Genomic DNA, 144,179 nt, shown 5'->3' with positions numbered 1-144,179 from the left:
GCCTTCTCCCTCTCTCTCTCTCTCTCTCTTTGTTTTCTCCTCTCTCTCTTTCTCTCTTTTCTTTATCTCTCTCTCTCTCTCTCTCTCTCTCTCTCTCTCTCTCTCTCTCTCTCTCTCTCTCTCTCTCTCTCTCTCTTTTTCTCTCTCAATGTGTGTGTGTGTGTGTGTGCTGCAGGTTCAAAGCTACCAGTTCCGTATGCAAGTTCTTGCTTGAGGATGTTATTTCCAGGTATGGATGTGTTGGTAGAATTACTCCTTATAGAGGAGAGATGGATGCGGATGAAGCTCGGGATTTCTTTGCTCGCTTCGGCATTAAATTGGCTCTCACTATAGCATACAATCCAGAGGGTAATGGTAAAAGTGAAAGAGGGCATCCCCCTATTATTAAAGCTTTAGCAAAGGCATGCCAGGGACATATTGGTGATTGGCCTAAACTCCTACCATTTGCTTTATGGGATGATCGAACTACACATAGTTCTGTTACAGGTTTTATGCCATTTGAGTTAATGTACGGGAAAAAACCCAGTATGCGTACAGAGGAAGCGGTTATCTCTTGGACCGTAATGCCATGGGAAGAAGGTATGTCTACAGAAGATTTGCTTGCATTGCGCATTCGCCAACTTGAGAGGCGTCAGGAAGATATTGAACAGGCTAAAGTAATGCTCAAGGAAGCAAGGTTGAAGAACAAAGTAGCGTTTGATGATAAGCATAGACTACAACCTCGTGCCATTAAAGATGGGGATTGGGTCCTTGTATACGACAATAGCCTGGAAAACCAACACACTGCTATGTGGAAAATGGTTAAACGATGGTTTGGACCATATGTAGTACTTCATGTTTATCATAATGGGACCTACAAGTTATGCGAGCTTGATGGCACTGAGCTCAACGTGTCTATTGCAGGGAAAAGAGTTAAGTTGTTTAAGCAACGAGATAGTGACATTAATATTGAAGACTTCAACACACATCAACCTCCTGAAGACAATGTTATGTATGCATCACACGACGAGTCTGATGATGATTTATGAGTACGGTTGGCACAGACGGGAGGCTGTACAGGATCAAAGCTACCAGTTTCGTATGAAAGTTCTTGCTTGAGGATGTTATTTCCAGGTATGGATGTGTTGGTAGAATTACTGCTGATAGAGGAGAGATGGATGCGGATGAAGCTCAGGATTTCTTTGCTCGCCTGGGCACTAAATTAGCTCTCACTATAGCATACAATCGAGAGGGTAATGGTAAAAGTGAAAGAGGGTATCCCCCTATTGTTAAAGCTTTAGCAAAGGCATGCCACGGAAATATTGGTGATTGGCCTAAACTCCTACCATTTGCTTTATGGGCCGATCGAACTACACATAGTTCTCTTACAGGTTTTATGCCATTTGAGTTAATGTACGGGGAAAAACCCATTATGCCTACAGAGGAAGTGGTTATCTCTTGGACCGTAATGCCATGGGAAGAAGGTATGTCTACAAAATATTTGCTTGCATTGCACATTCGCCAACTTGAGAGGCGTCAGGAAGATATTGAACAGGCTAACGTAATGCTTAAGGAAGCAAGGTTGAAGAACAAAGTAGCGTTTGATGATAAGCATAGACTACAACCTCGTGCCATTAAAGATGGGGAATTGGTCTTTGTATACGACAATAGCCTGGAAAACCATCACATTGCTATGTAGAAAATGGTTAAACGATGGTTTGGACCATATGTAGTACTTCATGTTTATGATAATGGGACCTACAAGTTATGCGAGCTTGATGGCATTGAGCTCAAGGTGTCTATTGCAGGGAAAAGAGTTAAGTTGTTTAAGTAACGAGATAGTGAGTTTAATATTGGAGACTTCAACACACACCAACCTCCTGAAGACAATGTTATGTATGCATCAGACGACGAGTCCGAGGATGCTTTATGAGTACGGTTGGCACAGACCGGGAGGCTGTGCAGGATCAAAGCTACCACTTCCGTATACAAGTTCTTGCTTGAGGATGTTATTTCCAGGTATGGATGTGTTGGTAGAATTACTGCTGATAGAGGAGAGATGGATGCGGATGAAGCTCGCGATTTCTTTGCTCTCTTGGGCACTAAATTGGCTCTCACTATAGCCTACAATCCAAAGGGTAATGGTAAAAGTGAAAGAGGGCATCTGCCTATTGTTAAAGCTTTAGAAAAGGCATGCCAGGGACATATTGGTGATTGGTCTAAACTCCTACCATTTGCTTTTTGGGCTGATCGAACTACACATAGTTCTCTTACAGGTTTTATGCCATTTGAGTTAATGTACGGACAAAAACCCATTATGCCTACAGAGGAAACGGTTATCTCTTGGACCTTAATGCCATGGGAAGAAGGTATGTCTACAGAAGATTTGCTTGCATTGCGCATTCGCCAACTTGAGAGGCGTTAGGAAGATATTGAACAGGCTAAAGTAATGCTTAAGGAAGCAAGGTTGAAGAACAAAGTAGCGTTTGATGATAAGCATAGACTACGACCTCGTGCCATTCAAGATGGGGATTGGGTCCTTGTATACAAAAATAGCCTGGAAAACCATCACATTGCTATGTGGAAAATGGTTAAACGATGGTTTGGACCATATGTAGTACTTCATGTTTATCATAATGGGACCTGCAAGTTATGCGAGCTTGATGGCACTGAGCTCAAGGTGTCTATTGCAGGGAAAAGAGTTAAGTTGTTTAAGCAACGAGATATTGATATTAATATTGAAGACTTCAACACACATCAACCTCCTGAAGACAATGTTATGTATGCATCAGACGACGAGTCTGATGATACTTTATGAGTACGGTTGGCACAGACCGGAGGCTATGCAGGATCAAAGCTACCAGTTTTGTATGCAAGTTCTTGCTTGAGGATGTTATTTCCAGGTATGGATGTGTTGGTAGAATTATTGTTGTTAAAGGAGAGATGGATGAGGATGAAGCTCGGGATTTCTATGCTTTCTTGGGCATTAAATTGGCTCTCACTATAGCATACAATCCAGAGGGTAATGGTAAAAGTGAAAGAGGGCATCCCCCTATTGTTAAAGCTTTAGGAAAGGCATGCCTGGGACATATTGGTGATTGGCCTAAACTCCTACCATTTGATTTATGGGCTGATCGAATTCCACATAGTTATGTTAGAGGTTTTACGCCATTTGAATAAATGTACGGGAAAAAACCTATTATGCCTACAGAGGAAGCAGCTAGTTTATACTGTAATGCCATGGGAAGAAGGCATGTCTATAGAAAATTTTCTTGCATTGCACATTCGCCAACTTGAGAGGCGTCAGGAAGATATTGAACAGGCTAAAGTAATGCTTAAGGAAGCAAGGTTGAAGAACAAAGTAGCGTTTGATGATAAGCATAGACTACGACCTCGTGCCATTAAAGATGGGGATTGGGTCCTTGTATACAAAAATAGCCTGGAAAACCATCAAATTGCTATGTGGAAAATGGTTAAACGATGGTTTGGACCATATGTAGTACTTCATGTTTATGATAATGGGACCTACAAGTTATGCGAGGTTGATGGCACTGAGCTCAAGGTGTCTATTGCAGGGAAAAGAGTTAAGTTGATTAAGTAACGAGATAGTGAGATTAATATTGGAGACTTCAACACACATCAACCTCCTGAAGACAATGTTATGTATGCATCAAACGACGAGTCTGATGATGCTTTATGAGTACGGTTGGCACAGACCGGGAGGCTGTGCAGGTTCAAAGCTACCAGTTCCGTATGCAAGTTTTTGCTTGAGGATGTTATTTCTAGGTATGGATGTGTTCGTAGACTTACTGCTGATAGAGGAGAGATGGATGCGGATGAAGCTCGGGATTTCTTTGCTCGCTTGGGCATTAAATTGGCTCTCACTATAGCATACAATCCAGAGGGTAATGGTAAAAGTGAAAGAGGGCATACGCCTATTGTTAAAGATTTAGCAAAGGCATTCCACGGACATATTGGTGATTGGTCTAAACTCCTACCATTTGCTTTACGGGCTGATCGAACTACACATAGTTCTGTTACAAGTTTTATGCCATTTGAGTTAATGTACGGGCAAAAACCCATTATGCCTTCAGAGGAAGCGGTTATCTCTTGGACCGTAATGCCATGGGAAGAAGGTATGTCTACAGAATATTTGCTTGCATTTCAGATTCCCCAACTTGAGAGGCATCAAGAAGATATTGAACAGGCTAAAGTAATGCTTAAGGAAGCAAGGTTGAAGAACAAAGCAGCGTTTGATGATAAGCATAGACTACGAGCTCCTGCCATTAAAGATGGGGATTGGGTCCTTGTATACGACAATAGGCTGGAAAACCAGCACATTGCTATGTGGAAAATGGTTAAACGATGGTTTGTACCATATGTAGTACTTCATGTTTATGATAATGGGACCTACAAGTTATGCGAGCTTGATGGCACTGAGCTCAAGGTGTCTATTGCAGGGAAAAGAGTTAAGTTGTTTAAGTAACGAGATAGTGAGATTAATATTGGAGACTTCAACAAACATCAACCTCCTAAAGACAATGTTATGTATGCATCAGACGACGAGTCTGATGATGCTTTATGAGTACGGTTGGCACAGACCGGGAGGCTGTGCAGGTTCAAAGCTACCAGTTCTGTATGCAAGTTTTTGCTTGAGGATGTTATTTCTGGGTATGGATGTGTTGGTAGAATTACTGCTGATAGAGGAGAGATGGATGCGGATGAAGCTCGGGATTTCTTTGCTCGCTTGGGCATAAGATTGGCTCTCACTATAGCATACAATCCAGAGGGTAATGGTAAAAGTGAAAGAGGGCATACGCCTATTGTTAAAGATTTAGCAAAGGCATTCCACGGACATATTGGTGATTGGTCTAAACTCCTACCATTTGCTTTACGGGATGATCGAACTACACATAGTTCTGTTACAAGTTTTATGCCATTTGAGTTAATGTACGGGCAAAAACCCATTATGCCTTCAGAGGAAGCGGTTATCTCTTGGACCGTAATGCCATGGGAAGAAGGTATGTCTACAGAATATTTGCTTGCATTTCAGATTCCCCAACTTGAGAGGCATCAAGAAGATATTGAACAGGCTAAAGTAATGCTTAAGGAAGCAAGGTTGAAGAACAAAGCAGCGTTTGATGATAAGCATAGACTACGAGCTCCTGCCATTAAAGATGGGGATTGGGTCCTTGTATACGACAATAGGCTGGAAAACCAGCACACTGCTATACGGAAAATGGTTAAACGATGGTTTGGACCATATGTAGTACTTCATGTTTATGATAATGTGACCTACAAGTTATGCGAGCTTGATGGCACTGAGCTCAAGATGCCTATTGCAGGGAAAAGAGTTAAGTTGTTTAAGCAACGAGATAGTGAGATTAATATTGGAGACCTCAACACACATCAACCTCCTGAAGACAATGGTATTTATGCATCAGATGACGAGTCTGATGATGCTCTTGATGATGCTTTATGAGTATGGTTGGCACAGACCGGAGGCTGTGAAGGTTCAGAGGGAGTGGATGTCGTGCACCTCCGCTGCCATGCTAATAGAGATGCTAAATAAATGCACATCAAGGTTTTTGAATCTTACATGATTAATGAACAGTGATTAGGGCCTGGTAACAGGCCTAGTTTGATCTTGAATATATGTCAAATGTGGCTGAAAGGGCCAAAACATTCCTTAATGATGCCAAAAAGGACTATTCGTGAAGTGAGCACAAATGGGATGCTATGATCTAGAATTGCAGTGCTTGAAGTGCTCTATCGGTCTGTCTTTACAGCTCGTCGATTGGAGCTACGGTGAAGAAGTTATGGAAGTTTGAAGTTTGAGCCGATTATAGATCTGTAGCGGATTGGCAAACTGTAGCTGAGGTGACAGAAATGAAATGAATACACGGGCTTGAAGTGCTCACTATGTGGGGCACGTCGGTCTTTTCAGTTCAGTGATGGAGTCCCGATCGCCAAGATATTGGCCGATTAAGATACACCGGGGGCCGGCTCCATACCAGTCCAGTTGACTCGGTCGGTGTCTCAGTTGGGAGTTTTGTCTTTTTTTCAGATTTTGGGATGCTGGAGCAATAGTAGCTTGATGAGTCTCATGCCTGGGATGTCATATCATGCAGTGCTTGGCCGACAGTGGTCGTAATTGGCAATACCCGGCTGACAAGAAAGAAACTCTGACACTTTTATCGGATGTGATGGGAAGACCTTACTTCAATGCAATCACCTATACTTGCATCTTAAAGGTATGTAGGATTATACGAGAGGTTGAGACGGGCATCGAAGTTCAAGATGATAAGGCTAGTCAAGGAATTCTCACACAGAATGCCGTGTTTGGCAGTGCTTTGCTGGATATGTATGCCAACTCTGGTGCCACATATTTTTGTAGAGCTTCGTGTCTGGAATGTCGACTCGCAATGCTTTAAAAGATATGTATGCCAAGTGTGGTGCCAAGCCCATTAATAATGGCCAAGGGCCATAATTATGTTTGCCCATGGGTTCTTGCTCTTGTTAAGGTTGAATAGTTTATTACATTGAGTAGATCACCTACGTCTACGAGTGTTTTGACTTTGAATACCTCTTTCAATGTGATTAGTATCCTCATGTCCAATGTGTACAACCATTCATCATCGATTTCCACTTCATCTTCAAAGTGTATTGACTGGCAAAACTTTAATTGGTTGCATGGTAGATTTTCTCTTCAAGATTTGAATGTGTGCTTCCTCTTGAGCCTCCTTGATCACCTGCTGTTGCTTGAGCTTCCATTCCTTATCTATGTGCATTCTTAACAAGAAATCATTAGTCAGTGGTAAATGTTACTTTCTTATGGATGTGTTGCTTTAGTGAAGAAAGCATTACCAAATCTCCCTGCTTAAAGAATTTTGTCAACAAATGTGAATCAAATAATTGTTTTTTTTTTCTTTTTGACCATATATATGTGCCATAGTGACAAGTCTGTGCTCATCTAACCATTCCAATTCCTCAAGTCATACTTACAACTCAGATCCTTTCCACTCTAACTCATGTGAAACTCTAAGAGTTGGCAACAAAAACTCCATTGGCAATATAGCATCAAGTTCATAGACCAAGTTGAATGGAGTGACATTTAGAGCTCTTTGAATGACACTCTATAAGATCATTTAGTTGAATGAAGATTCATCTCCCAGTTAGTTCTTCCAAAGCTTACAATCTTAGTAAGAACTCAGCGTAAGTCTTGTTCATATGCTATGCTTGGCCATTTTCCTAAGGATGATAGGGCACGGATATGTTATGGATCTCCATAAACTAGTCCAACAAATGAGAAGGAACGACGGCTAGAGAGGGAAATATTAGAGCATCTTAGGCGGGAGGAGGAAGCAAAGGTTCAAAATAAAGAGAAACCAAAGGTCAATTAAAAACTCCCGCGACAAAGTAAACAATCAGAACCCCATCAAAACTAGAAAACATTTTGTGAACTTAACTTTTGAACCCTGAAGAAAACCCTAATGTAAACTCAACTGATTAATTATGTAATGATGGAAATCACCCTTTTAATAAACCAAATTTTACATCATGGTTGTGAAGGTTTTGAGGGAAAACTTGTGTATAGCTTACTAGCACGTTTGCTGCTTTCCTCATAGTATTTGCGTAGGTGTTTTTGCATCAAAATCGCCTTTTTATTGGTAGAAACCACCCACGAAATGGTAGAAAACATTTCTACATTGGTTGAAGACACATTGGACCTGCTAGAAATTATCATTGGGATGACAAACCATAAGCTTAGGATAAGTAGAAAGCACCAGCATACCTCATAGAAACCACAATTTTCGAGTGGTATAAAAAAGTGAAGGAAAGGGTAAAAACCATTGACCTAGCAGAAACTAGTCTATGAACCATACTAGGACATTGTTTCTACCACTACAATGGTAGGAACCAATACAAACCATTTTGGACATGGTAGAAACCTAATTTTTGGAAGAAACCATTATGAATTGCTGGAGAGAAAATTTCAAGGGTCTAGTTTAGGAATCATACCAAGACATTTTGGACATGGTAGAAACCTAATTACTACTAGTGTCATGGTAAGAACCCGTAGAAACCTAAGTACTACTACTGTCATGGTAAGAACCCATAGAAACAATTTTGGACATGGCAAAAGCCAGTAGAAACCATTTTGGACTCATAGAAACCTATGGAAAGCTAGCATTCTAGACCAATGAAGGAACTTGTCTTCTTGCTCCCAAGTAAGCTACACGTAAGAGGAGAGAGAAGAAGGAGAGGGTTTCGTAGAAGAAATAGTGTATATGTTTGAGAAACAGTGAGAGGGTTTGAGAAGAAAAGAGGTGACAACCAAATTTAATACATTCTTATGAAGGGATTTGAATACATTGTCCATATTTTTCAACACATCCTCCTCAACAGTCACTCTATCGTGTAGCTCAATAACTATTGGCATGATGTTATATACCACGTCATAAAGTTCTAATGAAATTTTATATAGACTATTGCAACTCTCCACTTATTCCATGGGAATTTTGATTGCTCTGACAAGATATGAATACAAAAGATCTAGTGGATTTTGATGGAGGAGCCTGTGTACATTCTTCCATCAACTACCCGATAGAACATCCTCGTTACAAAGTAGGACCCTCTATCAATAGTATTTTGCCATCCATATTGCATGTTCCTTTTGGCCCTTTGCTTAGACTCAATGCACTTCGGAATGTAAGACTGACTGGTTTTGCATTTGACTGCAAAGTTGTCTCCAATTGTGAGAGCATCACTCAAAGTATCATGATGGCTTGTGTACAAGGGCTCATCAACATCCTCTTCATCACTACTACCTAATGCATCAACGGGGACAATAATTTAATTCATTCAGATTCCAACATAAACCTTGTTTGTGAGTCTTCTCCAAGCCTCCACAAGCACCAAGTGTAGAAGCTTGCCAACCATGTAAACCTAAGCGCTTGATCATTGCAAGAATCATATTTGTTGTTAACAATACGATTGGAGCGATATTGAGAAATTGTTTCATAACCGGACTTAATGTTACAGTCTACCTCCCCTTCTTTGATTTCCTAAAAGACCCTGCCTTCTCCATTTGAACCTAAGTACTTGAGTCTTAGAAATCCCACAACATCTCTTGCGCATTTCATAGGTACATAATCTACCTTGAGTTTCTCCTGTGTCTATGCTCTCTTAATGACAACACCTACTCCATCATGTTCTCCCTTGCCATGAACTGAAAAAAATAAGTTCCATAGAATTTCAATACATGTGAGCCCTTTATACAGTGCAACAAAGTAAAATAGTTGCTTTGCCTTGAATTGTGATGCTAATCTATCTGACCCTAGCAAATGATACTTTGGTACTAGCCCTTATTCTTTGAACAATTTGTGATGCAATAATACGCAATGTTGAAATGAACAACCTTTGTCACCGCATTGCTCACCTTAAAGTGGTTTATATGCACCAAAATTGTGACTTGGAAGGAGTGCCAATTCATTTTCCTCTTCAAAGGTGTAATTCTTAGCAAAGTCATTGATGGAAACTTCTATATTGACCAATTTCTTTTAAAGGGACTCATTAAATTGCTCAGCTCTCCATCTACAATGGAAATTGTGTTAAGTGAAATTCTGAAGGTACATATGAAACATATGGAGAAGCTCATTGCAGGGTAGTTTCTTGTGCAAAAGATCCTTTCTTTTCTTTTTTATCCCTTTTTGATTGCTATCAGTAACATCGTTAACATCGACCACTATCTCGACATCTTCAAGAACTTTGTTGGACACCTGTTCAAATCCTTCTTGACAAGCGCTCTTGTACACAAGGAAATTTTTTGGTGTCACAATCAACAAAGTTGCCCATTAAACAATTGTACTTGAGAGAAGATGCTTCTGTGGACTTGGGCACAATACAAGCTCACATAAAGCTGCAGTACTCTTGTATGCATGGTAAGAAGCATTGCAAGAAGTAGAGTGTAAATCATGGGCACATTAGGAAGAGAATGGGGTCTAGGAGGGCCTCTTTATTTGGCAATTTAAGGAAGTCAAACCTTTTAGTATCAAGAAAGTAATCAAAGGACATTTTTTGAACTCAAACAGGAAAAACGGCTAGTTTATTTGAATTCAAAGTTTCCCCCAAAATGGAATTTAAAATCTAGCGAATAAAACTATATCATGTAGCATATCTATGGAAAGAGATCGACGTGTAGATTGTAGACATATGATCTCCGCTCATTGCTTGCATCCTTGCTTGTTTCTTTACCTACTTCATCTTGGACACGCACACGTTTGATAGGCATTGTAGCCACTTCATCTATCTTCATCTTCCCTTTAGCTATTTCTTCCTGGTTGCTTCTGCCCTTGAGGACCTCCTCCATCCTTATGATGCTCACATTTGGTTGAGTAGTAGGGGCTTGAGCTTGAGCACGAGGTGGCTGCAAAATTTGAGGTTGCGGTTGCTCTTCTGCTTGAGCTCTAGCACGGGGTGGACTTACTTGTTGTCGAGGACCTCTGACAGGGTAGTCATATCTTCTGGGATGAGGGCAATTATACATGTCGTGGCCAATTTCCCCACAATTGTAACACAACATTTCCCTTGCTTGACGTCGCATTGGTGGCCGATTCCCACCATTTCCCTCAATAGGCCTTCTTGCACCCTGCACAAGATTTACTCTCAACCCCTCTAGCTGGTTTGTGAGATTGTTTATTTGTTGGAGCATATCTTCTTGTTGACCTCTATTGAGGTCTGGTGCATTAGGCACATTTGGAGGTATGTGAGAAGCTTCCATAGTTGTGATATTGCCTCCCAAAGCTAGCTGGCCAGCTTGGGCTTGATAGAGAATCTTTCTATTCTTTTCCCTAGCAATTCTTAAGGCATCTTCAAAAGCATTTGAAAATTTACTCTTTACCTTCTCCCTTAGCAAGGGGTACAAACCTGAGATAAATCGATCCTTTTGGAGGCAATTGGGAGCTCGCTCACGAGGGTTTAGTGAGTCTGACCATTGGCCCCAAAGTTTCAGAAAACCTTCCTCATAGGTTGCATAACCATGAGGGTCAACTTGATGAAGGGACAGAAGCCGTTGCCATAGTTCTTCTGCCGAATTGGCTCGTTGAAATCTTCGTAGGAAAGCCACGTTCAATCCCTCCCAATCAATTCTTTGGGTTGGATCTAGAGCCTGGAACCATACCCTAGCTTCTTCTTTGAGCACCAAAGGAAAAGCTCTCAATTTCAATGCTTCGTCATCCCTCCCAGAGACAAGGAAAGCCATCTCCAAGTTATCCAAAAAATCCCCAGCATTTTCCCCACTACGCCCAAAAAAATTTGGGAAAGCCATCATAAAAGTGGGTTGCCTTCCTCTCAATACAGCACAAAGATGAAAACGTCGAGGCCCAAATCATATCTTATTAAGGGTAGAATAAATGGATTGATAGATGCATTAATCTCAGCTAGACGACGAGGGCCTAGTAAGTCCCTTATGATGTTTTGGAACCTAAGCTTTGTGCTAGCTATTATATGCACAGTTTGTCTAGCAAGAGGTTGGAAGTTCCATATAAATCCCTATGATTCATGGAGTATTCTTAAAGCAAGATGAAGATGTGAACATCAAAAGATACATTATACTCCAAAATAGGAAATATTATAGGGTCAGGGGACAGCAATATCTCTCTCAACCTCTCAACTCCAAAATAGAAGACCAATCTTTGTTGGAAAATTTTTTTTCTATCAATGCGCACATTCACCCTAATATTCTGAACTGATTGAAAGTTGTAGAAAATGGGATTATTCATCGGTGCATTAATTACAAACTTCCATGAAGCACTTCATTGAAGTTGAGCTATCTTGGATCCAACCATTTGAGAGATGCGAAGAATTTGCTCATCAGTGATTAGCCTAGCTTTGGTGTGACCATCTTCAGCTTTGTAGAGTTCATAGGGTTCGATGGCTACCCTCTCAACCACCTTGAGCCTTCTTGCTAGTAGTAGTTGGAGTGCATCACCATATGTAGCCTCTTGCCAATACCGCACCCCATTGATGTGTAGCTCCCCCTCCAAAACCTTGTTAATACCCGAGTTTGAGAGTGCTTTCACCACCTGAAGTCGAGGCTTCAAAGGAAGTGTCTTCACACTAGCCACAAAGCACTCAACACAATTTTTTGACCTAGGGACTTGATGACTACAAGATTTTCCTTGAAGCAAAGAAGGGTGTGTGTAGTTAACTCTCTTTACCCGCATACGTGCCGTTTGTCGATAAAGATGCTTCTTTTCTCGAGCTTCTTGGGGAGACCATAGTGGAAGTCTCGGAGAATTTGATGGATCTTCCTTCATAGGATTGATAGAGCGCTGCTTGAGAACTCCTCAGTGGGGGCACCAATTTATGACGAAGGAAATTTGGAATGGCGGCCTCTACACCAAAACAAACTCCATTGCGCCACAAGGGAAATGAGATGAGGGCACCACCTAGTCTTGGAAGCGTGGACTAGGACCGCTACACAAAGAGAGAGAGAGAGAGAGAGAGAGAGAGAGAGAGAGAGAGAGAGAGAGAGAGAGAGAGAGAGAGAGAGAGAGAGATCACTATGAATGAAGCATTAACCGTAGTGTGTGTACAAGGAATGGATGACTTCAAACACTCCCAACACAAATAGCATATAGATTACCAAACAATCACTCAAGGATTAGCCAAGATCACATCAAGCACTCTCACACACATATAAAACATTTCTCTTAATTAACATAAGTAAGAGGAGGAGAGGTTACTAGCATGAAACAATTTGCACTCTAGGATGTGCAAGAATAGAGTGAATGAATGAGCTTATGGGCTCATGGTGAGTGATACAAAGGCTCAATGGGGCTGAGGGAGGCTTGAAATTACAAAGGGGAAGGCCTCTTTATATAGGAAAGAGAGTGATTAGGAGTGAGGTTAAGATCCAAGTGTAATTTGTACAAATGAAGCTTGATTAGGGACATTCAACCAATGAAGAAGCTCCTTCCAAGTGATTTGTTGACCAATTAGCTCCATCATCACTTGTGTTGTCTTCACTCCTTCCTCCATAGCTTGAGTCCAAGAGCTTCCTTATTTTAAAATGTAAAGAATCTACATAAAATCAATACATATCTAGTAATAATAGGAAGGGGTTGAATGAGAACTTATGAATTACAACAAGATTAAGCATGACTTGAGAGGTGATTAGAAGAGGAACTTTGATGGGTTTTTGAGCTTGAGAGAGAGGAGGAAGGAGAGGAGGGTGAGAAGACTAATGGCTGATTTTAGAGAAGGTCTCAATGTGGAAAAGGAAGGGTGTGTGTGTGTAAAGGTAGAGGGGGTGGTCTCCACCACAGTTGAAAAAACTGGCGTCCACCATTTTGGCCATATCTCCTAGACCGTAGATGCAAAAATTATAAAAAAAATATGGCCAGAATATCTAGCTCATCAGCTACAACTTTGATGAAGACAACTTTTCTTGGATCGAAGTGGAAGTAGTTTTTAAAAATTCAGCAAAATCATGTGTATGGTTTCTTCCTTTACCAAGTCTTCCACTTGGGTCCCATTTGCTTGAATCATCATATGGCTCCAAAGCCATGATGATATGAGCCACTCATGACCCTTGAATCATGGGTGCATGGCTCCACAACCACATCATATCTTTTCTTTTCACATTTACATATTTTCCCTTCCCTTTACCACTAGGTTCTCCCTCTACCTTTCACCTCCGGTGAACTAGTCAAGAAAAAATCATTTTTTTAAATTTTTCCAAGAGGTTGTTCTCACTCTTTCTTTTATTTTAAACCTCTAGAAGCAAGGAAAACCAACAAAATATGATAAAAAAAAATTTGTGATAGGCTCGGATCAACACCATTAAAATAGTTTTGACTAGTCAAGCATTGCCTAAAGCTAGACTTGCAATGCTACAAACCAATGAAATTGTAAGAAAATTTTTGTATAGTTATAGTATTAAGAACTAATCATGTGATTGCACTGGGGGCAATTGGACTCTCAAAGGGGCCCTATAAGGAGGTTTGACTTTGCCTCTCTTGTCCAAAGTGAGCAACCCAGTGAAGTACATAAATGCTTTGTCAAAACTCTATCAACCAACATATCATTGGGATCTTAAAAAGTAGGTTCTAAATCCCCAAACTTCAACAAACTTGGAGTTGATTTGTAGAAGTAAAGGCCCCCCCATTGCAGTTGAAATGTGGGGAGAGATTCCATTTAAAAGATTGAGTTGTCACATAAAAAAATGGAATCTTCTAGAATATAAGCAATCTGATGGCATGCTATATATCAATGGATAGATCTCGATGAGTACATGACTACAGAGGGCCAACCTACTACCAAGAATCAATTCAACTAGAAGATAGTAAAAAATGGGAGAAGGCTATGTAATGAGAGTATAACTCTATTTTGACCAAACCAATGACACTTGGGATCTGGCAGAGTTACCAGAGGATAAACAAGCCTTACCTTCTTGCAAGTCGGTGTATTAGAAGAAATGCATGGAAGAAGATCCGGGGCCTAAGTATAAGGATCATTTGGTTGTTAAAGGTTTTAAGCAGAAGAAGGGTGTGGAATTCAATGACATATTATATCTAGTGGTCAAGATGACTACATTGTGCACCGTGCTTGGTTTAGTAGCAAGTGCAAGGTTTTCCACCACAATTCCACCATGATTTCACCATAATAAAAAAACAAATGATGCATAGACTACATTTTGTTGCATCTAGTACACATGCCATTCATTACATTTTTTGTGGCAAAAACTTCACCGTAGCACTACCTCTACCTCTCTCTCTCTCTCTCTCTCTCTCTCTCTCTCTCTCTCTCTCTCTCTCTCTCTCTCTCTCTCTCTCTCTCTCTCTCTCTCTCTCTCTCATAGTACATTGCTTGACTTAACCTATTCCACAACCGCATACCAACCAATGGCCTCCCAACATGTGGATCCACCCTATGTCAACATTTCGACTCTCATAGTCACTTTTTCCGCCATCCAAACTCTAATGTTGGAGTGCCATCCATACCTCTACCAAATTGAGAAAGCACAGCCCTTAGTCAAATGCTTCAGAGCATAGTTTGGATGCTGCCTTAGGCCACTTGTCTGAATAAAGTTTTTTGGGGTAAGGCCTTTCACATAGTCTAAGATGTTTTCAATTTCTCTCTCTCTCTCTCTCTCTCTCTCTCTCTCTCTCTCTCTCTCTCTCTCTCTCTCTCTCTCTCTCTCTCTCTCTCTCTCTCTCCCACGAGAGAATCCCTAGCCAGAGAAGAAAAACATTGATGTCGCTGGCCTCCCTAGGGCGAGGGGCAGCCCTGTAGGAGGTCACACAGAGTTAGCTCTGCCCCTTCCACCCTTAGCCAAGCCAATACTCTCCATATGTGCCGCTCTGTCTCATGTCATGCTGCCTCGGGCGTGCTGCCACTCTGTCTCTGCGTGACCTCAGGTCGTGCTCTCTCACCCACTACCGCTGCCTCCGTCCAGCCCATCTGCCACCTCTTCTGCATGCTCATCCAGCCCAGCCTCGTCCCCACCGCACGCTCATCCAGCCCAGCCCACAACGACTCTCCACGGCCCCTGCAAAAACGCCTCTTCATATGCCCCTTTTTTCATTACCCTAACCTAATATAAGCGATCCTTCCCACAAAGAAAAAAAAAATTAGTGCTGCAGCTACAAAGGGAAAATAAAATCTATGTACGATGCAACAAGGAGGCTCTCTCTCCTCAATCAAGCCGACACGGCTCTTTGTGCCCACCCCATAGGTGGATCCGATGGACCACCTCCACTCTCAAATTTGAGAGCTCAAGGACAAGAACGCAGAGCTCAAGGCACGTCTTGTAGCCCTGAGGTACATTTCTTCTCCTTGGAGTCTCAAAAGCAAGATGATAGCGAGCACCATATCGCCAAAGCAAAGGAAGTCGAAAACACCTTCACCGTAAACATGGCCAAACTTTCCACCCAAGTCCAAGAAGCAACCATTGCGGTCTCCTCCAAATAAGAAGAGTACATGGAAGAACATTGGATAGGGGAAATGGGGGAACATGCCCGATAGAAACACAAGGGCCTCTCTATAGCTCAGGGTATTCACAACACCCCTATCCTCTCGAAAAACACCTTCAAAGAAACACTTTACACTAGAAGATCACCGCCTGCTCAATTTCCACTGCTCACACACTCCACAAACCACCACACAGCGCACACCTACTACCACTACCTGTCTCCACCCTTACACACACACACACGCACACACACACACACACAGCCACTCAATCTCGCTCTCTCATACAAAACACCATTGATCTGGGGGGGGCACACACATCCACACAGCCGGCAGTGAGGGGAAACATGAAAGCAGGAGAAAGACAAGGGGAAGGAGAAACAACAGCGAGAAGAGGCAACAGTGGATAGATTACACTTCTCAAAGCACGTACACATGATTACACTGCCATCACCATGGCCATTTTCACAAGAAAATACAAAGGGGTTTGACAGGCACACTCGTTTGTCAAAGAGCTGCTCTTTGCAGGCTTCAAACAGCAACCAAAAGGCCAAAAAAAAGCCTGGGGGGTCTTTAATTTGGAAAATTGCCCTTCAATTGGTCCATGTGGCACCCATTTTTGGTATTTTTTGAAAGGGGGCACCGCCTTGTTGTATCTGCTCTCTTCTTCTCTCTTTTGCACTTGGGAGGTGTAAAGAATGAGGATACAAGAGAGGTACACAAGACAAGCACAAAGCACACAGAGATGGAAAGCTTCTTCTTCTACTCACAGAAAAGAGAATACAAAATGACTAAGTGCTAGAATTGAAAAGTAGCACATATGTACATGCGGTCACTAAGTGTGAACACACTAGATACGTACTAGGCTGGCACTATAAGTGTAGTCCAACTGTAGAATCACTGGTAGAGATCCTCCATGTTGGTCACCTAACGCGCCAGTGAGTAAATGTCGTAAGCGGCCAAGACCCGTAGTGGATGCCAGCTCAAGATGTAGAGCTCGACATCTCAACACTCCCCCTCGAGCTCTGCATGTCGTAGAGTCCAAGCATAGTCCGAAAACATCGAAGCTTCTCAGCTCCGAGGGCCTTGGTAAAGATATCTGCTATCTGCTCCTCTGTGCTGATGTAGACCAAGTCGATGTCGCCCGCCAACACTCGCTCTCGAACGTAGTGGTATGGACCTCTATGTGCTTGGTCCTGGCATGGAACACTGGGTTCCTAGCCAACTGCATGCTGCTGAGGTTGTCACAATGGATGAAAATCTGCTAGTCCACCTGCACTCCCAAGTCCTCAAGTAATGTGCGTAGCCAAGCTACCTCGCACGTTGCAACTGCTGCACCTCTATACCTGGCCTCTGTGCTCGATAAAGCAACCGTAGGCTGCTTTTTGCTACTCCAAGTAACAACAGCACTCCCAAAAGAGAACATGAAGCCACAAGTAGATCTCCTATCAACAATGCTACCTGCCAAATCTGCATCTGTATACCCATACAATGCTAATGGCGCATCTGCTGCATAGAACAATGCATAGTCAAGAGTCCCTTGCACATACCGAAGTGTGCGTCGTACTCCATCCAAATGTGGCTTCCTCGGAAGCTGCATGAACTGACTCTCCAAGCCTACTGTGTAGCTCAAGTCTGGCCTCATGATAGTCAAGTAGATTAGACTACCCACAATATTTCTATACATCTTCACATCCTCAACAACATCACCCTTCTCTGCACTCAGCTTTGCATTCACATCCAAGGGAATAGAAATTGGCTTACAATCAGCCATACCATACTTTGACAACATGTCCAAAGCATATTGTCTCTGTGACAGCCATACACCCTCTGGAGTCCTGATCACCTCAATGCCAAGAAAGTAGCACAACTCGCCCAAATCTTTCATTTCAAACTCCTCTTTAAGAAGACCCTTCACATGGTCAATCTCTATAGCATTGTCACCCACAATAATAAGGTCATCTACATATATGGTAATGACCACGATCCCCACATCACTCTAATGTACATAGAGTGAATGATCAGCATGAGCTCTCCTAAACCCAATACTGACAAGATACCTGGCAATCCTGTCATACCATGCTCTAGAGCCCTGCTTCAAACCATACAAAGCTTTGAGAAGTCTTCATACATAATCTGGGTAACCTGGATCGACATAACTAGGTGGTTGATCCATACACTTCCTCTTGCAAATCACCATTCAAGAAGGCATTCTTTACATTCATTTGATGCATAATACATCCTCTAGATGCAGCCACTGCTATGACAGCTCTCACAGTCGTCATCTTTGCCACTTGAGCAATGATCTCCTCATAGTCTATGCCATACGTCTATGCATAACCCTTTGCGACCAGCCTTGCCTTGTGACGCTCAATGTTACCATCAGCCTTATGCTTGGTTTTATACACCCATTTACAGCCAATAGCTTTCTTGCCACTTGGCAATGGCACCAACTCCCATGTGTCGTTTGCTTCCAATGCAGCCATCTCTTCATTCATTGCATCATCCCAATGCACATTTCCAACCGCATATGTACAATGGGGCTAAATCAAGAGATGGGAGGAGGGAAAATCCACACAGGTGGACAGTAATGCCATCTAAGCACCCCCTGGACCATGGAGTAGAACGGCCCAGGGCTCCAGAGTCGAAGGAAAGCCTCGCGGCGCTCCCGCATGCGGTTGGAGCTGCCCTGTAGTCCCTCAAGCTGTCCTCTGAGAGTATGGATCATCTCTAGCCAAAAGTCACGAACAGTCTCTACTGGTGGTACAAGGCGAGCCTCAAAGATGTGGAAACAATGGGCCCGCCAGATGAACCAGAGAGCTAGGCCACTGATGAGCTCCCAACACTCCGCTCTCTCACTGCTCCACTCCTGTGGAGTAAGGTCTGTAGCAGGCTGGAGTGTAGGTTGACCCCCCTGTATCACTATCATCCTGCTGGTGGAAGATAGCTCAAACTGAAGTGCCGGGCCCGTGAGGGTGGACCAAGCCACTGCCCCCCAAGTGTACTGTCGAGCCGTGGAGAGGGCAGGCATCAGCCGAAGAACTCGTAGCCACACCTGCTGGGCCGGGGGACAGTCCCAAAGACAGTGACGCTGACTCTCCACCAACTGGTCACAGGCTGTACATGCGGCCGAGAGACCACTATGTACAAGCCAGCTCCCTACTGCTGTGGCTCTGTGTGCAACCAACCACTGGAACAAGGTGACGCGCCTCGGCTGTCTGGAGTCCCACAGCCTCTACCAAAAAGCTGCCAAGAACTCAACTGTGAGACCCTCCTCCTGCCAATGACGTGCTGCAGCGGGGCGGGCCTCACTTTGTGCTGCAAGTATATGACGTCCAAGCCGAACGGTGTACTCAAAGAAAGGGACTCCTGGGCAGTCTGCAGAAGAGAATGGGTCCCTCCATAGCCACTCAACAGGATCCCACTGTACTCGTGCCAGTGGACAACACTCTCAAGCCCATAGCCTCCAGTGTCCTGTCTCAAGAGCTGCTGGGTCAGGGTCTATGATGCAAGTCCTCCCAGAGATGCCCACAACTCGGATCCTCTAGAAACAACACTCTGCTACCTGCGGGGCCTCTACTGTAACTCTCTGTAGTCGTCCCCCACCCTGAAGCTCGAAGAACAGGGCTGGGACAGTCTTTGAGCAAGCCCTGACTGAAATGAGAACCTCCAATCGTGTGAAGGCTCCCATCCACCGGGGTGCTACTGGCTCGAGAGGCGTGAGCCAGTCAGCTGGAACTGACTCTGAGATGTCCTGACACATGCTCTGAACCCGTCTCATGCCCTGTAGCTGGACAACCTGCACCTCCTCTAACAAACCTGTGAACTCTAGCCAGTCACCTAGAGAGCGCGCTGGACCTGCTGCCATGGGACCCCAAGAAACATGAGGCCTACTCCCAACCAAGTGGCCTCGCTGAGTGCTAACCATGGGGTTCCAGATGAGGGGCTGCCGTAGGCGCTCCTCCGTGCACGTCGGCTGTCTCTGCTCTAGGCCACGCCGTAATAGCTCCCAAGAACGAAGCAGACTCACAGCGAATCGGTCCTCCAGTCTCCTGCTCAAACCAACTCGACGCAACTCTGTAAAGATCCATCTGGTCGAAGGTTGCCAAGGGCCTCTTGACTGAGGCACCCTGGCACAAAGCCTCTGCAACAAGAACTCCTTCCAGGGCTCCTTGCCTGGAAGAAGTCCTCTGACGACGAACTTCCCAAGAAGGGCTCTGCTCTACTGTGCTGGATCAATGATCCCAAGCCCTCCCTGAGAACAAGGAAGTGTGATGACCGACCAAGCCACCTTGGCTCGGGCAATCTGAGTGTCGCGACCTGACCAAAGGAAGTTCCTGATCAGCCTCTGTACCTAGCTGATGCAAGAACTCGAGAAGATCCAGCAAGAAGTGATGTACCACATAGTCGCCAACAACACCTGGTTGGCAAATACTACTCTACCAGCCAGCGAAAGTCGCTAATGTAACAGCTTTCTCCTGATGGACAGGAGAAGAGGAGCAATCTGCTGCTCGGGGGACAAATCCAAACCAACCTGACAACCCAAGTACCGAACTGCAGTCCCTGGAGGAATCCACCTGAAACCCTCTCCTGGCATCCAATCTGGCACAGGAGCACTACCAACCGAGAAAGCCACTGTCTTTCTCTAGTTGATCAGTGCGCCCGATGCACAACAGAAGGTCTCCAAAGCCTACCCTTATCTGTGTAAATTGGCCTCCTGGCCCTCTAAGTACAAGGCTGAGTCGTCGGCAAACTCAGCGTCCAAAAGCTCATCTCCCCGTAGAGGGAGTGCTAAGCCCCTCAAACCAACCTGCTGTGACACCAAAAATCTGCTCATCGCCTCCGCATAGAACAGAAAGAGAAAGGGGGCAAGAGGACAACCCTGTCTGACTGATCGTGTGAGCATGAAGCGCTCACCTCTACCTCCTGCCAAAAGCACCTGACTGTGAGCCTGTCTGTACAAAGCTGACACCCCTCTGATCCAAGCCTCTGAGAAGCCCATCCTGCATAGCGTGCCCTCTAGAAAGTCCCAGTCGACTCTGTCGTATGCCTTCTCAAAATCGAGAAGAAGAATCACAAGGTCCTCCCCACGGAGCCGTGGAAGGGCAGAAGCCTCCCAAAAAGTGAAGATGTTGTCAAGGATACTGCGTTCCTTGACAAAACCTGTCGGATTGTTATAGAGGCCTTCTGTGTGTTTCCATCCCACTCACACCGGTTCCATCTGTTCGGTTTGTCTTCTAACACTATCTTGCCTTTTCTTTAGCACTAGACTTTCCAATTTCCCTTCATGGTCGGCTTGCTCCGAGCTCTCAAAACTTGTCCTGCTTGCTATGCCGAACCTTAGCCTTCTTCCCTGAAGACTGCTTACGAGCCTTGTTTGCTCTCTCCTTGTTTAAGCCGAGAGAGAGAGTATCCCCTTGGTTCCTTCCTTAGCAAAGGCCGAGAGCGAGCTTTGTGCTTTGGTTAGCGAAGGACGAGAGAAAGAGAGTGTCGTTCTTCCTTAAACCGAGAGAGAGATCTGTGCCTTGGTTAGCGAAAGACGATAGCGAGAAAGAGAGAGAACTTCCTCCCCTTCCTCGACCAAGCATTCCTTGTTTTGCAATTCCCTTCCTCCTCTGTCCGCTCTCCCCTTGCCCTATTCTCTCTTTTGCTTCCTTGAACTTCTTCTTGCTCCGCTCCTTGTTGCCTCCAAAAAAATTCCCCCTTCTCGTGCCCTCCTTGTTTTTTCCCCACCACGTAGTCACGGCGCCGTGATTCACATGGCGTGGGAGCGTCTGTGATGACGTGGTAGGCCCATTTGTGATCAGCAGAGAATTTCACATGGCTGCTACTGAAAGGGATCGCCTCAGGATGCTGATCAATTGTCTCTTCATGCTCGTCATCGTCCGAGCCTCCTACCAAGTGCCGCGAGCAGTTTTTCTTCCCCTGCGCCCTCCTCCCTGCCACCTCACGCCATCGACCTCCGTCCTTTCTTTTGTTCACATTATATCCCTTAAGTGGGCGGCCCTTGGGCGGTCAACCATGGGCAAACATAATTATGGCCCTTGGCCATTATTAATTGGCTTGGCACCACACTTGGCATACATATCTTTTAAAGCGTTGCGAGTCGACATTCCAGACACGAAGCTCTGCAAAAATTTGTGGCACCACAGTTGGCATACATATCTAACAAAGCACTGCCAAACATGACATTCTGTGTGAGCATTCCTTGACTAGCCCTATCATCTCGAATTTCGATGCCCGTCTCAACCTCTCGTATAATCCTACATACCTTTAAGATGCAAGTATAGGTGATTGCATTGAAGTAAGGTCTTCCCATCACATCCGATAAAAGTGTCAGAGTTTCTTTCTTGTCAGCCGGGTATTGCCAATTACGACCACTGTCGGCCAAGCACTGCAAGATATGACATCTCGGGCATGAGACTCATCAAGCTACTACTGCTCCAGCATCCCAAACTCTGGAAAATAGACAAAACTCCCAGCTGAGACACCGACCGAGTCGACTGGACTAGTACGGAGCCGGCCCCCGGTGTATCTTAATCGGCCAATATCTTGGCGATAGAGACTCCGATCACTAAACTGAAAAGACCGACGTGTCCCACATAGTGAGCACTTCAAGCCCGTCCATTCATTTCATTTCTGTCACCTCAGCTGCAGTTTGCCAATCCGGTACGGATCTGCAATCGACTCAAACTTCAAGCTGCCATAACCTCTTCACCGTTGCTCCAATTGACGAGCTGTAAAGACACGCCGATAGAGCACTTCAAGCATTGCATTTCTAGATCATAACATCCCATCTGTACTCATTTCAAGAATAATCCTTTTTAGCATCATTAAGGTATGTTTTGGCCCTTTCAACTGCATTTGACATATATTCAGCATCAAACTTGGCCTGTTACCAGGCCCTAATCACTGTTCATTAATCATGTAAGCTTCAAACAACTTGATGTGCATTTATCTAGCATCTTTCTTATCATGGGAGTGGAGCTGCACGACACCGGTGTTGATGGTTGTAATGCTTTTAATGATGGAAAAGAGCAAAATAACAGCAAAGCTTCGCCTATGCTTCCTGTGCTTACAAAAATTCCTCCTTGCTCGCTTTCTAGCGCCGAAAACTCATTGGCACAAAAGACAACTCCTTTGCACGCAAAATGAAACCATCCTTCTGCTTGCAAAGAAATCTTGCTCAATCTCCCTCTCTCAATCGCCAAGGAAATCCTATCTTTTCTCGAAGGAACTCTCCCCTTGCTTGCCAAAAGAATCCGCTCTCCAAGATGTCTCTTTTTCTCATCTCTTATCTTCAAAAGATTGTCCCCTTGGCGTGCACAAAGCCCCCCTTTTTCTTGAGTTTTTTTTCTATTCTTGGCTTGACCCGTAGGAGAAGGCTACCTATTATAGGTGTTGGCTTGAGCTTCAAGAAATGCTGCACAAGCTCTTGGGTAGGACATCGGCGGCGACGTCGGTGCTTTGCCACTTAAATTTCAAAGTATTGGGTGCGTGAAGCCACACTTGGCAGGGACTACCACATCAGCAGTAACACGTTCCAAAACCGGCCAGCCTTGGTGCCACCATCCTCGACAAAATTGACCATGCTGCTGCCTTGCACACCCGCATTCAGTGCACGATGGCGTGTGCCATAGTTCACAAGAGCCCAAGCTCTCTCTCCCATTCACTTGTCCACAATGGCACCTCACTGCATTATATATACCACAATGTTTTTGGCTCTCATTGCGCATATAGGCTCATGCCCCCTACCACGTGGCAGCCCTCGAGAACCCCTCCTCCAAGGATTTCCAAAAGCCATCAAAAAATCAATAAAAAATATATTTCAATTGCCTACCACAAAGTGCCCAGAGCTCCTTTTTTTGAGCCGTAAATTCTCACCAAAACTTCACTTTGTCCACATCAAGCCATGTGATCCGCACCTTGACTTTGCCATGCTTGCCATCCTTGACCGCCAAAATGGCAAAAAATCATCTGATACTATCCCGCGTGCAACTGCTGCTGCTGACTCCAACCTTCAACAACTTGATAATCCAATATTCAATTGATGAGCTATAAACTCCCATTGCCTTTACTTTTTGTATAGAATGCATCCAAATATTGGAAAATCTTTAAAAACTCCAAGTGGCACACCAACTGAGGCAACCAAACTGGTACAGAACTAACCCTTAGTGAAACTCAAATTGGCAATATCTTGGTAGCTAGAACTTTTATTGTTGATCTGCGAAGATCGACATGCTCCATATGATGATCATTTAAGGCCCATGCATTCATACCAGCTTGACCCTTCATTAGTAGCTTCCCAATCCGGTACAGATCGAAAATCGATTCAAACATCAAAGTGGAATAACTTCCTCACTATAGCTACAATTGACTAGCCCTAAAGACACCCTTATAGAGAATTGTGGAGTACTATAGTTTTAGTCCACAATCTTCCATTTGTGCTCACCTCAAACACACTCCTTTTGAGCATCATTGGCATATGTTGGCCCTTTAAAGTCGCATCTAGCATACATAAAGCTTAAATTAGCTTGTTATTAGGCCTGATCATTGATTAATAATCATGTAAGATTCAATTAAGCACAATCTACATCCTTCAGTCCTTTTCTCACCGTGGAAGTGGAGTTGCATGACATCCACCCCCTCTGAACTTGCACAGCCTCCAGTCTATGCCAACTGCACTTAATCATCATTATCAAAAGCATCATCAGACATATCGTCATGTGCATACATAATATTGTCTTTTGCAGGTTGATCTGAACTGATATCTATAAGAAAAATATTGCCTTATTGCTTATTAAATAACTTAACTCTTTTTTCTGCAATAGGCACCTTGAGCGCAGTGCCATCAAGCTCGCGCAACTTATATGTCGCATTATCATAAGCATGAAGTACCACATATGGTCCAAACAAGAATCGTTTTCCTCAACTTTGGGTATTGTTGAGGATGATTTCTCCTTCCCTCTTCCAGAACATCCATGACATTGGCCACAATCAGCTTCTCAACAATCATCTTCCATATCACGATCATATTCATCGCTTTAGTGAAACTATCTTTCAATCAGACGTTAATCCCAAATCACTTGTTGATTCCTCCATAGTAGTTGTACCAAACTCTTTTGAATTCGCGGATCAATCAATTCAACCTTCTTATCCTTCATTGAATGCTACTTTGCTGAGGAGAACTGGTCAATTTTTTTGTCAAATTCTTGTAGCAGCTCTGGTGGAGATAATTTTTTGTTAGCACCCACTTCATGAATCTTTGTCTGGTAACCCTCTGAGAATCTTTGAGAAAATATTCCTCTTGCAGTGCCTTCTTGAATTCTTGCCAATCCGGTACATGGGCCGCTTGAATGTCTTTAATTTGAGCCCTAAGTTTAGGTAGTAGTGCAATTATGTGAAACCCTTCAATTGCATTTCAATCCTCAATCCCATTATCTTCCATTGCCTGCTCGTAGATATTGCAAATTCTTGGCCTTCAAACCGTTGTAATTTCTCTGTGACTATTTGTTGAGCTTTACACATCCGCTCCTGCAAAATATGTTGTTGTTGCCATCCTGTTGTTGTTGTATGTACGCTACAAATTGCTACGTCATCTGTGGCATGGCTACCTCTTGCAATGTAGACAACTTTCTCCACAAAAATTTCCCAACCTAGCTCGATTTCGCGTCCAGTTCACCAAATATGTCGGGGGATATAGGGTTCAAAAGGAGAACGGGTCAGCATTGGGATGCTAGCTGTGGGAAAAGAGAGACAAAAGGTATACCACATTGCACAATAGAGTAATTGTTGCTTGGAAATGCAAGTAGAACAAGGAACCACAAGTGAATTTGATAACACTATCAAGAATCGATGCGCGTTTTTTAAGGAGTATTGTTAGAGACACCGTTAACTCAATTAATTGTAGATTAAGGAGTTTACAATCCCTTGCTTACATAAAATTCCTCCTTGCTCCAAAAACTCCTTGGCACAAAAGAAAACTCCTTTGCATGCAAAAGGAAACCCTCCTCCTACTCGCAAATAACTCTTGCTCAATCTCCCTCTTTGGATCATCAATAAAAATCCTCTCCTTTATCAAGGGAGATCTCCCCTTGCTTGCCAAAAGAATCCGACCTCCAAGCTCTCTCTTTGTCTCCTCTCTTCTCTTCAAAATATCGTCCCCTTGGCGTGGGCAAGGGCACAAGCTCTTGGATGGGGCACCGACGGCGCCGTCGATCCTCCCGCACTTACATTTCAAAAGTATTGGGTGCATGAAGCCACCCTTGGCAGGGATTGACACGTCACTAATAACGCATTCCAAAACCGTCCGCCCTTGGCAACACCATCCCCAACAAAACCAGCTATGCCGCTGCCATGCACACCCGCGTCCGCCTGTGAGTGCCATGCCCCCCACCGCGAGACAACGTGCATCATAGCTCACGAGAGCCCAAGCTCTCTCTCTCTCTCTCTCTCTCTCTCTCTCTCTCTCTCTCTCTCTCTCTCTCTCTCTCTCTCTCTCTCTCTCCCATTCACTTTGCAACAATGGTAGCTCACTACATTATAAATACCACAATTTTTTTGGCTCTCGTTCCGCATATGGGCTCATGCCCCCTCCCACGTCATAGCCCTCTGCTAGCAACCCTCCTCCTCCAAGGATTTCCAAAAGCCATCAGAACCTCCCAAACAAAACATCGATAAAATATATATTTCAATCGCTTGCCATAGAGTGCCCATAGCTCCTTTTGTCGGGTCGTTAATTCTCACCAAAACTATGCTTTGTCCACCTCAATCCATGTGATCCATGTTGCACCTTGACTTTTCCATGCTTGCCAACTGAGACCACCAAAATGGCAGAAAACCATCTGATGCCATCATGCCCGCAATTGCTACTACTGACTCCAACCTTCAACATCTTGATAATCCGATACCCGATTGACGGGCTGTAAACTCCCATAGCCTTCACTTTCCGCGTAGAATGCATACAAATCTTGGAACTTTTTCAAAAATTTCACACCAGTTGAGGTGACCAAATAGGTATGAAACTCGCCCCCGATGAAACTTAAACATACAATATCTTGGCAACCATAACTCTGAATGGTTATATGAGAAGACCGACATTCTCCATATGATGAGCACTTCAGGCCCATGCATTCATACCAACTTGATCCTTCATTAGCAGTTTCTCAATCCGATACAGATTTGCAAATGATTCAAACTTCAAGCTGTCATAACTTCCTCACCTTAGCTCCAATCGACAAGCCGTATAGACACACCTGTAAAGCACTTCAAGTACTATAGTTCTAGTCCATAATCTTCCATTTGTCCTCAATTCAAACATACTCTTTTTTAGCATTATTGAGGCATTTTTTGGCCCTTTAAAGCCGCATCTGGCATACATAAAGCTTAAAACTAGCCTGTTATCAGGCCCTGATCAGTAATCAATAATCAAGTAAGCTTCGATTAAGCACAATGTGTATCCTTCCAGTCTTTTTCTCATCATGGAAGCAAAGTTGCTTGATAGGAGCTTAAAGCCAAGCCCTAACCCAGGACAGTGTACAAATGGTAGCTCAAGGAAACACCAAGCAAAGTGACATACAAGGGGGTACTCGGCTTGGGGGGGGGAGGTCCTATGTATATATTGTGTATATCATGTGCATTCAATGACTTTTATTAAAACTCCTTATATGTGAATTTGTGAAAAATAAAGTACATCTTTTTCCTATGAAATCAACATAGTTTATTTTACAATTCCATTTTATGGTTCCCTTGTATATGTGAAAATGTGAGAAAATTTGAAATTTATTAACCCCTTTTGCTTCACTCACATGATAATCATGTAATTATTAAGTGACCCCCTTGAGAGTGGGTACCAAAGATTCAATCACCACCAACAAAACCACCACCATCATTGCAGAATGATTCTGGGAAAATAGATGGTTGTTTGTCAAAAACTATCAAAGAATGAGTGCAGTTGCTCTAGGATCTACTCTTTTAAAAGAGAATTAACCAGCAAGATGCTTCACCTTTAACATGAGCTCTTGACCCAAGACCCTCCTCTTGCACAACATAGTCAACATCACTAGTATGGTAGAGCCAAACCCAGTTGTGCATAAACACGACTAGACTACCCATGCACTGCACTACCTAGACTACACCCTGGACACATCCTGGAGGACTACAGCAAGCACTACAAGAGGTACTTCACATTAGCGATGCTCGCAGTGTGACGCTCAAAAGTTAAAATCCACGGTGTTGCTATGGGCGTTTCTACTATGAGCGTCGCTATTTTCTTTGTTGCATAGTGACGCCTATAGCGACACCCATAGCAACTTCGATAGGAGTAAAAAATAAATCGAGAGCCCCAAAAACTCAAATCTCATATCTAAGTTTTGGCGCTCTAGCAAAACAGGTAAACTCGCGCTCTCCCTCTCTCTCAGCTCTCTTCTCCACACACACACACACACACACACACACGCAGACACACACACATGAGGAGAGGAAGGAGGGCCAGGTATGCTCCTTCCCTCTCCTTTCTCTCATGTTCCCTTCCCCTCTTTCTCTCTCTCCCTCACACACACACACACACACACATTGTGTCTTTGAAAGAGAGAGAGAGAGAGAGAGAGAGAGAGAGAGAGAGAGAGAGCCTCTGGTCTGTGTCAACCGTACTCATAAATCATCATCAGATTCGTCATCTGATGCATACATAACATTGTCTTCAAGAGGTTGATGTGTGTTGAAGTCTCCAATATTAATCTCACTATCTCGTTGCTTAAACAACTTAACTCTTTTCCCTGCAATAGACACCTTGAGCTCAGTGCCATCAAGCTCGCATAACTTGCAGGTCCCATTATGATAAACATGAAGTACTACATATGGTCCAAACCATCGTTTAACCATTTTCCACATAGCAATGTGATGGTTTTCCAGGCTATTTTTGTATACAAGGACCCAATCCCCATCTTGAATGGCACGAGGTCGTAGTCTATGCTTATCATCAAACGCTACTTTGTTCTTCAACCTTGCTTCCTTAAGCATTACTTTAGCCTGTTCAATATCTTCCTGACGCCTCTGAAGTTGGCGAATGTGCAATGCAAGCAAATCTTCTATAGACATGCCTTCTTCCCATGGCATTACAGTCAAAAAATAACTGCTTCCTCTGTAGGCATAATGGGTTTTTTCCCGTACATTTATTCAAATGGCGTAAAACCTCTAACATAACTATGTGGAATTCGATCAGCCCATAAATCAAATGGTAGGAGTTTAGGCCAATCACCAATATGTCCCTGGCATGCCTTTGCGAAAGCTTTAACAATAGGTGGACGCCCTGTTTCACTTTTACCATTACCCTCTGGATTATATGCTATAGTGAGATCCAATCTTATGCCCAAGCGAGCAAAGAAATCCCGAGCTTCATCCGCATCCATCTCTCCTCTATCAGCAGTAATTCTACCAACACATCCATACCTAGAAATAACATCCTCAAGCAAGAACTTTCATACGAAACAGGTAGCTTTGAACCTGTACAGCCTCCCGTCTGTGCCAACCGTACTAATAAATCATCATCAGACTCGTCGTGTGATGCATACATAACATTGTCTTCAGGAGGTTGATGTGTGTTGAAGTCTTCAATATTAATCTCACTATCTCGTTGCTTATACAACTTAACTCTTTTCCCTACAATAGGCACGTTGAGCTCAGTGCCATTAAGCTCGCATAACTTGCAGGTCCCATTATGATAAACATGAAGTACTACATATGGTACAAACCATCGTTTAACCATTTTCCGCATAGCAGTGTGCTACTTTTCTAGGCTACTGTCATATACAAGGACCCAATCCCCATCTTTAATGGGAGGAGGTTGTAGTCTATGCTTATCATCAAACGCTGCTTTGTTCTTCAACCTTGATTCCTTAAGCATTACGTTAGCCTGTTCAATATCTTCCTGACGCCTCTCAAGTTGGCGAATGCGCAATGCAAGCAAATCTTCTGTAGACATACCTTCTTCCCATGGCATTACGGTCCAAGAGATAACCGCTTCCTCTGTAGGCATAATGGGTTTTTTCCCGTACATTAACTCATATGGCATAAAACCTGTAACAGAACTATGTGTAGTTCGATCATCCCATAAAGCAAATGGTAGGAGTTTAGGCCAATCACCAATATGTCCCTGGCATGCCTTTGCTAAAGCTTTAACAATAGGCGGATGCCCTCTTTCACTTTTACCATTACCCTCTGGATTGTATGCTATAGTGAGAGCCAATTTAATTCCCAAGCGAGCAAAGAAATCCCGAGCTTCATCTGCATCCACCTCTCCTCTATCAGCAGTAATTCTACCAACACATCCATACGTGGAAATAACATCCTCAAGCAAGAACTTGCATACGGAACTGGTACCTTTGGTACGCAAAGCTCTGCCTTCCACCCGATTAGTAAGATCCTCTCTTGCAAGAACAATATACCGCATCTGCTAGACACCTACTGGCATGGTAATCAGGTCCACCACCCACTTGTAGTGCATAGCCAGTGGATAGGTGGGATGCAATCCATCTCGATGTCGCACATTAGAATACTGTTAGCATATTAGGCATGTCTCCACAAACTGAGCCACATCTTTATACATACCTTTCTACTAGTAACGATCCTTAATCTTGACAAAAGTTGCCCAGACCCCTCTGTGTCCAGCCCATAAACTTTCATGAAACTCTTTGATAACCTGTTGCTGAGTCGTTTTATCACAAACAACCCGCTGCAGTACTCCTTTAGAGCATTTTGGTTGCTTCCATAAATGGCCATCCTTTAGAAAATAGCCGTAATCTTTCTTCCTAATCTTTTTGTACTCTTGATCCGTCCACCCTTCATGCTTAGTAAGAGTGCTAAGGTAGCAACCAATCAAAAGCCATTATCCTTCATAGAACTCTTCAGAAAATACCTCAAAATTATGAGCAATATTGCCACAATTTGCATGCAGATAAGAAGACGAATAGAAGTTCAAGCCAACATCGTCACTTGGGGTCAGCATCTCTTCTTCATCTTCAAATCTAGCTCTTGATAACATATCTGCAACAGGATTATCTCTACCTGCAATATGAAAAAATTCAGGATTAAGAGACTTAATATAGGCTATCCATTGTAGCATAGCAATATCCCGAGTAGAGCAATTTGCAATCATCCCTATCAGTGGCAAGCAATTTGTCTCTACCACGACTAAAGCTCCAATAAAGTATTCTTTATCAGATCTTAGAGCAGTAGCAACACCCCAAAGTTCTCTCTTAACCTGTGGGTAGCCTCTTTGGCGATCATTGAGCACTTTTGCTCCAAATCGAATCGCATACATGTTCCCTTCTTCATCATCTTGACCTATAGCCCATCCAATACCTGTCGGGCTAGAGTCAAATGTTAAGATTACTGGACTTCCGCATTTGTAGTCGAATTTCCTCAAGGTCGGAGCCTCAAGAAGCATCTTCTTTAATTTCTTGATAGCCTGTGTATGGACTTCTTCCGAAACAAATCTTTTACCTTTTCTCAGCAGTTGATAAAGCACTTCTGCAACATGAGCAAAATGTGGCAGCCAAATAAGATAGAATACACATGCACCCAAAAACCGACGAACTTCAGTAACCGAAGAGCATGTTTCCTTCATCTTTTGAATAGCTTCAACTTTAGCCGGACTTGGCCTTCTACCTTCTGGACTACACATGTGTCCTACAATTAGAACCTCTTTGGCACCAAAAGTTGATTTTTGCCCTGAAAGTGTTAAGTTAACTTCTTCAAGCCTGGATAAAATAGCATCATAGTCAGCAATATGTTGAGCAACAAACTATCAGCACCCCCTCTGATCTTTTACTTCATCTTTTGAGCCTTCCTCACAGCCCTTAATCGGTAGATCATCAATGAAAGGCATAGTAACATGTGGGATAAAGTCCCTTAATACCTTATTCATGTCGTTCATCATATGAGCTACAGAATTAGTAGCACCCTGTGGCAGAGTGCACATCCTTACCAATCCAAGAGGTGTACGCATCGTAGTAAGATCCCTGCTCTCCAAAGCTAACTGAAATTGATCATATCCAAAATAAAGATCACCCATAGAGTAAATTGACCTACGTGCAAAAGCCTCAGCAAATTCATCCACAATTGGGCCGGTACCCACATTGCGGATTGTTACCTTGTTAACAGGCTGCATATCCTGTATAAACCTTAAGGTACCATTTTTCTTCGGAACAGTGAACCATCGGTTAGAGTATGGCGCACATGATGGTTCCAAGATTCCCATTTGTATCTTATCATTAAGCAAATTGATAAGCTTTGGCAAGTGAGCTTTAGGAACTGGAATAGGACGTAAGCTCCATGGCATGTGAGGAACAATGAATATAACCATAGGTGCAACAACACTTGGATCCACACACCCAATCTCATTTGGCTCAAAGGCAAAAGATTTACCATGTTTTTCGAGCATACCTTGAAAACACTTGATTTCCTCTTCGTTGAGAAAACCATCTTCTCCCACCTTCAGCTGCTCCAATGTCTTTTTAGTGAATTTGTGCCCAATGTTCTTAGGATTTCTGAGCATAGGCTGTCAAGAAGCTTCTTTAATTACTTCATCACTTCCCTCTGGTAGAGGTGTAGCCACAAGTCTCACTTTCTTTGCAACTGTCTTGTACTTCGTCTCTACCTGTGCTTCAACTTCTTTATCCAAGTCATCCTCAATATGCATAAGTGCCTTGTATATGTCCAACTCTTCAAACATGTCCATTGAGTGCACTTTAACAACTTCAGTTCCACTTTTTAACCTGTTCTGCTTGATATCCTCAAGCTCTGACATAGTATCAACATAAGAGATCTCTTCGAAGATTCCTGAAATCACATCATCCGGTTCTAGTACATCACATCCCTGCAAGTCACTTTGAATGCTTGAAACATATTGCTTCTCCCACTTAGTTAAATCATTAAATTTCCTATAAGATACTGAACCCTCAGATGTCAACCCTAGAAATCCTGAAGAGAAGGTTTCTCTCTGCGAGAACTTCTCCTCACTTGCACCACCATAGTCCCGCTTTATAGTGGCACCCCAAGAAAATCCTAAGCAAATATTTGTTCTTTAAACTCCTTACGTATCTTTGGCATTGGACGATCACGTAAACTGTCTTTGTTTCTAGCATGATCAACACATACAGTTAGAAATTGAACCGCTTTCTTACCATCTCCGCTTCGAACCCTGGCATAGGCCGAGCCATCATCCAGCACTTTAGTTTCCATCCGCACAGCCGTAATGTAGGGTTGTCCCAGAATCAATGGGTAGGAGGAATGCTCCTGTATAAAAATGTTATGCTCATCACAGACATCCCCAATAGTTACCTTAACATTTGCGCATGCACCGTAGAGATCTCCAAGAAGCATGTTGGCAGCTCGAATCCGCCACCCGTGATCTACATCAATAGGCAACTTCCCCTTTTGGTGCAAATTCTTTGCCATGAGATTGATTTCCAAACCATGGTCCATGAGAGCTAAGACCGGCTCCTCAATGTCGCCAAGATTTACCACTGTTCTTGTCATTGATCTTGCCCAATGAGTCCTCGAAAATTGACTCTTGGGTATAACTTCTTCATCTTCACCGTCATTAAAATGCATGTTTCTTACCTCTGGTATAATCGGGCTGGGAACCACTGCAAGCTTTCGCTGTTCTTCTTCAAGATCTGCTAAATACTCTTCATAGTCTTCCAAAATTGCTTCAATGTGACGAACCACTTGGCTTTTAACGGGATCTGACTCTTGATCACTCGGTACTTGCCGCTTCCTTTTTATAATGTCGATGATCTCTTCATGGAACTCGCGCTTAGCAATTCCAAGAATATCCCCCAATGTGAGCTCCACTTTACTATTTAGGATACGTTCTTCAAAAACTTTCTTCAAATCTGTAGCCAATTCAATATCAGACTTGAGTTTATACGAGGGCCCTTTAGGCTGACCTTGCTTCTTGTCCTTCAGAGCTTCTTCCATAACCACCTCCAGTGCAGGTTTAGGAGCTGGCCCTTCTTCTTTCTTATTGTTGGATCTCGTCTACCTTTTTGACGTCCCAGCCACCTCTTCATCTCTTTTCCGCTTCTCTTCCACCATGGCTTCATTGGCTTGAGCTTTAGCAATATAAGCATATACCGAAAGAGAATCCACTGGATCGGTCCTCCCAGTGGTTTCTTCAATTGAATTCCCCACCTATCGTAGCTTCCCGTAAGTTACTTTACCTGCTTTTGCTGTCTTTAGATAATATGGCCACAACTAGCCCTTTGCACCTATACCATCATCATCTTCCTTACCACAAACTTGCAGCCCATATGTAGCTTCTTCCACAAAGGCAACATTATGCTGTATTTCCTCCACTATCTTCTTCATTCCGCCTCTGCCAAAGTTCAAGTGGAGGAGTTTCCCTGTCGCCCTGAGATGAATCTTCTTGTCTTTCCAGTAAACCACATTCTTCTTATAAGCTTCATCAAACTCATTACACTCTCTCACAAACTTGTGGTCTTCACTATCGCACCACATGCATCGATCCCAATTTTTACGTGGTGGCTGCTGCTGCTGCTTAGGTTCAGAAGTAGACGCCTTTGTAGATAACCCTTCAAATTTAACAGTTTTAAAATTCAAATTTAGTTCTTGAATACCTTTAATGAGATCGTCAAGAACAGGCCCCTCCACTTTGGGTAATGTAGAGGGTGGCTTCTCTTTAATCTCTTCTTCATCATCATCGAGTACCTCGATCACGATTAGCTTATCAACCCGCTTCTGTCGTTTTACGATCATGTTCACCGCTTCAGATACTATTTTCCAATCTAATGTCAATCCCAATTCTCCCGCTGGATCCTCCAATAATTGCACCAAATTCTTTTGTAGTCGCGGATCAGCAGCTTGAATAAACAATTCCACCTTTTGATCCCTTAAGGAACGTTGTTCTGCTGACGATAATTGATCAAACTTCTTTTCAAACTCTCGCAACAATTCTTGTGCAGATAAATTTTTCCCCTTCTTCTGTACCCACTTCGTAAAACTCTGTCTGGTCACCTATTGAGAATCCTCCAGAAAATATTCCTCTTGCAGCGCCTTCTTAAATTCCTACCAATTCGGCCCTTGAGCCGCTCGAATTTCTTTAATCCGGGCCCTAAGCTCTGGCATTGCAATCAGATGAAATCCTTTCACTGAACCTGGTCTTCAATACCATTATCTTCCATAGAGTGCTCATAAAAATTGCAAAATTTTGAAATATCTCGGCCCTCAAACCGTTGCAGCTTTTTTGTAACATTTTGACGAGCTTTACGAATCCGCTCTTGCAAATTATGTTGCTGTTGGGCAGCCTGTTCTATTGCATGTATGCTGCAAACTGCTGCATCATCTGTTGCATGGATGCTTCTTCATGCATGTTTCCCACCCTGGCTCGGTTTCGCGTCGAGTTCACCAGGTGTCGAGGGATAAGTGTTCGAAACTTGAGCGAGATCAGCACCGGGCTGTTGGCTGTGGAAAAACTGAGAGTGAAAAATTGTCGCACCGCACAATACAACAACAATTAATTACTCGGTAATACTATCAACTCACAAAACTTGCTTGAAAATTGGTAACGCCGACGAAACTGATACACAATCGAGAAGAAGTGTCATTAACGACACCATTAAATAATGCTAATGACAGTTAAGGAACTTAAACTCCCATTACAGATCACTCCGGGCCGTTAACTGCTCCGCAATCCATCAAAAAGAGATAATTAGACTAATTTTCCTGCTGACGAGAAAAATCTTAATGTGCCGGTGTCAGGAGTTTTTGGAGCAAAGAATTGCGCATATGTACATATCCATGCATGGTGCATCGAATAAAGTATTGCCCATTTTCCAGAGCCAGGTGGTTACGTGGGGCCCACATGTGTACAAGTAGGACAGGGTGTACATAATGCATAGATTTTCAATATTACCAGTACCAGTGTGTTTTTTCTACAATAAGGAGGAGTTGGTAGCGCATAAAACTTCTCGAGGAAGCTATCCGCGGGCCGACGACATGAGGTAAGCAGGTGCGTCAGATGGCATCTAGTGGCGTCAGGAGGCCGAATGGGGTCAATACTTGCACGTAGATAAGTACAGACACAACGTGGATGTTTTCTTGTGATACTTATGCAGAAAGGTCATCATGAGGACCACTTTTTGGGGCCACTTCACATGGTTACGAGACGCATTATTGAAAAATGTTGAGTGCCAGGTGTGCGCATGGATGATGCAAAAAGGTGACAACTATGCACTGCGAGGTCTGCTTTTGGCCAGTTCGGGGTCCATTTGAGGTCATCTAAAAGGCCAAGGGTGCCCAACTAATAAAGCTAAGTGTGGGAACTGAAAAAATAGAGAGAAGACAAGAAAAAACCTGGAGAAGAGAGGAGGAACAGCCGCAACTGTGTTTTTGGGGTTTTTGGAGCCTGTTTTGGCCGTAAACTGCTCATCCGAGGTCAGATTCGAGCACTTTGACATTGTAGACTGGGGTTTTGGGCCGTTCCAGACGCGATGGCGCTGTCCATTTTGCCAAATTCCTCCCTCTTTTTCTGTTGTTTTGGCTGTGTAAGTTTCTCCTACGAGCGAAGTTTCTGCTCCAGTTTGTGATTGTATCTCGCTTATTTTACCCATACTGTGTGAGCTATTTGCCCCATTGGTGTTGGCCTAAGCTCATTTGTATCTAAATATCAGAAGTTCTCCTCTTTTGAGCTCTTTTGAGCTGAGTTTTTTGGGTGTGTGTGTCTCTGTGTGGAGTGGGTAAGTGGTTAGTCTCTCTCCTCTCACTCCAGAGGCGTGTTCCCTGTCTCGGCCAGGTGTGTTGTCTAAGCCGAGTGGTGCCCCATAGTGTGTGTGTGTATCTTTCCAAGAGTGTCTCTGAGTCCCATGTATAAGGCTCTCCAAAAGTGGCTGAATCCTCAAACTCAGAGCCTTGGCAAGAATTTTGTAGGCTGAGTTGAGAATGGTGATGGGGAGCCACTGTCGAATCTCATCCAAGGAGCCACCCTCCTTTGGAATGAGGTAAATCAAGCCCTCACTAATGCTATCCGGCATCACTCCTGTGTGCAGAATGTATTGAAAGGCACTACAAAGATCTGGGCCAAGCAGGTCCCAGTACTCCAAGAAGAAGCTGGGAGTCAGCCCATCCTCACCTGGACAGCTACCATGAGGGAGGGCCCTAAGAGCCGTGTGCAGCTCCTCAAGCTGAAGAGGTAACTCTAGCCTCTGCCGCATCTCCTTAGTCACAAGACAGGGCATCTGTGCCCAAACCTGCTCCCTGCATGCATCCTGTCTCTGTGACTTGGGCTCAGCCGACAGTAGCTCACAGTAAAAGTCAGTAGCGACTCCACGCATATCCTCAGGCTCACAAACAACTGACCCATCGGGTCTCCTCAACTGATTGACCTTGACATGCGAGTGCCAAGGTCCCACTGTCTCAATGTTAACCCTCACGGCACATGGACACCCTATGATCTATAAACGTTGTATTATTTAGAGTCAGGTACCGGGCTTGTCGGACCAATAGGGAAAGGTAGAGTGATCGTCGATGAGAGGCGCACTTTAACTTGGACATTCAAGGGATTAGTTGGTTAAGCATGGGCGCCCAAGTGTGAATGGGGTGAGCTCCTATAAAAGCCAACTAAACCTAATCTTTACTCATTCTCTCATTTGTGCAATTGAAGAGTGCTCTTGCTCCATCTCCATCTTCTTCTTCTTCACCTCCTTGTGTGTGTGTGTGTGAGAGAGAGAGAGAGGGAGAGTGTGTGTGCGATCGAGCATTACGAAGGCACGACGGCGGCGAAGCGGTTGAGCGCGGCACGACTGCAGCTTCTTCTTCATCGCGGCGAGGAATCCACCACGAAGGCGAGCGTAGAGCGGTGAGTGACACACCCTTTGTTTTCTTGAGCTTGCTAGTTTAGGCTTGTTGTGTGCTTGGAGCCGTTTGTGGCTCGCATACGGTGTATTGCCAAGTCCCTTGCTTCGACAGTGCGGCAAGGAGCGCACATTTTTGGCGCCGTTGCCGGGGATATGCCCTACACTAAGCTCGGTTAGCACTTTACGCTTCCTTGTGGTGCAATTTCTATCATAGGAAAGGCAGGGAAGGAGTGTGTGGAGATTTCTGTTTTTTGCGTTTTCTGCATTTGCTGTCAAGTTTCAATTTCTGCTATTGTCTGCGTTTTTTCAATTTCCGGAATTTCTGCATTTTCAAGTTCGGCGTTTTCAATTTTTGCAATTTTCTACAATTTCTGCATTTTCTGCGTTTTTTCCTGCAATTTTTGCATTTTCTGCAATTTCTGCGTTTTTTTCTGCAATTTCTGCAATTTCTGCATTTCTGCGTTTTTCAATTTTCTGCATATCTGCGTTTTCTGCATACCTGCATTTTCAATTTCTGTATTCTCTGCATTAACATTAAAAACGTAAAAAAAAAAAAATCTTTTTAGAAAGCAAAAAAATTCGGAAAGTAAAAACGCGAGTGAGCGGGCGGCGAATTTTTTCGAAAATAAAAAACGTGACTCCTAAAATGGACGGGTTGGTTTGTATAAAAGATAGATCGGGATCGTTTTCCCAAGCCCAAGCCCAAGCCCAGGCCTCAGTCCTCAGTCTTATGATATATACTAGACTCACTCTTATATATATACCCTACTCCCTCAAGAGAGAATGAGAGCATGTGGGACAAGTCCTCCACTCTCCTCCTTTCTCTTCCCACTTGCACCCTTAGACTTTCTAGTTTGGGCCTAGTTCCCTACTGGAAATTGACAGTTTTAGGGATTCCGAGGGCATAGAGTGACCAAACGGAGGGCTGTAAAGCACGGCACGACCCTCTGACCGATACGCTCGTTTCGAGCTATCACACGGCCCATTCCACGACACGCTCTAAAAAATCTAGCAAAAAAACAAACAAAAAACACACTAAAAACTAGTCACAAGGCCTCCTAGAGCAGCTTTTTGACACCTTAGGGTATCAAAAGCACATGCACTTACGCTCTGGGCGGGTGCTAGAACACGAGCATATTGAGAGTGCCTCTGTTCATACGGACACCCATTACCCATCCACGATAAGCTCTAGACCCTCAGCGGGGACACAAGGTAGCACCACTCAAGACCCTAAAATAGCCGCTAGTGATTCCTCCTCCGACTCAGAAATCATGGAAGCATACCCTACCCAAAACACTGAGAGAGAAGGCCATGCACCTCCCGAAGCTCCACAGCCTAGTACTAGTATGTTTAGCCGTTTCATGGAAACATTAGGTAGAGCTACTCGCTCGGAACCTGATGCAAATGAAGCACACGAAGGGGGTGGGGAAGTGGACTCTCCTTTCACATCGCACGTGGACCCCACACCCCCAAAGAGTGTCCATGTGGATATCCTGCCAACTTCTTACCAAGAAGGCCCTGTTGAGCTGCCTCCTTCAGAAGTTCCCTCTAGAGTACCGTTGGTGACAAGTAAAACCACGGGGAGCAACATTGCTTCTACCTCACAAGAAACCGTTAACACGTCGACTCTAGAAGGATTGTTCATTAATGATCATTGGACATACGACCTCCACACTGAGGTGTTGACGGATCTACACTCTGGCCACGCCTACCATGTAGGATGGATAGAGATTGTACAATCCACCTCTAGTGCCACGAGCATCGAAGATCAACAGAAAATGATCTGTAATGTTATCCATGGCATTATTCAATCAGAAAGGCAAAACCGAGGGGTAAATATACTCTCAACTGGCCCCATGAGATTTCTGGATACGAGCAAGGCTCAACAGCCTACTCTATCACAAATGGAGACTCCTCTAATGAGCCCCATGGACCCATCTTACGTCATTTCACCTGGGGTCTCTATGCAATCTGAGCCTCCGAGAGAAAACTTTAGCTTCCCTAACTTGGCTCAACCCTCTATCAAGGAAAACACAGTGCTCACTCCAGGGATAAGGCTGACAGAGAATGTACCAATGACATCTACGGTTAGCGCAGTGCCACTACCTAGTGTCGTAGTACCTAATATGGGGCCTCAACCGTATGTGCCTCTAGCCCCTTATGCACTCATGGCCCCCACACCTCCAATTATACCACTTGCTTATGCTCCTCGAGTGCCGCTCCCTAGCTCTTATCCGAGTGGACCTATGCCCGGTTATGTTCCATATCTTGCATCATCCACACATATGCCAAGACCGGTACCCGTTCCTCTCCCACATATGATTCCAAGAGTACCTCCACCGGCCCTACCTCCTCACATAGGTGACTTGGCAGCGTTTGCTCAAACCATAGGTCGATCTATCGCGGAAAATATGCGTCATGCATCTGATAGAGAGCCTAGAAGTAAGGCAGTACAAATTGCCAAACTCACGCAAAAATTCAATGGGGACGAAGATGCTAGAAAACACATTGAAGTGTTTGAACAAGTATGTGATTCCTTAGGGGAACGCAACGAACTACATAAGTGCAATGCCTTAAGCTTGACATTAAGTGGGAAGGATGGAGATTGGTATAGGACCCTAAGGGTGGACGAGAAAACAATCTACCCTACCCTTCGAAGGTTGTTTCTAAAGGAGTACATACGAGAAGGTGTGCTTTGGGGTGTAGCATCTCAGCTACAGAACGCCGAACATAAGGAAGGAGAGTCAGTAAGGGACTTCATTAGTCGTCTAAAGCACTTAAACTCTCGCTGCCCTGTAAATGAGCGCTTCAACAATAACCAACTGCTTGATCGATTCATTCGAGGGTTGAGGAATGAAGGAATCTATAATGGACTAGTGATTAGAGGTATCACAACCTGGGAAGATGTCACTTCCAATGCAATCCAATTAGAGGACAACTTGATGATAGCAGGCATGAGGGTGTCTACTGACACGAGATCCACTAGCTCACAAGCCATTGAGTATGAACCCATGACTGCAAAGCCCATTGCCAATGAGCCAAAGGTATTTGAGACATTCTTGACAGACCTCACCAAGGCAATCCAAGAGTCTCTTAAGGATAATCGACCCCCTTAAAATAGTCACATGTATCCAAGAAGGGAGCAACAATGGTGTTCCATTTGCTTAGGTCCACATAGCACTAGTGAGTGCCCTACGTTTAGAGTAAAATTTAATGGAACTTGCAACGCATGTGGTAGGTATGGTCACCAAGCTAAGGATTGTTTAATGATCAAACGTATGATGGCAAATAGACCACCTGTAGCCTGGACGGATGCACCTCGAGCATCCAAGAGTCGCCCCTATGAACCAAGTGGGTTGCGAGCCATCAAATGCTTATCCAGATGGCTGTGAGGAGGAAATAGACACTAGTATTTCCTACGGACTTGATACATTGGAAGAGTGTCCTATATACTACATGGAAGATTGTTGGGGACAAGTCAAGCCGGTTTATCAAGCTGCTGCTCTCGCATCCAGAGGTCAAAATATCAACACCCAGGCTAGGAGGCCACCTCTTCAATGCTACGAGTGTGGTGGACCACATCGAGTAGCGGAGTGCCCTATTAGGCTGTAAAAGAATGCTGCACAGATGCAAATGAATCAAGGGAGCACGTCTGCAATGCCAATACTCATATGTAATCGTTGTGGCATAGATCACTTGATTGCCCAATGCCCCTATAACCCAAATGCGCCTAAAATCACACCCCTAAATTTGGTCGAAATTGCTAGTGTGACATCACCAATACCACCCGTCGCACCCGCTTATGCGATTACACGGTCCATGCTTCAAGGGCCAGGACATATCCCCGAAGAGAGAGATACCGCGTCAGTTATCCAAGCAAAGAAAAAGAAGACACGAAGGAAGAAGTCGCAGAATACGGAAAATTCAAAGCCAAGTTCCAAAACAAACATAGGAACAGGAGATGACCCCGTGTATATGAATGACCTCGAGGATGATTCAGATTCAGTCGAGACAATGGAGACTAGAACCAATACCACAAAGGGAAAGACCGACAAAGAAAACCGTAACATGGAACCAAATGAAAACCGAATAAGAGAAAACCATAAAGAGCCTCTGAAAACACCACAAGTGTTTCCAAATCCAATCCAAGACCCCCAAGATAAACCGCAGGGGCAAAAAGGGAAGAATCGTAAAAAGAAGATTGGGACGTACCCAAACCCAGTAGACGAGATTAAGCAGGTGAAACATCTAAGAGGTTTAGTGGAGGAGACTCAAAGTAAACTAGAACCAGAACCCATGCATATCAAAATTCATGACACAGTGTTTCCCACGCAAGTTCATCCACCCCACATGAACCATAGACCGTTAGCCATATCTAGTATCATCCAAGAAGGGAGTGAGGACGGGACATCAGAAAGTGAGCATACACCTTTCTTGTTGGAAAGGATGTTTAACGAAGGAATACCTGATCCCATTGAGGAATATGAGATTCCATCCTCACCAGTTCCTAGTCAAGGACCTACACCCTGCAAAACGCCAATGAATGTTGCCAAACTAGTGGACTTCATGTCTTCTGAGGTCCGAACCACGATCATAGCAAAGCTGTATGGAGATCCTGAGTTATTCCTTGCACTTCGAGCATTCCTTAACGGAGAGCTACGAACGGGATTACCGCAGTTTGCGCAACCAAATAGGCCTGACTCGATTATGATTGATGAGGAAAATCATGTGCAATCACTTGACTTAGATGGACACGAGTCTGTGATCGAGGTACCCATTAACGAATTAGGGCAGTATTTTGAAGGCGACGAGTCTAATGCACCCTACCCATCACTACCAAGGGATTAACTATAAAGGGAATTCTTGATGGTGGTGCGGGAGTTAGCATCGTTACAAAAGATTGTTGGGAATCCATGGGAAAACCCCGCCTCAGTGTTACTAACATTGTGGTAAAGATGGAAAATGGTACCATAGCCAAACCTATGGGGATGCTCAAGGATCTTAAGATCAAAGTTCTAGGACACAAGGTACGACATACGTTCATTGTAATGGATTTCTCTAAACACCTTATGTCATATGAAATGATTTTAGGACGACCATTCATGAGGGAAGCACAAATGGTTCACGATTGGTCTAAAAATCATGTCTATTTGCAATTCCAAGACTCTGTCCTTAGAGTGGATTTGGTGACTGGTAAGGTACACCCCTTAGGGAGTAAAACCATTATTGATCATCGCTCTGACACCACAGTTCACTCGGCCCCACTACAATATTGTTACACTTGTAAGAAGGATACAGACATTGGCCAAGATTCTCCTTATATGGATATCCTACCTGGGATGACTGAATCAGACAATGTGGATTGGGTCCACCTAGCATCAACCATAGACACTTGGGAAAATAGGGGGACGACCTGGGTAACACCTGAGGGGGATGAAATGCCTATACCCTTAAATATGCTACAAGCAATGCATATCGCTTCCGACAAGACTCATCCTAATGTAACGAAGAAAACATACAAGTGGGTCCCTAAAGCTTCTTTAGTGACCATATCTAGTGCTAAAAAACAGAAGCCTTGTAAGAAACGTACCACTCGCTCCAAGAAAAGTAAGAAAATGTTGCGATGGATCCCTAAACGAATATTGGAAGCCCAAGGCTACTATCAAGGAAATGATCAAATCTGGGTGCCAAAACGTAGATTGTGCTCTTACCTATCACCTGACCCAAGTGAGCCCAATCCCGTAGATCCAAAACGAATCAATGATCGTGGAAAGAACAAAATCACAGAATGCTACACACCTAGTCCAGAGCTAGTTTGGGTACCAAAGAAAGAACGATTTGTTCCACCTAGCTCAGGAAGGGGGGAGTCCCATGAAGATTCTAGCTCCTCATGTAATACATCCATAGAGGTAAAAGCTTCTACACAGCCTCCATCTATAGTAGTGGACCTCCATGAAGCTACAAAAGAATCCACACCTCCCAGTGTTCAAGAATCACCTGATGAACCACTTCAAGTTCAATCCTGGGAGAGTACCTTACCACCCTTGCAGCTTGATAAGGCACCTAGGGTAATAGAAAACTACTGGCAAAAATCCTCACCTATTACCAACTGGAACAATTGGTTTCAAAGGGTGACAAGCTCATTTCAAACGGTATGATCTACCTAAGGAAGGGGGGAGTGTTTGCTGACAGTCATCATTCATTTGTTTCCCTCTCAACCTTTTTCCCTGACCTCTCAATCTCCGATCTTAGGGAATGTACATATAAAGCTTTATACTCACAAAAAAAAAAAAAAGCAAGAGCAATTAGCAAACGAGTATGCACATTAAAGTCAAAACATTGACTCAGACCTACACATGTCACATTTGGTACAGTGAAACAGAAACCTATGCCATAAAACACCTTTGATCCTCATCACTTGAGTGATGGAGGGTAAGGTAAGATTAGTACGATAGGAGTGTTTCTGTTTTAGAGTTGAGTGATTAGCAAAGTTCTCTTTTCCCACTGATGTGCCTCCTGGAGGTATTGTTTGTGTTTCCTAGTGTGTACAGGAGCGTGTTGCTATTGATAGGATTTGGACCTTCATGGAACCTTTCTCTCGTTCACACTTCAAATCAAGCGCGACCATCGACACAAACAGGTGTTTCTTGTCCATTAGCATTGCCTTTATCTTTTTGCATCTATGATTGTCTGCTTTGATTGTGATTGGTAGCATAATATTCAGCGCACTTGGCTTAGTATCCAACATTTAATTCAATGTAATGTTTTGTCATAATCACTTGTCTAGGTTTAAAAATCAAGCAGTCCGACTAAGCTAGTTTGACCAAGCTAGGTATTAGAAATCTTCTCTTAATACCATGGGGAATGCCTTCCTAATAAACAATGGTTACTTAGGTTCTTAATCCGATTTAGGCAGCATTGTATGAAATGTACTAGGGCTTTCTAGTGGGCTTAACCCTAGTGACCTTTAGCTTAAGTATTATAAAGGGAGTTTACTAATGTGATGAGCCTGGGGAGGGTAACAGTGTTATATGACCCCCCAAAGTTACAAAATTAAAATGTTGAAAATGAACAAACAAAAAATCAAAGTGCCACAATGTAAAATTTTAAGCTGGAAGAGAAATCTTGGCTTGAATTGGTACTTCACTCACATGTATTGCCTATGGTACTAGAGCCCTAGAGGTTCCCAGTGTGGGCGCTTTTCCTTGAAAAGCAAAAAACCCAAGGCATACAAAATAAGCACACACATCATAATTGAATCAATGTGAAAAGACTTTGGGGGGTCAAAGGAAAGGTAATCAGTCAGGCGATGATTTCATGAAAAATTCCTTTTATGGTAGCTTAACTACAAGGTTTTCTAGATATAGCCTCTAGTCAGCCCTCGAACATGAATACTTGGCTCTCGCGATTAAACAACTTAATTGACCACAGAAAATTAAGAAGCTTACCCATGGTATTAATACTTGATCTCTAGTGCCTTTCGACTGTCAAATTAGTGACCCCAGACTTGTTTAATTTTCTACCTTTACATCTGTTTATGCATTTGATTACATTGCAATTTAATGTTCATTGCTACCAAATTGTTTGAAATTCTTTTACCAATCAATGTGTCTACCTAAAACTGCATATGCTTTTTAAGAGAATGCAATTACTGTGCCAATGTTGTTTGATTTTGCAGTGACTGAAGAAGGCTAAGGACATTCATCTCAAATGCTCTTCCACCTCGACGAACCAGCTTCAACTCAATAGCTTCCGAGGACGGAATCTACATCACGAAGGGGGGCATGTTAACCCTCACGGCACACGGACACCCTATGATCTATAAACGTTGTATTATTTAGAGTCAGGTACCGGGCTTGTCGGACCAATAGGGAAAGGTAGAGAGATCGTCGATGAGAGGCGCACTTTAACTTGGACATTCAAGGGATTAGTTGGTTAAGCATGGGCGCCCAAGTGTGAATGGGGTGAGCTCCTATAAAAGCCAACTAAACCTAATTTTTACTCATTCTCTCATTTGTGCAATTGAAGAGTGCTCTTGCTCCATCTCCATCTTCTTCTTCTTCACCTCCTTGTGTGTGTGTGTGTGAGAGAGAGAGAGAGGGAGAGTGTGTGTGCGATCGAGCATTACGAAGGCACGATGGCGGCGAAGCGGTTGAGCGCGGCACGACTGCATCTTCTTCTTCATCGCGGCGAGGAATCCACCACGAAGGCGAGCGTAGAGCGGTGAGTGACACACCCTTTGTTTTCTTGAGCTTGCTAGTTTAGGCTTGTTGTGTGCTTGGATCCGTTTGTGGCTCGCATACGGTGTATTGGCAAGTCCCTTGCTTCGACAGTGCGGCAAGGAGCGCACACTCAAAAAAACCACCTGTCACCCTGTCACCCACCTGAGTCTACTGAGATGCCTGTCGATGAAAGGCAAACTCATGGCGCCTCTCCTCTGTGCAAGCAAGCTCCTGTCGAGCCTGCTGTAACTGCTCCTCCAACCATGGACTGTCTGGATGCTGCTCCTGCATCCTCTGTAGTGAAGCAATGCCTCGTCTGAGACGCTGCTCCTCCTCTCCCGCTGCAGCCCGTCGAGCCAGAGACTCCGGGAGAAAGAAGTGGCTAAGCTGAGCTAGGCCTGAGGCCACTCTGTCTGCAGGTGGAGCCTGGCTGTCCATGCCTTCTGTCCATAGAGCCTCGACCCTCTCTCTGAGTGCTGAGTCCAACAAGACCCACTCTGTGATGTGAAGCATCGTGCTCCCACTCCTTTGCCTATCTGCCACTGTGAGAATCAATGGTGCATGATCCGAGAAGGATGTCCCTACCAGGATGCCCACTGATCCCCCCAAGTCACTGAAGTGGTCACTAGTGTAGAAGCGATCTATGCGCGATAGATTCACTGCTCCCACTCTGCGGTCCGATCTAGAGAAGGCAAGACTCTCTGGAGGCCTCACAAAGCCAGAATGCTGCCATGTATCCGAGACCCTCAGCGTCATACAAAACCTCTCCCAAGCTGCTAACTCAACTCCATGCACAGTAGCTTGGCTGACTCCGATCCTGTCAGAAGGGTCCTCCAACATGTTGAAGTCCCCTCCTACACACCACTGGTCAACCTGTGGCAGAGAATCAACAATCTGTGACCAAAACTCTGCACGAGCACTCCCCACATTGGGTGCATAGATGTTCAGGAAACCCACAAGGCTACCCTGAACCTGCATAGTAATCCACTGAGCCCTGCCTGGTACAATAATCCCTCTGCCCACGATGGCTTGCTATAGTGAGTCCGCAATAGTCATACATACCCCACCCTGGATGCCTCCAGGCCCAAAAGCAGCTGACCAAAAGATATCATAGCGTCCACGCAAAATCTGACCACATCGCCGAATGTGGCTCTCAGACAAATGGTGCTCCTGAAGCATAAGGAGATCAATCTCTCCTCCCACAAGGCAACGCTGAAGCTCCTGACGCAATCGACCCCGCTGTCGCTGAAACTGGGGCCCACCTAGTCCCTGCACGTTCCACGAGACGATCCTCATGGGGAGCGAGAGAGAACAGATGCTGCCGCAGCAGCAAGACGAGCTATCTTCGAAGCAGGCTTGGATGGGGAGTAATCCGCATCCGAGCGTCCTCTCGATAGGCGAGACTGCAGTGAGTGCCTGGTCCAAGCCCAAGCAGAGCGAGCCGTGCGTAAAGCAACCTCCTCTGTCTAGGAGTCCTCATGAATGAATACATAGCAAGGAAAACACTGCGTATCAGCAAAAAAGTACACCACAATGTGTCTACATCCTGCTGAGTCTGGGGGTGTCACCGCAAACTTGGCCAGTGGCCACAACGTCTGCAGCAAATCTGTAACGCCAAGTTCTCCCATATGGTGAGAGAACTCGAGAACCTGTGTATGCAACCATCCCACCACTGAGTCGAGGGACCACTCTGTCTCAGTCCTGCCACAGAGGGGGAAGGAGAAACCAACTGCTGAGTCCAAGGCCTCTGTCCCCCTAGCGGCGAGGAGCAAAGCGTGGACTCTGAAGCAGGATGCCTCGTGGTCTGCTGCGGAGTCGCCAAGAAAATGAGTAAACCCGTAATCGAAGAAATCCCAGCGGCGTCGGAGGTCAATGCTTGTCAAAACACGCGGGATAGCTGCAAGAGAAGATGTCTGAATCTGCAGAGGGGGCCGCATGGAGGGCTGACCCTCTCTCGCTAGGCGACTCGTGGCAAAGGCGCTGCCAAGAGATCTCCTAGCCGCCGGCGAGGGTACAGTCTCCTGAGCCGACTGAGGTACTGAAGCAGGAGGAGGGGGAGAAGGGGCTGGGGGGGGGCGGGGGAGAGGAGAAGCGGGGTGGGGCGGCAGAGACATGTGGGGGGCGAGGTGGGGGGTCAGCGGTAGCAGAGGGCGGGGGAGGGCATGAGGAGGAGGATGGGAGATCGGAAGGCGGAGCGGCTGGCGAGGGTAAAGCGGAGGTGGAGGCTGGCGAAGGAGGCTCCTCCTGCTCAAGAGGCCCAAAGCGGTTCCCCGTGGGAACCCACTACTGTTGAGTAGGCACCTGGGGGCCACTCTCAGTGCCAGGCTGTCGCTGTGGCCCCTGGCGTCGACGGCCACGGTCCTGCTGCCACCCCTCCTCTGCTGGAGCCCCAGGCTCGGAGGGTGGCTCTGAATTTGTGCTCTGTGTCGCTGGCTGTGGCTGCGGCCCAGCCTTGGCAGGTTGGGGCTGAGGCTGGGGTGCGGGTCGTGGTCTCCTCCGAGGACAGGCCTTCGCTAGGTGGCCCATCTGTCTGCAAATGAAGCACTTGTTCGGGAGACCCGAGTACTCCACACTCTGTCGAAACCAACCCCCACTCACCCGAGGCAGAAGGATGACCTTCGGGAGTGTGTGGGTATCTTTGACCAAAACTCGAACTGAAGGGATGCCAGCTGCCTTGGCAGCTACTGATGCTGCCGTACGAGGTGTCTCCAGGACTGTCCCGATGGCGGAGCCAATCCTGGAGAGAAGTGGAAGGTACTCCCTCCGTAAACCCGAAAAGCAGACTGAGATGGGGATGTCTGCCTCCTCTACTAGCACATCCGAAGTCGGGTCAAAACCATGTCGCCACTGTCGAAAGTGGGCGCGTGATGCTCGGATGGCCAGTGGACTCATAGCAATGACCTTGGAGGCCATCTCGGAAGTCTCGAACTCAATCTGGTAGTACCCCCGTCCGAGAATCTGGACATCCAAGATCTTGCCCACCTCTGCGAGAAGGCGGGCTTGGAGAAGGTTTCGCAGCTCTCCTCTGCTAGGTCGAGTTCCGAGAACCTTGCAGATGACCGAAGTTGCCTGCAAGCGCTCTATCTCTGCGGCAAGGCTCGCTTGCTCTGTCGGCGAAAGAGCAAGTTGAATGGTGGGCTCAGCGGGGTCGGGCGAGGGGGCTTCAGGCGAGTCCCTCTGTGGCGAAGCTGAAGCCTCCATCTGTGTCTACTGCAGAGGCGTAAGAAGAAGATGGCGGGCGGAATTTGCAACTTGGCACGCAAGGCACTGCCCCAAAACAGAGTTAATGCTGTATGTACCGATATGCAGGATGCAACTGTGAGGAAAAAGAGCAGGCGGCGGGCCCGGGGGGGGGGGGTGGCAACGGGTGGGGACGGCTGATGAAGGAGCGCTAGCAGCAACGGGCGGGGGCAATGGTCGGAGCGGATGCAACAGGGGGTCGGCAGAGGATGGCAGCGGCGGCAGTGGCGGGCGGGGCTACAGCAGCGGCACTGTCGCGAGCTGCTACAGCAGGGGTGGGGCAACGCGCGGACAAGCAGGGCAGCAATGGGGGCAGCGAGGGCTGGCGGGGGGGCAGAGAGGGCAGGCGGGCACCGCGGGGGGGGGGGGGGGGGGGGGGGGGGGGGGGGGGGGGGGGGGGGGGGGGGGGGGGAAGGGGGGGAGGCGATGGTACAGCGTAGGGGGAACAGCAGTAGCGAGCTGTAGCTCCACTTGTTTTATCCACCTTTTTACATTTTGTGAACTTAACTTTTGAACCCTGAAGAAAACCCTAATGTAAACTTAACTGATTAATTATGTAATGATGGAAATCACCCTTTTAATAAACCAAATTTTACATCATGGTTGTGAAGGTTTTGAGGGAAAACTTGTGTATAGCTTACTAGCACGTTTGCTGCTTTCCTCATAGTATTTGCGTAGGTGTTTTGCATCAAAATCTCCTTTTTATTGGTAGAAACCACCCACGAAATGGTAGAAACCATTTCTGCATTGGTTGAAGACACATTGGACCTGCTAGAAATTATCATTGGGATGACAAACCATAAGCTTGGGATAAGTAGAAAGCACCAGCATACCTCATAGAAACCACAATTTTCGAGTGGTATAAAAAAGTGAAGGAAACCAGCATGAGAGACCGGAATCGATGTGTTCTACAACTTTGCAGAAGAAACTACCCGCTATGGGAGACCGGAATCGATGTGGTCTATAACTTTGCAGAAGGAAGTTTCTCTAAACTCTGCACCGATTTTGTTATCGTCTCGGACTGCGAATATGTTTGAAAATCAAAATTTTACTTTTTGCTTTTGATTTTTCTCATAATTGAAAACTTCTCAATTATATTTTTCTTCATCAATCATATATTTGTTACTGACGTAACTTTGCTGCAGAAGCCAGTCACACATCGTTCCGATTCAGTCGAGCCGTTGATGATTGTCCAAATTCTGTCGAGCTACTGTTGGTACATGATCTTTTGTTATATGATATACTCGTTCATTGATTCTCGTATAATTATTCTTTTAGAGATATAGTTTACGTCGTTTTATTGATAATTTCTCATTGATACCATAGTGATTTTGATGGTACCATGATGATGTTTTGTTAATACTTTGGTCATGGTGATTTTCGTTGATACCATGATGATATGTCATTGATACCATGGTTATTCTCGGTGGTGCCATGATGATATTTCATTGATACCATGGTTATTCTCGGTGATGCCATGATGATGTTTCGTTGATTCCATGGTGATTTTTGTTGATACCATGATGATGTTTTGTTGATACCATGGTTATTCTTGGTGATGCCATAATGTTGTTTCGTTGATACAGTGATTATTCTCGGTGATATCATGATGCTTTTCGTTGATACCATGGTCATTTATTCATTTTTATTGATATAATGATGATATTTTGTTAATACTTTGATGGTATTCATTGATCACTACATTGATAAATGTTGTTTTATGTAGTATATACACATATCATTTGTATCATGTAATCACACATTTTGTACTTTTACGTTTATACTTTATGTACCATATGTTGTCGTGCGTATATATGTCGTCAAAAGAGTGGTGTCGCGAACCATCTCTTATGGCATTGTGAACGTAATTATTTCATTGACGATGCTAATAATTTTCATGACATGTTCTTTTTGGAGTCTATGATCTATGTAGGATTGATCAAAGAATTGATTTTATGAAGACAAACTTGGTGACAATAAAAGATTTATGAAGATATGTTTGGTGATGCCATATTGATGACAACATGAAGACATGTTTGGTTATGCGATATTGATGACAAGCTACACAACAGATTCACGGAGACACTTTTGATTACAAGCTAATCGATAGCTTTTATACCTCTTTATTGAACCTTTGTATTCATTATTGTATTTGAAAGATTTATGAAAGATATGTTTGGTGATGCCATATTGATGACAACATGAAGACATGTTTGGTGATGCGATATTGATGACAAGCTACACAACAGATTCACGGAGACACTTTTGATTACAAGCTAATCGATAGCTTTTATACCTCTTTATTGAACCTTTGTATTCATTATTGTATTTGATAGGATAGGAGTAATGTAACTCCTCATAAAACATTCATTGTAAAAGGAGTGATGTAGCTCCTCGTAAACATTTGTATATTCAATGATTTTTATAATATAACGGTGGGTGTATATAGAGCTGTGGGTTTTTCCCTTGATCCCCCAAGGGTTTTTTCATCCACAGTTAGGGACCCTTATTTGAGCGGGGGTGTTGAGATTATATGTGAAGCTACTCAATATATGGCTTCTCTATATATGGCACCCAGGTCCCCTCTATATATACATCATCTCATGTGTGTATTCTACACACTTTGGGGTTCTACTTCTGTGTTCTCTCCTTCTCTCAACAGGAAAGGGTAAAAACCATTGACCTAGCAGAAACTAGTCTATGAACCATACTAGGACATTGTTTCTACCACTACAATGGTAGGAACCAATACAAACCATTTTGGACATGGTAGAAACCTAATTTTTGGAAGAAACCATTATGAATTGCTGGAGAGAAAATTTCAAGGGTCTAGTTTAGGAATCATACCAAGACATTTTGGACATGGTAGAAACCTTATTACTACTAGTGTCATGGTAAGAACCCGTAGAAACCTAAGTACTACTAATGTCATGGTAAGAACCCGTAGAAACCATTTTGGACATGGAAAAAGCCAGTAGAAACCATTTTGGACTCATAGAAACCTATGGAAAGCTAGAATTCTAGACCAATGAAGGAACTTGTCTTCTTGCTCCCAAGTAAGCTACACGTAAGAGGAGAGAGAAGAAGGAGAGGGTTCCGTAGAAGAAATAGTGTATATGTTTGAGAAACAGTGAGAGGGTTTGAGAAGAAAAGAGGTGACAACCAAATTTAATACATTCTTATGAAGGGATTTGAATACATTGTCCATATTTTTCAGCACATCCTCCTCAACAGTCACTCTATCGTGTAGCTCAATAACTATTGGCATGATGTTATATACCACGTCATAAAGTTCTAATGAAATTTTATATAGACTATTGCAACTCTCCACTTATTCCATGGGAATTTTGATTGCTCTGACAAGATATGAATACAAAAGATCTAGTGGATTTTGATGGAGGAGCCTGTGTACATTCTTCCATCAACTACCCCATAGAACATCCTCGTTACAAAGTAGGACCCTCTATCAATAGTATTTTGCCATCCATATTGCATGTTCCTTTTGGCCCTTTGCTTAGACTCAATGCACTTCGGAATGTAAGACTGGCTGGTTTTGCATTTGACTGCAAAGTTGTCTCCAATTGTGAGAGCATCACTCAAAGTATCATGATGGCTTGTGTACAAGGGCTCATCAACATCCTCTTCATCACTACTACCTAATGCATCAACGGGGACAATAATTTAATTCATTCAGATTCCAACATAAACCTTGTTTGTGAGTCTTCTCCAAGCCTCCACAAGCACCAAGTGTAGAAGCTTGCCAACCATGTAAACCTAAGCGCTTGAGCATTGCAAGAATCATATTTGTTGTTAACAATACGATTGGAGCGATATTGAGAAATTGTTTCATAACCGGACTTAATGTTACAGTCTACCTCCCCTTCTTTGATTTCCTAAAAGACCCTGCCTTCTCCATTTGAACCTAAGTACTTGAGTCTTAGAAAGCCCACAACATCTCTTGCGCATTTCATAGGTACATAATCTACCTTGAGTTTCTCCTGTGTCTATGCTCTCTTAATGACAACACCTACTCCATCATGTTCTCCCTTGCCATGAACTGAAAAAAATAAGTTCCATAGAATTTCAATACATGTGAGCCCTTTATACAGTGCAACAAAGTAAAATAGTTGCTTTGCCTTGAATTGTGATGCTAATCTATCTGACCCTAGCAAATGATACTTTGGTACTAGCCCTTATTCTTTGAACAATTTGTGATGCAATAATACGCAATGTTGAAATGAACAACCTTTGTCACCGCATTGCTCACCTTAAAGTGGTTTATATGCACCAAAATTGTGACTTGGAAGGAGTGCCAATTCATTTTCCTCTTCAAAGGTGTAATTCTTAGCAAAGTCATTGATGGAAACTTCTATATTGACCAATTTTTTTTTAAGGGACTCATTAAATTGCTCAGCTCTCCATCTACAATGGAAATTGTGTTAAGTGAAATTCTGAAGGTACATATGAAACATATGGAGAAGCTCATTGCAGGGTAGTTTCTTGTGCAAAAGATCCTTTCTTTTCTTTTTTATCCCTTTTTTATTGCTATCAGTAACATCGTTAACATCGACCACTATCTCGACATCTTCAAGAACTTTGTTGGACACATGTTCAAATCCTTCTTGACAAGCGCTCTTGTACACAAGGAAATTTTTTGGTGTCACAATCAACAAAGTTGCCCATTAAACAATTGTACTTGAGAGAAGATGCTTATGTGGACTTGGGCACAATACAAGCTCACATAAAGCTGCAGTACTCTTGTATGCATGGTAAGAAGCATTGCAAGAAGTAGAGTGTAAATCATGGGCACATTAGGAAGAGAATGGGGTCTAGGAGGGCCTCTTTATTTGGCAATTTAAGGAAGTCAAACCTTTTAGTATCAAGAAAGTAATCAAAGGACATTTTTTGAACTCAAACAGGAAAAACGGCTAGTTTATTTGAATTCAAAGTTTCCCCCAAAATGGAATTTAAAATCTAGCGAATAAAACTATATCATGTAGCATATCTATGGAAAGAGATCGACGTGTAGATTGTAGACATATGATCTCCGCTCATTGCTTGCATCCTTGCTTGTTTCTTTACCTACTTCATCTTGGACACGCACACGTTTGATAGGCATTGTAGCCACTTCATCTATCTTCATCTTCCCTTTAGCTATTTCTTCCTGGTTGCTTCTGCCCTTGAGGACCTCCTCCATCCTTATGATGCTCACATTTGGTTGAGTAGTAGGGGCTTGAGCTTGAGCACGAGGTGGCTGCAAAATCCTAAAATAAGGGGTCATTTTATTCATGTAGACATGTTAAAAGAGGGGTTTTTTTAATACCTCGTGAATGCACGTTATATAGGGGGGTACTGAATGGTGAACCCCTTGAGAACCTATCAAGCATTACTAAAAAACACCTATTAGTGCTAGAAAATAGGTAGTTCAACCACTAAAGCACTACTAGAAACCTCCCAAGGTTTGGTCATTGGGATCTACTACTAGAAAACCTTGAACCACTATTACAAACCTACCAATCATTACTAGAATACCTCCGTAATACTAGAAACAAAAAACAAGTCAAGCACTACTAGAAACCTCCCAAGGTTTGGTCATTGGGATCTACTACTAGAAAACCTTGAACCACTATTACAAACCTACCAATCATTACTAGAATACCTCCGTAGTACTAGAAACAAAAAAGAAGTCAAGCACTACTAGAAAAAACTCATGCAATGTTAGAAACCAGTGAAGCTTTCCTAGATCAATTCTAAAGTGCTACAAACCATTATAGCATAGAAAAACCAAACAAGAACTACCAAAAACCGATTTGACTTTTCTAGATTGGTCAAATAGGAAGTCATCACTTCTATAGTCATGCAAAGTAGACAAGCTGCCCTTGCTACAAATTAGACATGTTAGAAGGTGGTCTACAAACCAACTTAGCGCTACCCGAAACTATAAGATAATTCAAAATCCAATCAATCAATGCTAGAAGACACAACTCCAATGTTATAAACTAGAAATGGTTTCCTACAAATAAATTTTCTAGTACCATAAACCATCTCATCAATGCTACACACCATTAAAATAGTTTTGACTAGTCAAGCATTGCCTAAAGCTAGACTTGCAATGCTACAAACCAATGAAATTGTAAGAAAATTTTTGTATAGTTATAGTATTAAGAACTAATCATGTGATTGCACTGAGGGCAATTGGACTCTCAAAGGGGCCCTATAAGGAGGTTTGACTTTGCCTCTCTTGTCCAAAGTGAGCAACCCAGTGAAGTACATAAATGCTTTGTCAAAACTCTATCAACCAACATATCATTGGGATCTTAAAAAGTAGGTTCTAAATCCCCAAACTTCAACAAACTCGGAGTTGATTTGTAGAAGTAAAGGCCCTTCCATTGCAGTTGAAATGTGGGGAGAGATTCCATTTAAAAGATTGAGTTGTCACATAAAAAAATGGAATCTTCTAGAACATAAGCAATCTGATGGCATGCTATATATCAATGGATAGATCTCGATGAGTACATGACTACAGAGGGCCAACCTGCTACCAAGAATCAATTCAACTAGAAGATAGTAAAAAATGGGAGAAGGCTATGTAATGAGAGTATAACTCTATTTTGACCAAACCAATGACACTTGGGATCTGGCAGAGTTACCAGAGGATAAACAAGCCTTACCTTCTTGCAAGTCGGTGTATTAGAAGAAATGCATGGAAGAAGATCCGGGGCCTAAGTATAAGGATCATTTTTTTGTTAAAGGTTTTAAGCAGAAGAAGGGTGTGGAATTCAATGACATGTTATATCTAGTGGTCAAGATGACTACATTGTGCACCGTGCTTGGTTTAGTAGCAAGTGCAAGGTTTTCCACCACAATTCCACCATGATTTCACCATAATAAAAAAACAAATGATGCATAGACTCCATTTTGTTGCATCTAGTACACATGCCATTCATTACATTTTTTGTGGCAAAAACTTCACCGTAGCACTACCTCTACCTCTCTCTCTCTCTCTCTCTCTCTCTCTCTCTCTCTCTCTCTCTCTCTCTCTCTCTCTCTCATAGTACATTGCTTGACTTAACCTATCCCACAACCGCATACCAACCAATGGCCTCCCAACATGTGGATCCACCCTATGTCAACATTTCGACTCTCATAGTCACTTTTTCAGCCATCCAAACTCTAATGTTGGAGTGCCATCCATACCTCTACCAAATTGAGAAAGCACAGCCCTTAGTCAAATGCTTCAGAGCATAGTTTGGATGCTGCCTTAGGCCACTTGTCTGAATAATTTTTTCTGGGGTAAGGCCTTTCACATAGTCTAAGATGTTTTCAATTTCTCTCTCTCTCTCTCTCTCTCTCTCTCTCTCTCTCTCTCTCTCTCTCTCTCTCTCTCTCTCTCTCTCTCTCTCTCTCTCTCTCTCTCTCTCTCTCTCTCTCTCTCTCTCTCTCTCTCTCTCTCTCTCTCTCTCTCCCCCCCACAAGAGAATCCCTAGCCAGAGAAGAAAAAAATTGACGTCGCTGGCCTCCCTAGGGCGAGGGGCACCCCTGTAGGAGGTCACACAGAGCTAGCTCTGCCCCTTCCACCCTTCGCCAAGCCAATACTCTCCATATGTGCCACTCTGTCTCATGTCATGCTGCCTCAGGCGTGCTACCACTGTCTCTGCGTGACCTCAGGTCGTGCTGTCTCACCCACTGCCGCTGCCTCCGTCCAGCCCATCTGCCACCTCTTCTGCATGCTCATCCAGCCCAGCCTCGTCCCCACCGCACGCTCATCCAGCCTAGCCCACAACGACTGTCCACGGCCCCTGCAAAAACGCCTCTTCATATCCCCCTTTTTTCATTACCCTAACCTAATATAAGCGATCCTTCCCACAAAGAAAAAAAAAATTAGTGCTGCAGCTACAAAGGGAAAATAAAATCTATGTACGATGCAACAAGGAGGCTCTCTCTCCTCAATCAAGCCGACACGGCTCTTTGTGCCCACCCCATAGGTGGATCCGATGGACCACCTCCACTCTCAAATTTGAGAGCTCAAGGACAAGAACGCAGAGCTCAAGGCACGTCTTGTAGCCCTGAGGTACATTTCTTCTCCTTGGAGTCTCAAAAGCAAGATGATAGCGAGCACCATCTCGCCAAAGCAAAGGAAGTCGAAAACACCTTCACCGTAAACATGGCCAAACTTTCCACCCAAGTCCAAGAAGCAACCATTGCGGTCTCCTCCAAATAAGAAGAGTACATGGAAGAACATTGGAGAGGGGAAATGGGGGAACATGCCCGATAGAAACACAAGGGCCTCTCTATAGCTTAGGGTATTCACAACACCCCTATCCTCTCGAAAAACACCTTCAAAGAAACACTTTACACTAGAAGATCACCGCCTGCTCAATTTCCACTGCTCACACACTCCACAAACCACCACACAGCGCACACCTGCTACCACTACCTGTCTCCACCCTTACACACACACACACACACACACACACACACACACACACACACACACACACACACACACACACACACACACACACACACACACACACACACAGCCACTCAATCTCGCTCTCTCATACAAAACACCATTGATCTGGGGGGGGCACACACATCCACACAGCCGGCAGTGAGGGGAAACATGAAAGCAGGAGAAAGACAAGGGGAAGGGGAAACAACAGCGAGAAGAGGCAACAGTGGATAGATTACACTTCTCAAAGCACGTACACATGATTACACTGCCATCACCATGGCCATTTTCACAAGAAAATACAAAGGGGTTTGACAGGCACACTCGTTTGTCAAAGAGCTGCTCTTTGCAGGCTTCAAACAGCAACCAAAAGACCAAAAAAAAGCCTGGGGGGTCTTTAATTTGGAAAATTGCCCTTCAATTGGTCCATGTGGCACCCATTTTTGGTATTTTTTGGAAGGGGGCACCGCCCTGCTGTATCTGCTCTCTTCTTCTCTCTTTTGCACTTGGGAGGTGTAAAGAATGAGGATGCAAGAGAGCTACACAAGACAAGCACAAAGCACACAGAGATGGAAAGCTTCTTTTTCTACTCACAGAAAAGAGAGTACAAAATGACTAAGTGCTAAAATTGAAAAGTAGCACATATGTTCATGCGGTCACTAAGTGTGAACACACTAGATACGTACTAGGCTGGCACTATAAGTGTAGTCCAACTGTAGAATCACTGGTAGAGATCCTCCGTGTTGGTCACCTAACGCGCCAGTGAGTAAATGTCGTAAGCGGCCAAGACCCGTAGTGGATGCCAGCTCAAGATGTAGAGCTCGACATCCCTGTACCTGCTAGTGGAGTAACCTGCGTACGTAGTCTACCATTCCATGGCTTCTCAATAGAGCCACGAGAAGATGACTCTTGTGGTCCACTTAAAACCTGTGACTGTGGCCTCACATTTTGTACAACCACATCATCTTTTATATCAGCCCCAATAGTTCCATGTGCATTACTGTACCAGCTGCTCATCTCATCAAAGACTACATCTCTGCTCACTCGTAATTATTGTGTAGTAGGATTGTAGCACCTGTACCCCTTTTGTTCAAGGAAATATCCCACAAGAATACATTTATCTGCTTTAGGATCCAATTTCCTACGCAACTCATCTAAAACATGCACGTAAGCTATGCAGCCAAACACTTTCAAGTGTGCCAAATCAGGCTTTGTACCTGTAAACTTTTCCTCAGGCGTTACATCATGCACCGCAGCTGTAGGTGTCCTGTTCATAATGTATACATTTGCATTTATAGCTTCAGCCCAGAAATGATGAGGCATGTTCTTCTCATTCATCAATATACGTGCAACCTCTGCAATGTGCCTGTTTTTCCTTTCTGCGACCCCATTCTGCTGTGGAGTATATCTGCATGCAAACTGCCTGCGTATACCATGCATTCGCAGAAAATCTGAAAAATCGTTGAAGAAGTACTCTCCCCCTCCATCTGACCTCAATGTCTTGATTTGCATATCTGTCTCCTTCTCAATCATGACTTTGAAGTCTTGAAAGTGACCAAACACTTCACTTTTGTTACGCATGAAGTAGACCCATACTTTCCTTGTATGGTCATCAATGAAAGAAACATAATACCTGCAACCATGTATACTTGCAGTATCGGTTGGACCCCAAACATCTGTGTGCACCACCTCAAGTGGCTTTTTACATACATTGCGCTCATGTGGAAATGAGCCCTTTGACTGTTTTCCAAACGAGCATGCTGCACACACTTTATGCATACCATCCTCCTTGAATTTGGGCAAACCTTTTACAATCTATTTTGATTGCATGCTGCGTAATCTCTGCTCATTGACATGGCCAATACGTTTGTGCCAAATGTCAACATCAGCCACAACACCTGTGCCCTGTGAAAATAATGCAGCTTTTATCTCAGGCATGTCTACATTCAGCGTAAACATTCTGCCCACACATTTTCCCTCTGTGATCAGCTTACAGCCATTCTGAAAATCTTCTACATAACAGCCATTGGGATTGAAGTGAACCTGCAAACCCTGCTCAACCATTTGTCCAACAGAAACAAGATTCTTTGTAATGTTTGGGACATGAAGTACATCTGCTAAGTACTTTGATTTCCCACTCTTCATATTTAGAGGTATGTCCCCTACATGAGCAATGGGGTGAGCTGTGTCATCTCCTGTCTGCACATAGCCTGACACATCTGGTTTGCGCATATCTCTAAACCACTCTCCACAAGACGTCATGTGATTAGAGGCACCTGAATCCACATACCAAACATCATCTTGGGTGGAATTCTCTGTAGTCATTGTATTCATTACATGCTGCATAACAAACATGCGCTCATTTTTGCTGTCATCTGTTTCTCTGCTAGTAGATGCATAGTTGCCCTGTTCTCTCTTTCCACTTGCTTTTCCCTTTGGACAGTCACGTGACATGTGACTTCTTTCACCACAAGTCCAACATTCTCTGCTATCTGCAGTATGTTGTTGCCTGCTTGATCCTGCACCACGACCTCTTTGACTCCCACTGCCTTGAGACTGGTTTCCCCTGCCACCTGTATTGTTTTGATTTGATTGAACTTCTTGAAATTGGCCCCTACAACCCCTTGGGCCTCGACCACGACCTCTACCTCTACCTCTGTTGGAGTTAGAATAGAAGGCCTGTTCAGAATTATTTCTGCCATGAGAAGAAATTTGTCAAGGTTCTTCTCCTCAAGAATAAGCATAGAAATCAAATCTTGGAACACGGGGATGCCGTCTCTTGTATTCATGGAAGACCTGAAATGTACATACTCATCTCCTAGACCATCCAAGCATGCACGGACAATGTCATCGTCTTCCACTGAGACTTTAATAGATCCAAGAGCCTCAATGATACTCTTGATCTTCAAGGCATAATCATTGATGGAGAGGTTGTTCCTCTTAACCTGACTTAGCTCTGACTTTAGTTGAAGCTTCCTGGCCTTGGTGTTCACCTCGAACACTCTACCTAAGTTTCTCCATGCAATGGCGGGGGTTTCAACATCCTGTAGATAGCCCATCATGCCATCTGTGATGATCATAGAAAGCCAATACATCACTTTTCTCTCGCCTTGTTGCCAGTCCCTCAAAGCTTTTCTTTGTTTTGCTGTAGCATTTGCCTCGGGAATCTCTGGTTCCTTTTCATTGTCTCCTTCTACATAGTCCCAATAACCTTTTCCTTTGAGGAAATTTGTTATTTTTTACCTTCCATGCAGGGTAGTTATTTTTCTCAAGCTTCTCAGTAACAATCTGACTGAAACCATCAGACATCTTGAAGCACTAAGACAAAATAGCTGCAATCTGCAAAAACCTGCAAATCTGTTGAACCTGCTATCGTCCTACCTATAACGCTTTCTACACTCAACGAGTGTCCACAATCAAGCGTACATACAACCATTGTACTTGTACAATAAATCTCTGTGTACTGCACTTTGGAGACCTATTCAAAAACTTCGTTCGCATCTGGGCGTGGATTGCGAACGAAGGGATTGTGATGCTCTTGCTCTCTTAGCCTCTCTTGCCTGCACCAGGCTCTGATACAATGTAAAGAATGAGGATGCAAGAGAGCTACACAAGACAAGCACAAAGCACACAGAGATGGAAAGCTTCTTCTTCTACTCACAGAAAAGAGAGTACAAAATGACTAAGTGCTAAAACTGAAAAGTAGCACATATGTACATGCGTTCACTAAGTGTGAACACGCTAGAAGCGTACTAGGCTGGCAATATAAGTGTAGTCCAGCTGTAGAATCACTCGCAGAGATCCTCCGTGTTGGTCACCTAACGCGCGTCGTAAGCGGCCAAGACCCGTAGTGGATGCCAGCTCAAGATGTAGAGCTCGACATCTCAACAGGAGGGCTTGGATTTTTTCAATTTTGATTTTTTATCTTTCATTTTTTACCCTCCTTGTGGGCTTAGCCTTGCACTACTCTATTGGCTTGATTTTGACTTTCTCTCTATCTCACTCCTCCTTTGCCCCCTTTTGGTCTTGGCCTTCATTTTTGCCCTTTCATTTGGGTTGGCTTCAACCTTGGTTTGTCCGACCTCTACTGAACCTTTTGCTCCTTGCTTTGCCCGGACGGCCTTTGCAATGGCCTCTTTGCCGCCCTCAAACTCTCTTTCTCTCTATGCTCTCTGTTCGTGCTGCAGGACCTTTCTCCTTCATAAGGGGGGAGGCAATAGTGAGGTCGCTATTGCCCTCCCTTTCTATCTCGAATGCTTGGGGTCAAGTGGGTCGCGAGAACTTCCCCCCCTAATGGTGTCTGGCACGTGGAATTCCATATTGGCCGCCACCGGATCCTCTCCTCCTCTCACACGCAAGTGCGCGCCAGTGCGTCGCCCCGCCCGGCCAGAACTACCATGGACAGCACCCTGCAGGGCCGCCGCCACCAACGCCATAGACAACGGGAGGGAGAGCTCTCCTCTCTCTTCCCTTTTGTGTTCTCTTAAGGGCTTACGGCTCACCATATATAGTGTGGCCTCCAAGACCTCCATTGCGCATATGGGGCAATGCCCTTGACATGTGGCAGCCCCTGGCTTGAGCGGCCTCCAAGCCCTCAAAAAACCCATCCTCTAAACTAAAAAAAGCCTCATTTTTTACTTGTATTAGGTACTCTGCTATGCCCTGCTCAGTTGGCCTATGCACCGGCTTTGGAGCCCAATCGAAACCCACCATTTTCATCTTCAAATCATCTGCCTCTGGCCCCATTTTGAGATCTCCAAGGCTATCATTCGAGGCTGCAAAAAAAGCCAAAAAGCATCTGTCACTTTCCTCTTGGCATTACCCCCAACTTCATCCTGCCGCATCTAGCTGACCGGGTATCCAATTGATGCACCGCCAATTTGTGCTAGTTCCACATGATGCACACTACCACCAAGAACCTTGGCAAGGCCGAAAAAATGCCAGATGATGCATCCTCGAATGCGGGAAAATGGGCTCAGACCCGGCCACTGAAAAAAATTCAGCTGACCTTAACTTGTTAACCAGAGCTCCAAATTGCGATCCAAGAAGACAGGCATGCTCCACAACTTGAGCACTATACATGTATCCACTCACACCTTCCTCGGTCACCTGTCCCCAACTGCCCTATCCGTCGGGGATCTGCTACACACTCCAGCTTTAAACTTCAGTATCTTGCACACCGGGGCTCCCTTTGACGAGCTGTTTGGACTAGCTTCTAGAGCACGCTGAAAACTACATTCCAAATCATTGCTTGTCATTTTGGACACCTTCATCTACCATCTTATCTGGAACGTTTCGTAGAACTTTTGGCCTAAAAAACCACTTTAGACATACTTTTCCGCTACCCTTTGGCTGCCCAGGTCCATGGCACCTGCCCTAGCTTGCTACACTACACTCGACTGCTGCCTTTGCCTGCCATAGACCATATCCTAGCTTCAACCAACTTTGGCTGCACCATAATTTCCCACCCCCTTGTTGAACATTTATGTTCAACCACACCCAGGCTTACTGCACTAAAAAACTATACACCAAAAACAAACTCTCTGTACATTGCAAGACACCCACCATATGTACAAAATTGACACCTATAACCCCCCGTCTTTGTTCATGCAGGTTTCCCAACCCCCTGCTTTAGTTGTCATCAACCGCCTGGGTCGAACACCTTGAATTGGTCCCTTTCATCCACTTGCAACAACCTTGCGTAGTGCCACACCAAGGCATATATCCAACCACATATCCAACCTGCCACCAGCATGCTTCTACCACTCCAAGCACTTATTGGCAAATTGCCCACTCGCAACCAAGCATCTCCAAGAACAGCAAATAAAGCACCTTCGTGCTCACCATCCAAAGACCTTCTTGTACCATCACTCGCACCAAACATACCTAACACATCTGACCCGCCCTCCCATCTATGTAAAGCTAGATCCTCGTCTAGCTGATCCTATACCTGCTCAAAAGCATACTGCACAGCCGCTTTTATCACCATTCCTTTCAACCACCACTCAAAGACCTCCTTAGAAAGCTTGGACACCACCTTGGAATCTGCATCACTTGTCATAGAGGGCACTGAGTGCATAGGGAGCACCTCTAACTTTGACTCTACATTGTCCTTCTCACCTACCATGAACTCAATTCCAACATCATCGAGCTCCTCCTCGTCAATTGGCCCTTCAAGTTCAATAAGCACCACCTTCTTGTCCATTGCAATTACCTGCTCTTCTACTACTGTACCATCATTAGGAGAAATATGAACCTTGCATGGGCCTTGTAAGGAATCCTAATTTTTAGGGATTAAAGCTAATGTTGTGTAGGGTTAAGGGGACAAGGGCATTCAAGAAGCTAGTTTTGAGTAGACTTTTCTAGCCTTTTTTTAGACACATGTAGGATGTGGACCTAAGAGGTCACTTTCTCTCTCTAGCTTTTGGAAAGTGAAGGGAGTAAAGGGGTGTGGTCACATCAGCAAAAACGTGGGTCACTAAGAGCCAAAATTTGATTTTTTTTCAAAAAAGTTATTTTTACTTATTTTTGACTTAAAATTCCCTCCCAACATATATACACATCAAAAAATCATTTTTTGACATTTTTTTAAACCTACAAACACTAAAAGTCCACTTTTTCAAAAAAAAAATCCCCCCCCAAAAAAAAACCTTTGTTCTCTCCTCCTCCTTCCTCCTCTCTCCCTCTCCTCTCCCTCCCTACCCCCTTCTCTCCTCCTCCTCCCCTCTCTCTCCCTCTCCCCCCTCTGTCCCCTTCTCTCCTCCCATGTTCCTCTCCTCTCCTCTCCCTCCCTACCCCCTTCTCTCCTCCTCCTCGCCTCTCTCTCCCTCTCCCCCTCTACCCCCTTCTCTCCTCCTATGTTCCTCCCTCTCCCTCCCCCCTCTTTCTTTTCATTCTTTGCTTCCTCACGCAACAACTGCCATGGTGCTCACGGACATCACAAATCGTATCCCTCCACCACCATGTACTCCGCACAACAAAAGTGTACATATTGCTTGTCCGCAGTGTTTGCACCGAAGGCCGCACGTGAGGGTGAGCAGAGGTCATCCCAAGATCGTCATATTGTCGGTGAGACGAATGTGTATGGTTATTCAATATCTTGGGAGGGGAGAAGTAGGCTTGTTAGGCTATTGCAATTGGTTGTGTATGGGTGCAGGTGCTTCTTTGCATTTGTGGATGCACGAATGTCAAGCTCTTCAGCTCAAAACAGTGGCATTACAAGAAAGAGTGGGTGCAGGTTAGAGAGGTCAAGTGTCACCACTTTTCCTCTAAAACAGCCTTCTTTGTTACATCTTGTAGGTAGGTGCTTCAAATCCATCCTTATTAGAGGTGGGTAATCTCATCCTAATGCAAGAATGGCTCAAGGAACTAGCATAACAAGAAGCTTTTACGGTGGCACAAAGCACTCCTTAAGCAATGTGGCTCCCACTACACCAAAAATCACTATGCTAACATGGAGAGATCCCTAGTAGGACAATACAACAACTTTTCATCAGCAGCACACCCTTTCCTAACATGAGGGCACCCCCACCAGAGATATTTTTATATGATAGGTCACCCCATGAGCATACCATGTCATGGAATGGATGTAAGAACTATGACTGCACTACCCCTTGGAAGTTGTTCACGAATGTATGTTTATCAAAGTTAATGAGAAGAAGTTTGGACTTTTTTTTTTGTTGATGTATAAGAGCACTCTTGGTCTACCATATTTTAGATTGTTTGATAAGTTAAATAAGATTTGTAGTCATTTAAAGTATCTTTTTTTTTTGTAAGATTGTACATGAGAAGACATGATAAAGTACAAGAGATCTTGACAGAATAAACCTCGATGAGATTCCCACCATGCACTTGTGACACCATACCTCTCCTTGAACCCTTTGACTTCTATCATTGTGGGGAGTCCAATGGGGGGCTATTTTCAAATTTGTAGCATAACTTTTTTTTGAAGGAAATTTTGGTTATTCTAAAATTTATACACAGTCTAGGAGTTCATTCTGATTGTTTTTCTTCAGTTTCAAATTTTGACCGAGTACACTCCTTGGAAGCCACTTTTGAAGGTGTTAGGGCGAGATTTTGGGAAAGTTTTGTATGTAGGAAATACAGTCCTTAACACAATAAAAAACAATGGTTCTTTGAGTATTTTCAGATTCCATGGTTTTAATGCTCGTTGGAGCCCGTAGATTAAGAAAAAAGTAAAAAATGTATGTTTTACATCATTTTTAAATAAATTGTCAACTTGCACATTGATTTTTGGAGAATGCGAGCAAGATATGATTTTTTCTCATCACATGATGGTCGAAGAACGCGATGAGATGAACAAATTCATGTGAGACAAGCCCATACAGATTCGGAGCCGATTGAAATCTAGAAGCCGATTGAAATCTAGAAGCTGTTGAGAACAACCATGCATCAAAAATATGCTCACACGGTGAAGGAGGTGCTTCAAAGCTATGGAAATCAGTATAAAATGCAAGCAATAGCGTTCGAGGCTATTCAAGAAGTTGTAGAGGCTCACATCATTTCAGATGACTTTGCAATGACAAAATGATTAAGAGTTGTCTCTACTGTCTCCATAGTGATTTGGCTTTTCTCTTTATCCATGTGTTTTAAGTTAAGTGGTTTTGGCCATGAAGAGTTAAATTTAAATCAAATATTAACATTTTTGCCATCCTAAGGGGCAACCAAATAGCCTAATTATGCAAAAAAAAGGGTGGCCACAAGGGCGCGCAGATGGCCCATCCAGCAGTTTTGAATGGCTCATCTGCGCGTCCTTGTGGCCACCCTTTTTTTTGCATTTTCTAGCTTTCTTTGCCTCTTAGGATAGCAAAAATATTAATAGCTGATGAAACCAGATGTTTATGTAGCGTGAGACTAGATTTTTATATTGTCCAATGTGATTTGGCCTTTTGGTGTAGGGAACTAGTAAGTTGAGTTGAAGGAAGGCATAATGTGCTTGAAAAGTTAAATTTTACATTCATCTCACCTTTTCCAAGGTCCTGGAGTGCAACAATAGCCTAATTATGCAAAAAAAAGGATGGCAACAAGGGCGCGCAGATGGCCCATCCAAAACTGCTGACGAGCATTAAAAAAGTAAAAAATGTATGTTTTACATCATTTTTAAATAAATTGTCAACTTGCACATTGATTTTTGGAGAATGCGAGCAAGATATGATTTTTTCTCATCACATGATGGTCGAAGAACGCGATGAGATGAACAAATTCATGTGAGACAAGCCCAGACAGATTCGGAGCCGATTGAAATCTAGAAGCTGTTGAAAACAACCATGCATCAAAAATATGCTCACACGGTGAAGGAGGTGCTTCAAAGCTATGGAAATCAGTATAAAATGCAAGCAATAGCGTTGGAGGCTATTCAAGAAGTTGTAGAGGCTCACATCATTTCAGATGACTTTGCAATGACAAAATGATTAAGAGTTGTGTCTACTCTCTCCATAGTGATTTGGCTTTTCTGTTTATCGATGTGTTTTAAGTTAAGTGGTTTTGGCCATGAAGAGATAAATTTAAATCAAATGTTAACATTTTTGCCATCCTAAGGGGCAACCAAATAGCCTATTGATGCAAAAAAAAGGGTGGCCACAAGGGCGCGCAGATGGCCCATCCAGCAGTTTTGAATGGCTCATCTTCGCGCCCTTGTGGCCACCCTTTTTTTTGCATTTTCTAGCTTTCTTTGCCCCTTAGGATAGCAAAAATGTTAATAGCGGATGAAACCAGATGTTTATGTAGCATGAGACTAAATTTTTATATTGTCCAATGTGATTTGGCCTTTTGGTGTAGGGAACTAGTAAGTTGAGTTGAAGGAAGGCATAATGTGCTTGAAAAGTTAAATTTTACATTCATCTCACCTTTTCCAAGGTCCTAGAGTGCAACAATAGCCTAATTATGCAAAAAAAAGGGTGGCCACAAGGGCGCGCAGATGGCCCATCCAAAACTGCTGTTTATCCATGTGTTTTAAAGTAAGTAGTTTTGGCCATGTAGAGTTAAATTTAAATCAAATATTAACATTTTTGCTATCCTAAGGGGCAACCAAATAGCCTAATTACGCAAAAAAAAAGGTGGCCACAAGGGCGCGCAAATGGCCCATCCAGCAGTTTTGGATGGATCATCTGCGCGCCCTTGTGGCCACCCTTTTTTTTGCATTTTCTAGCTTTGTTTGCCCCTTAGGATAGCAAAAATGTTAATAGCTGATGAAACCAGATGTTTATGTAGCATGAGACTAGATTTTTATATTGTCCAATGTGTTTTGGCCTTTTGGTGTAGGGAACTAGTAAGTTGAGTTGAAGGAAGGCATAATGTGCTTGAAAAGTTAAATTTTACATTCATCTCCCCTTTTCCAAGGTCCTGGAGTGCAAAAATAGCCTAATTATGACAAAAAAAGGGTGGCCACAAGGGCGTGCAGATGGCCCATCCAACACTTTTGGATGGCTCATCTGCGCGCCCTTGTGGCCACCCTTTTCATTGCATTTTCTACCTTTCTTTGCCCCTTAGGATAGCAAAAAAGTTAAAAGCGGATGAAACCAGATGTTTATGTAGCATGAGACTAGATTTTTATATTGTCCAATGTGATTTGGCCTTTTGGTGTAGGGAACTAGTAAGTTGAGTTGAAGGAAGGCATAATCTGCTTGAAAAGTTAAATTTTACATTCATCTCCCGTTTTCAAAGGTCCTGGAGTGCAACAATAGCCTAATTATGCAAAAAAAAGGGTGGCCACAAGGGCGCGAAGATGGCCCATCCACCAGTTTTGGATGGCTCATCTGCGCGCCCTTGTGGCCACCCTTTTTTTTGCATTTTCTAGCTTTGTTTGCCCCTTAGGATAGCAAAAATGTTAATAGCTGATGAAACCAGATGTTTATGTAGCATGAGACTAGATTTTTATATTGTCCAATGTGATTTGGCCTTTTGGTGTAGGGAACTAGTAAGTTGACTTCAAGGAAGGCATAATGTGCTTGAAAAGTTAAATTTTACATTCATCTCACCTTTTCCAAGGTCCTGGAGTGCAACAATAGCCTAATTATGCAAAAAAAAGGGTGGCCACAAGGGCGCGCAAATGGCCCATCCAGCAGTTTTGGATGGCTCATCTGCGCACCCTTGTGGCCACCCTTTTTTTTCAATTTTCTAGCTTTCTTTGCCCCTTAGGATAGCAAAAATGTTAATAGCTGATGAAACCAGATGTTTATGTAGCATGAGACTAGATTTTTATATTGTCCAATGTGATTTGGCATTTCGGTATAGGGAACTAGTAAGTTGAGTTGAAGGAAGGCATAATGTGCTTGAAAAGTTAAATTTTACATTTATCTCACCTTTTCCAAGGTCCTGGAGTGCAACAATAGCCTAATTATGCAAAAAAAAAGGGTGGCCACAAGGGCGCGCAGATGGCCCATCCAGCAGTTTTGGATGGCTCATCTGTGCGCCCTTGTGGCCACCCTTTTTTTTGCATTTTCTAGCTTTGTTTGCCCCTTAGGATAGCAAAATTGTTAATAGCTGATGAAACTAGATGTTTATGTAGCATGAGACTAGATTTTTATATTGTCCAATGTGATTTGGCCTTTCGGTGTAGGGAACTAGTAAGTTGAGTTGAAGGAAGGCATAATGTGCTTGAAAAGTTAAATTTTACATTTATCTCACCTTTTCCAAGGTCCTGGAGTGCAAAAATAGCCTAATTATGCATAAAAAAGGGTGGCCACAAGGGCGCGCAGATGGCCCATCCAGCAGTTTTAGATGGCTCACCTGCGTGCCCTTGTGGCCACCCTTTTTTTTGCATTATATGGCCTTGTCTGCCCCTTAGGATAGCAAAAATGTTAATAGCTGATGAAACCAGATGTTTATGTAGCACGAGACTAGATTTTTATATTGTCCAATGTGATTTGGCCTTTTGGTGTAGGGAACTAGTAAGTTGAGTTGAAGGAAGGCATAATGTGCTTGAAATGTTAAATTTTACATTCATCTCACCTTTTCCAAGGTCCTGGAGTGCAACAATAGCCTAATTATGCAAAAAAAAGGGTGGCCACAAGGGCGCGCAGATGGCCCATCCAGCAGTTTTGGATGGCTCATCTACGCGCCCTTGGGGCCACCCTTTTTTTTGCATTTTCTAGCTTTGTTTGCCCCTTAGGATAGCAAAAATGTTAATAGCTGATGAAACCAGATGTTTATGTAGCATGAGACTAGATTTTTATATTGTCCAATGTGATTTGGCCTTTTGGTGTAGGGAACTAGTAAGTTGAGTTGAAGGCATAATGTGCTTGAAAAGTTAAATTTTACATTCATCTCACCTTTTCCAAGGTCCTGGAGTGCTACAAAAGCCTAATTATGCAAAAAAAAGGGTGGCCACAAGGGCGTGCAGATGGCCCATCGAGCAGTTTTGGATGGCTCATGTGGGCACCCTTGTGGCCACCCTTTCTTTTGCATTTTCTAGCTTTGTATGCCCCTTAGGATAGCAAAAATGTTAATAGCTAATGAAACCAGATGTTTATGTAGCATGAGACTAGATTTTTGTATTGTCCAATGTGATTTGGCCTTTTGGTGTAGGGAACTAGTAAATTGAGTTGAAGAAAGGCATAATGTGCTTGAAAAGTTTAATTTTACAATCATCTCACCTTTTCCAAGGTCCTGGAGTGCAACAATAGCCTAATTATGCAAAAAAAAGGGTGGCCACAAGGGCGCGCAGATGGCCCATCCAGCAGTTTTAGATGGCTCACCTGCGCACCATTGTGGCCACCCTTTTTTTTGCATTATATGGCCTTGTCTGCCCCTTAGGATAGCAAAAATGTTAATAGCTGATGAAACCATATGTTTATGTAGCACGAGACTAGATTTTTATATTGTCCAATGTGATTTGGCCTTTTGGTGTAGGGAACTAGTAAGTTGAGTTGAAGGAAGGCATAATGTGCTTGAAAAGTTAACTTTTACATTCATCTCACCTTTTCCAAGGTCCTAGAGTGCAATTAAAGCCTAATTATGCAAAAAAAAAGGTGGCACAAGGGCGCGCAAATGGCCGATCCAGCAGTTCTGGATGGCTCATCTGCGCGCCCTTGTGGCCACCCTTTTTTTTGCATTTTCTAGCTTTGTTTGCCCCTTAGGATAGCAAAAATGTTAATAGCTGATGATACCAGATGTTTATGTAGCATGAGACTAGATTTTTATATTGTCCAATGTGATTTGGCCTTTTGGTGTAGGGAACTAGTAAGTTGAGTTGAAGGAAGGCATAATGTGCTTGAAAAGTTAAATTTTACATTCATCTCCCCTTTTCCAAGGTCCTGGAGTGCAACAATAGCGTAATTATGCAAAAAAAAGGGTGGCCACAAGGGCGCGCAGATGGCCCATCCAGCAGTTTTGGATAGCTCATCTGCGCACCCTTGTGGCCACCCTTTTTCTTGCATTTTCTAGCTTTTTTTGCCCCTTAGGATAGCAAAAATGTTAATAGCTGACGAAACTAGATGTTTATGTAGCATGAGACTAGATGTTTATATTGTCCAATGTGATTTGGCCTTTTGGTGTAGGGACCTAGTAAGTTGAGTTGAAGGAAGGCATAATGTGCTTGAAAAGTTAAATTTTACATTCATCTCACCTTTTCCAAGGGCCTGGAGTGCAACAATAGCCTAATTATGCAAAAAAAGGCTGGCCACAAGGGCGCGCAGATGGCTTAACCAGCAATTTTGTATGGCTCATCTACGCGCCCTTGTGGCCACCCTTTTTTTTGCATTTTCGAGCTATGTTTGCCCCTTAGGATAGCAAAAATGTTAATACCTGATGATACCAGATGTTTATGTAGCATGAGACTAGATTCTTATATTGTCCAATGTGATTTGGCCTTTTGGTGTAGGGAACTAGTAAGTTGAGTTGAAGGAAGGCATAATGTGCTTGAAAAGTTAAATTTTACATTCATCTCCCCTTTTCCAAGGTCCTGGAGTGCAACAATAGCGTAATTATGCAAAAAAAAGGGTGGCCACAAGGGCGCGCAGATGGCCCATCCAGCAGTTTTGGATAGCTCATCTGCGCACCCTTGTGGCCACCCTTTTTCTTGCATTTTCTAGCTTTTTTTGCCCCTTAGGATAGCAAAAATGTTAATAGCTGACGAAACTAGATGTTTATGTAGCATGAGACTAGATGTTTATATTGTCCAATGTGATTTGGCCTTTTGGTGTAGGGACCTAGTAAGTTGAGTTGAAGGAAGGCATAATGTGCTTGAAAAGTTAAATTTTACATTCATCTCACCTTTTCCAAGGGCCTGGAGTGCAACAATAGCCTAATTATGCAAAAAAAGGTTGGCCACAAGGGCGCGCAGATGGCTTAACCAGCAATTTTGGATGGCTCATCTACGCGCCCTTGTGGCCACCCTTTTTTTTGCATTTTCGAGCTATGTTTGCCCCTTAGGATAGCAAAAATGTTAATACCTGATGATACCAGATGTTTATGTAGCATGAGACTAGATTCTTATATTGTCCAATGTGATTTGGCCTTTTGGTGTAGGGAACTAGTAAGTTGAGTTGAAGGAAGGCATAATGTGCTTGAAAAGTTAAATTTTACATTCATCTCCCCTTTTCCAAGGTCCTGGAGTGCAACAATAGCGTAATTATGCAAAAAAAAGGGTGGCCACAAGGGCGCGCAGATGGCCCATCCAGCAGTTTTGGATGGCTCATCTGCGCGCCCTTGTGGCCACCCTTTTTTTTGCATTTTCTAGCTTTGTTTGCCCCTTAGGATAGCAAAAATGTTAATAGCTGATGATACCAGATGTTTATATAGCATGAGACTAGATTCTTATATTGTCCAATGTGATTTGGCCTTTTGGTGTAGGGAACTAGTAAGTTGAGTTGAAGGAAGGCATAATGTGCTTGAAAAGTTAAATTTTACAATCATCTCACCTTTTCCAAGGTCCTGGAGTGCAACAAAAGCCTAATTATGCAAAAAAAAGGGTGGCCACAAGGGCGCGCAGATGGCCCATCGAGCAGTTTTAGATAGCTCACCTGCGCACCATTGTGGCCACCCTTTTTTTTGCATTATATGGCCTTGTCTGCCCCTTAGGATAGCAAAAATGTTAATAGCTGATGAAACGAGATGTTTATGTAGCACGAGACTAGATTTTTATATTGTCCAATGTGATTTGGCCTTTTGGTGTAGGGAACTAGTAAGTTGAGTTGAAGGAAGGCATAATGTGCTTGAAAAGTTAAATTTTACATTCATCTCACCTTTTCCAAGGTCTTGGAGTGCAATAATAGCGTAATTATGCAAAAAAAAGGGTGGCCACAAGGGCACGTAGATGGCCCATCCAGTAGTTTTGGATGGCTCATCTGCGCGCCCTTGTGGCCACCCTTTTTTTTGCATTTTCTAGCTTTGTTTGCCCCTTAGGATAGCAAAAATGTTAATAGCTGATGAAACCAGATGTTTATGTAGCATGAGACTAGATATTTGTATTGTCCAATGTGATTTGGCCTTTTGGTGTAGGGAACTAGTAAGTTGAGTTGAAGGAAGGCATAATGTGCTTGAAAAGTTTAATTTTACATTCATCTCACCTTTTCCAAGGTCCTGGAGTGCAACAATAGCGTAATTATGCAAAAAAAAGGGTGGCCACAAGGGCGCGCAGATGGCCCATCCAGCAGTTTTGGATGGCTCATCTGCGCGCCCTTGTGGCAACCCTTTTTTTTGTATTTTCTAGCTTTGTTTGCCCCTCGGGATAGCAAAAATGTTAATAGCTGATGAAACCATATGTTTATGTAGCATGAGACTAGATTTTTATATTGTCTAATGTGATTTGGCCTTTTGGTGTAGGGAACTAGTAAGTTGACTTGAAGGAAAGGCATAATGTGCTTGAAAAGTTAAATTTTACATTCATCTCACATTTTCCAAGGTCCTGGAGTGCAACAATAGCCCAGCTATGCAAAAAAAAGGGTGGCCACAAGGGTGCGCAGATGGCCCATCCAATAGTTTTGGATGGCTCATCTGCGCGCCCTTGTGGCCACCCTTTTTTTTGCATTTTTTAGCTTTGTTTGCCCCTTAGGATAGCAAAAATGTTAATAGCTGATGAAAGAAGACGTTAATGTAGCATGAGAGTAGATTTTTATATTGTCCAATGTGATTTGGCCTTTTGGTGTAGGGAACTAGTAAGTTGAGTTGAAGGAAGGCATAATGTGCTTGAAAAGTTAAATTTTACATTCATCTCACCTTTTCCAAGGACTTGCAGTGCAACAATAGCGTAATTATGCAAAACAAAGGGTGGCCATAACGGCGCGCAGATTGCCCATCCAACAGTTTTGGATGGCTCATCTGCGCGCCCTTGTGGCAACCCTTTTTTTTGTATTTTCTAGCTTTGTTTGCCCCTTAGGATAGCAAAAATGTTAATAGCTGATGAAACCAGATGTTTATGTAGCATGAGACTAGATTTTTATATTGTCCAATGTGATTTGGCCTTTTGGTGTAGGGAACTAGTAAGTTGACTTGAATGAAGGCATATTGTGCTTGAAACGTTAAATTTTACATTCATCTCACCTTTTCAAGGTCATGGAGTGCAACAATAGCCTAATTATGCAAAAAAAAGGGTGGCCACAAGGGTGCGCAGATGGCCCATCCAACAGTTTTGGATGGCTCATCTGCGCACCCTTGTGGCCACCCTTTTTTTTGCATTTTCTAGCTTTGTTTGCCCCTTAGGATAGCAAAAATGTTAATACTGATGAACCAGATGTTTATGTAGCATGAGACTAGATTCTTATATTGTCCAATGTGATTTGGCCTTTTGGTGTAGGGAACTAGTGAGTTGAGTTGAAGGAAGGCATAATGTGCTTGAAAAGTTTAATTTTACATTCATCTCATCTTTTCCAAGGTCCTCGAGTGCAACAATAGCGTAATTATGAAAAAAAAAGGGTGGCCACAAGGGCGCGCAGATGGCCCATCCAGCAATTTTGGATGGCTCATCTGCGCGCCCTTGTGGCCACCCTTTTTTTTTGCATTTTCTAGCTTTGTTTGCCCCTTAGGATAGCAAAAATGTTAATAGCTGATGAAACCAGATGTTTATGTAGCATGAGACTAGATTTTATATTGTCCAATGTGATTTGGCCTTTTGGTGTAGGGAACTAGTAAGTTGACTTGAAGGAAGGCATAATGTGCTTGAAAAGTTAAAATTTACATTCATCTCACCTTTTCCAAGGTCCTGGAGTGCAACAATAGCCTAATTATGCAAAAAAAAGGGTGGCCACAAGGGTGCGCAGATGGCCCATCCAATAGTTTTGGATGGCTCATCTGCGCACCCTTGTGGCGACCCTTTTTTTTGCATTTTCTAGCTTTGTTTTCCCCTTAGGATAGCAAAAATGTTAATAGCTGATGAAACCAGATGTTTATGTAGCATGAGACTAGATTTTTATATTGTCCAATGTGATTTGGCCTTTTGGTGTAGGGAACTAGTAAGTTGACTTGAAGGAAGGCATAATGTGCTTGAAAAGTTAAATTTTACATTCATCTCACCTTTTCCAAGGTCCTAGAGTGCAACAATAGCCTAATTATGCAAAAAAAAGGGTGGCCACAAGGGTGCGCAGATGGCCCATCCAATAGTTTTGGATGGCTCATCTGCGCACCCTTGTGGCGACCCTTTTTTTTGCATTTTCTAGCTTTGTTTGCCCCTTAGGATAGCAAAAATGTTAATAGCTGATGAAACCAGATGTTTATGTAGCATGAGAATAGATTTTTATATTGTCCAATGTGATTTGGCCTTTTGGTTTAGGGAACGAGTAAGTTGAGTTGAAGGAAGGCATAATGTGCTTGAAAAGTTGAATTTTACATTCATCTCACCTTTTCCAAGGTCCTGGAGTGCAACAATAGCCTAATTATGCATAAAAAAGGGTGGCCACAAGGGTGCGGAGATGGCCCATCCAACAGTTTTGGATGGCTCATCTGCGCGCCCTTGTGGCCACCCTTTTTTTTGCATTTTCTAGCTTTGTTTGCCCCTTAGGATAGCAAAAATGTTAATAGCTGATGAAACCAGCTGTTTATATAGCATGAGACTTGTTTTTTATATTCCAATGTGATTTGGCCTTTTGGTGTAGGGAACTAGTAAGTTGAGTTGAAGGAAGGCATAATGTGCTTAAAAAGTTAAATTTTACATTCATCTCACCTTTTTCAAGGTCCTAGAGTGCAACAATAACCTAATTATGCAAAAAAAAGGGTGGCCACAAGGGCACGCAGATGGCCCATCTAGCAGTTTTGGATGGCTCATCTGCGCACCCTTGTGGCCACCCTTTTTTTTGCATTTTCTAGCTTTGTTTTCCCCTTAGGATAGCAAAAATGTTAATAGCTGATGAAACCAGATGTTTATGTAGCATGAGACTAGATTTTTATATTGTCCAATGTAATTTGGCCTTCTGGTGTAGGGACCTAGTAAATTGAGTTGAAGGAAAGGCATAATGTGCTTGAAAACTGAAATTTTACATTCATCTCACCGTTTCCAAGGTCCTGGAGTGCAACAATAGCGTAATTATGCAAAAAAAAGGGTGGCCACAAGGCCGCGCAGATGGCCCAACCAGCAGTTTTGGATGGCTCATCTACGCGCCCTTGTGGCCACCCTTTTTTTTGCATTTTCTAGCTTTGTTTGCCCCTTAGGATAGCAAAAATGTTAATACCTGATGATACCAGATGTTTATGTAGCATGAGACTAGACTCTTATATTGTCCAATGTGATTTGGCCTTTTGGTGTAGGGAACTAGTAAGTTGAGTTGAAGGAAGGCATAATGTGCTTGAAAAGTTGAATTTTACATTCATCTCACCGTTTCCAAGGTCCTGGAGTGCAACAATAGCATAATTATGCAAAAAAAAGGGTGGTTACAAGGGCACGCAGATGGCCCATCCAGCAGTTTTGGATGGCTCATCTGCGCGCCATTGTGGCCACCCTTTTTTTTGCAATTTCTAGATTTGTTTTCCCCTTAGGATAGCAAAAATGTTAATAGCTGATGAAACTAGATGTTTATGTAGCATGAGACTAGATTTTTATATTGTCCAATGTAATTTGGCCTATTGGTGTAGGGAACTAGTAAGTTGACTTGAAGGAAGGCATAATGTGCTTGAAAAGTTAAATTTTACATTCATCTCACATTTTCCAAGGTCCTCGAGTGCAACAATAGCGTAATTATGCAAAAAAAAGGGTGGCCACAAGGGCGCGGAGATGGCCCATCCAGCAGTTTTGGATGGCTTATCTGCGCGCCCTTGTGGCCACCCCTTTTTTTGCATTTTCTAGCTTTGATGCCCCTTAGGATAGCAAAAATGTTAATAGCTGATGAAACCAGATGTTTATGTAGCATGAGACTAGATTTTTATATTGTCCAATGTGATTTGGCCTTTTGGTGTAGGGAACTAGTAAGTTGACTTGAAGGAAGGCATAATGTGCTTGAAAAGATAAATTTTACATTCATCTCACCGTTTCCAAGGTCCTCGAGTGCAACAATAGCGTAATTATGCAAAAAAAATGGTGGCCACAAGGGCGCGCAGATGGCTTAACCAGCAGTTTTGGATGGCTCATCTACGCGCCCTTGTGGCCACCCTTTTTTTTGCATTTTCGAGCTATGTTTGCCCCTTAGGATAGCAAAAATGTTAATACCTGATGATACCAGATGTTTATGTAGCATGAGACTAGATTCTTATATTGTCCAATGTGATTTGGCCTTTTGGTGTAGGGAACTAGTAAGTTGAGTTGAAGGAAGGCATAATGTGCTTGAAAAGTTAAATTTTACATTCATCTCATCTTTTCCAAGGTCCTGGAGTGCAACAATAGCGTAATGATGCAAAAAAAAGGGTGGCCACAAGGGCGCGCAGATGGCCCATCCAGCAATTTTGGATGGCTCATCTGCGCGCCCTTGTGGCCACCCTTTTTTTTGCATTTTCTAGCTTTGTTTGCCCCTTAGGATAGCAAAAATGTTAATAGCTGATGATACCAGATGTTTATATAGCATGAGACTAGATTCTTATATTGTCCAATGTGATTTGGCCTTTTGGTGTAGGGAACTAGTAAGTTGAGTTGAAGGAAGGCATAATGTGCTTGAAAAGTTAAATTTTACAATCATCTCACCTTTTCCAAGGTCCTGGAGTGCAACAATAGCCTAATTATGCAAAAAAAAGGGTGGCCACAAGGGCGCGCGGATGGCCCATCCAGCAGTTTTAGATAGCTGACCTGCGCACCATTGTGGCCACCCTTTTTTTTGCATTATATGGCCTTGTCTGTCCCTTAGGATAGCAAAAATGTTAATAGCTGATGAAACCAGATGTTTATGTAGCACGAGACTAGATTTTTATATTGTCCAATGTGATTTGGCCTTTTGGTGTAGGGAACTAGTAAGTTGAGTTGAAGGAAGGCATAATGTGCTTGAAAAGTTAAATTTTACATTCATCTCACCTTTTCCAAGGACTTGGAGTGCAATAATAGCGTAATTATGCAAAAAAAAGGGTGGCCACAAGGGCACGCAGATGGCCCATCCAGTAGTTTTGGATGGCTCATCTGCGCGCCCTTGTGGCCACCCTTTTTTTTGCATTTTCTAGCTTTGTTTGCCCCTTAGGATAGCAAAAATGTTAATAGCTGATGAAACCAGATGTTTATGTAGCATGAGACTAGATATTTGTATTGTCCAATGTGATTTGGCCTTTTGGTGTAGGGAACTAGTAAGTTGAGTTGAAGGAAGGCATAATGTGCTTGAAAAGTTTAATTTTACATTCATCTCACCTTTTCCAAGGTCCTGGAGTGCAACAATAGCGTAATTATGCAAAAAAAAGGGTGGCCACAAGGGCGCGCAGATGGCCCATCCAGCAGTTTTGGATGGCTCATCTGCTCACCCTTGTGGCCACCCTTTTTTTTGCATTTTCTAGATTTGTTTGCCCCTTAGGATAGCAAAAATGTTAATAGCTGATGAAACCAGATGTTTATGTAGCATGAAACTAGATTTTTATATTGTCCAATGTTATTTGGCCTTTTGGTGTAGGGAACTAGTAAGTTGACTTGAAGGAAGGCATAATGTGCTTGAAAAGTTAAATTTTACATTCATCTCACCTTTTCCAAGGTCCTGGAGTGCAACAATAGCCTAATTATGCAAAAAAAAGGGTGGCCACAAGGGCGCGCAGATGACCCATCCAGCAGTTTTGGATGGCTCATCTGCGCGCCCTTGTGGCCACCCTTTTTTTTGCATTTTCTAGCTTTGTTGGCCCCTTAGGATAGCAAAAATGTTAATAGCTGATGAAACCAGATGTTTATGTAGCATGAGACTATATTTTAATATTGTCCAATGTGATTTGGCCTTTTGGTGTAGGGAACTAGTAAGTTGACTTGAAGGAAGGCATAATGTGCTTGAAAAGTTAAATTTTACATTCATCTCACCTTTTCCAAGGTCCTGGAGTGCAACAATAGCCTAACTATGCAAAAAAAAGGGTGGCCACAAGGGTGCGCAGATGGCCCATCCAATAGTTTTGGATGGCTCATCTGCGCACCCTTGTGGCCACCCTTTTTTTTGCATTTTCTAGCTTTGTTTGCCCCTTAGGATAGCAAAAATGTTAGTAGCTGATGATACCAGATATTTATGTAGCATGAGACTAGATTTTTCTATTGTCCAATGTGATTTGGCCTTTTGGTGTAGGTAACTAGTAAGTTGAGTTGAAGGAAGGCATAATGTGCTTGAAAAGTTAAATTTTACATTCATCTCACCTTTTCCAAGGTCCTGGAGTGCAACAATTGCGTAATTATGCAAAAAAAAGGGTGGTTACAAGGGCACGCAGATGGCCCATCCAGCAGTTTTGGATGGCTCATCTGCGCGCCATTGTGGCCACCCTTTTTTTTGCATTTTCTAGCTTTGTTTGCCCCTTAGGATAGCAAAAATGTTAATAGCTGATGAAACCAGATGTTTATGTAGCATGAGACTAGATTTTTATATTGTCCAATGTGATTTGGCCTTTTGGTGTAGGGAACTAGTAAGTTGACTTGAATGAAGGCATATTGTGCTTGAAACGTTAAATTTTACATCTATCTCACCTTTTTCAAGGTCCTGGAGTGCAACAATAGCCTAATTATGCAAAAAAAAGGGGAGCCACAAGGGTGCGCAGATGGCCCATCCAACAGTTTTGGATGGCTCATCTGCGCACCCTTGTGGCCACCCTTTTTTTTGCATTTTCTAGCTTTGTTTGCCCCTTAGGATAGCAAAAATGTTAATACCTGATGATACCAGATGTTTATGTAGCATGAGACTAGATTCTTATATTGTCCAATGTGATTTGGCCTTTTGGTGTAAGGAACTAGTGAGTTGAGTTGAAGGAAGGCATAATGTGCTTGAAAAGTTAAATTTTACATTCATCTCATCTTTTCCAAGGTCCTCGAGTGCAACAATAGCGTAATGATGAAAAAAAAAGGGTGGCCACAAGGGCGCGCAGATGGCCCATCCAGCAATTTTGGATGGCTCATCTGCGCGCCCTTGTGGCCACCCTTTTTTTTTGCATTTTCTAGCTTTGTTTGCCCCTTAGGATAGCAAAAATGTTAATAGCTGATGAAACCATATGTTTATGTAGCATGAGACTATATTTTTATATTGTCCAATGTGATTTGGCCTTTTGGTGTAGGGAACTAGTAAGTTGACTTGAAGGAAGGCATAATGTGCTTGAAAAGTTAAATTTTACATTCATCTCACCTTTTCCAAGGTCCTGGAGTGCAACAATAGCCTAATTATGCAAAAAAAAGGGTGGCCACAAGGGTGCGCAGATGGCCCATCCAATAGTTTTGGATGGCTCATCTGCGCACCCTTGTGGCGACCCTTTTTTTTGCATTTTCTAGCTTTGTTTTCCCCTTAGGATAGCAAAAATGTTAATAGCTGATGAAACCAGATGTTAATGTAGCATGAGAGTAGATTTTTATATTGTCCAATGTGATTTGGCCTTTTGGTGTAGGGAACTAGTAAGTTGAGTTGAAGGAAGGCATAATGTGCTTGAAAAGTTAAATTTTACATTCATCTCACCTTTTCCAAGGTCCTGCAGTGAAACAATAGCCTAATTATGCAAAAAAAAGGGTGGCCATAAGGGCGCGCAGATGGCCCATCCAGCAGTTTTGGATGGCTCATCTGCGCGCCCTTGTGGCAACCCTTTTTTTTGTATTTTCTAGCTTTGTTTGCCCCTCGGGATAGCAAAAATGTTAATAGCTGATGAAACCATATGTTTATGTAGCATGAGACTAGATTTTTATATTGTCTAATGTGATTTGGCCTTTTGGTGTAGGGAACTAGTAAGTTGAGTTGAAGAAAGGCATAATGTGCTTGAAAAGTTAAATTTTACATTCATCTCACATTTTCCAAGGTCCTCGAGTGCAACAATAGCGTAATTATGCAAAAAAAAGGGTGGCCACAAGGGCGCGGAGATGGCCCATCCAGCAGTTTTGGATGGCTTATCTGCGCGCCCTTGTGGCCACCCTTTTTTTTGCATTTTCTAGCTTTGTTTGCCCCTTAGGATAGCAAAAATGTTAATAGCTAATGAAACCAGATGTTTATGTAGCATGAGACTAGATTTTTATATTGTCCAATGTGATTTGGCCTTTTGGTGTAGGGAACTAGTAAGTTGACTTGAAGGAAGGCATAATGTGCTTGAAAAGTTAAATTTTACATTCATCTCACCTTTTCCAAGGTCCTAGAGTGCAACAATAGCCTAATTATGCAAAAAAAAGGGTGGCCACAAGGGTGCGCAGATGGCCCATCCAATAGTTTTGGATGGCTCATCTGCGCACCCTTGTGGCGACCCTTTTTTTTGCATTTTCTAGCTTTGTTTGCCCCTTAGGATAGCAAAAATGTTAATAGCTGATGAAACCAGATGTTTATGTAGCATGAGAGTAGATTTTTATATCGTCCAATGTGATTTGGCCTTTTGGTTTAGGGAACGAGTAAGTTGAGTTGAAGGAAGGCATAATGTGCTTGAAAAGTTGAATTTTACATTCATCTCACCTTTTCCAAGGTCCTGGAGTGCAACAATAGCCTAATTATGCATAAAAAAGGGTGGCCACAAGGGTGCGGAGATGGCCCATCCAACAGTTTTGGATGGCTCATCTGCGCGCCCTTGTGGCCACCCTTTTTTTTGCATTTTCTAGCTTTGTTTGCCCCTTAGGATAGCAAAAATGTTAATAGCTGATGAAACCAGCTGTTTATATAGCATGAGACTTGTTTTTTATATTCCAATGTGATTTGGCCTTTTGGTGTAGGGAACTAGTAAGTTGAGTTGAAGGAAGGCATAATGTGCTTAAAAAGTTAAATTTTACATTCATCTCACCTTTTTCATGGTCCTAGAGTGCAACAATAGCCTAAGTATGCAAAAAAAAGGGTGGCCACAAGGGCACGCAGATGGCCCATCTAGCAGTTTTGGATGGCTCATCTGCGCACCCTTGTGGCCACCCTTTTTTTTGCATTTTGTAGCTTTGTTTTCCCCTTAGGATAGCAAAAATGTTAATAGCTGATGAAACCAGATGTTTATGTAGCATGAGACTAGATTTTTATATTGTCCAATGTAATTTGGCCTTCTGGTGTAGGGACCTAGTAAATTGAGTTGAAGGAAGGCATAATGTGCTTGAAAACTTAAATTTTACATTCATCTCACCGTTTCCAAGGTCCTGGAGTGCAACAATAGCGTAATTATGCAAAAAAAAGGGTGGCCACAAGGGCGCGCAGATGGCCCAACCACCAGTTTTGGATGGCTCATCTACGCGCCCTTGTGGCCACCCTTTTTTTTGCATTTTCTAGCTTTGTTTGCCCCTTAGGATAGCAAAAATGTTAATACCTGATGATACCAGATGTTTATGTAGCATGAGACTAGATTCTTATATTGTCCAATGTGATTTGGCCTTTTGGTGTAGGGAACTAGTAAGTTGAGTTGAAGGAAGGCATAATGTGCTTGAAAAGTTAAATTTTACATTCATCTCACCTTTTCCAAGGTCCTGGAGTGCAACAATAGCATAATGATGCAAAAAAAAGGGTGGCCACAAGGGCGCGCAGATGACCCATCCAACAGTTTTGGATGGCTCATCTGCGCACCCTTGTGGCCACCCTTTTTTTTGCATTTTCTAGCTTTGTTTGCCCCTTAGGATAGCAAAAATGTTAATAGCTGATGAAACCAGATGTTTATGTAGCATGAGACTAGATTTTTATATTGTCCAATGTGATTTGGCCTTTTGGTGTAGGGAACTACTAAGTTTACTTGAAGGAAGGCATAATGTGCTTGAAAAGATAAATTTTACATTCATCTCACCTTTTCCAAGGTCCTGGAGTGCAACAATAGCGTAATTATGCAAAAAAAAGGGTGGCCACAAGGGCGCGGAGATGGCCCATGCAGCAGTTTTGGATGGCTCATCAGCGCGCCCTTGTGGCCACCCTTTTTTTTTGCATTTTCTAGCTTTGTTTGCCCCTTAGGATAGCAAAAATGTTAATAGCTGATGAAACCAGATGTTTATGTAGCATGAGACTAGATTTTTATATTGTCCAATGTGATTTGGCCTTTTGGTGTAGGGAACTAGTAAGTTGACTTGAAGGAAGGCATAATGTGCTTGAAAAGTTAAATTTTACATTCATCTCACCTTTTCCAAGGTCCTGGAGTGCAACAATAGCGTAATTATGCCAAAAAAAGGTGGCCACAAGGGCGCGCAGATGGCCCATCCAGCAGTTTTGGATGGCTCATCTGCGCACCCTTGTGGCCACCCTTTTTTTTGCATTTTCTAGCTTTGTTTGCCCTTTAGGATAGCAAAAATGTTAATAGCTGATGAACCCAGATGTTTATGTAGCATGAGACTTGTTTTTTATATTCTCCAATGTGATTTGGCCTTGTGGTGTAGGGAACTAGTAAGTTAAGTTGAAGGAAGGCATAATATGCTTGAAAAGTTAAATTTTACATTCATGTCACCTTTTCCAAGGTCCTGGAGTGCAACAATAGCCTAACTATGCAAAAAAAAGGGTGGCCACAAGGGCGCGCAGATGGCCCATCCAGCAGTTTTGGATGGCGCATCTACGCGCCCTTGTGGCCACCATTTTTTTTGCATTTTCTAGCTTTGTTTGCCCCTTAGGATATCAAAAATGTTAATAGCTGATGAAACGAGATGTTTATGTAGCATGAGACTAGATTTTTCTATTGTCCAATGTGATTTGGCCTTTTGGTGTAGGGAACTAGTAAGTTGACTTGGAAGAAGGCATATTGTGCTTGAAACGTTAAATTTTACATTCATATCACCTTTTTCAAGGTCCTGGATTGCAACAATAGCCTAATTATGCAAAAAAAAGGGGAGCCACAAGGGCGCGCACATGGCCCATTTACCATTTTTGGATGGCTCATCTGGGCACCCTTGTGGCCACCCTTTTTTTTGCATTTTCTAGCTTTGTTTGCCCCTTAGGATAGCAAAAATGTTAATAGCTGATGAAACCAGATGTTTATTTAGCATGAGACTAGATTTTTATATTTGCCAATGTTATTTGGCCTTGTGGTGTAGGGAACTAGTAAGTTAAGTTGAAGGAAGGCATAATATGCTTGAAAAGTTAAATTTTACATTCATGTCACCTTTTCCAAGGTCCTGGAGTGCAACAATAGCCTAACTATGCAAAAAAAAGGGTGGCCACAAGGGCGCGCAGATGGCCCATCCAGCAGTTTTGGATGGCTCATCTACGCGCCCTTGTGGCCACCATTTTTTTTGCATTTTCTAGCTTTGTTTGCCCCTTAGGATATCAAAAATGTTAATAGCTGATGAAACGAGATGTTTATGTAGCATGAGACTAGATTTTTCTATTGTCCAATGTGATTTGGCCTTTTGGTGTAGGGAACTAGTAAGTTGACTTGAAAGAAGGCATATTGTGCTTGAAACGTTAAATTTTACATTCATCTCACCTTTTTCAAGGTCCTGGATTGCAACAATAGCCTAATTATGCAAAAAAAAGGGGAGCCACAAGGGCGCGCACATGGCCCATTTACCAGTTTTGGATGGCTCATCTGGGCACCCTTGTGGCCACCCTTTTTTTTGCATTTTCTAGCTTTGTTTGCCCCTTAGGATAGCAAAAATGTTAATAGCTGATGAAACCAGATGTTTATTTAGCATGAGACTAGATTTTTATATTTGCCAATGTAATTTGGCCTTTTGGTGTAGGGAACTAGTAAGTTGAGTTGAAGGAAGGCATAATGTGCTTGAAAAGTTAAATTTTACATTCATCTCACCTTTTCCAAGGTCCTGGAGTGCAACAATAGCATAATGATGCAAAAAAAAGGGTGGCCACAAGGGCGCGCAGATGACCCATCCAACAGTTTTGGATGGCTCATCTGCGCACCCTTGTGGCCACCCTTTTTTTTGCATTTTCTAGCTTTGTTTGCCCCTTAGGATAGCAAAAATGTTAATAGCTGATGAAACGAGATGTTTATGTAGCATGAGACTAGATTTTTATATTGTCCAATGTGATTTGGCCTTTTGGTGTAGGGAACTAGTAAGTTGACTTGAAGGAAGGCATAATGTGCTTGAAAAGATAAATTTTACATTCATCTCACATTTTCCAAGGTCCTAGAGTGCAACAATAGCGTAATTATGCAAAAAAAAGGGTGGCCACAAGGGCGCGGAGATGGCCCATCCAGCAGTTTTGGATGGCTCATCAGCGCGCCATTGTGGCCACCCTTTTTTTTGCATTTTCTAGCTTTGTTTGCCCCTTAGGATAGCAAAAATGTTAATAGCTGATGAAACCAGATGTTTATGTAGCATGAGACTAGATTTTTGTATTGTCCAATGTGATTTGGCCTTTTGGTGTAGGGAACTAGTAAGTTGAGTTGAAGGAAGGCATAATGTGCTTGAAAAGTTAAATTTTACATTCATCTCACCTTTTCCAAGGTCCTGGAGTGCAACAATAGCCTAATTATGCCAAAAAAAAGGGTGGCCACAAGGGCGCGCAGATGGCCCATCCAGCAGTTTTGGATGGCTCATCTGCGCACCCTTGTGGCCACCCTTTTTTTTGCATTTTCTAGATTTGTTTGCCCCTTAAGATAGCAAAAATGTTAATAGCTGATGAAACTAGATGTTTATGTAGCATGAGACTAGATTTTTATATTGTCCAATGTTATTTGGCCTTTTGGTGTAGGGAACTAGTAAGTTGAGTTGAAGGAAGGCATAATGTGCTTGAAAAGTTAAATTTTACATTCATCTCACCTTTTCCAAGGTCCTGGAGTGCAACAATAGCCTAATTATGCAAAAAAAAGGGTGGCCAGAAGGGTGCGCAGATGGCCCATCTAACAGTTTTTGATGGCTCATCTGCGCGCCCTTGTGGCCACCCTTTTTTTTGCATTTTCTAGCTTTGTTTGCCCCTTATGATAGCAAAAATGTTCAGAGCTGATGATACTAGATGTTTATGTAGCATGAGATTAGATTCTTATATTGTCCAATGTGATTTGGCCTTTTTGTAATAGGACTAATATTTGAAGTTCTTAAAGTCGAAAATAATGTAGCAGGGCGTATCTTTCGTTAACACGATTTGAAAGATTGTTGAATAGTCTATTAAATAGAGCTTATACGAATGAGTTGAAATATTAAGAGAGAACATATATTCTTTTTTTTAAAATAATACACTAAAGACGGATTTGATAAAGATTAATGAATAACAGATAGTCTGTCTATGAATAGTAAAATTGAGATTTTTATTAATATCAATGTTTTATATTTATGTGTTTTAGCTTAAAATGCATGGGTAGGCTTAAAATAAGTTGTAAAAGTAGTGGATACCCAAAAATAGAGGTTTTATGAGTCGCGACCTAAAAGTTGCGTTTTTAGCCAAACAGAGACGTTTTTTGCTATTCTGTCTACACTGCGTTGTAGACCAGACCTATTCCCGTCGTTTTGAGTACTTGGATTGCTCTGTTCTGAGTTCGTTTGTAAAAGTTATGATGAAAAGAAACAGAAGGCAGCAGCAATGTAATGTACACAAGGACAGACAGACCTACAACATCATACAGTTCTCCCTGCTATCAACCAAGAAGTGGATTGTTTCTTCATGGTAGAGTATGGCAATTGAGATTATGAAGGTATATAATTATGTTTTTTACTTTGATTATCATGTTGAATTGGTTGCACGAGTATGTTCTTTTGGCTATTTTGTAGGCGATGATGAAATCAATGTGTGAAACACGATCTGTGCAAAGTGTCATGATAGAAATCTAACCTTTACGGATCGCTTAGCGATCACGTTCTTATATTATTCTCGCAGGTATACTTGGTACGAAAATCGTGCAGGCTTTTCGAGGAAAAGAAGGATAAAAGCACGACGGGTGGTGCGTTTGGGGATCATTCACCGATCTCTTTTTCTGCGAGTGCGAGTGCGAGTGCGAGTGAGAGTGAGAGTGCGAGTCCGAGTGCGAGTGAGACGCTGCATGCAAGCGAACTGAAGCTCGGGGGTGGTCGGGAGGTTCGAGCTCCGTACAACGGAGTGCGTCCATATATTTTGCTCCTCTGTTGTATCAAAACTCTACAAAGATTCATCAATACAAAGATCTCTTTCTCTATCTTTTGGTATCGATCTCTATTATTCGGTTCCCGTGACAATTGGTATCAGAGCAAGCGGTTGATTTTGGACATAAAAGGATACGAGAGGAGGATGAAGGAGCAAGAAGACCCGATTCGGCGACTATGAGAAGATCTGAAAATTGCAAATCGGGAGTGTGTTGAGGCTCTACGGGGCAAAGCAGCACGAGAGCTTGATATCTATGTAGACCTTGATGGCCAACATGAAGGTGAAAACCATGCTAATCCACCTGGAAACAATAATCATCGTGGTGGCACTGAGGTACCGCCAAAAGAAACGATGACGATATGGGAGAAGCGACAACCAAATCATTCTTAACGAAGGCTAAGCTTAAAGAGTTTGATGGCATAAGAAAGATATGCGAAGATTTAGAAGCGTGGATTGAAGAACTCAAAGATTGGGATTATACTTTCAATATCGAGAACACGACCACGAGACTTTCGAATGCTCGAGCAAGGTGATCGATAAGACAATATGTACCAAGATGGCTCAATTGGAGACTTTTGGCGATGCGTACGATAAAGGTAAGTCATCTACCCCTTCTTTGTGATGTTTTATGTCTTTGATACGTCCTTTGAAAGCTTCTGTGAGATCGAATTTATGCGTAGAAGTTGAGATTAAAATTTGAATTTCTTAATTGATTTGGATAGTATTCATTGCTTCTTATCGTCTAAATTGATTGAGAAATTAAACTTGAAATTAAATCGAGAAGTTAAAAGTCTTGTGGATTTAACTAGTGGTAATAATAGTTTCACGAAAGAGTTAGTAGAAATTTTTATTTTTTTTCTTTGAAGAGTCGAAATCATAAAGATGATTTCTATAACATAAACATTGATATGCATGATGTTATCATTGGTATCAATTAGATCATTGAAAATCATGTTTTGATTGATTGTTAAGAAAGAAAAATATATCTTTAATCATTTGATGATGATAAGTCACACTCTTTGTGGAAAGAAAGAGATTCTAAATCTAGTTTTGGCAATGGAATTGATAAGGTGACTTAGATAAGAGTGTGAGACGTTGCTTGTGTTTGCTAATGAGATTAAAGAAGAATCTGGGGATAAACATAAAGAGACAAATCCAGAATTTATAGAGGATCTCTTACATGAATTTAAAGATGTGTTTCCGGACGATCTTCTTGGTATGCCTCCGCCTTGAGCGGTAGACCACGCCATAGATCTATATCCAGGAGCAACACCTTATTCAAGGGCTCCATACAGGTTCAATATTGATGAGCTTAAAGAGCTCAAGATACAACTTGATGACCTTTTGAAAAAGGGTTTCATTAAACCTAGTGTATCTCCTTGGGGCAGTCCTGTGTTATTCCAAAAGAAAAAAGATGGTACATATAGGTTATGCATTGATTACAGGGGGTTAAACAAACAGACCATTAAGAACAAATATCCTCTTCCTCACATAGATGAATTGCTTAGCCATTTGAGTGGTGCCACAATATTTTCAAAGGTTGATCTTCGTTCTGGCTACCATCAAATCCGCATTAAGGTCGAGGACATCCCAAAGACTGCTTTTCGTACACGTTATGGGCATTATGAATTTACAGTTCTTGCTTTTAGTTTGACTAATGCACCAGCAACTTTCATGTGCTTAATGAATAATATTTTTCACCCATACCTTGATGACTTCATTCTGGTATTCTTGGATGATATTTTTGTGTATTCTAAGAATGAAGAAGATCATGCATTGCACTTAAAGAAAACATTTGAGGTTTTGCGTGAACATAAATTGTATGCCAAAGCAAGTAAGTGTACTTTTGCAAAGAATCAGATTGTGTATTTGGGAAGAGTGATTTCTAAAGAGGGGATTCACATTGACCTTGACAAAGTTAAAACTATTGTGGAGTGGCCAACACCAAAGTCATTAAGGGATGTGAGAAGCTTTATGGGTCTAGCACAATATGAGAGAGCACACATTAAAGATTTCTCTAAGATAGCAAGTCCTTTGACCGAATTGACCAAGAAAGACAAGGATTTTGTGTGGACTTCTACCTCTGAGACTGCTTTTGAGACCTTGAAGGCTAAAATAGCAGAAAATTGTGTTTTGAAAGTTCCTGAGATGGACAAACCATTTGTTGTGTCATGTGATGCTAGTGGTGAACAACTAGGGTGTGTTTTGACACAAGAAGGAAGAGTGGTTGCATATGAGTCTAGGAAATTAAGATGACATGAATTGAACTATGCAACACATGATCTAGAATTGCTTGCTGTTGTTCATGCATTGAAACATTGGCGTCATCTTTTGCTTGGTGTCAAATTTGAATTGCGTACTGATCATCAAAGTTTGAAGTATATTTTCACACAGCCATTGTTAAACAACACACAAAGGAGATGGATTGAATTGTTGGCTGAGTATGATTTTGACTTGAAGTATTTGTGTGGGAAAGAAAATAAAGTTGCAGATGCATTGAGTCGTAGGCCCATGTGTAATTTGTTGACTGTTATGCGATCCAATTTGGTTGATGAGATACATGCCGAAGTTGAAAACGATTCTTTTTACATGCCTATTTTGAAATTCTTGCGTGAGAATATTGGTGAGATGTATGAGAACAGATATCACTTGTATAAGGGAAATCTGTATTATTATGACCGCTTGTGTATTCCTGCAAATTCTGCTTTTAAGAGTCAAATTCTGCATGAGTTTCATAACTCACCTTTTTCTGGTCATCCTTGATTGAGTAAGACATATGAAAAGATTAAAAGTTCATTCTTTTGGCCACGTATGAAATTGGATGTTAAGAATTATGTGCGTGAATGCTTTCAATGTCAACAAGTTAAAATTGAACATAAGAGGATGCCTGGTGACCTTCAACCCTTAGACATTCCTTTACAGAAGTGGGAGTCTATATCCATGGACTTTATTATTAGACTTCCTACTACTCATGGAGGGTATGACTCGACCTTTGTGGTAGTAGATAGACTCACAAAACAGGCTCACTTCTTTCCCGTGAAAATAACTGATACTGCTTTGACCATTGCACGCTTGTTTGTGAAAGAGATATTTCGTTTGCATGGCATGCCCAAGAGCATAGTGTCTGACAGAGATTCTAAGTTCACTTCACATTTCTGGAGAGCGACTTTTGACTCTATAGGTACCCAGTTACGCATGTCTATTGCTTTTCATCCTCAAACCGATGGGGAAACGGAGAGAGTGAATCGTATTTTAGAAGATATGTTACAAATGTATGTCAATGAAAACCAATCTAATTGGAATGAATATTTGCTTTTGGTTGAATTTGCATACAACAATTCATATCATTCATATATTAGGATGACTCCGTTTCAGGCAATGTATGGCTATCGAGGAATAAGGTAGAACTCTCACGTGAGATGCTTGAGAAAATGGATAGCGAGTCGGCCAAAATCAGGGGGAATATTAGAGAATCTCAAAAGAGACATAAACCGTATTATGACAAGAAACATCGTGTTGTGGAGTATGAAACTGGTGATATGGTTTTTTAAAGGTTATTCCTGAGAAGTCTCATTTGATTCTTCGAAATGATAGAAGATTGTCTCCACGATTTGTTGGTCCATTTAAAATTTTGAAGCGCATTGGTTCATTAGCTTACAAATTGGAATTGCCTTCTCATGTTAAAGTGAATCATGTATTCTATGTGAGTTTATTGAAAAAGTATGTTCCTAATGTGCATCATGTTTTAGAGGACAACTCTAAGTTGAAAGATGACGGACCATTGACTCTAGAATCAGACTTAGTACTAGATAGGCATTTTAAACATATGAGAAATAGAGACATTGTGGAAGTTTTGGTTAAGTGGCAGAACTATCCAGTAGAGGATGCATCATGGGTTGATCTTAGTGTTTTGCAAAGAGAATTTTTCTCTCTTTAAACCAACTCTGAGAACAGAGTTAATTTTGATAAGGGGAGAATGTAATAGGACTAATATTTGAAGTTCTTAAAGTCGAAAATAATGTAGCAGGGCATATCTTTCGTTAACACGATTTGAAAGATTGTTGAATAGTCTATTAAATAGAGCTTATACGAATGAGTTGAAATATTAAGAGAGAACATATATTCTTTTTTTTTAAATAATACACTAAAGACGGATTTGATAAAGATTAATGAATAACAGATAGTCTGTCTATGAACAGTAAAATTGAGATTTTTATTAATATCAATGTTTTATATTTATGTGTTTTAGCTTAAAATGCATGGGTAGGCTTAAAATAAGTTGTAAAAGTAGTGGATACCCAAAAATAGAGGTTTTATGAGTCGCGACCTAAAAGTTGCGTTTTTAGCCAAATAGAGACGTTTTTTGCAATTCTGTCTACGCTGCGTTGTAGACCAGACCTATTCCCGTCGTTTTGAGTACCTCGATCGCTCTGTTCTGAGTTCGTTTGTAAAAGTTATGATGAAAAGAAACAGAAGGGAGCAGCAGTGTAATGTACACAGGGACAGACAGACCTACAACATCATACAGTTCTCCCTGCTATCAACCAAGAAGTGGATTGTTTCTTCATGGTAGAGTATGGCAATTGAGATTATGAAGGTATATAATTATGTTTTTTACTTTGATTATCATGTTGAATTGGTTGCACGAGTATGTTCTTTTGGCTATTTTGTAGGCGATGATGAAATCAATGTGTGAAACACGATCTGTGCAAAGTGTCATGATAGAAATCTAACCTTTACGGATCGCTTAGCGATCACGTTCTTATATTATTCTCGCAGGTATACTTGGTACGAAAATCGTGTAGGCTTTTCGAGGAAAAGAAAGATAAAAGCACGACGGGTGGTGCGTTTGGGGATCATTCACCGATCTCTTTTTCTGCGAGTGCGAGTGCGAGTGAGAGTGAGAGTGAGAGTGCGAGTGCGAGTGCGAGTGAGACGCTGCATGCAAGTGAACTGAAGCTCTGGGGTGGTCGGGAGGTTCGAGCTCCGTAATACGGAGTGCGTCCATATATTTTGCTCCTCTGTTGTATCAAAACTCTACAAAGATTCATCAATACAAAGATCTCTTTCTCTATCTTTTGGTATCGATCTCTATTATTCGGTTCCCGTGACACTTTTGGTGTAGGGAACTAGTAAGTTGAGTTGAAGGAAGGCAAAATGTGCTGGAAAAGTTAAATTTTACATTCATCTCACCTTTTCCAAGGTCCTGGAGTGCAACAATAGCCTAATTATGCAAAAAAAGGGTGGCCACAAGGGCGCGCAGATGGCCCATCCAGCAGTTTTGGATGGCTCATCTGCGCGCCCTTGTGGCCACCCTTTTTTTTGCATTTTCTAGCTTTGTTTGCCCCTTAGGATAGCAAAAATGTTAATAGCTGATGAAACCAGATGTTTATGTAGCATGAAACTAGATTTTTGTATTGTCCAATGTGATTTGGCCTTTTGGTGTAGAGAACTAGTAAGTTGAGTTGAAGGAAGGCATAATGTGCTTGAAAAGTTAAATTTTACATTCATTTCACCTTTTCCAAGGTCCTGGAGTGCAACAATAGCGTAATTATGCCAAAAAAAGGGTGGCCATAAGGGCGCGCAGATGGCCCATCCAGCTGTTTTGGATGGCTCATCTGCGCACCCTTGTGGCCACCCTTTTTTTTGCATTTTCTAGATTTGTTTGCCCCTTAGGATAGCAAAAATGTTAATAGCTGATGAAACCAGATGTTTATGTAGCATGAGACTAGATTTTTATATTGTCCAATGTGATTTGGCCTTTTGGTGTAGGGAACTAGTAAGTTGTGTTGAAGGAAGGCATAATGTGCTTGAAAAGTTAAATTTTACATTCATCTCACCTTTTCCAAGGTCCTGGAGTGCAACAATAGCCTAATTATGCAAAAAAAAGGGTGGCCACAAGGGCACGCAGATGGCCCATCCAGCAGTTTTGGATGGCTCACCTGCACGCCCTTGTGGCCACCCTTTTGTTTGCATTATATGGCCTTGTCTGCCCCTTATAATAGCAAGAATGTTAATATTTGATGAAACCAGATGTTTATGCAGCATGAGACTAGATTTTTATACTGTCCAATGTGATTTGCCCTTTTGGTGCAGGGAACTAGTAAGTTGAGTTGAAGGAAGGCATAATGTGCTTGAAAAGTTAAATTTTAGGTTCATTTCACCTTTTCCAAGGTCGTGGAGTGCAACAATAGCCTAATTATGCAAAAAAAGGGTGGCCACAAGGGCGCGCATATGACCCATCCAGCAGTTTTGGATGGCTCACTACGCGCGCTTGTGGCCACCCCTTTTTTGGCATTATATGGCCTTGTCTGCACTCCAAGATACCAAATTTTTTTTAGATTAAGTGAAAGAAAATCCTTATGCAACATGACAGTACAAATTCCACTTCTTTTCACTCAGATGTAATTAGAGCTCCCCTCCCCCTCCCACCCCTTTCTTTGTGTTCAAAGGTCCGGAGCATTCACTATGTAAAATTTTCCTATATCACGTGCGTTCACTAGAATGGATTAAAAGTACCCCTTATAGGCCTTATCTACACATGTTTCTGCAACTTTACAAGAATATAAAATCCCTTCTGTTGAACACATGTGCTATGTTACATATACTTTAGTGAACTCCCGATGTCAACGGCCTCACAAATCCTGTGCGCTAAACATTAAACACTAGAAATCGACCAAACAAGAAGCCAATTTTTACTTCCTTGTGTCCACCTAGTGTTCTTGTGAAACATTGCTAATGATATATATTCAACATCCCCAAATGAGGACATCTTGACAAAGTTTATGATCCACTTTAATAAGAATAACCATTAATGATTAAACTGAAATCAAAATATTGCTTGAATTTCTTCAAGGTGGAGTGATTAAGACTTGCGACTTGAATCATCGTATAGGCAAATCAAAATATCCATAAAAGTAAACAATATTTCTCAGATCTGTATGAAACTTCAGTAATCTAAATTAAATACTCTCACTCAATGCGACACCATTTAACAAAAAAACATATTTATATTGCATTTATAGAGGAATCCAGCCTCATGAAAAATAATTACAAATGGAGACAATGTTGTTGCTGTTAGGCTTATCTTACAAGTATTTGTCTTCCTCATCTAGAGATTCATATACACTTGAGTATTTGTGTGTCTATGACACTAGGGAAGATAGTAGTACTATATGGATGGCTTCTATGAGAGCTCCTAGAGAGTCCCTATTGGTTCAAGATTCAAAAAAACACCTACTATTCTTATCAAAATCTTTTAACATGGTAGTGAAAGGTTCCTCAAGGAACAAAAATAGAGTGATTTCCATCTCTGCACATGGTTGCTTGCTCATGTCCTCTTAAAACAAGTTGAATCTGTAAGTAAACAAAAGATTATGTGAGAACAAAGTTATAAAGTACAAAATGATATCATTCCAATTATCTAATGACAATTATACGAAGAATAAATTACAAGAAAAATCTTTGACGACTCTCCATAGATAACACAACTTACTAACATTGTGAGACTCAAATCACATGCTACACAACTATAGATGGCGCACCAAAGTCATCAACAAACTAGCACCACCCAGTGTTATGAGGTGTGAAGCCTAAACACTGAAATCTATAAAGAGGTTAATGCTCTCCAGCATGATAATCTTAAAGATGGAGATTATGTTAAGCTCTGAATGTAAGCTACAAGGGTAGTTTTCTTACCATTCTATCTTTATGTTGGAGATGAACCCTTGCAATGCCCACGCGATATTCACAGCTCCTATTGTTATGGTATGCAACTCATGTGAGCTCATAATTTTGCCACCTTCGGGAGTAGAGGTTTCCATGTAGTGTGAGTGAATGAAAGTAGAAGGAGTAGAATCTTGTTTCATGTTGTAATGGAGATGAGAGAAGGGAGAGAAGCTAGCTTGGTGTGAAACTATGTGGTGGGTAAGGGGAAGAGATGGAGGAGGAGCTTGCTTGGTGCTACAATGGAGGTGGGAGAAAGCTAGCAGAGAGATAATGATAGACTATAGGGGGTGCATGTGGTTGTTGCAGCAATGGAGAGCTTGGAAAAAGGTTTGTAGAGAGAGAAAAACACTTTTTAGCTATAGAATAGGTTTGGAAAGACTTTGGAGGGTGAAAATGATGTTTTGATTTGTTTTTTTAAAAAATCAATTTTTTGGATTTTTTAGTGCACGTTTTTAACTTTTGAAGGTCAAAAATACTTTTTTGACCATGAAATAGGTTTGGGGACCTTTTAAGGAGGGAAAACTTGAAATTTGAAATTTTTTGAAAATTTGAAATTTTTAGTGTATTTTTAAATCCGGGCCAAAAAGTGGGGGAAAAGAGGTCAAAGTGGTCCCCCCCCCCCCCCTCTTTCCCCTAGCCACCTCCCTTACCTTCTCACTAGGTAAGAGACAATTAAGAGGTGTAAGGCTACCTTGTCCCCCTACTTTTTTGAGGGTATAGAGTGTGTCCCCCACCCTCTTCCTATTGACTGACCTCTAATTAACCTTAATCCCAAAGGGACCCTAGAGGGTTCATATTTTTCCTAATGTCACGTTCCGCCAAGGAAGAGAGAAACTCGTTATCTATCACCTCCTCCTCGGCCTCTTCCATAGGTACAACTGCTCTATCCCTCTTAGAAAAATTTTGCACCTGCTGCACCACTATGGCATACTCTATTACTATCTTCATCAACATGGCCATTAGCATGAAACTGCACACCAGTTTTACCTGCTCCTCACCACCTGTAGGACTAAATTGCTCCACTTGGTCTTCACTAAGCACCTTGGATTGCAGTTCCTGCTGCTCTGCGCACATATTCACTGCCTCTCCACTCACATGTAAGAGGTCGAACTCATCATACCTGGATTGGGATGACTCGGTCTCCCAACTCGTATCTGCGTCCATAGAGCTACTGTCATTTGATTCAACCTCCTCTTCGGTTTCAAGCTCGGGAATATTCTCTAGCTTCATCGCTTCGACCTCACTGCAAACCGCACCCCTTGCTCTTTACTGCACTTCAATGGAGCTTCAACAGCCGCACTCGAACTCGGCATCACACCCTTTCTCCCCTCTGGAACCACCTGCACTTCCTTCACAATTGGAACTGCTCTAGCTGGCATCTTCGGCATAGGAACCATCCTTTCTCTTTGCAGCCAAAGAACCTTTGGTTCTTCTCGCACTTGCACTTCTCCTTGCACCACTTGCGGCTCGGCTACCACCGCATTATACTGCTTTGGCATCACTGCATTTGAAAAACTCTGCCTAGCCTCGCGCTTCTTCAAAATATTTTTGGTTCGCCCTCTCGCTAGAGCTACTGCCTCTTCATATGACATTGGGTCATTTATCGCCACTTTGTCTCGCACTTCTTCATGTAGGCAATCCATCAATTTACACAATTTCAAAAATATGGCATTTTCTGCAGCAGTTACCTTGATTAACTTTCCCCAAAGGGCTTTGAACTCCCACTCAAACGCTTGAAAATCACCCTCCAAGATTTGCTTCAACCATCCAGCTTCCGCTTTACTTCATCCAGCTGCGGATTCGCAACAAATCTTCTCTGAAAATCCACCTCAAGGGCCTTACAATCAGCTTTTTCTTCTTCACCAAGGCTATCAAAAACCATAGCTTTGCTTTACCATGAACCACGAGTAGGAAAACCTATACTGCACCATATTCTCTGGATAAACCGCTTTCCAACATGAACAATCCGTAGTCTTGAAGCCACGTTTCCACATCTTCAACCCCAGTGAAAATGGGAAATCCCGTCCAAGCCATCACTAGCAGCACCTGCTCTTCAAAGGCCACACCTTTGGCATCACCGAAATCACCACTTCGACTTCAACTAGGATCATCAGCATACTCCTAGGTGGGGGCACCAGAAGATGGAGAGGGGGAATGGGGGAACACGCCCAACACAAACACAAGGGCCTCTCTATAGATCAGGGTATTCACAACACCCCTATCCTCTCGGAAAACACCTTCAAAGAAACACTTTACACTACCAGATCACCGTCTGCTCAATTTCCATTCCTCACACACTCCACAAACCATCACACAACGCACACCTGCTACCACTACCTATATCCACCCTTACACACACACACACAGCCACTCGATCTCGCTCTCTCATTCAAAACACCATCGATCCGGGGGGGCACATACATCCATAGAGTCGACACCGAGGGGAAACATGAAAGCAGGATAAAGAGAAGGGGGTAGGGGAAACAACAACAAGAAGAGGCAACAATGGCTAGATTACACTTCGCAAAACAAGAAAGAAAAGAGCAAGAAGAATCTCAACATTGACGGAGAAGGACGTCTGAATCATGCGATAGCAACACCAAGTCAAGAAATGACATCGAAGGCATGTTCCGGTCGGCAGTCCCGAAACTGGCGAATGTGCTACACCGACGCACCAACAAAATCCCGCCATTCGTCGGCATCTCATCCACGATGCATCTCCACCGTAACATCCATAGGGTATTATTATTTTCCGATTTCACTACAAGAGGTTGTGTGCTCTTGTGACGTTGTTAGAGCGACGGAAATACATTGGGTTTTTATAACCCCCAACGTCGCTAAGATCGTCGCTAACAGCGTCGATATGGGAATGTCACTATATGCATTGCTATAATCGTCGCTATATAGCGGCACCTATAGCGACATTTACAGGCCATCTATAACGACGTTTATAGCGACGCTACAGAGCCTTATATAGTGACGATCATAGCGACGCCCGAGAGATTTTTTTTTGGTGGCAGGGCATTGAATGCCCTTCCACTCATCAACCATATTGAATGTTGCATTAATTGATTCACCTTTGAAAAAAAGTGCAAGCTTAGATATAGACCCAAAGTAGTTACCCTCAAGACAATATAACCATAAACTCCATCATCCATAGTATTGTTTGTAGAATAAAGATACAAAACTGGCAAGCATAAATTGATGAAAGTAAATCAATGATAATTGTACACATCATAGGCAAAATCACTTGATTGTTAAACTTTGCAAATGTAATAGTTACAACACCATTGTCATTATTGAAAAAATATACATGGTTTTCAAAAATATGTATAAAAGTCGTCTCATGATACATATGCTATGACAAAAAGAAACTAATGCTATCTAGATACGGCTAGACTGACGTTGTCTATTCAGACGTCTCACGGCGTCCAAGTGGTATATCTGTCGGATTCTACAAAATAAAACAATAAGATAACTCTTTGTAAGTATAAACATATAGCGATGTTTATAAAACAATACAACAAATAGAAAAGAGTAAACCCTAATACTAACCATGCCACCGCAAGAACTCAGAATGTCCATCAGGGCGTTTAAGCCCTTCCTGCCTGTGTACTCGCGCTCGTACAGTGTGGGGTCACGTCCTGTCATTGACCTTTGTCAAAACATACAAAGAATCCATTATGCTAGAATTTAAAAACCCCTAAACGCTAAACTATCAAACATAAAGAGCGATGCTAAAACACTTACAAAATCGGCCTCAAATGCTGCCCAACCACCGCTCCCCAAGTGGTGCGAGCTCCCTGCCTCTACTCGTGCTTTGGCTGCCTCCTTTTGTTGCTTCCACTTGTCGGGATTCTCGCGCGTTGCTTTCTTCCCATTCTTCCAATCTTCTTTGGCCAGTCAATCTGGTATGTTCCACCCATGCTTGGTTGCGTTTTGCACTTTGGAACGCTTGTGCTTGCAGCATTTACGCATTAGAACCTATATCAGGTCTTCATTGAAGTGGTCATATCATGTTGGAACGGGAAACTCGTCATGAAGCATGCTAATGACTCTGTCTTTTAAATCACTCGGTACTCACTCCAGGTGTTTAGTATGTAGTGTCTAAACACCTGAGAGCAAAGACCGCACATGCGTGAAATCACCTTCTTGCTTTCGTCATCCAAGATGATGCCGCTGCTGAAGTCAACGGAGTAAGGCAAGCCCTCTTGGCGATGACGCGTGAATTTGGGTGTCCCGGCAGGGGTCTCTAGTGGCGTGTCAACGGGGGTACGGACGTCAGGTGTCTCAACTGGCCCCAAAGCGAGGAGTGTCCACCACTCGAGTGACTCCTCGAGGAGTAGCTAGTGGTGTGTAGCTGCTAGCAACGGCCGTCAGCGCGCAAAACCTAGTGTCGATGGTGATGCCGTTGCTGGTGTCAAGGCGAGCAAATAAGGGAAGGGTAAAGAGCCTCATCGAACACGAGGTGGTGTCGAAGCATTGGCGATGGCATCCCCACAACAATCGCCAACGCCACCGCTAGAGCGCCAGTGCCTAGATGAGTGTGAAGATCGTCTCATCGACACCGAAGCTTCGGAGCATGCTGAATGCTCCAAAACAGATGGAAATGCGATCGGAGTAGGAATGCACGATGGTGCACCAGAGCGATGATGCTCCACGTACCACTGTCTCTGCTCGGGTGACAAAGAAGAAAGAAACTGCTCATCATCCATACATGCATTAAATACACGAACATTTAAACTTAATATTGAATAAATGGAGAATAAAACATGGACAAGTAGATAGATAGATAGATAGATAGAGAGAGAGAGAGAGGGGGGGACTCATAAAGGGGGATGGATTCCTGTGTAGAGAGATTTCGTTGAATTTTTGTGAATTTGTAAAAGCACTGCGCCCCGGTTGTGATGGAGACTGAAGCTGCATCGCGAAGGTCTGCTCATAGAAGTTGCCACGTGAATACAATATATATTATAAAACAGAGTAAAATTGTTCAAATACAATATTTATGTCTTTAAGAGGTCTCTCTCTCATCCTCACAAAGCTCAGCATAACTGGTAAAGAAGGGGAGAATTCTACAAAAATCCCAACCATCTCTTTCTTTTTTGACGTAGAGCTTGAAGGTGCTTGTAGCTTTGGAATGTTCAAAAGCTAGCAGCAATAAAATGCGTTTTTCTTCTATTCAACTTGAGTGATGAAAGAGGCAAGTTGATAACTCATAATTTTCAATTGAAACAGAGAGAGAGAGAGAGAGAGAGAGAGAGAGCGCACACACAATCAAATCTTATAGTTGAAAAACCAGGTGGTAGAGTTGTGTGTGGCCATGGATTGCCCAGGATGTGAGCGCAAAATCAAAAGAGTGTTATACAACATGGAAGGTACCTAGAGAGCCACGATTGACCAGGATGTGAGTGCAAAATCAAAAGAGCGTTATATAACATGGAAGGTACCTAGAGAGCCATGGATTGCCTAGGATGTGAGCACAAAATCAAAAGAGAGTTATACAACATGGCTTTAAGAGGTCTCTCTCTCATCGTCGCATAGCTCAACATAACTTCCTATATCTATACAAAGCTCTCCGTTTAGACAGGTGTCCTCCATTTCATTTTGTAGATCCTCTGCATGCACCCCATAGAGAGTAGCAGCTTGATGCTCGTCTGGCACCACCTCAGCCGCTTCTGACTGAGCATCTCCTCTGATCTCTTCCATTGATGCCAGTGTGATTGGCACATGGTAGCCTTCATACGTCCGTGCAGTACGGGGGGCTACCTCTATGACGTACCAACACGTTGATGCAGACTTTGTAGGATAAAATATCACCTGCCAGATCCACATAACTTACATGAGAGCTTCCAAGCACATAACTTCTAAAATGGGATGCTAATTATTTACATACTTACTTGTTCACAATGCTCAGGTAGTACGAAAGTGTCTCTTAGGTCAGTCCATTTCTTAGTTGAATTCACCTCAATAAAACCAGACTCTCTTCTACGCACAGTAGCGTTGCAACCCTCCATGATTATCTTGAACCATTGCACGTCGAACAAGTCGACAAAAATCCTCTATAATCGATCCTCAAAATCTCTTGTAGCGTGCCAAAGTAAGTGAGTTCCACCACCACAGGATCTGCATCAGAGGACCGTCGTCAACCAGACTGTTCAAATTTTGCCATGATTCTACAATCTTGAGTAAAATGCCTTCTGTTGATCCGCTCCACCCTAAAATGTCAACCTTTACACCATGATGCTGTGTATGACTTATACTACAATGGAAAAAGATTATGAGTGGCCGTTCAAACATCTAGAAAGTCACTAGTCGTACATTACAAACTTACCTTGGTCACACAACCCCGAGAGTACTCCCACTCCTCTTCAATCACTTCTTCACCGCATTGTTGTGCGTTGTTCAATTGGTCGTGCAACCATCTTAAGCTCATGAATGTTGGTAGGCTCTCCAGATGTGTCTGATAATGCATTGGTGGTCGTCTTCCCCATTGCCACTCGGTTTGTGCCCTTTGTTGATCTTGCTTTGCATCCTCATATTGTGAAATCCACTTTTGCATCACTGGATTGTAAAGCATGAAAAATCGGTTGATTTTAGCCTCTAGATATTCCGTCATCTTCTTCTCAACACCGAGAGTGCACATGACAATCCCATACATGCGCTCATCATCTATGGTTCGCCATAGCGTGTCCCAGGCTTTATCAAATCCGTCTAGCCACTCTCCAATGTCCACTAGGGACTCTGATACATGCCAATCTTCTGCCATACTACCCTTCAGACGTGCCTTTTGACGCACATATCCCTTGAGCGTTTTCATGAAACGTTCTAAAAAGAACATCCATTTGGAATGTGCTGTGCCAGCTATTTCCACCTCATCAACTATGTGAATAAGCTGAAGATGCACCTGAATGGTTAGCATGGTAGTAGGAAAGTGTTTCTCAAACATGCACACAACCTCTGGTAGCGTTTAGTTTTGCGAATGGTATGGAGTCTACGTTGATCTCCTTTTGTGAGATCCATTGCACCAACTTCACAAGTTTGTAGATTGTTTTACGGACGTCAAGAGACAAACATCCCTCAATGGCCACCGGTAAAATAAACTACAAAACACGTGCAACAATGATATTAAAGTCTACACATGAAGTTGTTACACAATTCCCACTATGATATATTCTACTATGAACATACTTGACACATTTTATGCCAATCGTGTGACTTCAAACCAGTAAGCTTTTCTTCTTTAGTAAAACACGTTTGGAGTGAGTGCATTACGCCAGTGAGGGTCCGCAAAGATCGAATGGTCTCTTTTACTTTGCGTTCTTGGGCTCCAGTGAAAATCCATGGTGCTTTAGGGAGTTTTATCGATCCATCGGACGCTGTTTGCGGCCAATATTGCTCCATACGATCCACATTTCTAAGGTCAACCCTGGTTCCCAAAGTATCTTTCTTGCCGGTCAAATGGTCCCATAGTAGATTACCCACATTCTTGAATATGTGCATTGGATCGAGCAAGTGATTGATCATGAGTCGTGGCCAGTATGGTAACTGGTACCATAGAGATAGTCTCGTCATCCTTGGGGGAAAACCGTAATCACACATCTCCTTCTGCTCTAACCATGCTTGTTCAGACATCCTCGGTGGCTCTCTTCCCAAAAAGCCATCGCGTAACACATGATTCTCTAGAAGATACGCTTGATGAACTTCGTAGATTTGCTTCTTCAATGAGGGCGCCCTACGTGCATTCAGTCTAGGTCCACATGTGACACATGCTCTGTATCCGCTTGTTTGAAGCCCTGCATGTATACACATGATAATAAATAAGCTTGAGAAAAAAACAAGATTTACAGTGTTTGAGTGAGGAGTGTAAATCACCTGAGCATTCTGTTAGTCCGGGATAGTCATGCATAGTCCATATTAGAATGCCTCTGATCAAAGCATTCTGTCGACCTGTGTGCCGGCTCATATCCACTACTTCTATGCCAATCCATAATTGTTGTAGCTCATCCAATATTGGACAAAGATACACATCCGTATTCTTCACTTTATATCGCCCCGGAACAATCAAGCTTAGCCATAGGTGCCCCTTCTTTGTAGTCAACCACGGGGGAATGCTATAGTTGACGATGACAACGGGCCATACACTATAAGATGTTGATCTTTGACCAAATGGATTTACGCCATCCATAGCCATCCATAGCCATGCCGAAGCACAAATTTCGAGCTTCCCTGGCAAAATCCGACCATGTTTCATCTATATGTTTCCATACTGCACAATATGCAAGAATTTGTAGCACACCATCTGAAGATTTATTCTCCACATGCCATGATGCTAGGGCGGCCATGGACTTACATTCAAAGAAATGCTTGATACGAGGAAGCAGAGGAAAATGTAGAAAAATATTTTGTTCTGTGGAGATCTACTCGATATCTCTCGGAATCACATTTCAGACACTTCTCCATGTCTATGTATTCCCCTCTGAAAAGAATGCAATCGTTAGGACAAGCGTGGATCGAATTGTAATCCATCCCCAAGTTTTGCAAAATCTTTCTTGCTTCCTCTCGGGAATCTGGCATCACATTATCAGCTGGCAGTATGTGATTTTTGAGCAATCTAAACAACGAAAAAAATACAGTACAATTGTGTAAAAATCTATCAAATCATTATACATCTAGAGTTTTTTATTAAAGTAAGATAATTGTAATAGATCACTTGAAAAACGCTGTGACGCTAGTGTCACTCCATCTAAACTTTGCCTGCATGTTGAGAAGAACTAGGAGCGCCTTTAATCTAGACACACATGCTCCATTATACAAGGGAGTATCGGCTTCTTTTTTCATATAATCATAGATAAGACTTTCTAAATCCATGATCGTCTCCCCCGAGCTGTCAGAGGCTACATCTTGTGGCCTCACATATGCTGCTTGACCAAAGCGCCTGCGCGAACACGTCTATTGGGTTGCCAGATTGCTGCTTGTTGGCCAGTGTCAGAGTCCGATGAGTTATAATTGGCAACAACCTGCATTGATTACAAGGACATGAGTTCCTCATTGAGACATAGGTGTTTCGATTGGACGGCCCCACATCCTCGTTACTACTCATAATGAGGGTAAAAACCTTATAACCTGGACAAAAAATTTAATCTTTTATTGGCATTCTTCGTCTTTTATCTCTCTCTCTCTCTCTCTCTCTCTCTCTCTCTCTCTCTCTCTCTCTCTCTCTCTCTCTCTCTCTCTTTGTTCACATTGTAAATTACCTCACATTCTCTAGTCATGTCCAATCCCCACACACCTTGGTCTTAGCGTGCACGGAGATCAGAACTACAGGGTTATAATCTCGTCTTTATTGGTCAATGCCTATATTTGTGGGTACAAGAAATCTACACACCCACGTCTACATGATAGTGCATGTAGTGGATAAAACCCCTTTGCCTCTTCTCTAGATGTAGCATTTCACAGCATCTTAACATCTTTTCATAGTAGATCTCTGTCTGTAGCATGCATGTATGCCATTCTTGCAATGTAGCTATGCCTGATCAAAGCACTTAATTCTTACTCTAGATTTGACGCGCTGTGGTGTGTGTGTGTGTATGTGTGTGTGTGAGACCCTTGGAATCGTCATCTTGCATCACTAATTTCTGTGTAGGCTCAATTTTCTCTTCCATTGGATGATCATGATCGACGTCTTATTGTCTGGTAGTAGCAATTGAACATGTAGGTGGAATTGCTGGTCCGCATGGACTGTCGAGGCTGTGAGCGCAGGAAATTTTCTCATGTAGGAAAACGGAGTCTTTTTCATGTTTTTCATATGAGCAAGTGTTTTTCATACAATGCTTACCATCATGAGCGCACCTTCATTGACATGCACTAAAATCTAACCTAAATCTAAAAAAAGCTAGTCCATCGAACATAAGTCTAGATTTAATTTAATCTCAAACTCAAAATAAACCTAAATCTAATCTAATTTAACGTAAATCTAAATCTAACATAAATAAACCTAAATCTAATCTAATGTAAATCTAACTAAAAATAAACCTAAATTTAATCTAATTTAACTTAAATAAACCTAAATCTAATCTAACGTAAGTCTACATCTAACCTAATCTTTAATGTCTCTTGGGATAGTTTCCTACGATGTTAAAACTCTCTTCTTCTCGTGTGTGTGTGTGTGTGTGCCAATAAAAAGAGGAAAATGGTATAACCTTTCTATCACCCAAGTGTGGTAGATTGGTTATGTCATTTCTCTCTTGAACAACAGGTCTTGAGTTCAACTCCTCGTCGGCTAGATCTTTAAGGTCTATTGAATTAGTTTCCTACAACGTTAAATTAAACTCTCTTCTTCTCGGGTGTGTGTGTGTGTGTGTGTGTGGGTGTGCGTGCCAATAAAAGAAGGAAAATAATATAACCTTTCTATCACCCAAGTGTGATGGATTGGTTATGCCATTTCCCTCTTGAATAACAGGTCTTGAGTTCAACTCCTCGTCTATGGTATCTTGGGATAGTTTCCTAAGACGTTAAGACTCTCTTCTTCTTCTTCTTCTTCTTCTCTCTCTCTCTCTCTCTCTCTCTCTCTCTTTTCCTCTCTCAATGTGTGTGTATGCATTATTTGTTTATGCATGTGTGTGTGCGTTTTTTGTTTATGCATGTGATCTCTCTCTCTCTCTCTCTCTCTCTCTCTCTCTCTCTCTCTCTCTCTCTCTCTCTCTCTCTCTCTCTCTCTCTCTCTCTCTCTTTCAGAAACACAATGTGTGTGTGTGTGTGTATGTGTGTGAGAGAGGGGGAGAGAGAAAGAGGGGAAGGGAACATGAGAGTGAGGAGAGGGAAGGAGCATACCTGGCTCTCCTTCCTCTTCTCGTGTGTGTGTGTGTGTGGAGAAGAAAGAGAGAGAGAGAGAGAGGGAGAGCGCGGGTTACCTTTGCTTGCTTGAGCGCGCGCCCAAAACTCAGATCTGAGATCTGAGTTTTCGAACGCTCTTTGTTATTTTTTAATGCCTGTCGGCATTGCTTTAGGCGTCGCTATGGGCGTCGCTAAGTTACAAGTAACTTAGCAACGCTCATAGCGACGCCTATAGCGATGCTGTGGGTTTTCACATTTGAGAGACACACAGCGAGCGTTAAGTACCTCTTGTAGTGTTTCAAGCCAAAAATCTTGTATAAAAACCTATTGTAAATTGCCACCTCTCTCTAGGTGATGGTCACAAAGACCCACCTAGGAGATATCATTTTAAAAATTCTCCTAAGACAAAGCAAGGGTCAACTATTTGGGAAACAACTCCTTGCTTTGTCTCTCCTGATTAGGGCCCTAACCTAATTAGATTATCCTAACCTAATAAAGCCTGCTCCTATAAAAGGGCACTGAGAGGTCACTATCGGGGAGGCACTTGCAACACTTGCATCAAAGGGAAGGGATTTTAGGGCAGCATTTTGGGAGAGCACTCTAGGAGAAGTGGTGTAGCATTTTGGGAGGTACTTGAGCATTGGGGTTTTGGAATTGAGCACTATGAAAAAGAAGTCATGTCTACACCTTGAGTCCAAGGGTCACCACCCACACACGAGAGTAGAATCTTCGTGCTTAAGTAATCACGTCTAGAGAATGCACTATAGGCTCTCTATCTCTCTCTATCACCACAGTCACCATCTTGCCAAAGTTAAGGTTTCTGTAAATACTGCATTGAATCAAGTTTCCCTTCACATCGTGAGGGGTTTTCACCACCTACATCTCTCTCTCTCTCTCTCTCTCTCTCTCTCTCTCTCTCTCTCTCTCTCTCTCTCTCTCTCTCTCTCTCTCTCTTTCTTTCTCCCTCTCTCTCTCTATCCCTCCCTCTGTCTCTCCCTCTCTCTCTCTTTCTATCTCGGTGTACAGTGTTTGTCCTAGCCACTCAAAGCTAGGTGGTGCCCCTTGCTCATTCCCCGGGACCAGCTCTGCGTGCATGGTCCTAGCGTTGAGGCCGTCAGGGTCGATGTTGTGCTTTGCGCTCGTCCTTTGGTTCCCCACAGAGGAGGTATTATCAAAAAACTCTTGTTACAATTTTGAAAATAACGCACATCGTCGATAGTGGACGAATGGCTGTAAGAATTCTCCAATTGGAGAACATAAGAAGAAGAGACTGAAGAGGCACTGACTGCCTTCATTGAAGTGCTATTGCCACGTTGTAGCATCATCAATATCCAAGAGGTAAGCTCCCCATCTTGCATTGCTTGTGCTAATAAAAAATCAAGAGCATCAAGTGGGAGGGCTACAAAATTTTATCACTGCTATCAACCAAAGCATTCTATCAATGAGTGCCGACAGAGGAGGTGAAAGAACGGTGAGTTTTTCTTTTGAAAACCGTAGCACTCTCATGTCAATCAGATTTTGTGTAGCACCATGTGAACCAAAGTAAAAGAAAAGAGAAAAAAAATAACATTTAGAAGACTTCCATCGAGCTTACAGTTAAAATTTCAAGCTTTTGTTTGGAGTTGTGATAGCTAGTTGGCTAATCAAAGCTCAAAAGTACAATTAGGGAATCTTGCATTTAGATAATCTTCTTAGCTTAGTTAGTACTAGAGTAGTTGTTTTAACCTTAGTCATAGCTTACTAATTGATAAACTCACACATAAGCCTAAAAATCTTGATTAATTAATTTCATCAAAGTGCAATTTATTTGTCCTTAATGGAAATTTAGCATTCATTAATCTTGCATGAGGGAAGCAAAAATGGTGCATGACTGGTCTAAAAACCATGTCTACTTGTAGTTGCAAGATTTTGTCATTCGAGTGGATCTTGTAACTGGTTGCTAGTAGCAAGCTAACACAGATACCATTCGAGTGGATCTTGTAACTGGTTGCTAGTAGCAAGCTAACACAGATACCATTTTTTGGAGTTCTTATTGTAAAATACTTATTATTTTGATAAATCAGGAATATTGTAACTCCTATTTTCTCGGATAAACTCCGAAGGAGTACGAGCGGAAGTGCGACGCGAGAGAGAGTGCGAGAAGAAGAGCAAGACGATATGGTGAACTCGCTCTACTGTAATGTGTAGAGCATAGTGAGTTCTTATTAGGTTTTACAAAAGAATATGTGTACATACCTGGCGGCCCGCCCACTTACTTGGGCGACCACATTGGGCTTTATACCCCAACAACCTCCCACTTAAAGTCCAATGTGGTACTTTAAGTGTGAGAGAATCTACTATACAAGCTAATATACAAGAGATGTAGAGAAGTGATGTACTACCCTACACCTAACTGCTTGCGAAAATGTGCAAAGCTCTCTGAGGGAAGTCCTTTTGTAAGTAGATCAGCAGGATTTTCTGCGGTGTGAACTTTGACAAGCTGAAGTTGCTTATCCTCGAGCATTTCCCTGATGAAATGATACTTCACATCCACATGCTTTGTCTTTGAGTGATAAACTGGATTGCGAGCCAATTGTATAGCACTTTGACTATCACAATATAACACAGGCATCTCTTCTTTGATTCCCAAATCTGTTACTAGTAGATTAAACCAAATTGATTCTTTGCATGCCTCTAATGCTGCAACATATTCAGCCTCTGTAGTAGACTGAGTAACACAATCTTGTAATCTAGAACGCCATGATACTGCTCCACCATCCAATGTAAAGACATACCCTGACATAGACCTTCGGTTGTCTAAGTGACCTGCATAATCTGAGTATGTAAAACCCTTTACACTTATCTCCTCACTCCCATAACATATGCGCATACTCTTTGTAGCTTTCAGGTATCTCAATATTCCTTTCACTGCCTCCCAATGTTTCTTGCTTGGGTTTGACATGTATCGACTTACTACTCCCACTGCAAATGCAATGTCTGGGTGAGTAGCAATCATTGCATACATCAAACTACCCACTGCAGACGCATATGGAATCTTATCCATTTCAGTCTCTTCTTCCTCAGACACAGGACAATCTTGTTTGCTAAGTTTCACATATGGTGGCAATGGAACACTCAATGCCTTTCCCTTCTCCATATTGAAGCGTTGCAAAACCTTGTCAATATACTCTGTTTGAGATAACCAAATCAACTTCTTTGATCTGTCTCTCTCAATGCGTATACCAAGTATATGACTTGCCTCACCCATGTCTTTCATGTCAAACGATTTTGCCATCTTTGACTTCAAAGCTGAAATTTCTTCCAAGTGCTTGCCAGCAATCAACATGTCATCCACATACAAAATAAGGATCAGCCAACTGCCATCCTTAGCCTTCTTTGTATATAGACAATGATCGAACTCACTATGTTTGTAGCCTTGAGAAAGCATAAACTTGTGGAACTTATGGTACCATGCCCTTGGTGATTGTTTTAAGCCATAAAGACTCTTTAACAACTGGCATACCAAATCTTCCTTGCCTTTCTCAACAAACCCTTCTGGCTGCTGCATGTAAATTTCCACATCTAAATCACCATGCAAGAACGCTGTCTTGACATCCATTTGGTGCAACACCAAATCTAATATGGCAACCAATGCAAGAAAGCATCTCAATGTAGCCATCTTGACCACCGGAGAGAAGACTTCATCAAAGTCAATGCCTTGTTCTTGCTTAAAGCCCTTGGAAACAAGCCTTGCTTTGTACTTTGGCTGACTATCATGAGCGGTGATCTTATACCTGTAAACCCATTTACAAGGTAGAGCCTTTTTGCCCTGTGGTAATTTAACTAGCTTCCATGTCTGGTTTTTATGGAGAGCTGTCATATCTGTCTGCATGGCCAATTGCCAATTCCCGGAGTCCTTCATTTGCACTGCTTCCTTGTAACATGAAGGATCATTGCAATCATTCAACATGACGTAGTTCATAGATGGAACAAACCTGCCAGGAGGTTGCGTGATACGTTTAGATCTATGCAAAATAGGTGGCTCAGGCTCAGCCACAACTTGTGGTTCCACTCTATCCTGTCCTTACTACTCTTGAGCTCTGACATTTTGTCTTGCACGTGCAGGTCCATATTCTTGGAGGACAACTCTTCTAATCTCCTCAACCCTCTCTGGTTTAGAATGATATTTGGCTTCATTAAAGTGAACATCATTGCTGCGGATAACCTTTCTGGATTCGGGATCCCAAATTTTGTACCCCATCTCACCAGAATTACCATAGCCTAGAAAGATGCACTTTCTACTTTTTGGCTCAAGTTTGTTCCTAAATTCCTTTGCAACATGAGTATATGCCTCACAGCCAAAGACTCTGAGATTCTTGTATGAGGGCACCTTGCCTGACCATACCATCTCTGCCACTAAATCCTTCTGCAAAACCTTGCTAGGAGATCTATTTATAAGATGAACAGCTGTTGATACAGCTTCAACCCAAAACCCATTTGGCAGTTGTGCATTAGACAACATACTTCTGACCTTCTCTGGTATGGTCCTATTCATCCTCTTAGCAACACCATTTTGAGGAGGATTGTAAGGAGCAGTAAGTTCACGTTTTATACCTTTTGACTCACAAAAGTCCTGAAAGGCCTTTGAAACATACTCTCCACCATTGTCAGTGCATAAGCATTTAAGCTTCTTTCCACTATGATTCTCCACAAGTGTCACAAACGTTTTGAAAACACTAAACGCTTCATCCTTGTGCTTGAGAAAGTAAACCCATACTTTTCTCGAGTAATCATCTATAAATTTCATAAAGTAAGAAGCTCCCCCTAGAGATAGGTTAGGCATAGGTCCACACAAATCACTATGAACAAGTCCCAACTGTGTATCTCTTCTACTGCTTCTATGCTTATGTGGCTGTTGTGTTTGCTTACCATACAGACAATGTTCAGAGAATTCAAAATCATTAAATGACAAGCCAGGAAAATAACCAAAATGAGACAAGATTTCCATTCCCTTCTTGGACATATGTCCTAACTGGCTATGCCACAAAGAAACGTTCGGCTGCTCGGTTACATTAATTACATTGTTAGAGACATTTGATACATAAATCATGTAAAGTCCTCCAGAATTTACTCCATGTGCTATTGTCATAGAACCCTTGGATATCTTCCACATATTCTGTCCAAAAGTGGTGACGTAGCCAGCATCATCAAGTAAACCTATGCTGATCAAGCTCTTTGTAATTGCGGGAACATGTCTCACATTCTTCAGCATGAAAGAAGAGCCATTCTGAAACTTCAGTTGAACATCTCCAACACCTAAGATCTCACATGTCTGCCCACTTCCTAGCCGAACATGATCTTTAGTGTTCACATAAGAGGTAAACCACTCCTTGTTTGGAGACACATGAAGTGATGCCCCTGAGTCTATAATCCAGTCACTCGGTGCATTTCCATCAGATGCTGTAAGAAGAGCTGAGTCCATTGTATTTCTCAAGAAGTAGATATCTCCTGACACTAGACTGTCATCCTGTGCAACAGTGTTTGTCACATTTATTTCTTTGTTGGACGGAGAGCGACTCACACACCCATGAAGTGCATGCAAACACTACCTAGATCAACATAATGTCAATCGAGGACACATATGACACGATAGCCACACGGAGGAAATATCTTAAGCTTGTCAGGCTGAGACCATCCTACACATACAATACTTAGGAAGGCCAACTAAACCACAATCAAGAACCTCACTGCTCTCAACTACACCACCTAGCCACATACACACATACGGAAGGTAACTCACCTAATCATGCCACATTCATACGAAACTTAAGGAACACCATCCCCTCACTAGGATACACCTGTCCCAAGCTTCTACACTCAAAACCCTCACTCTAAACCCATCTGCGGAAAACGCGTAGGATGACAGAGCCGAATTTTGAAAGTGCCCGAAACGGAAATTTATGAGTACCTATGAGTAGCTTATGTCGCCACGATTCTATAGACTACTAGCACACAGAAAACAAACATCATTTGATACACTTACGACCACAAATAGCTCGTAGATGCGTCGGCGTGTTCGCTTCGTCTCGTGTGGAATGCTTGGCGTTGTCGCGTAGCTCTCCTCGAGCCTACAACAATGGTGCAGTCGGATCTCCAATGTGTCGAGAGAACCGGGCGTAGCAAGAGGATGAAGCTCACGCTCACTCTCTTTCTCTCTCACACACAGTAGACGGCAGCGCTAAGTTTTGATTATGATTAAAAGTCCTTTTACAAAATGACCTAGGTACCTTATATACTAAGGCTACCTTAGGTTTAACCAAAAATGGGGTTGAAAGGGTCAAATGGCTTTGTATTTACAATCTGGAAGTGCCATTGCACCCCGGCTTCTGAAACTAGAATAACTACTTATTACAAATGACATTTATAGCCATAATCCGCAGCATTTCATAACTCGCAAAAGATAATACTTTGGTACGAAACTTGAGTTATGTTGTGTTGTTGACCCAGTGGCAACATTAATATTCCCCCCTTCCGCGTTCATGTCGTCCCCAACATGACCTGATTGTCGATGGAGATGTGGTCTTTGCTGTCGTTTTGTTGTTGTAAAGAAAGTATAGACTATAGCCTTTGCAGTAGCTTGTCTTGTTCGTCCAATCCGATGTACATAGTTTTCACATGATTCAGGAAAATCATAATTGATGACGAACTTTATGTCTTTCACATCCACACTCCGAGGTGCAGCATCTGTTTCTGTCATTATAGGTCTACTGCCAGATCTAAATTCAAAAAGAACCCAATGTTGTTTAACTTGACTCTTATCATCATGGATAGAGAAAGCTCCATCCATCACTTGCTCGAGCAAATCTGTCAATTCCGAGTATTTGTGATTCTCAGAAACAACTTCTACAATCTGTAGAATTGAGTGATTGGCTTTCTAATCTTGTGAGCCAATGACAACTTTGTAAGGATTTTGTAGAAATTGTATGGCTAAACCCATAACTTCTTTAGGACAAGTTGCACTCCAATGCAAAGTCTATCTGTCAGGCTGAATCCAGGACTTAATTATTCTAATTTGAGGTTCAAAACCCTGCCGAGCATTCGATGTGCATTATCAAGGACAAGCTTTTGAGATCCTCTGATTACCATTATGTCTGCTCTTTGTCATTGAGGACTTCTTTGTTCTTGAGTTATGTTGTGTTGTTGACCCAACAGTCAACACTTTGCTGTTGGTTTGGCTTCATCTGTTGCACTGCTTGTATCTTTGTCGATCCACAACAAGAACTATGATCCATTAGAGCGGACATCTATCCTCGTAAACATTCATCTTTTGAGATCCTCTAATTACTTTTATATCTGCTCTTCTTCATTGGGGACTTCTTTGTTCCTGTGCAATCATGTTGTTAGTGTTGTCTGCAGCTTTGTCATTGTAGGCCATTCTTCGACTCGCCATTGAGGAGAAGTATGCTATGATCCGAAATTGGTGCTCCCATTCAGTTGTCAATTGTTTTGAGTAGCATTTTCTTATTGTTGATGTAGAAGGAATATGTACAAGAGGATGGTGATAGGTGTCTTTTAGATTCGGGTCTAAAACCTGGATGACCAAAGGGAAAAAACCCGGTGGGAAAGAAAATGCCTTTGGTATACGCTCTTATTGGAGTTGAGCAGTTGAACGTGAAGTACATGTTCATGAAAGGTGAGTGCTTGGGTGAAACACGAAAAGAGTGCCTGATGCAAGTGCCAATTATGAGACACTCTATATGCATATGAGAATTTTTTTCAACAGAAGCATGCAATGTGAAAGAAGGAGATGATGGGTGTTTCGAGGAATAAATGTAGCACATGTGACATCAAAAGATGTCTCAATAGCTTCCACCTTTCCAATAAGGGTTTTCGATGTAGAAGTTTCTCCACTCGTATCTCACTGTGCTCAGTACGTGAGTGTCTTTGAGACCTTCTCCTTCACTTCATCAGACTTAAGTACTTAGACTTCGACTCTTTTGCTCACCTATACCAGCATGAGTGACACAACGTAAATATGCTCAACTCTTCCAGCTTGAGCAGTACCTAGAATAGCTAGATGCTTAGACCACAGACAATATTACTTGAAGCTTTGGGACTAGCACCTCACTCATTTTGTGGATTAGCTCGACTTTGACTTGTATGACTTGTCGGTTGCATGTTGACACTGCTTTGTGACAAGGTCTTCGGCTGTTGTAGTGGCTAATGAGACATACTTCGTGAAGTTTCATCGTTTTCCTGTACCTTCTTCTCTTTGTAGTGCTCAGGCCTCTCGTCAGTCTTTTCTTCATGTGGATTATAGATTTTTTAATTTTTTTCTTAATAATAAACAAAGAAAATCTCAAAACAACTCAACTAAAGAAAAATCATTCAAACAAAAATATAAATGCTATGTACACTATACACATGTCCCTAGGGGCTCATATATGGATTTTGTCCCCATACTCCTCTGTAACACTACTATTAGGGCATATACTCTAAATTTCGTGAAAACATTATCACAATAAAACGCAAAAATTCAATGCATCTCACAAAACATTGCCCTCTAAAAGTCATAATTTTAGGTCCGCATTCAGAATGCCTCCCCCCTTCCTATTTGGAGTCATCCTTTACGACAGGGTATCGCAAAGGGTATGTGTTGTGCTTGGGAAATTAAAAGTTGTGCCTATGCAGGCCTTGTAATGTAGCCCTATTATGCATACACAATCAATGCATGGAAAAGATTTATGTTGTGCAAGATGTGGGTATAAGCAATTTGCTTATTAGCATTTGTTGGCGAGGCTTCCTATTCTAAGCAATGTAATGGTCTTTGAAGCTCCTGTATCATTGCTTGATTGAAGCAACTTGCTCTCTTCTAATTGTACTGTAATCGTAGGAAGAATTGTAAGAATTCAAGCGGCGATGCACTAAACAACAGTTTGGTTGTTCTTCTTTAGGACCCATTTCTTTGCGATTATTGACTGTTTTGTTGCCGACGCTCGTTTGGGAACCCATACTTGCCCCTGCTTCGTTTGTGTTTGAAGAGACTTCTTTGGGATCCACGTTTTTGTTCTGTGAGTCAACAGTGGTCTTTGCTTCAGCCCTTGTATGCTTGGTTGGGGAAGGGATTTAGGCTTTGAACGTTTATAATGTGGTTGTTTTGGAATCCAAATGAATTCGTGACTTTTTTGTGCTTGAATCAACTTCTTTGGAGCCCAAACCTGAGTTGTGAAAGCTTGAAATTTTGTGATATTCTTACCCGTTCGTGCACGCTTTCCTTGTTTTTGTTTTGGTGTTGGATCTTGTGATTTGTCATTAGAGATCTTTGTCTTCTTGATCCATATCTGTTTTTGGCCGATCTGGCTTTTTGGTATCCAAATTTGTCGAGCTTTTTGTCTTTGATTTGTTGTCCTGTTCTTTTGACCTGTCATGGTTGTTGCTGAAGGGGTTGGTGATAGTGATGGCCTGAGTTGATGATAGGGGATGTCATAAGATTCATCACTATCGCTACTATCCTCAACAAGGTTGACTTCTTATACTTTCCCTTGATTTTTTGGTTGATAGTGGAAAGTTACTATCTGTTTGCTCCTGGGTGGTAGTTTCTTGGAGGACTTTTCTAGTCCATTTATTAGAGCATTGTTAGCTCGTTGCTCTGGTCGTATTCCTCTTAGTAGCTGAGTCTTTGCATCCTTATTAGGAGCCATGTATGAGGATGCTTGTGGTGGCTGTGTCTTCACCGAGGACTTTGGAATCCACTTTTGATGCACTTTATTCATGTAGCGATGACATTGATTCCCGGGTTGTTGATCTTCTTGAAGCTCGAAGTGTTCTACAGAGTCATAGAACTCGTCGTCTTCTTCATCTTTTGATTCTCCACATTTCTTTGTTTGCTCCTTATTTCAAGAGCTTGTTGATGTCTGGTTCTCTTCATTTTCCTGGATTACACTCACTGCAAAATAAGGAACGACATCATCGCCATTTTCATCACAAAACTTTGTTGTGGGAGCATCCTCCACGGCGCACACGTCCAGAGTAGCCAAGATGTATTCCCATCCAAAAGGCTCTAACTCTTCTTCAGGAAATGGTTCTGGGATATAGTCCTTATCCTCTATAACCCGCTCTCAGATACATTCCTCACGTTTCAAGCTATCACATTGTGAAGCTCCACACATCCACAGTTCTTTAGGCTTACCCAACCAAGCTGGAAGTTCTGATCCTGCTACTATGGCGGAATCAAACTCCTCAACCGGTGTTCTTGTCACATCCGTATAGCTATGGTCCCTCAAGTTTACCTTTGTTATGGTTTCCATATGCCTCAGGTTTATATGGTCATAACCCCAATCTTGGACCATTTTCAATTTTCGCATGAATGGTCTTCCCAGAATGATGTCATAGTTGTTATTCTTGCCAAAGTCAACAACAACAAAAGTGTGTTCATATTCAATGCCACAAGAAATAACAAGTACTTTTTCTAGCAGTCCTACGGGCTTTTCCTTGTGTCCGTCTGCAAGCTGCAGGGTCATTCGTGTGGATCTCAAGGCAGGTTTTCCCCACTTTTTCCAAATTTCTTTGGTTGCAATGGCCACACCAGCTACATTGTCAAGGATTGCCATGGTTTTTACACCATTGAGTTCCAAAGGAAGGGTGGTGTTTCCCTCTTCTCCCTCATAATACTCGCCTACCTTGTTTAATGGCACTGGCCTAGTATTTAGTTGAGGCATTTCAAGCTCTTTGATGCCTTCCTTGATTTGAGTCATTGGGGTTTTTACACCAAATTTCTCTATACATTTATCCACATTAGCCCACATGTTTGGTCTTATTCTGAGAAACTCGGCTAACATTATTGTACAGGTGACTGGGGTAGATAGAATATCTACTAGCCCCTTTGAATTGATGGCCTTGTTAGGAGACAGTCTTTGTGATGGGACTGCAACCACATCTGACTTGGTCTCGTACTCTCCCATGTAGGACGGTAGTGTTCTTAGGGAATGGGGTTGACTATCCATAGATTGTACAGATCCTTTGTCGCCCCAACATGATTGCACGTCTAGATTCATTTGAGATCCAGTCTCAAATTCATCTATTGGTGGTAGAAACACTCCTCGTTCATCACCAGTCTTGTCTACTCGTCTTCTTAGGTCATCGGCTTCATTGGCCTCTCTAACTTGTTTCCACAATTTGTCAAGACCATCTATCTCTTTACAATCCTCAGGTATAGCTTGGTGAAATTCCTCGGAAGAGTTATCCGTGGTATTTAGTACTATCCTTGGTTCTAATGCTTGGTCTTTGAGGTTTGGTCTGTGCTTATGACTAGAATCTGGCTCTTTTAGTTCCTACTTTGGTGGGATTACTTGTGTAGGAATCACACGGATCACATCCTTAGGTTTTGCAACTGGTGGTTCTAGTAAAGCTTGGGCCGTTTGAATCATTTTCTTGCACATTTTAAACCTTTGCTTTTCTAGTTCCGTATAGGGATATGTAATCCACTCGTGTTCTTGGGTTTGGTTGTTTTTGAGCCTCGCATCATAGGCTTTCAAGAGGGCATCTAATGTCTCATTAACCTTCTCTACCAACACAGATCCTCCTGAACTAGCACTTCTCGGTTTCTCATCCGTGGATGGTTCTTCTAAAGGTTTAACCATCTGTGTAAGAGAAGGTGCCTCCTTTTCCTCATGTTGTTTTATCTTCTCCTCAGCTTCGGTAAGCTTCTTAGCTAGAGATTTTTTCTCTCATTCCCTGCGTGCTTTCATCCTAGTCTTTCTAGCTTTTCAACTATTTCGTTTGCTCTTGGTTTTCTGACTAGGTGCGTCTGTCTTTGGTCCATCATCTCTCTTTGGACTCGTGTCACTTTCCGTGTTCTTTGTCTCTGGATTCTCATCAACTTTCTTTCGAGCTTGTGCTCTCGTAACCACTTGAACTGGTACGACATTTTCATTTTCTGAGCTACTAGGGAGCTAAACAATCCCTGATACATTTGTCATGATTTTCCTGATTTGGTTTGGTTTTTTTGGGCAATCAGGGATCAAGTGAGTGATGCCACACTCAAGACAATAGGCATTTACTTCAGTGATCTCCGTATGAGGACATTGTTTGACCAAGTGGTTGTCACGACTTTTGTGACAATCTGTCTCTGGTTGAGGAGATTCTTTTAGCATTTCCTCTTGGCTATAAGCAAGCTTTGACCTAGATAAGCCGTTATTTGCAATGAATCACAATGTACTTTCGTCCATGTCATACCTTCTTTCTTTCGACTGAAACCCAGGAGGTGGAGGTTGTACCGGCCTCACCACTCCATGTGTTTCTCTCACATTTTGTTGCTCCGAAAGGTAGTACTCACTTTGGTTGCTATACCACATAGTATCTGGTATTGGCGTTGGTTTATTTGATGCTTCCATCATTGGCATGTATCTCATGTCTACCTACATTCTAGCACCTAGCAGCGGAGGTTGTTGTCCTAAGACAAGTTGTGGCCTTAAAACTCCTACTGGTCTTGGCACATTCCCCGTAATGTATCTAGGTGGAATAGGTGCTTCTAGAACAGATTGTACATACCTCTCCCTAGAATTTTCCATGCTATAATAGCACTCTCCCCCCGTATCGTTCGTCCATTTTCTCTCAATTTCACACCACTTCGGCTCTCTCGAATCAGACCTTACAAGAGGAATCAACCTCTTGACCAAGTCGTCAATAAGCTTTTCTTGATCAATAGGTGTCGTTGGCTTGGCAATGGACTCACTTATCTGTGAAACACTGTGCTGAGAGGATGTGTCATCTCCTTGACTCTTTAAGTCGTTTTCTTTGTATGCCTCACATTTATCCACTAGATAAAGAGCTTCTTTGATCAACTCGTTTAGCGTTATCCTCCTTATCATATGCAAATCCTTCTGAAGGCCCTCATCTCTCATTCCCTGGATAAAGATCAGCATCAATCGTGCTTGCGTAGGTAATTCTGCTCTCGGACAGAGCTTAACATATCTCTTGAGCCGTAATGATGCTTTGCATACTGATTCATTCTCTTTCTGTTTGAATCTATGGATTTGCGAGACCGTGTTGTGAGCAATGCCTTTTGGTGAGAATTCTTCAATAAACTCCTCAAATAGCTCATCTAGGGTCTCAAAATACCATTTTTCCACAGAGTCAAACCATGTAGCTGCATCATCTTCTAGAGTCAATCCAAATCCCGCAAACTGTGTCGCAAAATCTGAAACTTCCTCTGCTCTAATCACTCTTCTAAAAGCCGCTACGTGATCTCTCGGATCTTTATCTCCGGATTATTTTCTGTTTACCCATTTCTGGACTTGGGATGGTCTAACTCGTCGATTGTCTACAAGTCTAACCAGAGACTCTCCCAATCCTTCTCTCATTATCGCTCTTGAAGGGAATCCTGGTGGCTCTCTTCTTGGAATTCCTATAGGAATTCTCGTGGTTGGTGGAGGCATTTGTGGTCCTTCATTGACCAAATATCCACCTCTTTCTTGTACAGTCTGTGGATTTGTGCTTTCGACAACTCTGTATTCTCCTCCATACTTGTCGACAACTATAGATCTCCATTGACAGTCGACTCCGTATGTGAAGACATATAAGAGCTTGTAATCCGTTATCTCTTCTAGGTATGGATCTGAGCACCTATAAAGATTGACCTCATTGTCGTCAATGTATCTATATAGTCCTTCACTCTCATGACCAATCATCGAAACTCTCTCAACAAGATGGGTCTTTATCAATTGCAAGTTTGGAAGATCCATTGTGGGAGGATATTCCTCTATCGTCGGGATCTCCAAGCTTGTGTAAGCTGCGTTTGAATCTAGGGTAGACATAATTTCTAGGCTTAAGAGCTTTTTCTTGGTTCAAGTAGACTTAGTCCATTGTGTTCAAGTGCTTTGGTTAGGAAAACGTCGAAACTATGTCCAAAACCGCAACCGTTTCGTCACAATTCTCGCAAATTGTCGCTTTAAGACACCCCTGACTTCCGGATGAATTTTGAGGCCTCAAACGATGTTTTTTTCAAAGTTGAACTAAATGGTTGCCATTGGCATGCATTTAGTTCAAGTTTGGCTCTAAGATCTGTAGAGTCGCTCTCAGGCTACGTTTTGATATAAAAACTTTTCCGATCCGATACTGTTTGTGAAAGTTATGGCCTAAACAGTGAAATGCATTTTAGACTGGTCAAAATGAGTCCAAATTCAATTTTGAAAAAAGATTTGGGATCTCTGTGACACTGTGAACACTTCTCTATGGTCAAAATTACAGTTGGGCCCTAAAACTGGCCTAGAGACATCCTACGCATAGTATGTCTATATGCTCAGAATTTAACAAAATTTGGTCCAGAGACTCCCCTTAAGTCCAACAACACAATGGTATGCTCAGAATTTTATTTGGATTTAAAAATGGCCTTGAGACATCCTACGCATAGGATGTCTTTTTGCTCAGAATGACTTGAAATTTTCACCCTAGCTTCTCCTTGATGTGCTGATCACAGTGGTGTGCTCATAGGTTGGTTTGGAGTCCTAAATCAAGCTGGAGACATCCTACGCGTAGGATGTCTTTTTGCTTTGTTTCAGCTCAAACTTGCATTGTAGCTTCCCTTTAATGTGCTAAGCTCACAGCTATTTTTACTTTTTGATTCAGACACCTATGGGTTGGTCAAATGATCAAGAATCTGTTCCAAAAGCTTGATGTCTGTTCTGATGAATTCCCCAGTCAAATCAACTCCAAATTGGACCAAATTTGACTAGGAGGCTTGCCTAAGGCTATATGACAGCATGGTATGGTCACAATAGAATTTTGGTTTCAGAATTATGCAGTAGACATCTTACACGTAGGATGTCTTTTTGCTCAGAATGAACCCAAACTTGAATTACAGACTCTCCTTAAGGTGTTGATCACTGTGGTATGCTCAGAATTTCATTTAGAGTCCAAAATCACACAAAAGACATCCTACGCATAGGATGTCTTTTTGGCTTGTTTGACCCCAGACTTGTCCCACAGCTTCCCCTTGATGTCAGTAACCCAGTGGTATGCTTAAAATTTTGGTTTGGATTTCAAAAGATCCAAATTTTAGCTATTCTTGCCTTTTGTCTGTCCAAAAAACGCTAAAGTCTGTTCAATCTTCACTTTCACTGACCCAAATGAGATGAAATTTATCACATGCACTCAAAACATCATGTATAACATGCACATGAAGTCACCCTATGGTTTGGTCTCAAAAATTATGCCTTGGGCACAATTTGGGTAGGATGTCTGGCAATTCTTGTCTTTGGCTTTGATCTGTCAAAATTTGGTCAAATTTCCACTTTCCAGGTGAAAATAGGGTAAAACCTACCTTCTAAACACACTGGTAACCTCAGAATTTCAAAATTTCCACCAGATCACCCTGTAGACCACCCTGTAGAGGTCTTGGAGCGATCCCTCGATCACCCTTAGATAGGCAGCTAGGATGTATTGGCTATGAGTTAGACAGTTGGGATTGCATCTTTGCTTTACTGCCGTTGAGGCATTGTCGCAGTCTATGCTTATAGGAGAGTGTGACAGGACAGTGCAAGACAGTGAGAGACAGTACAGGTGCAGGACAGGTTTACCCACAGCTTACAATGTTAGAGAGATAGTGGTTTTTGAGCTGTTTTTGGTCTGTTTTTTGAATACACCAGAGCCATTTTACAAAGGAGACTATGCCGTTTCTTCGCTTGTCGAATCTCACTCCAATCTGAGCAGGTGACTCTGGCTACCTGCAAATGCTGCCCCGAGCCTCGATTTGAGCTCTAATACCAGTTGAAGGAGTACGAGCAGAAGTACGACGCGAGAAGAAGAGCACGACGATATGGTGAACTCGCTCTATTGTAATGTGTAGAGCATTGTGAGTTCTTATTAGGTTTTACAAAAGAATATGTGTACATACCTGGCGGCCCGCCCGCCTACCTGGGCGACCACATTGGGCTTTATACCCCAACAAACTCTATACTTAATGATCCGGAGCTACAAGCTTTCAAATTGTATCAACCTGTCATTACCCATCTTTGGTAGAACTCCTATATTATTAGTTTTGACCACCAAAAACCTTGGCTAAGGTATAAAAGCCAATTTTTGTAAGTTATTATTAAGTTTTGGATAATGAAATACACAGCGTGAGCTAACATCGCTCACTCCTCTCCTTCTCGCGCTTCCTACTCCTTCCCTGGTTTTCACATTGCAGATGTGTTTGTTGCATTGCAACCGCAAGTAAGAGCTCTACGCATTGACGTAAACACATCATAGTATTTCCTAGTTTTTGGCGTCACCGACCCGCGGCCTAATTTCATCATAGCTAGGAATTTACACTTTCAAATAAAAAAATAAGCATAGGCGGGGTATTGGGGCATCATTGCTAAGCATTTAGATGCATTCTGGGCTGAAAACAACTAGGTCAAAAATCCACTACTGTTAACAATCGCGATTTTGGAACTTGACCTAAATTGGGTTTGAGACCATAAGCATGTGTGCTTAGGTCTCATAAACATGTTCTAGAAGTTTCATTACGTTTGGATGTCATTTGATGTTGTGACGGACGTGATTTGTTTGTCGATGAGCGATTAGCTTTTGGTGGTTTCAGTCACTTAAGTGTAGCTTGAGTTAGATGCGAGTTGTTAGTTGTTTTCCAGAAGATTGACAACCTCTTGTAGCCTCTATGCACTAGTTGATTCAGCTTCGTCCCATGGATTGACACTTTAATCGTGGTTCTCGCTAATATTGCAATAAGATAGGATGGTAAGGTTAGACATGCATCCCACACTGGTTGAGCACATCCTCTAGGAAACAGGTTAGTAATTGATCATAGATCTGACATCACAGTTCACTCGGCCCCATTGTAGTATTGGTACACGTGTAAAGTGGACACTGATGTTGGGGAAGATTCTTCTTATATGGATGTACTACGTGGAATAAATGAGTCGGACAATGTGGATTGAATCCACCTAGCAGCAACCATAGAAACTTGGAGAAACAAGGGAATGACCTGGGTAACACCTGAGGTGGATGAAATGCCACCACTCATACCCTTAAATATGCTAGAATCAATCCATATAGCTTTTGATGACCTACAAGATGAAGGTCTGATTGGCATTGGAAGCAATAGCATCTCACAAGACTATAGCCCACATGATTTGGGGTCAAAATCATCAATTGAAATTGACTCTTAGGACGAAGAATCTGAGTTAAATCTTAGTGCAAATATGGGACAAACCATTCAGGGCCCAATGGTACCCTAGATGACAATCTATCCAAGGGAGCAGAAGACACAAGTAGCGATTCATCTAGTGACTCTTCACTAGAGATCGGCCGTAATCGAAAGTTAGACAAGAAGAGTATGAGATATAAGAGGCGACGATACCAAGAAAATGTGAGTGCTAGAATAAAGGAAAAGAAATCTACTGCAAAATGGCTTAATTATATAAGGGCATGTGATGCTCATCGAAAGCTGGTAGATAACTGGGGTGAATACCTTCAAAGCTGTTGGAGTTTTAATTTTTTCACACTAACATGCCTCCTACAGGTATAGTGCCTTCTTGTTTGATATTGTTATGTAGGAATTATATGGCTTTCTGTCCACATGGATGAGGACATCTTCTTTGATAAAATGAGCAACTCCATACCTCCAGGTGTACTACTTTCTATGATTCATAATTGATAATTTTGGTTTTTCATGGTTTGTTTGAGTGCAATAGTTGTGTTTGTTATCTGCCATTATAGATGTATAAATTTGACTTTGCTTAAGTTGATTGAACTAGAGTTTAATCTTATAAATGAGCCTTGAGATTAGAAGATCGTGAATTTAGGTTAACTCATTTGCTTGACACTAGTCCTAGTTGATAAAATTATCCGATTGTTTGAGACCTTAGGAATGTTTTAGGCATAGAGAAACTAGCTCACTTAAACAACAAAAGACACTAGTGAGAATACCAAGGAAACGGAACCAAAAAACATAAGTGCCACAAATGAAAAATATTATGCTAGAAGAGAAATCCTAGCTTGATTTGGTACTTCACTCACATGTATTGTCTATGGTACTAGAGCCCTAGAGGTTCTCAGTGTGGGCGCTTTTCCTTGAGAAGCAAAAAGCTATGAACATAAAATTAAGCACACACGACAAATGATTGTGAACCAAAGTAAAAGAAAAAAGATAAAAATGACATTAGAAGACTTCCATCGAGCTTACAGTTAAAATTTCAAGCTTTTGTTTGGAGTTGTGAGAGCTAGTTGGCTCATCAAAGCTGAAAAGCACAATTAGGAAATCTTGCATTTAGATAATCTTCTTAGCTTAGCTAGTACTAGAGTAGTTGTTTTAACCTTAGTCATAGCTAACTAATTGATAAACTCACTCATAAGCCCAGAACTCTTGATTAATTAATTTCATCAAAGTGAAATTTATTTGTCCTTAATGGCAGTCTAGCATTCCATAAATCTTGCATTTACTCATTTCCACATGTACTTTACATTCCTCTCATGATTTATTGCCATATAATTCCTCTTGCATAAAACAATGACTTTGCCTTGCAGATTCAAATCCAGATGCTCTACAACATGACAAAAAGGGCTTTCTCTCACTAGCTTCCGAGGGCGGAACATGCATCAAGAAGGGGGTCATGTTACCACCAAGCGACCATATTTTATGTAGCCATGGTCCGGGCTTGTTGGTCAAGTAGGAATGGTTAAGAGTGATCACCAATGAGAGGGGCACTCTAAAATTGGAACCTATAATGTTTGGGTAAGATTGGCTAAATGAGGGCGCCCAAATGTGAACGGGCAAGCCCATATAAAAGTCAATCTAACCTAAAATAGGGAATTCTCTCATTTGTGCGATGCAAGAAGAGTTCTCTTGCTCCCATTAGGAGAAATATGAACCTTGCATGGGCCTTGTAAGGAATCCTAATTTTTAGGGATTAAGGCCAATGTTGTGTGGGATTTAGGGGGCAAGGGCATTGACGAAGGTAGTTTTGAGTAGGCTTTTCTAGCCTTTTTTTAGACAAATGTAGGATTTGGACCGAAAGGGTTACTTTCTCTCTCTAGCTTTTTTTAAAGTGAAGGAAGCATAGGGGTGTGTCCACATCAGCAAAAACGTGGGTTACAAAGAGTCAAAATTTGACTTTTTACAAAAAAAATCATTTTTACTTTTTTTTATACTTAAAACTCCCTCCCAACATATATACATATCCAAAAATCATTTTTTGACCCATTTTTTAACCCACAAGCTGAGAAAGTCCATTTTTTCAAAAATATTTTCTCCCAAAAAGTAATAAACATTTTGTTCTCTCCTCGTCCTCCCTCCTCCCTCCTCTCTGCCCCTACGTTCCTCCTCCTCCCCAATCTCTCCCTCCCCCCCCTCCCTCCTTCTCTCCTCCCATCTTCCCCAACCTCTCTACCCTTCCCCCTCTATCTTTTCATCATTTGCTTCCTCATGCAACAGCTTCCATGGTGCTCACAGACATCACAAATGGTTTGCTTCCACCACCACGTACTCCACACACCAAAAGAATACATATTCGCTTACCCACGGCATTTTCACCGAAGACCACTAGTGAAGGTGATCAAAGGTCATCACAAGAACGTCCCACCGCTTGTGAGACCAATGTTGACATTTGGGTGGATGGTCATTTGTACCCTTACGATCCTATAAGCCGCTTCCATCCACCGTTTAATAGCCTTTCCACATTTATTCAATTTCTTGGGAGGGGAGAAGCAGGCTTGTTAGTCTATTGCAAGCGGTTGTGTATGGGTGCACATGCTTCTTTGCATATGTTGATGCACAAATGTCAAGCTCTTCATCTCAAGACGACCGCATTACAAGAGAGTGTTGCCTCTTCGGAGAGGGTAGTTAAAACTCTTGAACAAGAAATGCAAGAAAAGGAGTCCCACATCCAGAATCTTACCAACACCATCACATACTTGAAAGAAACACTCCTTGGTGCAAGGGAACGCAAACACACATATTCATCCATTGAAACTCTTGCACAATCGGGAGGAGCACGCAAACGACGAGTTACAGCCACAAGGTGATTTGGTCTTCACTTGCATGATGAATTCTTACTTCACACTATTTTCTAACATTTATGTTTATTTGTTGCTAGAAACATCATCTAGGAGGCATGCGGTGGAACAAGACAAGATGATCGAGTCAACCTTCTCACTAGTTGTCTCAATACCTAGGATGTGATTTCTATCTTACAATCACCTGGAGGTAAGCACATTAAGGATGCAGTCACCAAGGACCTTATGCATAAATTAAGAAATGTGGTTAGTGATGATGACGTTCAACAAGCTTGTGATGAGGTTGGAATTAGCACCAAAGCCTATCAGGCTATTTTCCAACTCCTAAAGGATGCCCTCAAAGAACATGACATTGTGGAAAACCTATTTCCCATTCCTCACAAGGTCAAGCTCGCAAAGAAGGCCACAAATGAAGATGTGTTCTCCCGCATTGGGACATACCTACACATTGAGAACACAATGCCAACTTCCCTTTATGCTTCGTGCGCAACAAAGACAAGGGGAAAAGGTAAGAAACAATCCATAAGACCTTCGGAGAAGGGCTTTCCTTACACAATGTGGAACAACATTTTCGTGGATCTTAGAAGGCTTCAAGAAGCCATGCTTAGATTTTATGAGTTACCTGAAGAAGGTGGCACACTTTACTTTTTTCTTTGGTATTATTCTTATCATAGACTCTGAAGTTTAAGGTCTTAGCACTATTTATTTTGTAGTGCTTAGCACAAAAGTCGCTTTTGTGCTGAAACTCGATGAGTGTCAAATAGTGAAAGGCCGAAGGTTAGAGAGGCTAAGTGTCACTCTAATGAACGAGGCCCTTCTGCAAACCAAGCTCATTTTATACCTGTCAAAAAGACTATCAAATCCCATCAAATGGCAACCCTCTTCGTTTCACAAATCTACAAGTACCATGGCTTGCTAATGTCCATAGTGTTGGATAGAATTTAGGGACAAGGCTAAATTTCTCTTCGGCCTATCACCCGCAAACGGATGGCCAAAGTGAAATAGCTAACCTAGCAATTCTTGATCTACTAAAAGCCTATGTAACCGAAGTAGATCAAAGGTCCTAATGGGAGAAGTACTCACCCTTAGTGGAGTATGCGTACAATAACAATGTACATACTTCCACGGGAAAAGCACCTTTCGAGGTAATTGAAAGAAGATCAGAAAATCTCCTGCTACTTAAGGTACACGGGAAGATCTTCGCTACAGACGAGTATAGCCGAGACCTACAAGAATATTTCCAAAATATTAAGGATGCTATCTCTATCTCACAAAAAAGGCAAGAGGCTACTGCTGATAAGCGCAAAAGAGCCCAAGACTTTATAGAAAATAATTAGGTCTTACTTAAATTTCTCAAGTCTTGATTAAGGCACACGACGGGCAAGAATCCTACAAGACACCAAAAGTACTATGCTAAGTTAGCAAAAAGGTACTATGGTCCCTTCCAGATTCTTAGAAGAATCAATGAGGTGGCCTATCAACTCAAGTTTCCCAGCCATTGGCTCATACACAATGCTTTCCATGTGAGACTACTAAAGCCTTACAAAGGAGAGCCACCTCAAGAACCAACTATTGAAGACCTACCGGAGATAAAGGACCAAGAAGAGGTGTTGCAGGCTGAGTCCATTCTCCGACATGAAGACAAGGTATTAAGAGGCGGTAAAACTATCCGATGATATCTTATTAAGTTTAAGAATTATCCTTTTGAAGATGCTAGATGGATGCAAGGCATACAATTAAAGGATAAACTAAACCTTTTCAATGCTTACAATGCTTCCCTAGAGTAAGAAAATGTACAAATGTTTAAAAATGAACAAAGTTTTTGTCTTATAAGACTCTCTTTTTCTTTATTGAGCACAAATGTTAAGTAGTATGCATGCTTAGATCAAGTTTGTGGAGAGGACGTCTCCCAAACACCAAGTAGAGATTGTTAATCTACTATGGAAGATTGATGAACTAATGTGCAGACATGCTTGCCGCAGCCTTAGGCTCTCAAGCACCAAATGGATTAGTCATCCATTCTGGAATGATGTCGTAGGGTAAGATAGGGATCCTCTACCTGCTAGAAAAAGGACTAATGAATAGGATTTATCTTCTCTACCCCATAGTCAAGGACGACTATGATTTCAAGTGAGAGGTAATGTCATAATAACTAATATCTAATTATCCTAAATGATTTTCTCATGTTAAACTCATCATTAAATATGGGGAAGTGCCAGGGGAGAAAAAGTTAGAATATTGGTTAAGCTGGTAGATAGGCCACAATAGGGTTCCAAAGGAGGGAAAATAGGAATCCAAAAGGGAGGCCATCTGCAAAAGAACAATGTGAAACAATGGGCTTTAAAGACCCTAAGTTTCAGCCCTTAAGACTTCCAAAATGCTAAGGTTCCAAAATTCAAAGGTTGTGTCAAAAGGTCAAAGATTAGGAAAATTGGATGCTTTGTGTGTGTACAAAAAGTCTTCAATGAGTCCTACATAGGAGGGGGCAAGCCCTGGAAGTAGAGGATGAGAGAGAAACACACACACACACACATGTCAGCTCCCTAGCGCAAATGCCCACAAGGTGTATTCAAATCCTATTGAATGGCTATGGAGGTGGACGGATGAGAATTAGGCTAGAGTAATTTTTTTTTAATTAATTTAAAAACACTTAATAAAAGAACCAATAAGAATTAAGCTCTCTAGAAGACTATTGGATAGTCTCCCAAGGGGTCCAATGAGAATTCAGCAGCCCAATGGCTCGCCTGATTCCTATTGGCCACGAGACAAAGGGGTCCAATGAGACTTTAGTTGCATTAATTAATTACCTAAAGCTCTCACAAAAGGGGAAAGGGGGATACATGTCAGAAGGTTATCACTTATGTTGCTTAATTTTCATTGGCTAAGCTAGGAAAGGTCCAATGGGGTGTGAGCATGAGTAAAATGCAATAGGGGTCAACCAAGAGAGAGAGGGGGACTGAATTTGTCAAGTTAATTACACACACACACACACACACACACACACACAAGCTCATGTGTGAAGCAAGAAGACTCTCTCTCTCTCCTTCTCAAGCTTTAATGGAAAGCTTATCACCTACTCCAAGCTTGTGAGAAGGGAGGCCTACACCAACAACTCTTGGCTTTGTGATGCAAATCCAACCAAGAGCCAAGCTTCAATGCATGCTCATATCCTCTACCATGCTAATTACTAAGCTATGATATGATAGTATTAGTGATTATGTGAGGAGATGTACATCTTTCTCGTAAGACTACTCCTTCTTCCTCTCAATATACTCTCATACCCCACTAGCTCTCCCCATCTTTGAAGTTGTGTGAGGTCATGGGTCTGAGACCGTGAGGGAATTGATGTTGTGTTTTATAAGTGTTTTTCTTAGTGCTTGCATCTTCCATCTTCATAACACTAGGGGGACCGGCTCCTTGTAAATCGGGTCCTCAACTGTTGTCAATAGCTTAATTTCTCTCTCTTTTGAAGTATTGTTCATGCTATCTAACTAGGTGTTATGCTTTTTGTTGCTCTCTCCACCCAAGCACTCTTGTTATGCTCATTAGTAATCTATTCTAATGAAATGCTCACTATGTTCATGCTATTTTCCGCTACACACAAGTTACTAGGCCATTAAATGTTACATACACGTGCAAGTACCTCAGTTTATAGGATAGCAGCTAGGGTCATAAAAAGGCGTTCGACACTCGTGAAAGATGTCATAATCAAGCGCATTACTTTTCTAGTGATAGTGACAGTAGTTTTCATAGAAATTTTCAAAAATAAGGAAAAAAGCTTTTTCTACGTAACATTAGCCTTCTTCCTATTGGATGAGGAACTAGAGCTAAAAGGCCCAAAAATGAGTTCATTTCTTTCCTAATGCTTGATATCACTTAGTGGGTGCCCATTGGCCTCCCCCCAAATCATTTATTAAAGGAGAGAGATCATACATTGGAGAACTAGTGACCTCGCTAGTGCTTTCGGATGTAGGAGAGGATGAATTTGAGAGGAAGGGGAAGGGGAGAGAGAGAGAGAGAGAGAGAGAGAGAGAGAGAGAGAGAGAGAGAGAGAGAGAGAGAGAGAGAGAGAGAGAGAGAGAAATAAATGGAATACAATGCTTGTGAAGTCCCAAGGGGCACTAGCAACATCGGCTAGCGCTCCCTTGGCTAAAGGGAGGAGAGTGAGATGAAAAGTCAAGCCAGAGGGCACAACCCTTCCCAAAATGCCAACTGGGATGCCAGATGGACCAATCAAGAAGTGAAATCTAAAGTTGCAAAGGCTCCTCTATAAAAGGATTTTTTAAAGTAATTTTAAGGGATTTTTGAGTCGTTTTGCACTCTATAGAGAGAGAATTTTTTACGAATGTGTGTGCATGTCAAACCCTTGAATTCTTTTGGCTGATAGCATGTTTAGGAGGTACCAAAAAGGAATGTCTTGGACACTCCTTTAGGTGGTACCAAAAAGGAGTATCTTGGATACTCCTTTGGGAGTAGATAAAATGGATGGTGTGTTATTCATTTTCATATTATATAAAGGAAAGATAAAATCTTTCCTGGTTGGAATTTAGGCGGGCTGGAAATTTCATTTCACTTTAATACTTAAGCTTAAAGTAGCAAAATGCCTGCGCATTTAAATTCCCTCTCGCCTACCACTCCTCTGGGCTCTCTACAGTGCAACCTCAATGGCTCCCTCCACCTCTTGTGCGCATCTCTCTCTCTCTCTCTCTCTCTCTCTCTCTCTCTCTCTCTCTCTCTCTCTCGCTCTCTCTCTCTCTCTCTCTCTCTCTCTCTCTCTCTCTCTCTCTCTCTCAGTCCTCCATAGCAGCTGGAGGTGCTTGTGGGCACAACAAAAATTCATATCAACCAGCTCCTCATTGCCAGCCATATTCAACACCTCTCTCTCTCTTTCTCTCTCTCTCTCTCTCTCTCTCTCTCTCTCTCTCTCTCTCTCTCTCTCTCTCTCTCTCTCTTTCTCTCTCTATGAGTACCATGGAACTGTTTTGACTGTCTTCATTGTTGTATCATTAGCATCCTTGCACATTCCACATGGAATCACATAATGGTAGTACAAACCCCCTTCACCTTCCTCCATTATTTGCTACATAGCATATCCGAAGGGATCTTCTGCCGAGTCTACAAAACTACTGAGATGCAAAGAAGAGGGAACAAAGAAACATGGAAGAAGGGATGGGATGAGCGCAAGAGGGTGGTGAAATTGATGAGCAGGAGGCAAAGAAAATTTGTAGGGAAATTGCTAAGTCTTGGTGTAATCAAACAAACGGGCTTGACGAGGGTCTTCAATGGAGCACTCTATAACAACTTTGCAATCATTTAACCTTCTCAGTGTTGCAACTCACATCGGAGATAGTTGGGAGGCTGATTTTCTCTAACACTTGTCATACATTCTCTGAGGTGAAGACTCCTCGTTCAAACAATGAGCTATTTTTGAAATGGGCTACTATCATGGCATGCCTCAATGGAGTCAATGGGAAGAAACGTAAAAAAAGGGATGGGACGAGCACAAGAGGGTGGTGACATTGATGAGCAGGAGGGAAAGAAAATTTGTAGGGAAATTGCTAAGTCTTGGTGTAATCAAACAAACGGGCTTGACGAGGGTCTTCAATGGAGCATTCTACAACAACTTTGCAATCATTTAACCTTCTCAGTGTTGCAACTCGCATCAGAGATAGTTGGGAGGCTGATTTTCTCTAACACTTGTCATACATTGTCTGAGGTGAAGACTCCTCGTTCAAACAATGAGCTATTTTTGAAATAGGATACTATCATGGCATGCCTCAATGGAGTCAATGGGCATGACAATGTAATGAGCAATAATGATGTTGCAAAGGCAATAGGAATTTATCGAAGAAATGTCACGGGAGCCAGTTGCCGATTGCAAACTGATATGGAGTAGGGGTCACTTCCCTTAGACACGTGTCAACGTCAACACCATAGGACCAATACCTTAATGAGAAATCGTGTTTCAATTCTTGTCAATTGAAACCCGCATCACCCCAAACAAGAAAGATGTCATTCGAAAGAGAATCGGCAAGAGGGCACATGTGGTGCGTCAAGTGCATCTTCTCAATTTACCTCAGGTACATCAACAAAAACATCTTCAAAGTGTGTCACAATGATTTACTTACTAATTTTGGGTGCTTTATAAGTGTCTCAAAGTGCATCATTTAGAGCCTGCAAATGCTTGAAAGCACCAAAAAAGTGCATCTCAGTGTGCTTCAAAGCACCAAAAAGTTCTTCAAAGTATTTCAGAGCGCTTCCAAAGTGCACTAAAGTGATTCATGGTGCTTGAAAGTGACACAAAGTACTATAGAGTGCTTCAAAGTGCTTTCTAAACTCTAAAGTTCTTTCAACTGCTGCAAAGTGCCACAAAGTGCCCCTGGGCGTTCTTAAACAGCACTGAAGTGCTTTCAAGTGCTTCATAGTGCATGAAACTGCCATAAAGTTCTTCATAGTGCTTGAAAGTGCCACAGAGTGCTTTGAAGAGCCAAAAAGTACTTGAAAGTTCTTTTAAAGTGCCACCAAGTAGTTTAGAGTGCTTCCAAAGTAGTTCAAAGTGCACCAAAGTGCTAGTAAAGTGGTTCAGAGTGCTATCAAGTGCCTCAGAGTGCTCTTAAACTGCACTGAAGTGATTCAGAGTGCTTTAAAGTGCCCCAAAGTGCTTTACAGTGCTTTAAAGAGCACCAAAGTGCATGGCAGGTTTCTTGAAAGTGCCACAAAGTGATTCAGAGTGCTTTCAAGTTTCTCAAAGTCCTTTAAAGTGCTGTAGAGTGCTTAAAAGGACACCAAAGTGCCCCAAAGTGCTTCAGAGTGCTCTCCAAGTGCACTGAAGTACTTCACTAGTGGATAGAAGTTGAACAGTACAAAAGATTGAACTAGAAACTCTGAATTTCTAGAAATAGACACCAACTTCCACTCTTCACCAACTCCCACTTCTCAACCAACCCCACCTCACTTTGGCTGAAAAGGTGGAGAAATGACATACCTACTTTTTTTGTGGACAAAAGGTGAAGTCATACCTACTTTTGTAAAAATACACCCCGAGGTGGTAGTAGATAAGTGGTGCAATTAGATTTCAGTACTTTATAATATTTTTTAATGTCTTTTGTGTGGCAGAGGGATTTGTTCATGCGATTCGAGGAGGCTCATCCTAACATTACGATGTCCCTTAGATGCTTGAGGGTCCGAAGTCATACTTCATACGCAAGTTGAAGGACCGCAATCTTCACCTGCTATTGTGAATACCATGTTCAACTTGTTTACTTGAAGGAAGGCTTAAATAGGATGTGCCATGGAAGACCTGCAGATGTCTTGTGTGCAGTCCAAGTGGTGGAATAGTGTAGTGCACAGCATCAAAAGCCACTTTTTCATCCTTGACAGAACTGTGGGAGTCTGTATTGTGTCCAAAGCCAAATGATAGTGCTTTTCACCGCATCAAATGTCTTTTGGGAACATGCATTGATTGCGGGATTAAAGGGCTCTTGTTGTGTTCTGTCAAAGAGAGTGATGGTATCTCTAGGATGACTGTCAATCTTTTTGACAAGGTTCCTACACAGGAAAAGGATGAAGAAGGTCTAGCTAAATGTCAAAAGACCTCGTTGCTCAACAGCTAAGTTTGATGAGTTTCATTTATGTGCTTCAAGGGAAACTAGGGAAGTTCATCAAACACAACTACTTGTACAGGTGGCATGCTCAATAGTTCAAGGAGTGTTTGGCCAATTTTCCTGACAATGTAGTGTTGTGCATAGTGGATTTTGCAGAGAATTACTCCTTCAAGGTGTAGAATGAGATCCATTCAATTCATTGGTATTCATCTCAGGTCACAATATTTGTTCACATTTCATACTTACGTGATGCACTTGGCTCGATACAAAAGTCGACTCACTTCTACATCTCTGATCACAAGACACATGGGCCACTTTGTTTGTGCAGCACTGTTTTATTTTGCATAATAAATGGCTGAAAAGAAACGCTATAGTGTCCAGCGAAATTCAGTTTGGACGGATGATACGACGTCACAATTCAAAGCAAGGCGACCATTCTATTTTGTTGCATGATTCTTCAATATGAGAGGTGTCAAAATGACACACAATTTATTTGCTTCAGGTCATGGTAAGGGTGCACCCAAAAACCCTAAAATTCAATTTTTTGAAATTAATTTTTTTGCTATCCAGAGCTCCCCCAAAAGTATTTCTTAGGGAAAAAGTGATTTTCTCTCTCTAGAACCCCTTTTCCAACCCCTCCTTGGTTGCAACCATCACACTCATCCTCTACTCCAACACTCTCTCTCTCTACACCATCTCCATTGCTGCAGCAAGGAAGCTCCTCTCTCCTCCCCTACCACCTTCCATTGCCACACCAAGCAAGGGTTATCCACCTTCTCATATCACTTTATCCCACCTACATTGTAGCAACAAGCAAGGTCCTTCTCCTCCTCCTAGTTTTCTTTGCTCAACCATGGCCAACTCTACTTCGCAAAGGCGGTCAAAGGATGAGGTCACAGCACTTGCATGCCACAACACTAGAGGTGTAGATGATGAGTGGGTGCCACAAGAGTTCACCAAAGGTGCTTGGGTATACATGCAACCATCTGCTATTGGCCCTCATCGTGTGTGGAATCGTGCAAACTTGGATCTTCATTGGAAAGGAAAGCTCCTTGGCTTCAAGAACCGTAAAGACAAGGGGACCATAGCCATTGTGCAATATGTTTTCTCAATGTCAACCATGCATTTGCAACAGCCACCTCGATTTCCAACACATTGTAAGTACATGTTTTGAGAATACAAAGCTAGGTGTGAAATCACAGTGTAGTGTTATTATGGATTCATACTTAAGATTTGTCATGCATTTATAGTCATATTTCCATCCACGTTGGTGGAGGAGCAGCCACTACATAGTCTCTCCGGCACATTCAATGCTATACATGTGGATATTGGAGCAATAATGTTCCCACATCTTTGCCCAACCAAACTGGTTCAAAGAAGGATTTTCTTCTATTCTCACTCCTTAGATATTGTCCCTACTTCTACACAAGCGTTTGGAACGCTTGAACCCATCAAAGTAACTTCCTTATTAAGTATGGAGTGGCCGGTGCCAGATTTGTGGTCGGTAGCATCTTTCAAGAAAAAGATGATAATGGATGTCCAAAACTCTTTGAAATACTCTAAAGCTACTAGGTTTGTGGGCTTGAGCTGGTGTTTGCCTATTCATTGTTTTGTGCACATTTTTAAAGAGTTTGGATTTGTGGAGACTACCACAATGCTTGTATGTAAAGATGCGCATTACGAGGAATTAGGAAGGCTTTTAGAAGAGGACTCGGGTTTTGTGGAGGGCATGCACAACGGGGACCGGTACCGTTGTAAAGTTGGAGCTTTAGGTATTGGAATGCGCTATTTGAAATCCTGCACCTCCTTGTACATACGATTTCACTATGATCGTTGGATGTGCAAGCTTGGAGTGTGGACTCCCTTATAGAGTGTAGACGGCGCTATTGCAAGCTTTGACATTGCAGTGAAGATGCCCAACGATGCTTTGGAGGCAGTCCAAGTGAACAAGCATTGGACTCTCAGTAATGTTTGAGAACATTTGGTTATTATGGGTTTTGAGGCCCTTCAACAAGCACAATTTTGCTTACAAGGTCATAAGGTGAGAATCCTTCCACCACATTTTCAATACATCATGGTTTGTCGATCATTGGATGCTTATTGTAATGAATGTCTGCAGATTGGGAAGAGAATGGAAGACAAATTCAAGGTCAAGGAGTATTGGGGGATGGATGGAACTATGCTATGGATCCTATAACTTTGTAACTCTTGCAATTTTCAAACTGATCCCGGTTGTAATCAACATGATTTGCTTCAGCAAATCATGCCTTTGAATATAATTTTTTTGCATTGGGATGAGAAATCATTTTTTGGTGAAAGTGCCTTTTTTTAATGTCTTAAAAACATGGTCCATTATAAAAGGGGGGCCACCTAACTCATTCACTATTTTCACTTTTGCAACTCTTGAGCTTCTCCACCCTCTATCTACACCCTAGGCTAGACATGGATGCTTCCACAGCCTCTGCATCTGCAGCCACATCCACCCCTTTGTCATGCTTCATCCTCTTCCTCGAGGACACCAAATACAAAGGGAAGTTGGACCTCCACACCTTTTTTACTCGTCTCCCTGACCTTGACGCCACAATTGCCCTTCACATGAATGCATTTGCCGATATTTTTGCGTTCATGAAGGAGCACATCATAAAATATTATGTATCTATCCCCCCACATGTAGGGATCTGGGTGCCTTGCAATCTTTTGCGCTATATACACAAAGGTGATCGCCCATTCTCCAAGCGGTTGCAACGAATCCAAGAAATTGCAACCGATGCAGGCCATTACTTGGACGAGCAAGCCCCAGGGGTGTCAGTGCTCAAGAAGCGCAAGTTGGGGGTGGAGTACCTTTCTCGATTCGCAACATTTATCTTCTTGGTGAGCGAGGAACCTGATTTGGAGGAGCTCCGCCTACCACACCTTTAGGTTGGGTCCTTTATCAAGGACACCAAGGAGCAGCAGGTTATCCCCATCAACCCTGCATAGCGGAAGGAAAGGCACACCGGCTCGAGTACCCTAGGGGTCTTGAAGAAGTGGTTGAGAAATCCATAGTTGCGGCTGGCCCTACTGACACTCCAGTGCCACTACCACGGATGGATGTGGCTATCCCAGAGGTAGAAATCAACCGCTTCTCCTTAGTGTTAGTGGATGGGGAGGAGTATGTGTTCTTGCATGATTTGGAGAAAGCATTTGGCCTGCGCATGGATGAATGCTTGAGCGTGCTATGAAATAGCACCAAATGTCCCTTAGACAATACGCCAGATTCCCTAGAAAGCAAGATCTTGCCAGATGGGGACTCTATTGCTGACACTATTGCAGTTGTATGTGCGAAGGTCCTGGCAGCAGAGTAGTTGCACGTGGCTGATGAATAATTCCAAGCCACGCAAGCCAAGGTTGAGGCTGCTAGGATGCCTATGCCATTATGCAACCTCCCATCTTATGATCCAAAGCTCGTATCTGTGGTGCATGGGAGCATTGACTTGGGTGCAAAGGGCAACAGGGAGGAGGAAGACAAGGAGAAGGAGGTAAACTGTCTCCTAATTTTCATGTTACTATTTTATCCTTCATTGTCTTTTTTCTCAACCTTCATCGGTTTATGACAGGATGTTGTGGAGGTTGATGATTTTGCTGCAAGGACGGGTGGCAAGCGGACGGGCTTTGGACCTCAAGCTTCCCTTGCGCATTACCTAGGACAACTCCCCCCTGGCGATGTGGCCATTATCCATAATGAATTTACTCCCCAAGCCCATTTTATGACTTGGTCGTTAAAAGCTTTGAGCAAGTTTTTGTGTTTGAGCACCATTGCTCAAACTGCGCATCAAGTGTTCCTAGTGCGTAGATTCCTTGTATGCACAGCGTTTGGCACTGGCTTTCGTGGTAAAGTGCTTGCACAGATAGGGATACATGCTTCCATTGGCTCAACTGACCCAAAAGCCATAACGCAGTCCCTCTTGACTGGGGAGTTACCTTACGCGCAAAATAGGCGCCAGGAAAATTGTAAAAAAAATTATGAGCTCCTCAGATACATGATGTAAAATCACCGTTTTGGAAGTAATAAAAAATATTTGAAATTGTCTCTCTATCTTGCAAATTCTTTTGAATGTGATTTGTCAATCTTGAAAATTGTTTCAATTGGTGATATTAAAATTGTTTTGATTGGTGACTTTGTAATTTCAAGTTTTGTCTGTAATTTAAGTCAATTTCAGTAAATTTAGGTATTTTATGTTCCCTAGGGAATAGATAAGCCTACCAAGGGCCAAAAAAAGCCTGGCCACAAGGGCGCGCAAATGGCCCATCCATCAGTTTTGGATGGGCCATTTGCGCGCCCTTGTGGCCAGGATTTATTTTGCCCCTGGTAGGCTTATCTACCCCCTAGGATACTTACAAAGCACAAATTTATTGAAATGAATTGGTATGGCATCATTAATTTAGATGTACCCTTTTTATGGCAATTCTAGCATATGTTCACACTCAAGGACACTAGAAAAGGTGAAATCAATTATGAAATGAAGTTTCCAGCACACTATCACCTGCATTAGCTCTACCTAGTTCACCCCTGCACCAAAAAGTCCAATTACATTGGACATTTGAAAAATCCAAATTAATGTTGCATAGACACTGGGTTTCACAATATGTTATTTTTTTTGATATCCTATAGGGAATTCAAAGCTTGAAATGGCCAAAAAAGGGTGTCCACAAGGATCCATGTAAAATAATGTTGCAAAACCAATAGGTTTTAGTAAATTTGTGCTTTTTAAGTACCCTTGGGGGTAGATAAGCCTACAAGGGGCAAAAAAAAGCATGGCCACAAGGGCGCGCAAATGGCCCATCCAAAACTGATGGATGAGCCATTTGCGCGCCCTTGTGGCCAGGCTTTTTTTTCCCCTTATAGTCTTATCTACCCCCAAGGGTACTTAAAAAGCACAAATTTTACTAAAATTACTCAAATTACATATAGAACTTGAAATTACAAAGTCATTTCATTACAAAGATAATAGACACAGTAGACACAACTGTTGATCATATTGTCATTGGAAAGTCAAATCATTACAAAGATAAGGGTGTGCAATACAAAAAGAGGGGTAACTTCGGCTAATGCTCGAAGTCTCATCGCAATCGACATGCAAGCTGCATATCTTTTGGTTATATTGTCACTCGCTTTGCATGAATGGCGCATAGGTTGGTATCTTCCAACGCTGAAATGATGTGGGCCTCTGCAGCTTCTTGAATAGCCTCTAGCGCTATTGCTTGAATTCTATACGGATTTCCATAGCTTTGAAGCACCTCCTTCATGTTGGAGCTATATATGGCTCACTCTACTGAACTTGGTCTCACCTATATATTTGTATCTTGTCCTCAATATGAATCAGTCTTTGGGAGCGTATATGGTGTGTCTCTTGTCTCGTCTCTCTCTCTTTCTCTCTACATCTCAACATGGTATCAAAGCGGTAATGATGACGCGCCGATTCAATTCATGGTGACAACAGTATGTGTATGTGATTCGCATGTAAGATTCAAAATTGTTACAAATTTTATTTTTTGAGCATTGATTCTTGTTAACTTTGGTTGTTTTGTGTTAAGAAGAATATGATTAGTGTTTTATGTGGCATTTATTTCTAATCAATCTAATCCTTGATTACATTTTCTTGTTAATGACACCCTGAACTTCATCTCAATTTTTCTTGCTATTCTGCTCAAAATTTGGAGAAACAGGAAAAGAGCAATGGAGCGTAGCGCAATGGAAATTTTCATCCAAAACTTGTTCGTCTCCTCGAGCTCTTCGATTTGAGTTCTAGGTTTGCGTCAATCGGAGTTCGCAGCAGAAAGTTATACTGTTTTTACTGCAATTGAGCTTGACGCAGCTTTCTTCGTCCTACTTCTTCGTGAAGCGTCCGCGATCGTTTTTCTTATTTTGGCGTTAACTTTTTTGAGAAGATTTAGCTTTTTGCTATTTGTATTGTGGCCGTCAATCTTGCGTCTCACGCCACTCTATTTTGAGGACTCGTTTCTTATTAACGTCTCCTTTACCCTGCCTTTTTTGGGTGACGTCTCTCACATCTTTGGACGTTCCGTGAGCATCCTTCTTACGTTTATCGTTGACAGAATGCAGTACTCATATCTCTCTCATTCTCAATTGCGGCCTTCACCATATATGGTGTGCAGATTCTGCGATCTTATCTTATACGTCTTCTCGCAACAAGATATGGCTATGAATATTCTCGTCAACGGATTTTCTTCTGGCCAGCGTTCTGTTCCTCCTTTCCAAGGTCAAGGATTTCCAGGCTGGAAAGCAAAGATGTTGTTAATTCTTGAAGGTGATGAACTCTCCGATGTTGCTCTTGGAAATCGTGTTTGTCCGCCTCAACCTGTTGATACGGATAATGATAACGTGCTTATCCCTGAAGGACCTATATTTGAAGATTGGAATGTTGCCTATACGGATTGGCAACGACGTGATAAAGCAGCTCGTCAGTATATTCTTTCTGCTCTTACTGATTCCCTTTTGCTTGATATGTATGAACTGCCTACTTCCCACGACGTATGGAAGTACCTTATTACAAACTTTAAGAGGGTTGCTTAACAAGTTACAATATGAAGTTGGTACTGCCATGACGGGCCATATTGAATCTTTCAAATCTATTATTAATCAACTTGCTGCTGCCGGTGATCCTGTTCCACAAAAGCAACTGATTACACTTCTCCTTGATACGGTGAAGGACTCTTCTTATGATAACATTGTTACTATTCTCTGTAATAAAAATGGTCTTGATTTCGACCAAGCTTTCATGTCTTTAATTGAATACTCTCAACGTCAAGAACGTCGGAATGCTGGTCACGATACAGCTATGATTTCACAAGAGGAGACTGAGTCACAACAGATGGAACGTGCTTTTTATGCTCGAAGGCGTCCATTTCAACGAGGAAACCGCAGAGGTGGCCGTCACGATCGGAATAGAGCATATGCTACTGAACATTGAAACAACATTGTACCAGAAACAAGCTGCGTCCTATGTTCAGTTGCTCCAGACAGAATACTTCATGTACGTGATGGATCACTTTTTATTGTCGATTCTGGTGCTATAGGGAATATGACATATCAATCTCGTGTTTTCTGGGATGAAGCTACTTTGACAGCAGCATTTATTCAGAATCATCTTCCTACTATTGCATCCTCTAGTAAGATACCCATCACAGCATGGACAAGTGACATTCCTTCTGTATCTCATTTTCGAACCTTTGGATGTATTGCTTATATTCATGTTTCCAAAGAAACACGAACAAAGCTTGATGCTCCTAGTCTTAAAGTTATTTTTATTGGATATTCTGACACTTCCAAAGGATACAAATTCTATGACCCTTCCTCCAAGAAAGTAATTGTGAATCGTGATGCTACTTTTAACGAACAGCTTATGGGAGGCTCATGGTCCATGGATGATTCTGATGATACTAAATCATTGCTTCAAGCTTTTCCATTTCTTTCAGAAGATGAAACTCTTCCTATAGAGCAACTTTCCTCTTCACAAACATCCATTCCAAATGTTGCCAATGATGATATTGATATTTTTGTTGATCTGCCTATTGATTTTGAGTATTGCACGATAATGCTAGAGGTAGATGACGGGTACTTGTAACCTCTCTCCCACATGCACACACACATAGATATCCACCTTCACACATTTTCTTTTGTGGCTGTTTGTAGAGTTTTGGTTGCAAGTGGAGATAGTGTTTTGTGTTTACGTAGTGAGAGAGTGCTCCCGCTAGTGTAGAGCTCTTCAATTGCACAAGAGCTCCTTTATTGTGCTCCTTGCTCATCACTTCTTCACAGAAAGAGAGAACATGCAATACAAAATATGGAAGAAGATAATCTAGAATGAAGTTGTTGGGGAAAAATGTGTGTGGTGTTTAGGAGAAGAGTGTGAGCCTCTTCTATTTCATGAACGGTTGCCCACACTGGGCGGGTTGTGTCTTACTTGTGGGCTATCATTCATGAGAAGTGGCTAGATTTTTTTGGGCAAGCTAATCTATTCATCATCATTTCATGTCTAAATCCCATTTTTGGGTCTAATATTTTTTTTAAATATCATGTTCTAAAAGTTCTTAAAGCATGGGGCGGTAGTGGTAGCGGTAATCATAGTAGTATTACACATGGTGGCCTAGCCAAAGATGGTTGGTGTTAGGGAGTGATCAATGCAAGTCTATGGGTGCCTGCAAGTGCAAGATAGAGTGCTAAAGTAGGTGTGAAGACCCTTGGGAGGAAAATGACTAAGAACATGTATGCATGATGTGGTTTTTTAGGCCAAGAAAGGCTCCAATGGCGGCCAACCCGGTTGGTAGGGTGAGGTGCCCAAAGTCCTGAAATTGTGCCTAAAAATGTGGTGTTCAAGGTATTCCAGATGGCTCTTCAAAATAGAGCTACGATGTGAAAGGTATCAAAGTTCAAATATGGAAGGCTTTGAAGATCCTCAACAGACAAGGAAAGTGCATCTATATGGTCATAGATAATGTCAATGGATAGCTATGATGTGCTCAAGTTGTGGTGCATGCCAACCCGTCTGGACCCACAATTGGAGCTTAGATGGGCAAGTTATGTCCGGTTGAAGATTTGTCAGGACCAGTTATGTGGTATTTTGTTTTCCTCCGTAGACGTGCTATATGGATCTCTTTCAACTTGACAGAGATTTAAGAAGTAGTATGCATTGGGTGGAGTAGGCAAGATTTGACCCCAAGGCATCCACTAGGAAATATGTAAGGTAGCATGTGCGAACAAGATAAGGGATTTATGATTAGGCAGAATAATAGAAAAATGTACTTATATACAGGGTTTTTTAATTGACAAAGTGAAACGTTTCATACATAAGGGCTATTTTTTTTTACAAAAAGGCATACAGAAGAGGTACATATAATAATTGAAAATATACAGGTAAGGGATTATTTAAATACCTCTTGTTTTCACGTGCTATATGCAATTTTTACATAGTGGAATCCCAGGGATTCGATGGTGCATCAATAAGAGCTATGGAGGTTTAGATATTGACGGTTGAAGTTAGGAGTGTTTGCAGAGGGGATGGTGTCAAATGGATTTCAATGTTTTTGGGATGTGAGGTGCGAGGCCATCAAAGAGTCAAAGTGTTGTGAGACTCTCAAAGCTCAAACTAAGCAAGGTGAGGGTTCAAGCAGGCTTTTTGGAAGGCCAATTTGACACTAGAGCGAGGACTAAGATGAGTTCAGAGTGGGGAGGGAAAAGTTGTTAAAACAATGGAGTCCCATAAGATTTTTCAACACCACCCAAGTGGGGAACGTCCATGAGTCACCACGTGGCTTTCAAATAGGCCCACATGTGGTGGAACAAGCATCCCACTTATGCTATTTATAGTCTAATATGGGGACTCTATGAGCATCACAAAAGGGAGGCAAGAGCTCCCCTTGGAGCTCGCCATGGCGACGGTGCTCCGCAGATGGCATCAAGCACTATGGCGATGTCCGGAGCAAAAATAATCAAATTTTAGTACTTCTTTCTATTTTACTGAAAACAACTATAAAGCATTTGATATTTTCCATTAAAAATTGGACAAAACAATCATAGATATTTGATCATTAGATTACTCACGCCCATTTTATTAACCTAAATTAGCATTCTTAATAAAATTAGAGAGAAAGAGAGACATATGAGGACCTGCTAGGGTTTCAACATGACAAGTGGGAACGGCTACATAGAGATTTGATTGCATGGATGCCGACTTTGCCCTCTGCATTCCAAATAGATCCCCGTGTTGCAGTGGGGAATGTAGTCCTACCTCATTGTTTTGCTGAGTATGACCTTGTTTTCATGCTAATCTTCTAAAAGATGCTTTGACCCCTAATCTTTGGGTGAATGGGGAACACAAAGTAACCCTAAAATCTAATGTTGTTTGGTCCCGTTCTCATAATCTGGGATTTTATATTTGCAAGCTTTTGTTATCTAGCTTTTAAAATTGAAACATTAATTTTGAGATTTTTAATACTCGATGATAGCTTAAAATATTAGTGTGGCATGAGAAAAGTCTACATTGGACTGCACATTTCTTCAATCACCAAATAATCAAATGCAGCATGTTGTTGTGTTGTGGCACGTACCTAGTGGGAACGAGTGCTAAGAGATTGATTCTTCACTTTAAGATGCATGAGAATATTTTCCATAATGTACATATGCATTTCTAAGTATAAGTATCTGCAATACATTTATACACTCGTACCAAAAAAATTATACGTATAAAACACCATATGATACGCCAAGTTGCTCAAATTTAGATCAACTCAAATTGTTGTTTGTTTCATGTACACACAAGAGTTCTGTTTGTCAAACAGAGAGTGGAGAGATGCATAGTCTATGCCTTCTTCTTCTTTGTGTGATGCACTACTAACTCTTGTGTTTCGAACTCCAAAGACATGTCATTGTTCATCACTAGATGACTTGGTGTTGTCTTGGATGTAGATACATATGATATTTGGCTTGCATCTGAGATTGTTAAGTTGTTCGTTGACGTTTGTGTTTTGAGTTCCACACTTCATTAGCGATTGGATTAAGTCACATCATCATTCTTACTACATAGAAATATGAGGGATACATGTGTCTACCTAAGAGTGGAGAAATGCATACTTATGCCCTCTTCATCTTAGCACAGCCCGCCTTGTGCTTTCTGATCCGTAGATATGCCACTCATCAGTAGATGACTTGGTGTTGTCTCGAATGTAAATATGTACGATGTTTGACCACAATCACGAATTTTTAAATTGTTCGTTGATGGTTGTGTTGTGCATTCCACACACTTCATTAGGGATTAGAT

This window comes from Adiantum capillus-veneris, chromosome 18 (genome assembly GCF_014529385.1).
Source record: "Adiantum capillus-veneris isolate H3 chromosome 18, ASM1452938v2, whole genome shotgun sequence".
Classification (NCBI taxonomy): Eukaryota; Viridiplantae; Streptophyta; class Polypodiopsida; order Polypodiales; family Pteridaceae; genus Adiantum; species Adiantum capillus-veneris.
Note: the sequence above shows the minus strand (reverse complement) of the source record.